The sequence below is a fragment of the Dasypus novemcinctus genome, chromosome 11, assembly GCF_030445035.2.
Source record: "Dasypus novemcinctus isolate mDasNov1 chromosome 11, mDasNov1.1.hap2, whole genome shotgun sequence".
NCBI classification, from domain to species: domain Eukaryota; kingdom Metazoa; phylum Chordata; class Mammalia; order Cingulata; family Dasypodidae; genus Dasypus; species Dasypus novemcinctus.
The window spans coordinates 80,980,796-81,124,974 of NC_080683.1; the positions used below are offsets into that span (position 1 = coordinate 80,980,796).

At 40.9% G+C, this 144,179-nt stretch overlaps 1 protein-coding gene and 1 non-coding gene across 2 annotated transcripts; both read right to left on the reverse strand.

Moving 5' to 3' along the window:
- Positions 1 to 8,642: 8,642 nt before the first annotated feature.
- PREP (prolyl endopeptidase) lies at positions 8,643 to 118,453 on the reverse strand. The gene is made up of 15 exons (XM_004478734.3): positions 118,104 to 118,453; positions 112,567 to 112,641; positions 95,416 to 95,549; positions 94,039 to 94,169; positions 91,362 to 91,571; positions 88,170 to 88,291; positions 74,071 to 74,176; positions 60,564 to 60,755; positions 56,960 to 57,157; positions 51,489 to 51,592; positions 21,013 to 21,149; positions 18,229 to 18,323; positions 14,332 to 14,463; positions 11,082 to 11,238; positions 8,643 to 9,378 (listed from the first exon to the last, which is right to left on the reverse strand). Exons 1-15 carry the CDS (start codon positions 118,146 to 118,148, stop codon positions 9,084 to 9,086), a joined length of 2,133 nt encoding a protein of 710 aa, XP_004478791.1. The 5' UTR covers positions 118,149 to 118,453; the 3' UTR covers positions 8,643 to 9,083.
- Positions 58,358 to 58,444, reverse strand: LOC111760594 (small nucleolar RNA SNORD88). Its single transcript, XR_002794241.1, has one exon. It is a non-coding gene; the product is annotated as a small nucleolar RNA SNORD88 (small nucleolar RNA).
- Positions 118,454 to 144,179: the final 25,726 nt, after the last annotated feature.

Below are 144,179 nucleotides of genomic sequence, written 5' to 3' on the forward strand. Positions count from 1 at the left end.
AAGTCAGTTTATGACATAGGGTAGGTGGGGTGTGTGAAAGAGAAGAGAAAAAGAGAGGGAGGGAATGCAGGCAGTGAGACACAAGTACCCTGACCTCCCCTCTTTGGTTGATGTCCAGAGGAAGGAATCATGATAAATAGGGGAGACAAAGACAAAATCAAAGGGTTTTGTACCCTGCTGCTGCTCTGGAGCCTGAGGTAGCTCCAGGGCAAGAGATGGATCTGCAGTAGTTCCTGTCACCACCCCCAACCTGCAGGAGGTGTGCAGGGAACTCAGAGTACCGTGCCAAGGAATTCAGAGATTCTGGATGAGAACAGTTAGTAACCTGAGGTCAGGATTAAGAAACTACAGAGTAAGGGAGGTGACCAGCATGCTGGAGCATGGATGGTGGATGACAGAATGCTGCCACCATGGGCAGGCAGACAGATGGGCCTGTTGAATCTCCGCAGCTGCAGTCTAAGATATAAATGAGACCAGTATTCTACAGTAGAGGACAGGGCAATAGAAGGAGGGTGGAGAGAGAGACCAACAAAATGAGAAGTACTGTCTTTAGTCAGGTGTTAGGGATTAAACCATGTCCCACACAAAGACAAGTTCTAGTCCTAACCCCTGGTTTGGTGGATGTGAACCATTCGTAAGTAGGACCTTTGAAGATGTTATCAGTTAAGGTATGGCCAAAATAAATCAGGGTGGGCATTAATCCAATGTGGCTGGATTCCTCATAAACAGAGGAAATTTGAATGCAGGAGGAGACAGACAGGGAGAGGGACAGTCATGTGATGGAGGCAGAGATTGAGTTCTGGATTGCTTGCAAGTCACCAGCAGAAAGCTACAGACTTCAGAGAAAGCGCAATCCTGCAGACACTTTGATTTGGACTTCTGGCCTCTAAAACTGTGGGACACTAAATTTGTGTTGTTTAAGCCAATCAGTCTGTGGTACTTTGTTATAGTAGCTTTGCAAACTAAGACATCAGGAAAGTCATCTGTTCATTTAATCCATGTTTTCAGAGTAGCCCTTTGAGGTAAATATTATTTTTATTTTGTAGCTAAAGAAACTGGGGGCCCCAAAGTTTAGGTCATTTATCCAAGTTTACCCAGGGTATGGTAGATGTGGGGCCAAATTCAGTGTCTAATGCTCAGCTGCAGCATTCATCCCAAGTACTTGCTAACGTGAAGCTTTTTATGTTTTCTATGTTTTTTCTGCTTTCTATTTTTAGATGTCTTGTTTAATTTCATAAGCTGCCCAGCATTCTTCCAAGTTATACACTTTAAACAAAAAAAATGTAGTGTGGTTTTGTGCTGTGGTAATTACTTAATCAATTAATTACCTTCTAATAAAAATGCTGTAGTAATCCCAAATGAAAAATTCCATGCAATATAAATTTGGCTATTGGGGAAACCCCTGGTTAGTTCTCCCAGTTGACTTTATGAGTCATTCATTTAAAGCTTATTTTTAGAGTCCACATCCAACTGGTAATAAACAGTAGAATATCGAATTTTCATAGCCATCATACTTAGATCATTTTCCACTGTTTTTGCATATGGTCAGGATCTGTGATAAAGATCATATCTCACCACCCTTATTTTTCTCATGAACCAAAACAGGTAAGTATTACCTATGAGAAAATTGATTCCTGAATCATGATTTTGTCATACTTTATGTCCCCTAGTTTTTGAGAGTTAAACAATACATTTGTCACAAGAAGAAATCACAAAGGAAGGGGTGGTGAGTGAGTAACCTTAAGCTTGGGAGGTGGTTCTGACTCAGTAGGAGCTGAGCTGAGGTAACCATTTAGCCACAGGCTACCATGAGCCAAATAATTTGGATTCCTTGGATCCCTCACCCCTTCTCTCTCTGCCAGTGTTTCCCCAGCACAGTCAACAGCAAAAACTGCAAGACCAGAAGTGGAGGGAGGTGCACATCTGTTGTAAAAAAAAAAAAAAAGTTTTTTTTTTTTAATTTTAAAGACTAAGTGCCATCCTCTTATTTTGTTGGAAGATAAAGTACTTGTTCACACCAGATATTCAATTTGAATTTTAAATTTCTATGGTATAGCATGTATTTTGCTAGCAATTAAAAAAATCTGGGGAAGTGGATGTGGTTCAAGTGATAGGGTCTCCATCTATCATATGGGAGGACCTGGGTTTGATCCCTGGAGCCTCCTGGTGAAAAATAAGAGAAAGCGTGCCTGTGCAACAAGCCAGTGTGTGGGTGGTGAGCTGAGTGCCTGTGTGGTGAGCTGAGTGCCATTGTGGGTGCCCGCATGGTGAGCCCTGTGCTGACGTGGTGAGCCGAGAGCCCATGTGAGTGCCCGTGTGGCGAGCCAGTGCCTGTGTGGTGAGCCATGTGCCTGTGTGTATGCCCATGTAGTAAGCCAGTGCCCTTGCAGCAAGCTGAGTGCCTGTGCAAGTGAGTCATGCAGCAAGATGATGACACAACAAAAGAGAGATGAAGGGGAGAGTCAGGGTGAAGCACAGCAGAGATCAGGAACTGAGGTGGCACAATTGACAGAGCCCCTCTCTCCACATCAGAGCTCCCAAGGATAGAATCCTGGTGAATCCTAGAGAAGAAAGATGAGAAGAGAAGGCAAAAAAAAAGAGAAATAGGTACAGAAGATCACACAGTGAATGGATACAGACAGCAAAACAACAACAAAACAGCAGGGCAGGGGAGGGAGGAAAGGGGAAGAAAATAAAAAATAAAGAAAGAAACCTTTAATGAAAAAGAAATCTTCAGATTACTACATTGGGAATGTTTCGACCCCTACAAAGTCTAGTGAACTTGATAGAAATAATGGTTGCTTGGATTTTTGAAATTCCCTAATTTTTATATACATTTGAAAAGATTGGGAATCACTACAAATTTGTATTTAGCACAGGATAAGCTGGTTTTTAAACCCAGCCCAGAACTTAAAATCTGGGGACCAGTGTCTGAAAAATGGCTTTGCTGGCCACTGACAGTGTTTTGAAGCTTCGTATTAAGACACTGGGACTTCGTATCATCCCAAAGGATTATATTCACACCAATATGGAGTTAAATTTCACAAGTCTTATAGGAACTGAAGTGATCATCTATTTAAGTAAGATTATTATAACATCCTTGTAATATGTGCAAATTAATCAGAAGTGAGAATATGTCAGGACATTGTATTTAGCTGATTTTTTACACAACTTTTTGTACAATGTAATTTTAAATAAACCTAAATATATTTTTAAAATTATAGCAGGACTGTAACAGCATAATGAGAATTTGGAGCATAGAGAAAAAAATTTCCACAGCTCCCTCTAAGAACCAACCTCATTTTGGTATGCTGTATCAGTGATTCTCCAACCAACCTCCACATCAGAATCACCCGGGGAGCTTGCTAAACTGCAGATCCCAGGTCCTTTCTATCAAATCAGAATCTCTGTGGGTAGTACTCCTGGATTTATGTTTCTGATTTGCAGCTGGGAGATTAATTTGTTCAGCTACCTAGGGGACATTTTTCCACCAGTTCATCTCAGAAGATCTATTTCAGGCTTTACTGCACAGATCATCTCAGCCCAAGGGCATGGGAAGCCATTAAATGCTCTAAGCATGAGGTGACCTGATCATATTTGCCTTTTTAAAGCTCACTCTAGAGTCAGCAAGGAGATTGCATTTGAGGGGAACATGTTGAGGAGTTAGGAAGATGAATTATGATGTTCTTGTGAAGCCAGAGAAAGGTGGACAAATTTGAGCCATATTTAGAAGGTGGGATTGGTAGGCCTGGTGATGACTAGATTTAAGGAGGAAAAATCAAGACACCTCCCAGGCTTGGAGAATAGGATAGGTGGGACCATTTGTTTAGATAGGACACTTAGGAGCCTTATTTGTATACATCTTTTAATGTAATTTCTCTCAAAAATTTTTCCAAAAGGTAGAATTAAAATACATATTTTAATTTAGGCAAAATCTATCATTAAGTAAGAAGGTAATTTTAAGAGGGAAAAGTAGTAACTTGCGAGTGGAGAAACCAGGCAGACACTACCTTCCTAAGTGGTCAAAAGTAATATCACCAGGACTAAGACACATCAACGCCATGTACCTCCTAATGGGATGTACTGAGAAGAGCACAGCATGACTTCTGGGCTGTTCTTTCCCCAAACATGTAACTGCAAACTAGTCGTGAGAAAACATTAGACAAACTCAGATTGACAGATGTTCTACAAAATATCTGACCAATCCTCTTCCAGGGTGTCAAGGTCTTGACAGGCAAGGAAAGACTGAGGTACTGTCACAGATTGGACAGAGGAGACTGAAGCGGTGTGTCAACTAAACACAACATGGGATCCCAGGGCAGGAAAAGGACATGGGTGGGTAAGTGGCATGATTCAAATAAGGTGTGTGGTTTACTTAACAGTACTAGAGGGAATGGATGTGGCTCAAGCAGTTGGGCACCTGCCTCCCACATGGGAGGTCCCAGGTTCGTGTCTCTGTGCCTCCTAGAGAAGAGAAGTAGACAGTGAGCAGACAGATGGGAGAACTATCTCAGGGAAGGGAGGGATTGATAAAAAAAAATCTTAAAAAAAAAGTATAGTACTAAAGCAGCAACAGTGGTTTCCAGGTTTTGGTAACTGTCTATGATTATGGGAGAGTTCAACATTAGGGAAATCTGAGTGTAGCGCATATGGGTACTCTGTAAACAATTTATTTTTTATGCACGACCACCCACAGAGTCTGTATCCTAGCAGCTCTGGAAAGTTGCATCCCAATCTTCTCATGAATGAAGAAAACCTTACTTTTTTCCCCCCTAAATTGCCAACTAAGTGTAAATCATTTTCTAAATCACTTATTACCATTAAGATATTTTGCATACAATTCCTAGGATTATTTGGCTTTATTCTCATAAAGGCCACCAAGACAAGTTATATATGTGTTTATTTTCTCTTGATCAGTAGAGAAAACTACAGCTTTTTTAGTCATTTGCATGTGACCCTCTGCTTCCAGGTGCTGCAGTAACTCATCTACAGAAGCCACTGGGCTCCTGAGCTGTGAGAAGCCAGTGGAAATGGATTCAAGGTATTCTTCTCAGGACATGGGATCAGCAGACCTCACGTCTGATTTATACGAGTAGACTCCAGAGGGGGAGACGGACAGCTCTGCCCAGTGACGTGAATTCTCGACATAAGGACCGCTGCTCAAAATAGCCCTGTCCTTGTCCAAGCCAGATACCCAAGCTCTTATCTCGATTTCTCCCTGTCACCTGCCTTTACTACTTGACATTGCAATTCTCCATGTGTCTATTCCTGGATGGTGCTCATCTAGAGATGAATTTGCTCTTTTTTTCTCTTTGTATTGTTTCTGGAATTTATTTTGATTACTTTATTGAAGTATAATTTACTTACCATCAGTGTCACTCATTTCAAATGCACAGTTCAATGATGCGTTGTAAATTTACTGAGTTGTGCAACCATCACCATCCTTCAGTTTTAGCCCCAGCAAAATCCCTCCGGTCCCATTACAGTTAATCCCTGTTTCCACCCCAAACTCCAGGAGAGCACTAATCTATGTTCTGCCCTTATAGACTTGCCATTTTTGGATATTTCATTTAAATGGAATCATGTGATCGTGTGTCTAGCTTCTTTCCCTTAGTAGAAAGTTTCTGAGGCTTTTCCACATTGTAGCATGTCAGAGTTATTTCTGTGGTGGTGGGTTCCTGCTGCCCCTAGCCCCAAAGTTCTTTCAAGGTGGTCAGACACCTGCTCTTTAAATGGTCCTACTTCTCACGCTTCCCTTGTCTGTTCTCCATATGGCCGTTGGGTCCTGCCGTGCTCATTCCCCACTCAGCTCCTCAGGTGGCTTCATCTCTGCTGGCTGCATTGCCCTCTCCATCCTGTCCTCTGTGCTCTGCTTTGCTCCCTGCTCCAGCCGGCCTGGACTTCCTGCTCTCCTTCCAACACCCTAGCTGGCTCCCACCTGCCCGGAGCTCTCCCCCGCTGATCTGTGCCCAGTGTTAGTGCCATTATGTTAGGTCTTTGCTCAAACGCTTCTTCAGAGGCCCTCTCTGACCTCTTTAACTAAAATAGCATCCTCTGTCATGGACTATTGACTTGCCCTGATTTATGTTTCTTCATAGCACTTATGAATTCCTGAAACTGTATTTTCAGTTTACTGTATTTATTATGGATTAGTAGGTAGGAGTGCAGTCTCCCAGGTCACCAGCTGCCAGGGTTATCACCTGGCACCGCTCCCTCCTGGCTGGGTCACCTTGGGAGTTTGCCAAATGGGGAAATGGTAGTCCATGCTTCATAAAGATGCATGGGGACCAACGCATTCCTACACAGAGCACTGGACAAGATGATTTATCATTGTCTCTTCCCCTGGAGTGTTAACGTCATGACAGCAGGATCTTCTTTTTCTCTCTGCATCTTCAGCCCCTGAATATGAATGGATGCATAGGATGGCTAGATGACAACTTTTTTTTTTTCAGACATGATAGAGCAATAGAAGTTATTTCTTAGGGCAGAGGGAAAAGGGCACAGGAGGCAGAGAAGGGCAGCTTCCACCAGAGAAGACTCCCTGAGAGATTTGGGAAGGAACCCTCAAGTCTTACTTGCAATGTTTAAGGTTTAAAACAGCTACCTTTAGTTTGAGGGATCAGCTGCCATGCTAAAATCTAGATATGAATATTAGCTTGGGAAAAGGAACTCACAAGTGGAGGCCAATTACATACTAGGCACTTATATATTACTGTTTCTCCCTCATAATAACCAGCTAATAAATGACAGCAATGGAATTTGAACCCAAGGCCTGACAGACCTCAGCCAGAAGTTCCGAGTATGCACACTGTATTTCTATTTTCTGCTAAAGTAGGAGACCTTGGTCAGAAAGTGTCATTGAATTCTGTGCAAGCTTGAAAATGCCCTGGACGGAGTTGGCACAACCCCATTGTCTGTACCTCAAATGACCCAGCTGGTCTAGGAAAGAGGCTGACCTTTGGCTTAATGCATTTTACTGTTTCTATTTCCCCCCTGCCTTGCTGATCAGTGGTTACACGACAGCTAGTGTTGGCATCTCTCTAGGCAGATGGTGATGATGCTACATGACAGTTTCTGAATGCACTGCTGGCTAGTGGCATACTGTATCCTTAAGAAGGACTATAGTGAATCACACATCCAATGACAGGTGCGTTATTATGTACAGTGCTTATTTAAACAAACCATAACAGAAAGCATGATTCTGCTCGCTGTTTTTTTGCTCCATGTCTGTGTGTTGTTTGTCTTCTTTAGGAGGCACTGGGAACTGAATCTGGAACCTCCAATGTGGGAGGTGGGCACCCAACTGCCTGAGCCACATCTGCTCCCACAAAGCATGATTCTAGAGGATAAAAACCAAACTGGGGAGTGGATGTGGCTTAAGAGGTTGAGCACTACCTCCCATATGGGAGGTCCTGGGTTTGGCTCCTGGTGCCTCCTGAAAAAAACAAAAACAAACAACAAGCAAAACAAAGGAAAAAAAACCAGGGAAGCCGATGTGGCTCAGTGGTTGATGCCAGCTTCCTACATACGAGGTCCTGGGTTCAATCCCCAGCCCCTGGTACCTCAAAAACAAACAGAAAAACCCAAACTATATAGGACATCTTTTGGTAGGGCTTGGTATGTAGTGACATGCTTGATAGAAAGTGATGTGTCTAATTTTGGCCCACAGCTTGAGGGGTAGAGAGAGAGCTCTATAGAAAAGTACAAGCACATAAGGAAAAGAGGACCTACCTGGAAAAGCACAAGTTCTTGGATGAAATAAACTTTTAAGCTCTTTTATATAAGGTGAGATAGTTCATTAAAATAGATGTAATTATTATTCAGCATATCTGATGAAGCAAAAAGCAGAGGAAACTGTTTCCTTCCTATATATCAGCATTTCTCTCAAAACTGATGCCTGATGGCACACTGTTTCATACGCTTTGATAAAAAAACATTTTGGGGACAAAAGTTTGAGGAAGGATATACCCTCTTTGTAAAGATCCATGAACATATTGGCATTTCAAAGGGAGGCTGGAAGAGTCCAGTGACTGAAAATTAAAAAAAAAAAAAGCCAACAGTTTTTGTTTTTTTTCTCTGTTTAACCTTTTGCTTAACCCACTGATTTCCAAAACTTGCTGATAAATGAAACTTTTTTTTTTTAAGCAAGCCTATTTCTATTTCCAGAAGTGGTCTATGGGGACAGAAATAGCTTGGGAAATGCTGATTATAAAGGTTTGGATAAATTTATCTCTTTGGATAGTTTACTTATCCAAACAGATGTCCCTTAGTTTCATATCCAAGGTATTCTGATTTCCAGGAATACTTTGTAATGAAATCAACAGAGAAATGGTGAATAGTTTGAATTTTCTGGTCCATTGCAATTTCAAGGGAGGCATCCAAACCAAAGGGCCCCAGATGAGATTATCACCTGACTGAGCTATTAGCGTAGAGGACAGTGAATCACCTCTAACAGCGTCATTACTCGGAAACAAGGGAGCTGGAAGAGAGAACGCAATTGCTTTCAGGTGCTAACATTCTAGGACTTGTTCGGAAACTAACTTGTTGCAGAAAGGAGGAACGCTTTCTTTCCACAGAGAAGTGACAGGGTCGAGAACACTTCTAGAGTTGTCCCTCAAGGCAAAGGACCCAGAAATAAAGCCTCTTCTTAAATAACATTTATTATTGTTGCAAAGAAGTATTATTCTTTTATGAGACAGTTCTCACATTTATTTAAAGATATACTGGTTACGGTTATAGAAGCAAATTTCACCGAGGTATTATATATGAAGTCTGCCTGACAATGACTTAATTCAGCAATCTAGTATTCACATGTTGGCTGCCATTTAGGTATTTATCCGAACATGCCATTTTTTTTTTTTTAAACATGTGCCTGAACAGGTGGAAAAAGTAACTTCAAGGGCTGGCTAAAAAGGAGAAGTCTAAAAAAGATAAAATTCCCACAGCAGTTCTGTTCAAACGCAGTCTGAGCGCAGGAATCGCGTTCCTGTGGGTAAGCATTCTGCCCAGTGGTTTCTAGGTTTTAACGGAGAGAAAGCCCTTGAAGTTTTCTGTGGCTGTCAGAAGGGGCCAGGGAATTCCATTTACTGAATCCAGTCAATGCTCAGACACCGTGCTATGAATGCAAACATATCTGAGACTTCTTCGATCACTTTGGCCGTGGGTTTCCCTGCCCCGTGGCCTGCCTTGGTATCCACATGGATAAGCAGGGGGTTGAGCTGCTTCCGGCTCCGGCCCACGATGTACTGAAGGGTGGCAATGAACTTCAGGGAATGCAGTGGGACCACACGGTCATCATGGTCGGCTGTGAGAAGAAGCATGGACGGGTACTGGACTTCGTCCGCATCTGGTAACTTAATGTTATGCAATGGAGAATATCTGAAAGGCAAAGATGCTTTTGTGAGGGGGATACCAAAAGCAGAGGTGCTAACTAAGATAACCAGGAGCACTGGTGTGGCACAGTGACCTGTGTCATTTACCAGCCTAACTCCACTAGGAACAAGACTGCTGCCAACTAGCACTTGAGCAACCACTGCAGACCACACATGGGCCTACACAGCGGTTTAGACCACGACTGGCAAGAGCCCCTGGAAACCCAGCTGGGCAACTCATTCAGCTCCATCTCTGGAAAACTGGGTAAGAAAGAACTCACAAGGCTGTTAACTAGTCGAAACTACATGCAAACTTATTGTCTTGAGTTGAATATTTTCATAATATCTAGACTGACATTTTCACCTGGTACTAAGAGGACTTGATTGTCTTTTTAAACCTCCACCTATTTATATAATAAAAGTGTAACCCTTCCTTTCGTTAAAGAACTTGGCATCATTGTACAGCAGCTTTTGGCCCTTTTAATGTCTTCATTCAAGGCTCAGCTTTGCAATCTGAGAATGAGCAGTTCTCCTCCCTAGGCCTCAGTTTGCTTGTCTGTAAATAGGGAACACGGGTTGGGCGGCTGAGCCTCTGCTGGCCCTCACAGCCCAGCAGTGAAGGAAACTGCTGTTGCCCAATGGAGAGGAAGTTAGCTAGGAGGAAACTTCTGAAGTACAAGGTGAGTTTTGAGGGTAAGTTAGCAAAATGGGTTTCAGGAATAACAAAAGTAGAATTGAACTGAACAGTGACTGATGATAGTTAAGTGAGTGAGAAAACTTGTTGGAAATTTTTTCTTGACATTTTTCCAAGAGGGGTGGTATCATGTTTTTCCAAGTATTCAGTATTAATGAACATGAGCAAATATTTTACTAGAGTTTTATTTTGAAAGATGAATAGAGGAAAACAGTAAGAATTTTCCTTAGTTAACTAAGCCAAGGCTGAAACATTGTGGGACTTGGTTTCCCAACATATAAAATGGAGGATTACTATGACTCTCTTTCTTAATTTCATTTCAAGTGTTATCTGATTAACCCCAGTCCTCCATGAAGCTCTGCAAAATAAGGGTTAGTTCTGTGAGGAAACAAGTTTGGAAAACTCTGTCTACTGATAATACTACCCCCTTGGAGTTTCATGAACCACATTTTACATGAAAGATACCCAGTTTTCCAAAAAACATCCACATGGAGATGCTCTGTAGAAAGAAATCTGTTAGCTTTCACTTAACCCAGCCATTTACAAACTTGGAAATCTAGGTCTCTTTTTTTGTGTGTGTGACAGGTGGAGGGTAGGGTGAGGAGCACCTTTTAATATTCAGGATGGGGCTTCCTGGAACATACTCCAGTGGTGCTGGGCTCTCTGCTCATTTAGGAGCAGACTACTATCCTGCTAGGAGTACTATCTGGCTACTAACCTGCTAGGAGTAGCAGGTCTACTATCACAGGCCTCGGATATACAGTTAATCCAATGTTTTTAAATGAATTTAAATTGGACTTACCCCTAAGTACATATATTCTCTAAGTTAATTTAAAACATAGCTTCTTCACATATCCACCTACTATGTGGATGCTATTGGTGCATGTAAAAGAAACAGCTTTCAAAGAGAAATTTTCCCCTAGAAGAGAGAATCACTTACCCTGTTCAGTGACTGATCAATATTAGGAAATCGAATCATTAATAACATATCTATGCAATATGAAAGAAACCCTTACTTGATAAGCCATTCAAACTGTTGGCTGATGTCGGAGCACCCATAATCAGTGGTCCAGGCATGACCGATGGTATATTTATGGAACTTCAGCATGTCCATTACTCCAACTTGGGCAATAACACAACCAAAGAGGTCAGGACGCTGATTTGCACAAGCAGCTAAAAACCAAGGGAGAAAGAAAAGGGAGGCAGTCCATCACTAAACATCTAAAGAAACAGACACAGAATAAAAAAATACACAAATGTTTTTCAGAATCCTGTTGCCTTTTTCCACGTAGGAAGGAATCATCAGAAGTCACCTGCCCACTGGTGCACAAGTTTCTTCCCTTCCAATATATCCATGGGGTGGGATATTCTCATTCAAAATAGAAACCTCGATGGGGGAATATCAGTTGAAAAGCTCCACGGTCTTTTTTTTTTTTTTTAACAATTAAAAAAAAAAATCCTCCCTCGCCCGACGTTGTCAGCTCTCTGTGTCCATTAGCTGTGTGTTCTTCCGTGAACACTTCTATTCTTATCAGAGGCATTGGGAATCTCTGTTTCTTTTTGTTGCGTCATCTTTTTTTTGTGTTAGCTCTTTCTGTGTGCGGTGCCATTCTTGGGCAGGCTGCACTTTCTTTCGCACTGGGCAGCTCTCCTTATGGCGCGCACTCCTTGGGCGTGAGGCTCCCCTATGTGGGGGACACCCCTGCGTGGCACAGCACTCCTTGTACACATCAGCACTGCGCATGGGCCAGCTCCACACAGGTCAAGGAGGCCCGGGGTTTGAACCGCAGACCTCCCATGTGGTAGGTGAACGCCCTATCCATTGGGCCAAGTCCGCTCCCCTCCACGGTCTTTTGGAAAAACCTGTCCCCCACTCCCAACTCTACCTGCTTTTACAGGGATGAGGGAGGTTAAGGGACTTGTTCAAGTTATCAGGCCGAGCCTAAGCAGAATAGGGTCTAAGCCCAGCTCAAGGCTCCAAACATATTGGCATATCTTCTTGCCCTGTTTTTTCTTTCAATTCTCTTCTTTGTATAATTAAACTTCTTTTTCTTTTTTAAATCATTCAACAAATATTTACTGAACATCTGTGATGTGTCTGGCATTAGGTTTGGGAATATATCAGAGAACAAGACTAAATTGAGTGGGGGAGATACACATGTGAACAAGTGGTTATAACATAAGGAGGCTGTCACTACTGCTGAGACAGTTCAGGTAGGCCGAAGTGGGGTACAGAAATTCCCAAACCCAGGCCAGGCAGACAGCAAGGCTTTGGGAGGAACACTCACAACCAGGAGTTAGCCATGGGAGCTGGACATTTCCTGCCTCTGGCAAAAACCACAGTCCCATATTCCCCCCATTTTTATTTCAGTGATTATTAACAATACTGCCTCCTGAGCCCTGCGCTTGGAGAGCCTGATTCCTTCACTCGGGGATGGGAAGGGCAGGAATCTGGACTGTGCCCTTTTAAAATAAGCACCAGGTGTCTCTTGTGCAGATGAGTCAGACTCACTTTGAGAAATGCTGCTCTCATTATTTACTTTGCCTTATTTTTTTCCTCTAGCTTCATTCGCTTTCCCTGTTTCCTCTCTTTCCACCTACGTTTTCACCTGTTCAAGGAGGGCATAAGGAGGCTGGGCAGTGCTGAAGAGCCCTGAGGGCCTGAGGCCAGCAAGGCAGAGGAGCCGGGGCTGGCATTTTCAATGTCATTTCCGAGCAAATCTTGGGTTCATCCTTAGTTCTCTTTCTCTTCTACCTCATATATAATCCATATATAAATTGAATTGGCTGAAATTCAAAATATATCCAGAATCCAACCACGTCTCACTATGCCACTGCCATGTCCCAGTTCCAAGCCACTGTGTCTCACTGGGACCACTGCAGAAGCCTCCTAAGGGGTCACCTGCTTTTCTGCCCTTGGCTCCCCTTCATCTACTCTAATATCATGGCCAGTGTGAGCCTCTTAAAAGGTAAGTCAAACTGTGACACTTCTCTGCCCCACACCCCTCAAAGGCTCCTCATTTCACACAGAGGAAAACAAGTCCTCTTGACTGGCCCCAAGGCCCCGCCTTGTTTAGGGTCCCACCACTTCTTGCCTCTCCTGAATTCTCTCCCTGGCTCACTGTGCCAGGCGTCTGGTTTCTTGTCTGCTTCCTAAGACTAGAGTGAAAGCTCCAGAAGATAGAGTCGTGATCTGTTCTGTTCACCAAGTTATATCCAGTATCTGGAATAATGCTAGGCACATCTCAGTGACTCAATAAATATTTGTTGAATGAATGGATCAAATTTGTTATTGTTTGGTGTTTAAGAATGTTATCAATATCCTTTATAAATTTAAACAAATCATTTTGGACGTATTTTACGTCCATGGGAAAATGTTTTTTCAAGGCTATATTTACTGAGAGTAATTATAGCCTAAGAACAGGAATTCAGCTTTTGTCATGACTCAGTGTATTTCAGAGGCAGGGATAATTGAATGAAAGCGCCACTCATCCCCAGAAATGGTGGGTAGTCAACTCTGAAAACTGTCAGGTTTGAAGTTGTGTCTGAATGCTCGCCTACATATGTACAATGGCTCCTCATATCCTAATGACATGGCACGGAGGACCTGGCCAGCAGTGTTCAGGGTCACCATAAATGTTCAGTACAATGGTAAGTGCTAGTGAAAGGAAAAAAGTAAAGTAAAATTTCATTAACTACCAAAAATTAGGAACAGCTACTGAGAGGCAGTGCCACACAGAGGCTAAAAGAGCAGTATCTAAAATCACATTGATAGGTTCAAACCCCAGCATCATCATTTTCCAGTTGTGTGACCCTGGGCAAGCTGCTTAATCTCTCTGTGCCCCAATTTCCTCCTCAATAAAATGAGAGTAATGGTCTCATCTCACAAGGCTGTGTGCATATCAAATAAGTATGTGCCAAGGGCTTTGCACTGGCTGGGTACACCAGATGCTCAGCTAGTGTGAACTATTACTGTGACTCCATTAAACTGTGAATGAGCCATTTGGTGTGCGCCTCATTTTCCTTCATAACCTATCCCTTTCTCTCCTAGCATTTGTTATCACATGGCTTAGGTATTCAAACAATATTTAAGGATGATCACATCTTATTGTCGTTTATTAGGTGCTTCAATACATAATAGTTTTGCTGTCTTTGTACCACTGCTCCCATCCATGAACCAAAGTAATTCAAGAGCTGCTGGAAGCATTACCTGAAAACCCCAAGAAGGTTAACTAATAAGTACAATGAACAAAATCCAGTTCTCACCCACTAAGAGGCCTCCATTTGAACCTCCATTAATAGTCAGCCTCTTAGGAGATGTGTAACCTTCCTTTATAAGATATTCAGCAGCACACTGAAAATCATCAAAGCAGTTTTGTTTGTTGGCCAAGATACCACCTACAATGTGCCAAAGAGAAAAATAGTTAATTAAAAAACAATTAAAAAGCATAATTTAACCTACAGGGAGTTTGAAAGATAATAGGGCATAGTTTCAATTCTTGATTAACCTAAATAAAAAGAATAAGCTAGTGATAAATTTGAAAAATGCCTCAGTTGTTATACTTTGTGGAAAACCATCACTACTATCACAATTTCTAATTCTTATGCTGAATTTTTAATTTTCTAAAAACCTCTAGAACTTAAAAGGCAAATGGTCCAAAGGGAATGGATGACCTGTGATGTCAAAGAAGCACGAAAATGAAAGTACAAAAGTGTGTCATGAAAAAGAATCTTTGCTTTGTAGAAGATGAACCTAAGCAGTGTACTGTCCTCCCTGAGTTCCACTAGCTCCCAGCTCAGAGCTGGCCATGGGGGCGGGGCATGCTTCCCCTCCCGGGGAGGATGGAAGAGCTTTGCACAGATGCAATTCCCCCTCCCCACCTCTTTGCAGGAGAAGACAAGTGAAGTTCTCCAATTTTGTCCTTGTAACTTATTTAAAGAGTAAGTAGCAAGGCAGTGAGGAGTGCTACAGCAAAGCATCCCATGATGGTTTCTCAATTCTTAAATGAAAGAAGATCTCAAACTCTCTCTCCAGAGAATCTGGGCTTTACCATCCCTAAGTCATGCCAATGTATAAAATCAAACAAAGAAATAACTTGAAGAAAGACAGATTTACAAGGTCTTGTAATACCTAAAACTCTATACTGAGGAAAGGCCAAAGGTCAAAGGCATGCTCTCGAAGGAACACGTCTGATACCATTGCCTATGAAATGAACAAAAAGCAGACACAGATGTAATTAGATATTTGAGATTGACCACTTCTGCAGAAATTTCATTAAAGATGAAGCAGTGCTACTGAAGAAATTTTTTCACATCAAAACAAATGTTATTAAGATTTTTAATAAGAAATTATCAGTGAATTAGAACAGCTAGGATTACTTTAGTTTCCAGGAATAATATCACTTTGGGCTTAAGGCTGTATTAAACTCAATTAACAGAATGGAATTTACATTTCTCAATATTCACTATTCTAGGCTACAACTGGAAAAAGTCCATTGTCAGTCCTTTCACTGTCTAAATTTTGAGAAAGTTTCTGAATCAGGCTAAACACACCAAGTCGACTTTTAGCCTGAGTCAAGTTTCAATTCCTTCTCCCCTCAAGAATTTTAAACAATAAGTTGGTTCTAATTAATAGAGAGAGTAGAAAAAGAGTGAACCAGGACTAAAGGCACCATTCCCAATCAGAGCATGGTGGGCACCTGTTGACCAAAGGGGCTTTATAGAGAAGAATCCTCTTTCTAGTAGGAAGAGGGTGTGGGATCAGAATCTGGGTTTTGGGGAATGTGTCTGAGTGAGGTTTACAAATCTGGGATGTAAATCAAACCTACATGTGGACACTTTATTCTTAATTACTCTCCTTTTAATTATTATCCTTTTAATATTACAGCTTGGCAATATGATGTTAGTGTGATCAGGTCAAATTTACAATTATGTGGATTCAATTATAATGACAATTGAAAAAGTCGTTGGGCATGATAACTGGCAACCCAATGAAGGCAGGTAGGTTAGGAGCCCTACTTTATATCATTTAGTTCATCAGGAACACTCATTCTTGGTAAGATGCTCTAGTTTATTGAATGATGTTTGTCTTTTCCTGCATCTTAACTCCTAACAGGTGTTTATTATGAAAGTCTCTTCGCAGGCCTACCCTCATCCTGGCTGCTTTGAGGCTGAAAACCAGAGCCTTTGGGCTCAGATTTAGGACAGAGAAGAAGTAGATGGGTGGATGTGAAGGGTGGTGTGATGATTTGAAGTGGTACAGAACACAGAAAAGCATGTTTTTAAAGCTCATCTAGGGAAGCAGATGTGGCTTGAGTGATTCGGCTCCTACCTACCACATAGGTGGTCCCAAGTTTGGTTCCTGGTGCCTCCTAAAGAAGACGAGCAACAATGAACAGAAAGCTAATGCAAACAACGAGGGGGTGGGGAGAAATAAATAATAAATCTTTAAAGAAATAAAAAATAAAATCGAATCCATTCCTGTGGGTATAAACCTATTGTAATTAGGACTTTTTGATGAGGCTGCTACTGTTAAGGCATGGCCCAAGGTTCACGTCCCGCACCCCACCACGGGGTAGGGATTCAGGGTGGGTCTTAATCCTCTTACTGGAGTCCTTTATAAAAAAATGTAACTCAGAGAGAGGAGAGAGAAAGCCATGAAAGCAGGAGGCTGGAGGAAATGAAACCCAGAAGAAAAAGGAAAGACCAGCAGATGCTGCCATGTGCCTTGCCATGTGACTTGAGTCCAGGGTTGCTGGCGGCCAGTCTTTAGGAAGAAAGCATTGCCTGATGATGCCTTGATTGGGACATTTTTCTCAGCTTCCACACTGTAAGTTTGTAAGCTAATAAATTCCCATTGTAAAAGCCAACCCATGTCATGGGTATCCGCAGACTAAACAGTTGATCTGATCTTCCTATTGCCATAGAAAAACCCTCTGCCTAGTGCTGCTGACCAAGCCCAGGCACTGGTGGCTTCTTCATCCAATAGGGTTTTATCATAAATGAGGGCTGAGGGGGAGAGAGAGGAGAAGCATGCAGCCAGTGGAAATGAAGGTACATTCCCAAAAACCCCTCTCAAAGGACAAGGCAAGGGAAGCACATCCTCTTCAGACCATGAGTTCTCCAGTGGAAAATTCCAGATACACAACAGTGTGGGGGAGGGGGGTATGCTCCATATCCAAAGAAATGGAATGGAGTAAGGGTCTTAAAAATAAAGATATTTATTTTAAATAAAATTGTGACAACCTGGGATATGCAGTTGAGTACAGAAGCAATATCTTCAATCAGCTAGAGTCCACGCTTCCCAGGGCCAGAGGAAGGAGATGGAATAATTAAAATCAGAAAAGAAAAATGACCATGTTCTTATGTTTAAAAACTACACACAGGAGAGTCATAGCAGCGACATCAGGAGGATGCTGTTTCTCAGCAATGCTGGGAGGGTCAAAGAATCCAAACAAAAGTGTGCCTACATAGGAAATAGGAAAGCTCTATTTTGAGTGCTCTTTTCTCTTAAGTGAAAACGACCTGTTTTGAGATAGCCAAAGAACGCTATACTGTAAAGGCAAAGCTAACAAGAGATAAACCCCAAACCAAAAAGCCCTCTAAGTCTGCTTCCAACTGTGATAAATAAAAATGCACCCTAAGCATGCAGTGTTAAGAAACAAAATAATTTTGATTATGGCCTATGGGGAATGCTTCTGAAAAATCCTATACTTAATGACAAGAGACTACAAAGAAAAATCAAATGTGCTAAGACTGAGTTGTTTTTAAAGGGGAGTGATGCCTGCAATATTTTTGAAAATATCATTATTATTGTTTTTTAGCCAAAATGCTCTTCTGCTCTAACCCTCTCAGCTCATTCAAACAGGAAGGAATTCTGTTGGGGACTGAATCATGTACCCTGCAAAAGACATGTTCAAGTATTAATCTGTGTTCCTGTGGGTGTGAACCTATTTGCAAACAGGATCAAGTAGATAAGGTCAAATTGAATCAGGGTGGGCCTTAATCTGCATGACTGGGGCCCTAACAGGAAAGAAAATTTGGACATGGAAGTAAAATCCAGATGTTAAAGAAGCCACAAGAGGGGACCAAGGAGATAGACAATTCGTACAATCTGTGCCTTGACGATACCAGATCTGTGTTTCTGTAGAGAAAATGCTTCACCTTTATGCCACGTCTCTCCGTATTCGCCACCTCCTCGGATGTTGGCCACTGCAAGGACTCCACCCATGTGTCTCACAAAAATAAGCCTGGATACACTGAGAAAAAGTTAAAACAATCATTGCATTTAAGCCTAGCAACAACCGTGTTAATGCCTTCTATCTCAGAAAAAAAAAACCAAAATGATTAGCAAAAAAACTCCATGGTGTAATATCATCTAAATAGGAGCCCAATATAACTTCTGGTTACTGTTTAACTGTGAGGCTCATACATTTTCATGAGCATTCAGTAGTCTTATTTTTCCTACATTGGTAAATATTACAACACACAAAGTAGAACCAAGCAATTCATAATATAAACAGAGATCCTTGGTTCACACTGAATCCATTTTTTCAAAAACTACCTCTGCAAATAAAATACCAGCCATGTAACACAGCCCCAGTTTGAATGGTGCTGGGCTCAAAGAACATGTAATACTGGCTCCTGCTACCTCATTTTTGGGTAGCAATCTCCAAATTGTTCAAGTTGAAAAAAAGAAACCAAGCTCTTTCTGGATCATAGGTTTTAAACAGGTTTTCCAGTTTTACAGACATTTAGATGTTCAACTAGATAACACAGGGTGTGAGAAAGGCTGAGATTAAGGACAAAAACTAGAAAACAAGAATGGAACTCCTGGGGCTGGAGAATGTTTTCTGGAGATAAACAGCTGAAACCGTAGTGCAAAGCTTCTAGGCAAAAGAGCTGTCTTTTGGAAAATTTCCATCTTATATTTTCTCCTCTTCTTTCTACTCTGACCCTAAAAGTACTAACATTTATTTTTCTATTTGTTGTTAGTTAAAAATCAATTTTTCTTTGAGAATTATTTCTGAGAATTTCATCATTTTTCCTTTTAGTAAATGGAAAAACTGTGGGCTGCTGCAAACCTGAGGTTCTAGCTGGTTTGAGGACTGATTTCCTAGATGTTGAGGATGAAGAGGAAAGGAAAGAAGAGCTGGACTAGGTCTGTTGGACCATACGATCATCCCCAAATGGCCAGGTTTTCAACCACTTGGTCTTTAAGTCATTTGCAATTATTTGAAAATACATGTACATCCACTGAGTTCTGGGATGGAAAAGGTGCAGGGGCCCTTTCTTCTTCATCTGATTCCTGACAGAGCAGGCTCAATAAATACTTGTTGTATGAACAAGGCAAGTTTGAGTACAGTAGATCTGCTACGAAATCAGTGTTGAATTGGTCCTGGGCCCTCTGTGGGGGATGGCACCATGTGCTGGCAATCAGGGTTCAAGACCCTGACCTGTTTTCAGTGAAGGTCATGGGTCCACTGGCCTCATACTCAGGCATGACTTGAAGCAGAACCTTGTCAATTGCACCACTCTGGGCAAATAAAGAGGGGCAAACAATGACACCTATTTTTTGTTGTAAGGATTAGGGTAATCTAATTAAACATTTATTGGCTTGCAATTTTTAGTTTAGTAATCTCAGAGGATACATATGGTATACGGTCTTGACACACAGACATGGCTGTACTAATCAAATAGCAAATCTCATTGCCTGGGAAACCCTCTGGAAAGAGATGAGAAGCCTCCATGTGGGCTGCTGTCTCCTCACCAGCCTTTGGGCCATGTCTGGAAGAGAACGCAGAATGGCACTGCCATTGTGGAATGAATGAATGGCGACCATGACAATACTGCCCTCACTAGTTCCTCTCTGTCATATTCACGTGATGACGCCACACAATCTTTTGAAAATATTGTTCTACATGATGATTTGACACAAAAGTCTTCATCAGCTCCTTGTTAACAAATGGGTAAAATCAAACTGTTTAGATGGATGTTCAAGGCTATAAACCCTTTGAGGGCAGGGACCATGTTTCATACTTCATTAAACCCCAAATTACTAGCAGGTGCTCTACAGATATCAAGGGCCTAAAACAGAGTTACAGGTTTCCTGTATTCACGTTTGGGACAGCTGGTTGAATCTCCCCTGTAATTATGTCTTGGGGGTCACCAGTCCATGAATCTCTTCCTAAATAGGAAAGATGCTGGATGACTGTGTATCTGATTTCACAAGGACGCTCTGTTTAGAAGTCAGCTCCAAGCTGGTCTTGCTGGCATTTAACTCCTTGCTTTTACTAAACATACCCTAAGCAAATTCCATTTTACACAAACAACTGGATATTAAAAGCAAGTTTTCAAATAACTGACAAAAGATATTTACACAAACAATAGCAAATGTATACATGTTAACTGTCAGATCTTAGGTTACCTGGGAATAATCACAGAAACAATGAACACAGAACAGTTTAAAATGGAAGAAGTAAGACTAAAGAGAAAATACGTTGATGGCTGCTAAATGCTGAGACAGTCTGTTTTTAAGACTCTGTGCTGGTGAAAAATATAATCATTAGCTGAAAATCCATTCTCTCTGTAAACAATGCTGAGGAAATTGGGGTGGCAGCAAATGACAAACATGGAAAATGGGAGCTTCCCATCTTCAAGATCTCAACAGTACTGAGCTTCTATTGCCAGGTAGCCCTTGCTTCAGTATCAAGTTCTCACACAACCCATTCTGCTGTGGACTTTTTAAAAACCAGATTAGCTTGCAATCACGTCACAATTCCTGACCAAAAATGCAGGTACTTAAACCCAGAATCCTGGCCCTCCATGCAAACAAGCAAGATATACAGTTAGCCATGTTAGAAAAATCTGATTTAGGAGATCAGTCTGGTTTGACTACGTGGAGAAGAGCAAATACATGCTGAGATTCCAAGAGTGTGTCATGCTTACCTGTAGTTGGGTGTAATAGATATGTTGAAGCCACCGTAGCCATATAAGAAAGCAGGATGAGAGGCATCCAATTTTATGCCTTTTTTATGCACGATGAACATTGGAATTTTTGTTCCATCCTTGCTAGGGTAGAAAATCTAGAACAAAAGAGAGCAGAATAAATTGTGCCTTACATAGTAAACACCTGTATGCTTTTAAATAGGAAAAACAGAAAGGCAGCAAATTCTCTCTTCAAGAGGCTGAGCAGCACATCAAAAGCTTAGTACTACAACACTGTTACTTTACCATGAAGCATCTTTCAGTATTTATGAAGCTACTGTGGAGTAGTGAAAAGAGCATGGGGCTAAAAACAGGGAGACGGGAATTTGCAGTTTTATTTCATATCTATCTATATAACTGACCATGGGCAAGCCATTTATTCTCCCTTGGTCTCAGTTCTTCATTTCAAGGATGAAATAACAGACCTGAGGCAAACAGAAGAGAGCAGGCTCTTCTGGAAGAGTTCTCTGCTCCCAACCATTCCTCCCAGCACCAGAAAAGGTCAGATTTGGCCATCCTGCCAAGTGATTCCATCTAGGAAGATTTCCCCCCCCCCCTAGAAAATAAATTACACATTAAATTTTCCTATCTAAATTATAAAACACTCAATATATTTTCCTTTTTTCTATGTTCAGCTATTAAACAAATGTTAATAACAACCAATCTTATATTTGCTCCGGAAGCAAATCAGGAACAACATGGAAATTATATATTCCTGGTTAAACAAAGACATATTCTCCAGTATTGATAATTAAGGCTTATCAAACCCCCTGAATCCCGATAACCTTAGGCAAGTTCACAGTCAACAATTCCATTTTCATCAATTTTTGGATAAAAGGAATAAGAGGATAAGGAAGAGGCCATTAAAGGCTATTCAAGTGATAAGCCATAGAATAAGTGATAAGTCACAAAAAGCTGATAATGGCCTCTTTCGGACAGAAAAGCTGTAAACAGCTTTCTCTTTGGGCAAACATGGCGCCTTTGCCCCAAGTGACAGCTAGAACATCCTGCTGACCTCCCACGTTCCAGTCAAGGGCATAAGCCTCTACGCTCACTGTGCTCTGGAGCTAATGTTATATCCACAGTTTTTCCTCTAGCATAGCCCTTTTCATCTGCTCCTTGCTCTTGAAAGTCCTTCATGGTATGAAGAGCAGCAATATCTGTAACCTTCCATTTCTTTCCCCATCTTTTATTTTTCTGTTCCCCAGCGGCAGCAGGATGTGGCAGAGGAGCCCTTTTGCTCCCATGTAACCTTGGCCAAGTCCATTAACATCTCTGGGCCTCAGCTGCCTGAACTGTAAAAGGGTGAAGCATTAGGTGGTCTCTAAAGTCCTTGTACTTCCCTTCCCAAGTTCTGCAAGGCAAAAGCCGATCCCAAAACGTGCCCCTGGATCATCTCCAAACGTACTCATCTGCGTTTGTCTAGGGGGCCTGGATGCAGATGATGTTGGAAAATCAGGGATCAAGCAACTGGCCCGTGGGAGAACTCTGCAAGGAGGCTCAGGAGGAATGGGTAGCCTGGAGAATACTGGAGAGCTAGACTCTGAAACTTGGGAGGGGCAAAAAAGGGCCTCCCCTGCCAAAGAAGGCAGAAAAGTGAGGAGTACCAAATGTGAGGCGCCCAGGGCACTCCAGACAAGAACGGAGGTGCTTTCCTATCCAAAGCTTTTTAAGGTAGCCATTCTTTAGTAGAAAGTTTGCACAAAGCCCTTGGACATAGTGGGTAGCAGGGAAGGGAGATGGTGGGAGTGCAGACTTGGAGAAAGGCATTACGGAACCACAATAAATGCCTGTAAGAGTCTGGTGAATTTTTGAAATTTGCCAAGAAATAGTAGAATAAGAAAGAATTGTTTCTGATTTTGGAGAGAAACACCGAGACATAAATTTGGCAGTTTAGGAATTGTGGAAAATACTCTGCAGAATTCAAAATTAGCAGAGTTTTATTTAAAGTTACTTAATGCCACATAGCAGCCGCTATTAGAGTGTAATTGTGTGGGTGGGTACAAGAAAATGCAGAGTGAAAGGAAGAGTTTCAAGTGGCTAGGACAAATGAGCCAAAATGCAGTGCCTTCAACTCAGAGGTGGAAAGAATTGAGCACTGTAACCACAGAGCCAACAGCATCAAAGCAGCAAACTGGCAAAGTGCTGCACATTACTTCTACCTTAACTGAATCGTCTCTTTGAAAAACAGCATTCCCTCCAACCAACCCCCAACTTCCCACCTATTCTCCAATCCCTGCCCTGGCACTAACCCCTCAGCCCAGCTCTACCTCCAAGGTACCAGCTCTTCACCTGGTCACCTGCACTGAGAGCCCTCCAGTGCCCCCAAAGCTCACCCTCAGACCTCCATCGTGCCTCAACCGCCCTATCTCTTGTTCCATGACAACTTAGTTTCCTCTTCTGACACTGCTTTTCTGGCTGCCCATTGCAAGATTAGCGAGGCCTTCAAGTCTACCTGAGCACTCTCACCTGGCTCATGGCAAAGGCACCCTCTGAGAATGCCATCAAAATCACAAAGATCCCTGTGTGTCCCTGGTTGCAAAAATATAGCCAAGCTTTAGGTTGGTGTGGTTCTGATGTTAAAAAAACACTATGAATGGGCACTGGGAAGGTGAGTTTACTGTGGACAAGGAAGCACCTTACAAGAAGGCCGTTTCAGCCCTGAAATAAACATACATACATACTACATATGTGTATGTATATATATCTTACCAAATCTCTCTCCACACACACCTACATACACACACAGGAGTGCACAAGGCATGGGGCAATATTCTATACTATTTCCATTTTCAGAATGGCATATGATATTAAATCTCAACCCTTCTCTTAAATAACAAATTGTATCTTGAACATTGTGATAATCACTCAGAATCCATGTGGGCATTTTAGAACTAGTCCATCAAAACAGCTCAGGTGTTATCCATCACACCTTCTACTTCTTTGACTTAATCGAAACTCATTTCCTCTTGAAGTCACTTTCTCTAAAATTTCTCCTCCAGAGGCTTTGGGGTCTTTCTTTCCTCACTGACCTGGATTTGCTAGGCTATGAGAAGCAGCTAGGTGTAGAAGGGTAGACCCTCATTGGTGGGGCCTAAGCATCTTGTGACAAGTAAAACACACTTTCCCGGGCTTTGTCCCCAGAGAACCTGATTCCACAGGTTTGGGGTGGAGTCTTCAAACATGCAGATTTAGCAAGTGTCCTATACATTCTGATGCAGTTGGATCTGGGCTCAAAAATTAGTTACACCATCTGCTTTTATAACTCCCCCCCTCCTCATCAATTTATATCAACTAAACCAAATATTTTCCCATAAACCTTGATGACATCAACAAGGGACACTATAATTCCCTTTGCCAAGTTATCCTGCATTGTCCTCAATGACTTTAACAATCAAGTTGTTCACCTGCCCAGCATCCTGAGCTTACACATGCTCGAATACCTCAACGTCAGAACCTTCATTTCCACACCACACCACCCCTTATTCATTCAAATATTTGTTGTGTTTCTCCAATCACTGGAGATACAAAGATGAGCAAGACCCGGATACTCACTGTTCTCCTGTCTATTGAGAGACAGAACAACAGGTACTGTCAGTGCCCAGCACACCTTGGCTGCTATCTGCTCAAAACTCTTCTACGAAAACCCTGAATGTTCTCCTTCTGACCCCAATTTGTTCTTTCAGCACCTCTTTCACTTGTTTATCCTGGGATATCTCTCTCTCTTTTTTCTTTTTAATGAAGTGCCAACTCACTTCATTACAAATTATTAATACTTGCTGGGTTCTGAAGATCATATACTTCCACATTTTTTTTTTTTCTTTTCTAAGTCAATTTCAGAGTACCTGTTTCTAATACTTCCCATTTTCCTTTACCAGTGACCCTCTGCATCATCTTTGTATCTGGCCTTACTTATCCTCTCATATAGGCCAAGTCTTGTCAATTTCATTCCATCTCTTCACTGGCAGAGAAAGAACCACTCAGCCTGAATCACTCTTTAGTGCTCTACCACTACCACACTCTTACAATTCTCACAACTTTTTGTGGTTGTATTTTTATTCTCTCCCTTTCACTGGCATACAAACAGACCCAGACTTCCACTATAAAACAAAACAAAACAAAACAAAACAAAACAAAACAAAACAAAATGAAACGAAACGAAACACAGTGTTTGCATCTCCCTGTCTGCCCCTCAAGCTCTATTTCTGTCTCCCTTATCCAGAGTAACCTACACCCAGAACTTACCACTTTCCTTCCTCGTTCATTCCTCTGTCCCTAACATGGCTCAATAAATGTTTTTGTAGTTCTCCTTGCCCTGCCAACCCATCCCTACCACGACACTGCAGGGGTACATATCCTTCCCAACTTCTTCCTAAGTTTATTCAGACATACCTGTTTATATATAAACATTTACACACACAGGTTATTATTACTATCTAGCAAAAAATAGAATCATGCTAACTTTTTTTCTTCTCCCTGGAATTTATATATCATGGAATGTTTTTTCCAGGTTACATATCTAGATCTACTTCATTAAAAAATGGGCTTTCTAGCGTTTCACTGTGTGGGCATTCACAAATTTATTGAACCACTTTCTGGTTGATGGATATTTAGACTATTCTTCATTTTTCTGTTATAAAAATGATGGAGGGGGAAGTAGATGTGGCTCAACCAGTCGGGTACCCACCTACCACACGGGAGGTCCCAGGTTTGGGTCCCAGTGCCTTTTAAAGAAGATGAGCAGACGCTGTACCCACTGCAACAAACTTGACGCCCCACTGCCACAAGGAGCTAGATGCCGCAACGAGCTAGATGCTGCACTGCTGCAATGAGCGGATGCCTAACGGAACAGATGCAATAAGCCAGCAGACACTGCAGCCCGTGGGGAGCAGATGAGGCTCAGGCTGCTGAGCACTTGCCTCCCATGTGGGAGGTCCTGAGTTCGTTCCAGGTGCCTCCTGGAGGAGGTAAGTAAACAATGAGCAGACAGACAAAAGAAGCATCTGGGGTAGGAGGGATAAATAAAAAATTATAATAATAAATCTTAAAAAAGAAATGATGAAAGCAGATATGGCCTGGGTTCAGGTCTTGGTGCCTCCTGAAGAAGATGAGCATATACTGGCCCTGCCACCAGTGAGTTAGATGCTGTCCTTGCTGCAAAACAAGCTAGACACCACCTTCTTCTCAAAGAGCAGATGCCGCAGCTTACAGAGAAGGTTGTGGCTCAGGCTGTTGGGCACTCGCCTCTCATGTGGGAGTCCTGGGTTCAGTTCCCAGTGCCTCCTGGAGAAGGTGAGCTAACAATGAGCAGACAGAGAAGAGAACCATCTGGGCGAGGGAGTGGGGATAAAGAAATATAAAGTACATTTGAAAAAATGATGGAATAAATCCCTTGTAGACAAACCTTTATGTACTCATGCTATGATTTCTGTGGGATATACTCTTAGACATGAGACTGTTGGATCAAAGTGTACGTGTATCTAAATATTCAATAGAGTATGACTAACTCTCTAAAAATCAGTGCATCGATTTAAGCTCCTAGTGACAATGTTTACTTCAGCGCCCATTTCTCACCAGGCAGTGAGTATTAAAACGGATTTTAAATTGGTTAAAAACCGCCACCTCAAAGTCTTGCTTTTAAATTGGCAAACATTTTTCATCTATTTATTAGTCATTTTATATTTCTTCCTCAGAGAACAAAGTGTGCCTACTCTTACTGTGGTGCTTTTCTGCTCAGATTAGTTTGTAGAAACTTTCCTTACATTTAAGGGTATTTGTGGTAGATTCAGTCCTCCCCACCCCAATAAAGACACATTCAAATCCTAAGCCTGGTCCTGTGGTGAGGACTCATTTGCAACTGATGATGCCAAACTGCATCAGGGTGCACTTTAATCCATCTGACTGGAGTCCTTGCAAGGAGAGGAGACCTACAAAGAGACAGGTGACTGGGCAGAGGCAGACACCGGAGGACAGACACACTGCCTGAGAGAGAGGCAGATACCGTGCCAGCATCACAACGCCGCGCCTCTGGGGAAGCCTGGCGCTACACTTATGCGGGACTTCTAGCTTCCAAAACCACAAGACAATAAATTACTGTTGTTTATACCAACCAATATGTGGTGCTTGTCATGGCAGCCCTGGTAAACAAGACAGACTTTAATCCTTTTACTATGATATTTTGCTACCCACCCCCTCCCAATTCTATCATTGTCTTCTAACTTTCTTGTGGTTATCTTGTATCAGAAGAACTTGTTAATATTTATGCATCCAAGTATCTATTTTTTTTCCCTTTTGGTTTACTCTTTTATTTAGAAAAGGCTTCCCAAAGTTATAAAATTATTTGCTTATAATTTCAATTTGAATTTGTACACTTACATTTTTAATCCAAATAGAGTTTATTCTTGCATACAGTCTGGGAAATAACTATTTTCCCAGAAACAGCTAACTCTTTCAACACCATTTAATAAAGAATTTATTCTTTCCTCCACTGCCCAGAAATGCCGCTTGTAAACTGGCTTCTTCCCAGGCCTCATCCTTTGCGATCCCTCTATGGCAATGGTTTCCAGGGTGCAATATTTCTTTGGTTCTTTTTTATTCCTGATTCTTTTCAACCTTCCTAACCCATCCATTGCTGAATCCTCTTCTTTCTCCTGCCAAAGGCTACCGTTTTGCAATTTTCTACACTGCGTCTTCTCTTTTCTCTCTGCACAGCCCTGCTCTGCAATCCTGGAGAGCACCAATGAACTATTCTGTGTCACAGACCCCACTACCACATTCGCAGACCCACACACCAGACCCCTATTTCCTGAAGGGTATGTGGAAAGGGCTGGGCTGGAAAGCCCCTCAGGTGACTTCAAGTCAGAAGGCCCACGCTCTCACACAGACGGTCCCACGTGCATCTGCGAGCGACCAGGCCCCGGACAGCCCCGTATACTTGCTCCTCTTTGGAGCTCTTATCCTGGCTAGCAGCAATACTTTCTCCTTCCTCAGCCACCAGACCGCAGACCCTCAGAATCATATCTTGTACCAAGGACCCCACATTCAGTTCTCAGAACAAGGTCTCCCCTCTGCCCTTTGTATTGAAAAACCTATTCTCTATCCCGCTAGCCTCCAAACTGATCTCCCTAACTCTTCTCACACACTGATGTGTACATGTGGTAGAAGCATTAAAGCTAAATTATTATTAGTAATGTATATAAATTATAATGTAGTTTATATATATCAATAATATAAAAATCGTTAGTGCTTGATAACAGACAACTGCCAATGCTTAAATTCATGTGTTATTTTTCCATCATCCAACTAATTACTGCTATTACAATACTCAGGTTCAAGTTAAAAAAGAAATAGACATTTCTTCCCCCTCAACCAAAGGGGAGTGAGCTGACAATATACATCTATTTTGTCTGAATGTCCACTAGGGGCACAGCCCTGTAATGGGATGGCCAGAGCTTTTCTGGGATCCTTCATGGACAAGAAAACAAAGTGCTCACATGGGATCTAACATGCACCCACTTGAGTCGCAGAAAAAGTCTGTCTGTCATCTAGGATGAACGGCTTGTCCTGTGAGGCTGAGGGGCGCTGTCTTTCCTCTTCCTGTCAGCAGTGGAGCAAATGGGTCGTATGCCGATCTAGATGCAGTTCCACAAGCAGCCTGTGATGCAGATGTTAACCCCTTGGCCTGCCCCGGGACACGACTCCCCTGAACAGACTACAAGCACCACCAGAAAATCTGCGACAGACTTTCTTTGTGTCTTAGTTTGCCAGATCTGCTATCGCAAATACCACAGACTGGGCTGGGCTTATACCACAGGAATTTACTGATCACGGTTTTCAGACTAGAAGCAGCCCCAAATCAAGGTATCAGCAAGGTGATGCATTCCAAAGTGTGTAGTGTTCCGGAGCCCACTGCCAGCAAACTTAGGGTTTCCTTCGCTTATCACGGCCTCTCGTCCCATGGCAAAATCCTCTCCTTTCTCGCCTCTGTGACTTCTGGGTTCTTTCCAAAGCCTCCAGGGATCCGCCTCAAGTCCCACCTCGGCTTAGTATGCTGCATCCTATCTATAAACATCTTCAAAAGGTCCTATTTACAAGGGTACTCCCAGGGACATGGACAAGGACAAAGGACATGTGTTTGTTGGGGTATGTAATTCAACCGACCACACTTTGGAAGCTCCCATGAGATTTCTTAAGAAGCACTATACTGACAGTAAACCTTCCAGAGGAACACAATAAAGAACAATCTAAGAGCCGTATTCATCACACAGCAATTCACAGGGTGACCAGAGTTAAACACTGAACTAAGAAAGCTTCTTTTCTTAATTGCATTCCCTTACCTCCTCCTATCCTGTAAATTTTTCATGTGGGAGACTCGGAGCAGTTTAACAACGTCACTCCACACTAAAACCAAGAACATGAAGCTGTCTATGAAGAGCCGTCTATGAAGCCCAGGCTGTTTCTAGGTAGAGGACAGCGAGGGGTATTTTCTGAGCAGTAGCTAGATTGTGCCACCTGGCAAAACAACGCTGGCATCAGTGCTTTCTCAGTACTGGGGAATTAAGAAGATAATCTCAAGTTCTGGGAATTTAAAGTGTTTCAGATACAACAAGGCAATGGTACCCCAGGACCTTATGTAACCCCTCTTGTGGATAAACCCCATGTCTAGGAAGGTCAGCTTCATGCCACGGTAACAGAGTCAGCTGTGGCAGAACCACAACGAAGGTCTTCCAACTCCCTAGTTCAGAGTTTTTTCCTACTACATCACTAACTAATTCATTTCAAGGCATTACTTCCTCAAAAATACCTTTATTGGGTATAATGATGTAAATTTTTGCAAATATTAGAACCTGTGGCATGGATTTAATACCGAATTTTTTTCCAAGACAATAATCACCTGTCTTAGAAATCAGGGAAGGAATATCATTTTGCTGGAGATGCTGGGTCTAATTTGCTCCTCTGTGTTATTTACTCTCCGTGTAGCATGTCAGAAGCCATGCTGCAGTACAGGGGTTAATTTTTTCTTTTAAGCAAAATAAGTCTGCCTAGGAAAATGATTCTTCATGCAGTCATCACTGCTACCATCTTGAGGACCAGATACTAAAAGAACAACAAAAATGACACTACATCCTGCCATCCCATTGTAAGAAAGAATTCAATTTCAGAAGTCTTTTTAAAAAGTTTAATGGATATAATTCATTTCATAAAGCGAAACAAAAACGGCTTGAGAATCATAAAGAAAGCAATCACAACTTTCTAAGTAGGCAGTTAAATTTTGCAGCCTCTAAATTTGCATATGTAAAACTAAATTCGAGTGAATGTTTAACAGATAAGAGCTCAGGGATCCTTGAGCTGAATCCTTTAAATTATAAAACTAGAGAAAAACAGAGGCAAGAAGATTTACATTACACGAACTACATAGTTGAAAATTTCAGAAATGACCCATCCCTATCATCAACTATGACTCTGAAGAGGCATCACCAAATATAAAGAGGTTTAACTCTGGAAGTGTGTTTCAGCCCTGTGTACATGTCTAGCAGTCTAGACACGTCAATCTGGTTTCAAATAAACAAAATAAAAACATCTTCCTTTCAAGAAAAAAGGGGGAGCAAGTAAATATAATAAAACAAGGGAACATTACTGCTCTTCAAACGAACATTAGTTATGAAAGGATCAGCTATCTCCACTGAAATGATTACTTTTTCTTGAGATGAATACTCTTAGAAATAAAATCCATTCTAAGACATTCAAACACAGGCAACAATTTAAGCTCCCCCAAACAATCTTCAGCAAACATTCGATCTAGTTCGGATTGGTGCTATCTGAGGCAAATGCCAGGACTCTCATTATCACAAGTAACACGCCATGCTCATGTATCAAAGACGGAGGTAAACTGCAAAGGGTAAGCCCTACGGAGAAGAATGTCTGGCGATAGCAAAGCCTGCCTAATTTTAGAGCCTGGCAGGTTTAGAGAAGAATGTTCATAAAAGGGTGTTGTACTTTCCTTTTTATCAGAGCTGACAGAGGCCACTTGTGTGGTCTGTGCCAAGTGTAGCAAATGAATCTGACAAGGCCCAGAACTGCTCTGAAATTCCATGGTCAATGCAAGAAAGGAACAAGACATTCAATTACTCAACAAACTTGGCAGAAGGCAACCTTTGTGCCTCAATTACCTTGTAAAACAAGTACATGAAGAACTTCCCAGGACTTTGAGGGAGGTACTTGTACATTTCTGGCTGTGCTTCAGTTAAAAATACTCGCCTGACATGAGAAGGTTGTACCCTGTTTTCTTTCCAGGCATTTAACTTTGGGGGAGTGGGGAGGGGCTTAAGAGTCACCTTTGGGCAGAAAATACAAGAGGGCTATTTCTATTCCAGACTGCTTTAGTTTGCTTTTCAAAGGACGGCTGGATATTTTCCTAACATTCGCGATTTAAAAGCTTCTTCAGGCACCTCAACAACAGGGAAGTCAATCTGTTAAAAAGCCTATTTTCGTTCTGTACATTTGTTGAGTACCAAGCCTGGGCTGAGTGCTATGCGGAGAGTACCTGCACAAATTCGTCAGCCCTCTAAGGCTCAGACATCTCTGCTTGGGAATAATATGTCTCTTTCTAGTCTCAAAATGGGAAACAAAAAGTGATTTAGAAAGTGGAAGGCTCTAAACACATGGAAAGAAACTGGAACTTGTGCTTTGGCATTCTGAGGAGTTTAACTGGATTTCAGAGAGTCTCAGTCAGTATTTTGATGTACAAAAACAGAAAGGGTTAAGATAGATAAACATTACTTGATTGCAGAACATCAATTCTGCCTTCAGTTCTACTGCTTTGATCTATTTGTGGTCAGAGCAGGCACATAACCAGATATCTTCATGGAAGGGAAGGGCCTCCTATATACAGAGGTGCCAGAGAAATCAGCTTCTGTTTTTGTAGCTGGCATTGTTTAAGGGCCCTCAGGCTGGAGGCAGAAACTGCCCTGTAATGAGGCTCCCTATGGTGGGATTTAGGCTGCACATGGAATGCATCATATGTGTATCACTTCTGCGTGAGAACAGCATGATGAATCCATTACCAGGTGGCGATGAGCTCTGCACTGCTTGCATTCAATAAACATCCACTGAAAGACTAAATGAATAGAGTTATGGAATAAATGCTCTCTTTCTGATTCCCAAGTACTTACACCAGCCTGCCTGAGCTGCAGTTCCCGAGGCTCAAAGTCATCTTGCTGCCTCTGTCGGGATCTCCCATGACCATCTAGAAGTCAGCACACCGTCAGCATGGGGGCCTTGCCTGCCAGCAGGACTCCTGCTCCCAATCTTACCAGATTAATCTGCCTGAAATCTCTCTTATAATCTAGGTTACACCCTTATTGAACACCCTCGAAGGAGCCCCACTCTCTACAAAATGAAGTCCATGGCTTAAACCAGCAATTAAAGCTCCTCACTTGCTGGCTCTAACCTTTGTGAATCATTCCCAATCTAACTGTCCTCTCCAGTATAACTGTGCTCTCACTATGTCCAGAGTGCTGCTTTCAAGGTCTCATACCTTTACAGACCCTAGCATGACCAAAATAAAATGCACACACACACAGGCTCTTATGAACTGACTTGTCTGACGCCCTCTCTGCCCTTACTCAATTCAAGTATCCCAAAGCTACTTTCAGGCAGGTTCATTCCTTGTGTGAATGCTTCTAGTAAGGAGAAAGAAACTTAAGACAGCACAAATGACAAGTGATTTCATTTGGAAGCTTCTCTAATCATTACAAAGTTCTTCCTTACTTGAAAACATGGGAAGCAAAAGAACTTAGCCAAGGCTCTAGAGACAGAACCTAGTGACAGTACATTCTTATCCCAGCTAATTATTGACTAAAGTGTCTATACATCTAAAAATAAATATTAGAATGCCTGCCAGTTATTTTCTTTATTTTTCACAACAGAGTTTTCCTTAGTCCTTACTTTGATCAGAATCCATATTATTTATTTTACTTGATTTATTTAAAACACTTAAATAGCTCTTGCCAGATGCCAAGCACTCTTCTACAAGGCTTTACAAACATTCTCTCATTTCAGAGTCCTGCATATGAGCTCTATATTATGAATATTCCCACATTTTAGCTAGGGTGACTTTGACCTAGAGAGGTGAAGTAACTAGTCCCAGTTATCCATCTCCTAAATGATAGAGTCAGGGTTTGAACTCTGTCTGGCTCCAGACCCTATGCTTTTAACCCCTGTAAACAAGAGATCAAATAAATCCCCTGGCCAAATCTAACTCATCCTTCAAACGTCCCCTCCTCCAGGGTCCCCTCTGGAATCCTCTGTGGCACCATCTCCCTTCTAGTGCTGCATGTCTATTTACCTCTGTAGCTGGCCCGGTGCCTGGAAGACAGTGGGCACTTAGAAAACATATGCTGGATAAATGCATAAATGAATTCTCAAAGTGGACCCTTTGCTTTAATCAAACAATATAAGAAGGATTATTTTAAATGGCATTACATTTTAAAAATTCTATGCAAATAGAGTGGCCTATCGCACCTGGCTTCAAAATACTTGTAAGGTGAAGGATAATAAAATAAAAATTAACTCTGGTTGAAGCACTAAAGAGATTGCATAACCGTTTTAAGGTCATGAATGTCCAACTTATTACTAATGAAAAATATTTAACAGCTGATATTTTCCTTATGTCTAGCAAATTAATCTATTAATTTGGCCCTGGTAGGAAAGCTTGCCGGCTTTCTGAGTGTTTGGTTATGGTGATTTACTGCCTGAGATTGCACCTGCATAATAAAACCTAACTACGATACTTGAAATCCATTTTAAATCCTCATTAACTCAAAACTACAGCAGACTGTGTATTTATTTTATTGTGCTAGAAAAATAAAATTAATAACCAATATGCTGAAAAGGAAAACTCTGGCCAGAATGTTAGTTAACAGAAGAGAACTGTACAGCTTCAAAATTTTGTGGCTGGTAGTTATTCACTCCTTAAAAGGGTGAACTATTAAAAAGAGACAGATGTTAGCAAGGAAAGAAGAGAGCTGGGCTTGTGCAATAAAGCAGTTCATAGCACTGTGGGAGCATTAAACAGAACTGCATAAAGCTGAGCACAGCCCTGGGCTGAGGACAGTATTGACAAAAGCTCAAGGACCAGAAAGTGGCAACAACTGTCCAATTACAGTTTTTCATTTGTACCTCTCCAAGGGGAAAGCGAGATGGAAAATAAATAAATAAACCACACTGTGAGGAGTGAAAGCACAGAGAACAATTTTTATTGCAGAAAAATGAATGACTGGAACACGGGCAAGGTGGATTTGGAAGTAAAATCGTCTGGTACAAATTCATGCCCGTTTCTGCTGGCAAATCTCATGCTGCAATTGCACTCTGATCCATTTCCACTTAGAATCTCTCAAGCAACCCATATGCAAATCACCTAGGTGAGTACACACAAGAAAGAAGCCCTTCACAGATGATTACAAGTTGCTTAAAGAACAATCATTAAGACGCTCTTGAGCACCACAGGACATCTCGCTACTCCCACAGGGAAACGTGGGGCAAGAAATGGAGTCCTGCTGGCCAAGGCTGGTGGCAAAGAGGTGGGCAATTAGAAGGGAGTGAGCTGGAGGCTTAGAGGCAACAGCACAAATAGCTACCAGGAAGCAACTCACCAGGGGTGGAAAAGGAAGGCAGTCCTCCTGGGAAGGTACAAGAAGAAATTCTTTTTGATTTATATTCTAAACTTGGCTGTGAAATGTTGCTGTATCTTTGTGCAGTAGAACAACGGTAGCAAAAATCTTATCAGTGAAACCATATATGATTTTTTTTTCTTTTCTGATGTCCGTTAAATATTTCCTACCACCTTGTTTTGCCCCAAGAAAGATCATGATAGATTTTGGTTGTTTGTTAAAAATATTTTTAAACAGGAAAATAATATACATACATACATATATATATATATATATATATATATATATATATGTATTTGTATATAAAAAAAGTATATACCTTTTTATTATCACCAGTGAGCAAAGGACATTAAGGTAGTGAAAAACCAAGGCTAAGAAAAACAAAAGCTTAAGATGAATAATTGAATCATGTTCATGGAATATATAGAAAAGAACATTGTGCTGTAGTGATGATAGATGGGATGGTGGAAGGGAAATATGTGACATTTTATGAAGCATTAGGGGTGTGCAGAGAACCATCTTTAGAAACGGCACAATGAGTATAAAACACTGATTTCATGGATTTGGTGGAGTACCTCTACTATTTAGTATTTAACATAGAAAGCCTTGGGTTGTAAGGAGACCCCTCCCTCCATGAGAAGCAGTGCCCCTCACTGTATCCACTCACACAGCCTTCCATTGGTACTTGACTTTCACCAGCATCTCTCATGGTCAAATGCTCATGGCCAATTCCGAATGGGCCCAACCTGCAATCTCCGACTTCCCTGCAATACCTGGCTCTCACCTGCGCCATCCTCCCGGAAACTCCTGTCCCCTGGCTTCTATGCTGCAGCTTTCCTGGCTCTCCTTCCTCTGCCCAGCCTTTAAATGGCAGCATTCCCTCTGGTCTTCTTTGCCCTCTACACACATTGGACTTGTGAGTTGAGCCCACAGACTCCTCAGCCACCACCATCCCAGCCTTCACGACTGACCCTAATTTCTAAGTGCCTGGTAGGCGGCCCCACGTGCATCCTGCACAGGCCCTTTCAATGGCTTCCCAGTATATTCCCAGTATATATGGGATAAAGTCACCCTGCATTTGGGTCTGGACCTGTCTCCCTTTTCAGATTTAGCTCCTGCCGCTTTGGCTCCAGCCATGCTGCCTGCCTGTCTGCCAGCTGGTACACACCGCCTTTGTACAGCTATTCCCTCTACCATGCTGGAGAACTGGTTACCCTGTAAAACTGAGCTCCTCTCCAGGAGGGCTTCTTTTTCAGTCTTAGATGCCCTTCCCTCTTCTGGGATTCCATAAGGCCAGTGGTACACTTTAATAATAGTTACCCACCCCCCAATCAAACTACTGAGGGTTTGATTAGATCCCTGTTTCCACTGGCAAACTCTATCCCTCCTTATATTCCCAGAATAGTCCACATGGCCTGATTCAAGCTTCATAAATGTTGCTGAAACAGTTGCTTTTATTTACTTAAGCAATCTTTTCACCCAGTCATACCTAGATACTCACTGTGATTTCTCACTTGAAAATTTTATTTTTAAAATATACTTATGTAATTTTATTTATTCCATTATTTGTCAGTATAATAATCACTATCTTAAGCATCCATTGGCACTGTTGGCTTCTCTCCTTGGGCCCCCTGACTTAGATTAGCACAGGGTGTAAAGATATTAGGAGTTGAACTCAGCTGTGCTTCTCTACACATGCCTCTTTCCCTTTTATTTTTACCTATAGTTGTTGCTGGAGGGGGCAGGTGTATGTCCAATAGACTTGAATCTCTGGGCTGTCCATGAGCCAGCCGGGCCCTGAGCCTCAGTGGAGCTGCAACACCTAAGCTCCAGTTCATTGGACTCACCCAGGACAACTAACAAGGAGGTAAGGATGGATAACCACCACAGCAAAGAACTGAGAGAGTCTACAACAGCAAGCAAGAGGGTCCCACCCATCTGCCCTATGGGATCGAAGCCCCTTTTCAATTAGAGGTGGAGTGGGCATCACCATCCCAAAATCCTCAGCATCATGGAATAAAATATGGACTAGAGTGTGCTTACTAGTATTCCACTATAGACTTACTGTGATTCTAGCAATGGAAGAAATTATATTATTGATGTGGAGATAGTGGCCACTGGAGTTGCTGAAGGCAGGGAGAGGAAAAACAGGTGTAATAAGGGGCATTTTCATGACTTGAAATTGTCCTGAATGACACTGCAAAGACAGATACAGGACATAATATATACTGCCATGACCTGCAGAATAGAGTGGGAAAGAGTGTGAACTACAATGTCAACTATAATCCATGCTGTGTGGCAATGCTCCAAAATGTGTTCATCAATTGCAATAAATGCACCACACTAATGAAAGCTGTTAGTGTGGGGAAAGGTGGGAGGTGTGGGGAGTGGGGCATATGGGGATCCCTTGTGTTTTGTGTAGCATTTTATGTAGACTATCTTTTAAAAATAAATTACAAATATATTTTAAAAAAAGGACATTACGAGAAACACAAGCAATTAAGAAAACACAAATCTTTTCCACAAATCAATAAAAATATTGGAAGGTAAAGAAGAAAAGGAAATCGAGTGAATGAAATTGAGGCAGCTTTAGAAAGCATGATTAGAAAAGCCAAAAGCCACTTAGAAGGGAAATATTTTAAGTTTTCAAAGCCTGAAAAAAGTAATTTAAAAAAATATCCAAAGTAATGATCACAAATTCTTATAAAACATAATAAGGAATTGGTCAATTAAATTTACAGGTTAGTAGAGTTGTTATTTTTATTAAACATCTTCTCTAAAAGGTTCCCACCATCTTTAAGCAGCAACACAGAATCGGAGTGCAACGATGCAATAAATATGGGCTAGAAAAACATATTTAAAATTTTTACTTTCTCTAAAAGGGGGGAGCAAAATTATTTCCTGAAAGCTTTGGTCATTAAATGACCAAAATACTCCTAAAGACTAGATAGTCCACAGAAGTAAAAGTCGTAGGAAACATAAAATAAGTTTTCTGACAATCTTAGGTTTAGGTGGACAGGACCAATTACACTAGTAGAGGAGAGGGAAATGGTACAACATAGAAATGCAAAAAGGAAATTTTCCACTATTATAGTTTCTGGCAATGACAACTAGATTAGTAGAGAGTCCATTATCCATCAGAGCCTCTCTCATTCATTCATCAAGTATTTCTATGTATCGACTCTGGGTTCTGGGCTCTGGGGACACAGCAGTGGGCAAAACCATATTCTAAAGGGGAGACAGACAAATGAAAATGTAATGCCGGATGGTGGTAAGTGCAGTGGAGAACCCAGTCAAGTTGGGCATGGGGAAGGACTGCTGCTTTATACAGGATGGTCAGGAAAGGAGTTAGGATGGGGCCAGGGTGGGGGTGAGCATCCAGGGTGGAGGGGGCAGGGGTCAGACTGTGGTGCCGTGTGGGCATTCCTCAAAAGAGCACACAAACGTCATCATAAGGGATATGCTATTTATTAAGAAGCTGCGTTGGCGGCGGACTTGGCCCAGTGGTTAGGGCGTCCGTCTACCACATGGGAGGTCCAAGGTTCAAACCCCGGGCCTCCTTGACCCGTGTGGAGCTGGCCCATGCGCAGTGCTGATGCGTGCAAGGAGTGCCCTGCCACGCAGGGGTGTCCCCCACGTAGGGGAGCCCCACGCGCAAGGAGTGTGCCCTGTAAGGAGAGCCGCCCAGCGCGAAAGAAAGTGCAGCCTGCCCAGGAATGGGGCCACACACGGAGAGCTGACACAACAAGATGACGCAACAAAAAGACACAGATTCCCATGCCGCTGACAACAACAGAAGCGGACAAAGAAGACTCAGCAAATTGACACAGAGAACAGACAACCGGGGTGGGGGGGGCGGGGGGGAAGGGAGAAAAATAAATAAATCTATCTTTAAAAAAAAAAAGAAGCTGTGTTATCCTAAGAAACAATTGCAATGGGCCCATTACTTTTTCTCACTCATCTCAGAACTGGCTGCCCTGCCAGATGACACTCACCCAGCCAGGAAGTCTGCCTGCTAATGTATCAAGAATAAGATAAATCACTCACCCAAACTGACACCACCACAAACTCTTGATACTGTGGGATAATGTGTTTAAGGGACACTGTCATTCACAGATGTCACCCCAAGGAAAGATGTGCTGTGCTGATGAAGGAGCCAAGCTGTGCTGACGAAGGAGCACCATATTAAATGAGTCCAGCAGAGAGAAACCAGTTTCACCACTATCATGTAAATGGACCTTGTGAGTAGCCCCTTCAGTCCTAGCTCAGGGCACACCCAGTGGGCTGCAGAGAAGAGAGAAGACCTGGAGCGGAGGTGGGGGGATGGGTGAGTGGCCTGAGGGAGGGGCTGGAGCAAGAGGATGGAAAATCTGGGGGAATGGAGAGAGGCTACACTGTGATGAGCTGAGGCGTCACCACCACCCCAATGCCTCTTCCCTGCCTCTACCATCTCCTCTCACACACCCTAGACATTTGAAGAATGAACAGGGCCCAGCCCGAGGTTCCTGGATCCAAATGGGCCCAAAGAGGGTGAAGGTGGCCTGAGAGCTAAAGGTAGAATACAAAGAGCCTACTGGGGAGCAGGCCTGTATGTATGACATAAGACGAGGTGACCCTGGTCAGCTCTGCTTTTACCTACAGTTATCATCAACTCAGCTTGGCCTGAGCAAAAGCTGGCTGGTAGTTCTATATGCTCTTCATTAAACAAAGTGGGAAAATAAATGTTGCTTAATCAAAAGTGGTACGTTCAAGATGCAAACTGCCCCCAAATTTTGATTTCACCAGAGAAAATAAGATCCTTGGAGAAGAAAGATGACTAGTCACTAGGTTTTCTAGAGTGTTTCTGTTGAAAGAATTTTAGGTGCTGCAGTAAAAGGATGGGAGAAGCCTAGGCTGACACAACAGACACCGGAATGGGATGTAAAACTTTCAGGCTTGCAGCCCCTGAAATTTTGGAGTTGCTTGTAAACTGCAGGGTCCTAGCCTACCCTGACTGATACAGAGAAAAACCAGGTAAGGCCTCCCATTGTAAGAGGCAGAAAATATTAATATTTGATATTTGAGAGTCCTCTTCCCCCTAAACCATAGCATAAAAAAGTATTTGAGAATTTCAAGACCATTTTTTGATTTTTAGTTGAAACTCAAAAACTGTGCCAAAAAGATAGAGATTTCAGGGTGTACAAAGTCTCAGAAAAGGAATGTAAGGAGACTGGTATGCAGATTCACAAACTTGGGAGCTCCTAGGAAGAGGGGGGAGGACGGGAGGGAACCGTGAAGGTCAAATCCTCCACTGAGACTTTGGATCCCCCTCCCTACCGGAACCATCCATCAACACACCAAAATAGTCTGGCTTCTCCCACCTTACTAAGACTCATCGTTGACCTCCTACACCACCCCCACCAGAAAAATAAACTTCCCGAAAGACTGTCAACACATGTGGTCTCCTTTTCCTGCCCCCTCTCAGACGCTCTCCTGCTCCTAATTTACTGTCATTAAAGCTCTGTGGAGGACACCACTGTAAAAACAGGTTCTATGAAATTAAAAGTTTTGATTTAATTGGTTGGTTTTTTAAAGCATGACTGTCCAAGTCATTCTACAGTAAGAAAACAACAAAATTCGAAAAGTACTTTGGAGAAGAATGGAGAAAGTGGGGGGGGGGGGGGGGGGGGAGATACCCTTTATAAACCACAGCTGTTAGAAGCCAGAGATGCTCAGTTAAGCTATCAGGGATTACTTCTTCCTTTACAATTTGGGTTTACGTTTTTAATTTGAATTTTTCAGATTATAGCATTAATACACAATTACAGTGACTACGAAAATAATGCAATGCCATGATGAAAGCAGAGCTAATCCAACCCGTCCCTTGGTCAGGTCCCGTGCATAAGAAGCCAGGATCAAGAGCCCCGCGCACATCCTCCTCCATCTTTCGCAATAAGCCCTGCTCAACGGCTGGAGCCTGCGCCCACTGCCACTGCAGGTGACCTTGTGGAAGTCCCCAAGGAATCCTGGTCCGCAGTTTTCCTCCCACATCCCCGCAGCTTTCTCTGAGGTTCCTCTGCTGGCTCTTTCTCCTCCATCCTAGATGTGGGCTCCTCAGGGCTCAGCCCTAAGCCTTCTCCCTCCTGACTTTCTCCCCGTATGCTTTCTTCTTGCCCCTGGATTTAAAGAATGTATCTGTGCTGAAGCTCCCCGTCCTATTGATGGCTCCAGCTGGGTTCTCGCCTTTGAGCCTAAGACTCCGACATCCAACTCCAAACTTGACATCTCTACTTTGACGGCTATTTAACATGCACCACACAGGGGCAGCAAGAACCAGAGACCTGGTCTTAGGTGATGGTGAGCTCACGCATTTGCTCTGCAACTTTGGGCAACTCTTCCAGCTTTTTTACACCTCAGGTTCCTCATCAAAAAAATGGATATCACAGGGTAATTCACTCAAAGTGTGGAATGGTTGTCTGATGGAATGAGATGATGTGTAGAGAAAATGGGCCCAGAGCCTGGCATATTGTTAGCCCACATCCATGCTACATTTTTAAAGTAACGCTTTGCTATCCCCTACGATAGACTGAACCATGCCACCCAACAAATGACATGTTCTTAATCTGTGTTCCTTGTGCATGTGAACCCATTTGGAAAGAAGATCCTCTGGAGATGTGCTATCAGTTAAGGTGTGTACTCATTTATGAACAGGGTCTTCTAAGATCCCATGTAGGTGTGGCCAAACTGAGTCAGAGTGGGCCTTACCCATATTACTGGAGGCCTTGTAAAGAGAAGTCAGAGGAAGCCACAGGAGGAGACCAAGACCTTGCCATGTGACAGAGGCAGACGTGCAAGTGAAAGGACCTCAAGGACTGTGGCAAACCATCACCAGAACACTGGTGGCTCTAGAGAAAGCATGGCCTGCTGACACCTTGATTTGGGACTTCTGGCCTCTAAAAGGGTAAGTCAATAAATTCTTGTTTTTAAGCCAACCCATTATGTGGCATTTGTTGTAGCAGCATGGCAAACTGAGACATTCCCTTTCCCAGCTTTCTATTTTAGAATGACTTGCCAAGGAACAAGAAGAGATGCTTCCACAGAGATGGTACTTGGCTATATACTGAAAAATGCATAAAATTCTGCAAAATAGAGTAAAGAAAAATGAGCAGCCCCAGCACAGAGAGCGGGGGCAAGGAGAGTAAAGACAGAGCTCACCCGGGATGGCAGAGCACTTGACAGAGGGACTCCACAGGCAGCTGTGAAGGGCTGGATGGAGGAGGCATTCAGTTGGGCAGACAGTCCATGGGGCTGTGGTGGGAACTCATATAACAGGAACATGTAAACTGCCCAACACTTGTTGGGTGCATAGTAGGACCTCAGGAATCATTAGCCTCTGTGGCCCTCAAGAAAGAAATTGAAAAAAAAAAAAAAGTTGGGTAGAGAGGCTCAGACTTGATGCAGACAATGAACAAGGACCTCCACGTGTCCCCCCGCAAAGGCCTCCACTTACACAATATTTTGGCTTCAAGTTGATAATGACAATATTTCTAATCGACACCTTATACTTAGCATGGGGGACAAATGGAGGAGCAAGTGTACTTCTCTAAACCCAGGTCAGGGTACACTTGTTCCAAATAAAAAGATTATACTTGTGGAAATGGAAAACTTTTCTTCCATCTTCACAGACCTATGACAGTTTCTCCAGTAATGGTTTTTCCTCCAGGGAGATAATGGAATCTCTGCAGCACTAGGTCTATTTTTACTCTCCCATCATCCATCGACCATTAATGTAACTCCAGGCAAAGCAGAGGGAGGGGAGAGAAGAAAACTGCATTGCAGGTGGAGAGCCCAGACTAAGCTCCTTTTGTCTCTTCTCTTCCTTTGCCCTAAAAGACAGACTAAAACAACTGTCTAGCTGGCAACCTATATGAAGTGTCCCCCAGGGGTTTAGGAATGGTGCTATCACAGAAAGGCAGGGCAAAAATTACCCCAACCTCTCCTGCCCAGCCTTCTCAACGTAAAGAAAATCCAAACAATTATCAGACCTTTCTAGCTGCTCCTAATCCTATCAATTCTCAAACTAACTTTACCTATTAAGAAGGAAAAACACCCAGATTAAGACACTGGAATGGATACACCCCTCTAAGAAAAAAGCAGTAGAGAAAGTCACCTGCTTTGGGTGCAGAAGTGGCTATCCAGATTCATGGCACAGGAAGGAGAGGTCTTGGTCTAGAGTTTCCAAAATATCCTTCTGAATTTAAGTTAGAAGCTATTGGTTGCCAATAGCAGCATTAATGCCAACCCCTAAATAAGATGTTGGTGGAAGCTTTCTTGGCTTCCTTTCGAAGTCCAGCAGAAATAAGAAGACCAAAACAAAAATATAAATACTTGTTTTATTTCACTTCTAAATAAATTTGAAATGGGGTTCCAAGATGCCACATGACAGCCAACATTTGAGACTTTCAATAAAGCTCCTCAGATTAAAAAAAACATACATACATACACAAACATGTAAGCAAAAAGAGTCCCTATTAACATGCCACAAGGAGACTGGAAGTGACATTAAAAGAAATCATAAAAATATTTATCTGTGGGTGAATTAATGTCTTCCCTCTTACACAGGAGTCATTTTATTGTTTAATAGGCTTCATAAGGGTCTACGGAGTGCTCACTGGATACTTCCATGGTACAGACATATACTTCTAACGATAGGGGAGCTAAGGGATTTAGAGGCTATTTTGTCTAATTTGCTTATTTTAGAGATATAAAACTGAGCTATAGGGAGAACAAGTAACTTACCCTGACGATAAAATGTGCAGAATCCGCATAGATCTGCAATTCTAAGTTCTAGACCTGGCTCTGTCAAGTATTAATGGTGTGACCTTGGTTAAGACACATGTATCTATTGAGTTTTAGTTTCCTTGTCTGTAAACGGAGAGGGCTCAACTAGATGAGCGCCAATGTCTAGGTATTGGAAGGTATATGACTTTGTCCTGAGCCCTTAGCAGGTTACCTTAGCAGAAAAACATACCACTTGAGAGAAAGGAGCAGAGGTAGCCCAGAAATGAGCCATCTGGACAGCTCTGTGTAGGCTGTTTCATGCCCAGATTTTAAGCCTCTGAAGGATGGGCTGTGCACCTCCTCCACAGGTGGTGTGGCAGGAGGGGTTGAGAGTTGATTATTCCAGGCAAGAAGAGAACCATCTAGCTTCCCTCACATCCTCATTGTGCCAGAGGTAACCCCAGGGTTCACCTTAGTCTTAACGCTTAGATATCCCTGCACACTCTTGCATTAGTTTTGCTAGAGTCAAGACAAGAGTTTAGGAATGATACATACTCATGTTCTAGAAGCAACACTCCTTTTCTTTCCTCACAGGAGAAAAGCCACTTTAGAATGTACTTTTGCTTTTGTAGTGTGTGATTTCTGTCAAAATTATATATTTGAAAATTCAGGGAAACGGATGTGGCTCAACCAATTGGGCTCCTGTCTACCATATAGTAAATCCAGGGTTCGATGCCCAGGGCCTCCTGGTGAGGGCAAGCTGGCTCACGTGGAGAGCTGGCCCACAGGGAGTGCTCTCCCACGTGGGAATGCCACCCCACCCAGGAGTGCTGCCCTGCATGGGAATGCCGCCCAGCATGGAAAAGCCGCCCTGCGCAGGAGTGCTGGCCAACATGGAGAGCTGGTGCAGCAACATGACGCAACAAGAGACACAGAGGAGAGAAAATAACAAGACACAGCAGAACAGGCAGTTGAGGTGGCACAAGAGAGTAATCGCCTCTCTCCCACTGCGGAAGGTTCCAGGATTGGTTCCTGGAGCTGCCTAATGAGAATTCAAGCAGACATAGAAGAACACACAGTGAAAGGACACAGAAAGCAGACAACGGCGGAGGTAGGGTGGGGGTGGAAATGGGGGAAATGGGGTGTGTGTGGGGAAATAAAATCTTTAGAAAACAAAAAGAAAATTCAACTTTTTAGGAATCTTCATTTTTGAAACCTTTATCTTGAGATACAGGTACCTGACCACCAGGTGGCGTTAAGCCTCTATGTTCTCAAGGTCCACACCCAAAAGCTTACAACGTAGACCTGTTTCGTCTTCTGTGACAAGCTAGTAGTTGTTTTCCCATCCCTACTTCCTGGTTTCCTTTTCAACAAGTCCCGATTTTTATCTGGACATATTTTTTTTTCTCTCTGGGGGTAAAGACTACATTGATCAACCTGCTTGCAATTGTGTATGGCCATATGAGTAAGTTTTGGCCAAGAAGATGTGAGCAAGGGTGATGTCTGGTGGCTTCTAGCAAATCTCTTTATAAACAGCTGGGATGCAGCTCTTCTCCTTTCTTCCCCACTGCTGGTCCTGCTGGCTGGAAAGTGGACATGACATGGCTCAACCCCCAGCAGCCATCTGGGACCAGGATGTGATGCTGGGAAAGGAAGCTGTGGGTGATGAAGCAACAAGAGAAAATGAGACCATTTTGGTCCCAGACTGACTCTTTCTGCACTTCTTTTACGTGTGAGAGAAATAAACTTCTATATTCTTTAACTCATGGTTACCTTGAATGTTTTCTATTGCTCACAGCTGAACCTGATCTGAATAAATACACCTTGAAATTCAGATTCATTCTTAGAACTAATTACTAAAATGGCAAAAGACAAGTACCATCAACACACTATTTATAAGCGATACTATGGTAAATGCACCTCTATTGATTCTGTTCTAATAAGAGGGTATGATCTTTTACTTTGTTTTGATAGGATAATGGAATCTACTCTTTTTACAATATAGTTTTCTAGCAAGCAACTGGCAGCTAGTTAGTTGCTGGCAACCTGAAATCTACAGACCTCAAAATCAGCACAATTCAGTAACCTGTAACTTTCATGAACCAAGAAAGCCATGACTCCCAGAACAATGTAAACAGAGTGTAAACCTATTTAAGTGGCTTTATTACATAAAATAACAAGCTTAGTAATAGCTGTAGGTACAGGAAATTTTTGTATATACAATGGATGAACAAATCTCCAATGAGTAGAAGTTGTCATCTATGGCACTAAATTTATGTATAGCCTGATCTTTGCCAGTTATGGCCTCTAATACATTATTAAGAAAAAGAAACTGAAGCGGCCTTCTAAAAGAGAACCTAAGCCATTTCAATTAAATGAACATCTGTCTGATTCACTAACATTTTGGTAAAGCAAGCGGGTCAGGTTCCCGTGATGGTGGGCCACTGTGCCACCTTCCCCAGTGAGCCACTGGGGTATTCTCCTCATGTACAAGTCACCAGACAGGTGTGGCAACTTCCTGGTTTCCAACTCAAGGCAGATCACATTCATAATTTAAACAGAACCCATTTCCTCAGAGAAAAAAGTGCAGAGCAACTCTGGGGAAACTCAGCACAGGACTGGGTTTTCATTCCCCTTGTCACACAGAAGCCACACAGTAGGCTCCAGAAATCTCCCCAGATGCCTATCATTATGGGAATTTTATCCAACCACCTGAGAAGAGTCTGCTCAATTCTCGAGGCTGCTGCCAAAGGATGTCTCAAACATGGAAGAGAATTTATTTCTACTGGTTTGGAGACTGTAGCAACTATAGATTGGGCCATGTAACTTATTTCTTTACCAGAAGATAGCAAGAAAACAAAGACTCTTCTCTTTTACAGTCAAATTACTTTAACACAGTAGATATGTAACGAAGAGGAAAGGGATATAAGCATGTACTCTCAGACCATGAATATTATAGCCTTAATTTAGAACACAAGCATGGGAAAGAGAATTCTAACATAGGGAGCGAATCTGTTTATGCAAGAATACGTCACTATGATGAATAACATCAAAAATAACGTGAATCAATATATCAAGAAAAACTGACTTAATTGAAAGCAATTTCCAAAATATGTAAGCACAGTGACTCCTCAGAAAATAATTTTGGAAAACATTCCCCCATTCATTTTTCACTAACATTTTCTTCAGATTTCTGACCTGTACCTAACTGCAAGAACACAGGGCTATAGGAAAACATGATTACTGGTTCAACAGTCGACTCACCGAGGCTGAGGATGAGTCAATTCTCAAAAACTCCATCTGCCATGTGCTCGGCACTGAAGTTAATGAGTATTAAAACTCTAATTAATGTTCTGAGAACATGTTCTCTGCACGGCAAAGCCAGTATACTAGCAACCACAAATCAGTTGTCATTGATTTAAAAAAGAAAAAAATATATTAGACTAACTTAAAATTCAAGGATCATTTTCTCCCCTGCCAAGGTAGCTTGATAAACCTAAAGAATCAACTAATTTTAACATTTCTGTTCAGCTACAAAACAAGGCACTTCCTTAGGGACATTCTCAATGTTTCACATGCTTTACTGGAAGTAATTCTTGGAAAAGCAAAATTCATGTAAGGCAGAACAGGAATAAAAGCTAATAAAATCTACTTTAAAATACTTATAGCCCTTATTATTATTTTTACTTAAGTTTGCTTTTCCCCTATAAAATCTGGGCTGTTGGATTCTTGTTCCAGTTTACTTTGTATTTCATAACACGTATTTTATAACTGTTACTGAGTTTCTGCACAGTACACTGTGGTTCACTGTTCTTTTTCAGGCCTGTAAATTTTGTCTTTCATTTTGGGAGGGGAAAAGCCAATCTCTTAGCTGGCTGAACACAAGTGAGATATGGAGAAATCTAAAAGTATGGTTTTACTTCACTACTTTCCTTTGTTATATCACGTTCATACATAGTGAAAATGTTATTCTACCCACAAAAGACAGCTGCCAAAGGCTACCCTATTGCACAGGATATTTAGGGTCCCTTCTTTTTGGAAGTTGCTTTGAAATTAGGAAATTACACTGTAATGAAGAGGCAGAGATGCTCTCTGAATGAAGGTGGTGTGAAAAGAGCTGGGGAATCTCAGTGGAGTACTGAGAATCTTGAAAATACCCATTTCTTGAAGTCCTGCCAACTTTCACCCTCTGCTGTGAAGACTTCTAGCTGGATGCCAGCCAGGCATTCTGTAGAACTGACCAAAGCCTGTGTGTTTCCCTCGATTATTTCCTCGGGTTGTTTGTGATCTTTCTAGATTCGAATATCTCAACCTTCCCATCTGACCATGAGTGTCTGTTGGAATTTCTCTGTATCCAAAGAGTGCTCAGCACTGCATGTAGTGATCATGCCATAAATAGTTGTCGATGAACTGAATTTAACTATGATTGTCCTATGACCTCACTCTGTTTAAAATGAAACGTATTACTGATTATAGATAGACAGATTTTTTAGATACATCATTTATCACTAAATCTCTTTTACAATTGTAATTTCGAATGCTTAGTGTTTCAAGTTCTTTTCAAATTCACGGGCACTGAGGTTCCAATCAATATGTGGTCAAGTCTCTCAAATAAAAAGTGGGAGAATGAAAAGACAGGATTAATCACTTGGAGGTTTGGTCAACCTATCTACAACTAAATTCCTAGATATACTCTAGATGGGAAGAAAAATGAGCAGCTTTTCCAGATCAGATTTTCAAAATTATTTTTCTAATACAGATGAAATTCTTGCCCATCTCTGTTATCAGGAATGGACAAAGATGATACAGACAGCAGCTACATTCTGCATCTGTCAGAGCAGAATACAATACCATAGCTTTCATCTTCCCATTCACGATGCCCGGGGTCTTGAGCGAACAGCAGCTCACACAAAGAACAGACCTCTGTGGCTTGTTCAGCTGGGCGTCTAATTCTTCGGCCCTACTCTCTCTCCCTCCTTGCCTGGTCTATTTACCAGCTACAACACCAAATGGACAGCACGATTAAAAGGTGGGCATATCGTGACCGACGAGCAGGGGAACCCGAGCTGCAGCATGTGCTTTAAAATGATAAAACGCCTCACAGGATGCAGGAAGGAAATGACAAATGACCCAGGGGATATTCTTTTTAAATTGCGTAGAGAATAAATATAAACACCAGGGTCGAATGGAATCGAAAGTGACATTACCTTAAAGCAACTGGAATAAAAATAGGCTACCTTGTTTTTTTCAAAATGTGGTGGTTTCCAACGCACACGGTGAGAATGCTTTCCATTCAGGCACAGCTCCCTCTCTAGGGCCGGTTTTAAACGCTGGAAGGTCACTGCTGGCAGCACCGCTCAGAGCCTAATCAAAATGTGCCAACAGCTGTCACGCGCACATTTCGTGTCAAGGCTCTGCGGCAAGACACTTGAATCTAAACCACTGCAAAACAGGTTTTAAGTGGTAAAGGTCTATGGCACTGTTGACATCTGAGTGCATTTCAAAGGTCCCTTTACACAGTGAAATGATTCTATTTTAATAAACTCAGTACACTATGCATGATGTATAAAAGTAGAAGATATAGGATCACTATACACAGGTGGTATACCCTGCTTATGGGCACAGCTCCATTTTCCAAAACATGGACATTGGGGGGCATCTTAAGACCTGCAAGCCAATGCGTTCTACCCAGTTTCTTCTTCTTCAAATATCTTCAATATTAACCATGAATCTTTTTATTCCCCTACTGCAGCAGTATAACTAAAAAGTTCTAAGTATTTAAGTAGCTCAAAGTCAGGCCAGGTTTTCTTGGGGAGATGAAAATCCAGGTAAAGAAGAATTAAACGAGTCTTTTATGATCTGGACAACTGTCAGCACTCAAATGTATTTCCTCAATCTAGAAATCTAGATCAATCTAGAAATTTCAGGCTGCGGTGGACACAGCTGATAGATTTCCATTTGACACAAGCTGTACAATGTTACCTTTTCACTTACAAATGAAAACAATACACATCAGGCAGTAACTAGTATCTTTTTCCATCAGAAAAAAACAGCTGCAGAACAGGAGAAATGCAAGAAGTGGCCTCCCTGGCAGCTGTTATTATTACAGCTCCCACACCCAGCCCCGATGTAAGTGCCGTTGGCACAAGTTGTTCGCGGGAAGGTAGAAAAGAGAGGAATGTCTTTTTAAGTGGAGTTGGACAGGGCTGCATCCTAGAGATGAGGGCAAGAGAGGGTGGTCTCTCGTAACCAACACTGCTGATTCTGGGGTAGCCGCAGCTGCACTCTTGGGAGAAGCGGGACATGCTAAGTGTCCCTGGCATAACTGATGGGACAGGAATGGCACATGCCCTCCTCCCAGCTGGGGATGCCCACCGAGAATGCCAAATGTGACAGCTGATGAGAACAAATTTTCTCCACAAGGAGAAAAGGAAAAATAGCAAATGGAATAATAGATTATGAAAGTCTGAGACAGGCTTTGAATGAATGAACTGCAGAGGCACCAGAAAGGGACCACAGGCAGCTACAGGATATATTTCCAAGGACTGGCTCATCTGGAAAATGGAACTAACAAGAAGCAGGTGAAAAGAGATAAGGAAAACTAAAAGCCCGTTACATTTATTTCTAATACCCAACTGATTATATTCATGTGCCAGGCACTTCAAAACATCCTCTCAGAATCCTACAAGAATACTGCAAAATAGGTTTTATCTCTATTTCACAGCTGAAAAAAATGGCAGCAGAATGGTTAAATGACTTGCCCAATGTCACCCAGTGAGTATAATGCATGCCCTAAGCTTGTCTGACACTAGGATATCACAGTGCTTTACAGAAGCCCTATGCGAGAACATTCTGACTTTAAACACTGCTATAGAGACTAGGGGTTTTTGGCAAACTTGTACTTAAAGGGCCAGATAGTAAATGATCTGGGCTCTGTGGGTCATGGAGCCTCTGCTGCGTTACTCCTCTCTGTCATTACAGCCAGAAACTGCCACGGCTGTGCTCCAATCAAACAAGAGACAAGTTGGCCAACTCCTGATACAGACCAGAGGTTGGCAGACTATGGTTTGCCTTGGCCAAAAAATTCAGCCCACCACCTGCTTCTGTCAACAAAGTTTTCTTTATTTTTGATCGAGACATAGCCTATGGTCCAGACAGGTGAAGGGTAATTCACCAAGTGGTCACGATGCTCCAGTTTCACAGAAACACTCCTGAGAGGCTTCAGTGCTCTTTGTTCTAACCTTCCTTCAAAAACAATGTTCTGTTTCCTAATCTGTGGCCTGAGTAGCGCAGCCTTCCAGGTTGGAGAGTTCCTGATCAATCTGGGTGCCTGAGAGGTGAGCTGTCAGTGCAAAGGAACAGGGCATTTTGTGTCACCCGTCAATCAGCAGTTCAGTTTGTGAGAGACTTAGCATACCCGTGGGAAATGGGAAAACTGGAAACAGAGATTCTTAACTTGAAAGGATGATGACCAGAGACTGAGCCTGCAGTGACATGGCAATTAATTAGTTCTTTCACTCATTCAAATATTTTATCAAGTGCCTCTTCTGTGCCAGGCAGAAATACAAATCAACTTCAGACCTCAGGGCACTTCAGTAAGTACTCTATGTCAAACAAATCTCTGCTGTTATTTATGATACCAAAAGACCTGAGCTAGAACATAACCCACTTCCAAGTAGCCAGATTGACACAAACTGTGCTGCTTTGATAGCTACTGCGCCGAGAGCCCCAAGACAAAGAAGTCTGGCTTCATGTCAAGAGTTGCAGCCATGGAGCTGAACCTGCAAGGCTCTGGGAAGGCAGGGACCAGGCCTGGCTCACTGCTGGGTCACGAGTTCCTGGCACAATGCCCAGAACACAGCAGGAAGCCCATAAATATTTGTTGTCTACATTACCATGGCTTACTCCGCAGCTCCAGACAAGTCGGAATCTGAATGGGCCAGCCTGAGAGTCAGACTTCCCAGCCCTATGCTAACCCTCATCTTCACGAGACCCAATTCTTGATACCTGGATTGTCTGGTAATCGGAAGCATCGATTCCTTTCACAGTCACCTCTCGGAAAACCCTTGGCTCCAGTTCCTCTTTGGTAAGATCACAGTGATAAATGATACCTAAAAAAAGAGTGGAATTCTTAGTTTAGTCTGCAAGGCTCACTAGACACCAAGAGGGGCAAGGATCACGAAACACTGCTGGACGCTGTGAACGGCAGGCGAGGAGCATTAGTCAGGAATAATTAATCACTACCACCGAGCAGGCGGCTCATCATGAAACGTGCTTAGAGCTGCCTGGTACGTGGACTGCGATGCAAGTGTCTGCTCTTCACTAGCAGCACTGTTGTGTGTGGCCTTTCTTTTCCCAGTCATAATCTGTGTGTAGATTTTAGAAGAATCTTGCATATTCTGAGTATGAGAACAGAGGAAAAACTTAACAGGTCTTCCCCAAGCTCGATCACCTAGGAGTGCAGATCAAAGGAAAATGGTAAATTTCACTAGGGCCACTGACATGAGGGGATTAAGACAAAACTCCCAGGGACTTGCCCAAGGGCAATAACAGGTGGAGGGCTCTCCATGGTCCCTTAGGCTCCGGCCACCTGCCCATCCGTGGACACATGTTAACAGTGGTCAGGGACCAAAGGCCAGCAGGTAGTCATTTCTGAATTGCTTTTTGGAATTTTAGTTATCCCAGGAGTTACAAACACAAACACAAAATGATTAATACACCAAGAATTCTAGTTTGTTTAACCACTGATTAAAACTCCACTTCCTGAATTTAATGCTACTAACTTCTAACATTTAGGAACTAAGTGAGAGAAACAAGAAGTAAAGCAAGTCATTAAAGTTTGGGAACAATGACAGTGCTGTGGTTTATGAAACAGAAGCACCTCCCCATGTAATACATTAAAAATATGCTGCCAAGGAAAGGAAAAATAGATTTAGTGACCCCAATACTTGCTGGAAAACCAGACACCAAACAGTACTCCCACTGAGAACGTTTAATTGAACTGATCATGCATTAAAATGGTGATTGTTCTTTCTTCTCAACTCTTGGGTTTATGTAATTCACTAGCAAGTGAGGACAATACTCTGCCCCCAAGCAGCAAAGAGCAATACATTTAGTCTTTAAAAGCATGACTACTAGTGTCTAAGAATGTTATCTCAATTCTCATGCTTATAGTCAACTCATTTTAAGATTACTACAAAGGTGGGAGGAGCATATGATTGCCCTTAACAGTAGGGAGGTGCCTGGTGAGACTGAAGCACTGGCATTCCTGAGAACCATGTACTTGCCTTTATGAAAGCAATCTTAAAAGCAAAGGCTATCTTCAGATATATTTTAATTTTTGAAGCATTTTCTTGATCAACCAAAACCACCAAAAGCAAATCTGAATCCTTTAAAAAAAAAAAAAAAAAGAGTACCAACTAATAAGCATGTGCCACCTGATTCCCTGACCCACCTTGGTGTCACTTGGTGTCACTGTTACCTGCAGTGGAGTGAAAGAGATAGGAGTTGGGAATCAGAATGCCCAGTTCTGCCAGTTATTAACTTAGTGACCTCAGACAAGTTAGCAAAGTACTAGAAGGCAATGTCCCTAGTGAAAGACATCGAGCAGGAAACACACTCCAAACACGTGTTTATCCAGAAAGGTTGAAAAGTCAAATCTTCTAATTAATACCCTAGTAGCAGAATCGATAACTTATACAGGCAGGGTGTGTGCCAAGGGCCTGAGTCTCTCCTGTCTTCTGTGCCTCAAGTGGTGCTTCAGAGGAGGTTGCTCAATCGGAACGTACTGACATAGGCTAAGGGGGGGGGGCTGCTCCTCTCTTCATAGATAACCTGGTTTTATGTGTCCTGAGCTGTGCGTGTGGGACAGTGAGAGCTGCAGCCCAGCCCTTGGTAACCATGGCAACAACTCCAGCCCCGGAAAAACAGTTTAGCAATGCCAACTCTATAAACTTTAAATATGCAGGGAAATGCAAACCAAATGTGTTAAAAGCTTACATGGAATGTATGAAGTTCATCTTAAAAGCTTACCTAGAATGTATGAAGTCCATGCTAAAAGCCTACCTAGAATGTGGGGGATATGTGTTAATTCAAGCTTATTGAGCACTGGAACAAAAGGACCATTTAATTCTTCCTTTGTATAAAAAGAACTTGAAAATCTTATTTGGGGCTCTGGTATTGAATAGAAAGCTCCCAAGTCCCGCAGGCCATAAATAAATTCCTTTTTTCCTCCTCCAAATTATTACTGAGTCCTGGCCTTTTCATACGCAAATAATTGAACCTCTCCATGTCTACAATGGTACCAGTGCTTAATATGTCTTATCACTACCTTCTATTTATAGAAGGGTTAGCCCAGATTAGCCCACTGCATGTTCACTGTAAGGTGAATCCTTATAATCTAATGATCCTTTGTGTGCTATCCGAGATGGCTCATGTGCAGGTAAGTTCAAGGAAGGTGGGGCTTGAGGAAAACATCCTAGAATCATGAGGCGGAAAGGTCTAGTTAGGTGATCTCTAGATAATACCTTTGAAAGTATGAGTTAAAGATAGAACTGGACTATGGAAGGCCCTGGAGGCCAGGGGAAGTGTCTGGACTGAGAAGATATCTCCTGATGACAACAGTGCTTTAATAAGACTGCTCTAGCAACAGAAAGGAGGCAGGGGAACCAGCCGGGATGTTTCTGCTATAATCTGAAATAAACAGGAGAGAGAAATTATGGAAGTTAGGAGGAAGAGGCAACTCCAGGAGAAACTGCAAAAAGAAAAAGGCAGAGGAACCTGAAAAATTAGATACGTAAAGAGAAGGCAAAAGAACTCTGTAAAAAGCGAGTTACATAAATATTGTTTTATCTGATTATAGGTTGTGTTTTAATGTTATAAAAATCCAAGTATCTTTTTTAAAAACTGGGAAAGGCTTCTTTCATTTCTTATCCCTGCCTCGCAGAGCTGTGCATCTGGGACTGCTGTTGTGGATTATTACAATGTGCAAAGCTGTCTGGAGCTAACCTTAGCTAACCCTCCACGGTTCTACTAGTACAGAATTAATCGGCTCAACCACTAAGTGGTTCGAGCCACAGGGAATAAAAGTGCATTGTGCTTAAATTGCTTCTGCTGCCCGGTTTCTCACAAGTGTGACTCAGAGGGCAAAAGTCCCAAGTGGCTTAGGATCTAGATATGTCTTCAGCTTGTACCTCCACGGGAAACAAAATTGTCTGGTACGCACCTGCCAGACATACCCACTTGTCGAAAGCAAGAAGTTGAAGCTGCAGTTTTTTTGGCCCTAGGGCCTTACTTACAATTTGGTCCCTGTTGTTTTCTGCAATAGTGGATAGCTAACCTTCAGAGGCAAGTGCAAGACAGCTTTTGAGCTGATGTATACATGTAAGTATGTGCATTAATGAAAATCTTTGCTTTTAAAATATTTAATTTAAATATCTAATGGCCATTTTGGACCTAAATAAAGGCCTGTGCCTGAAAAGCTCTGCTCTCTGATTTTAGATATCATATTGCATTAAAAAGGGGAGAAGAGAAAAATGGATGCGACACACAAGAAAACAAAGGACACTTGCAAAGCACTATAGGAACAAATTAATGCTTGTTCGGAAGCTACCTTAGCGATACAGAACACCCTTCTCTTTTTAAATTTCGCAGCCACAATCTTGAGTAATATTTCACTGCCTGGCAAAGACACCATCATCTTACAATAGGACAATGTTTTTCTACGTAATGACGAGCCTGTTCCTTAAATAAATGGCCACGGGGGCGGGGAGGGGGGGTGGTCACTGAGGGAGGTCGCCAGGCCTTTAGGGACTCTGGCTTTACCTGAGGGCAGGTGAGTCACCCCACTCTTTGTTCCTCAGTGTCCTTAATCCACCAAATCCAGAATTATTTGGTGACTGAAGAGTCAAGTATTTAAATACATCCTTTTGGCACTAATTCCCCATGCAGTAATTTTCAGTTTCATGTGCTCTTAAATAGACTTTTCTGAAAGTTTCCTCTCAAACGAAAGAGCAGATACAAGTGTTCACTCGAGTCCCCAAATTCACTTATAAATTCCCTTAGGTCTTGAAAACGTCATTTTCTGAAACAAGACAGGAACTTGTTTTAACTGCTTAAGCTACGAGATTTTCCAAAGTACCATTTCTGGAATGATTGCAAGTTTGAGGAAATAAATTGTGAGCCCTGCACCAGCAAGGAAAGAATGGCTCTGTGGAGAAAATGGAGCCTTCTCTCGTCCTCTCCACTGGCTGCTGCCGCACTACGGACCCCAGGAGAAAGGGGGTGAGGCACAGGACACCCTAACTTGGGGTCCTTGGCCACCATTCCTGACTCCTCACCCTGGTTTCCACTTACTTGGGGGTGCTTTTCTTAGTCCCTCTAGAGCCACTGAAAGGTGCTTGGGAAGGTAAAGCCTGCAGGTTTTCAAGATACACCCTGAGACCCACTACAGAACACCATTCTTTTGGTTTTAATAACCTTGACAGCAACCTGTCACAGCGAAAGCTTCTAATGGATTGCCTGCTCTGTGACTCAGAGGCTAAAAATAAAAGTGGATGAAGCATCCCCATAATCTGGCCAAATCCCAGGTGGAGGACAGACCCACTTCAGCACCTGCCTGACTCTCCACTAAGACTGTTCCATTAGCCAATGACTAAACTATTGCAACAAAACTGGGTGGAACAGAAAGCGCTAAAGAAGAGCTTGACAATGAACAAGGAAAGAGCAGGACATTTTTCAGACAGGTTGCTTTAGGAGAGCATCTGTCTGCCTGGGCAACGGCAAACTACCAAGGGGCCACCCTCTCGGGACAAATCAGGATGAGTATGCCCAATACTATCTCAAAGTAGTGCAGCTGAATAGAAAAGTAGAGGAAAAAAGCATAATGAACGTGACCAACTTAAGCAAAAAAGATAAAAAAGAGGGAGAAATTGTCAACCATATCATGAGACTTAAAATCACAACTTAAAAGCTTTTTTTTCTTTTCTACTAGAACCAAGGTACAAACACATTTTTCCCCCTAACTGGCATAATACTATTATTTTAATTCAGTTTAACAATAGCAGAAGACTGAACAGCAGATTTATTCTCCATTTCTCCTAGAAAACATTTTTTAATGTGAGATTGTGGCTACAGATTATAATTTATGCTTGTAATTATCTTCACTCTTGCATACATAGGGACAAAAGGCTGAAACTAACGTACTTGTTCATATGAATTTTCTTTAAGCAACCTAGAACAACAGTTGTTCCTGCCCCCAGAAGAACAGAGACTCAGAATATAAGATTAATGAGAATATAGTTCTTAGGCTTTTACAGTTTTCTTTATTCTGAGCATCTGTTTTACTCCCATCAAGTTATTTTGGCTGTAATAGAGCATATGTGACTTTCGATAACATAGTATTCTATTTCGAGCTCCCAAAAGTAACCCAAACATTAAGGGATGTTTCAAGAGAGCAACAACTGTGTAGAGCCTCTTACCTGGAGATAAGAAGGAAGTAAACTGATAGAAGATCTCAGTGTCCTTCTTCTGACCACTGTATCCCACGATGCTGCCGACCTCAAGCGGGAAGGTCTTGAGGAGCGCGCCCGTGGCCAGGTCGTGAAGCTGTAGAATGTTCTTCACGTCATGGAGGTAGCAGAGGACCAAAAAGTTAGACCTGACGCAAGCTACCCATTCTGAAAAGATAAGTTGGAGGGAGAAAATCTAATGTAGTTTTGAAAATCAGTGAAAAACACATTACTCATTTCATTGAACAACAGTTCCTGAATAGCAGCCACGCGCTGTGCTGTGTAGGAAAGTGGCTTGCAAAGCAATTTCATAATCGGTTGTCATCATTCTTCTAGCTTTCAGCATATTACTTTAATAAATAACCACCCTGTCCAGAGGAAACACAATATTCTCTACCTTCGGCCAGAAGCCTTTAATGATCCAGATGCCTTGTATAATACGAATACCCCTGCTCATCTATCTTGTGCACCACAGTACGGGAGATAGAAGAAGGGAAACAACCAAACCAAATCATGATCCATGTCTGCCAAGGCTGTTGGTTTGACAAAAATGTGTTAAGTGCTGGGAATGTGCCAGATCCTCTGCAGGTACTGGGGAGACAAGTAGGAAGATGGCCTCATGACTGCCCTAGAGACACTACCATGCAAAACTACAGGTAGTAAACTGCAAACAGAGGTTACTAATTGTTTGGTTAGGGATGCTGAATTGTGTCTTGAGCCCAGGAATGGGGGATGGTGGGGTGCAGGTTCCACTGGGGACAGGACAGTGGGGGAATGGAGGCTAGAGAAGGGAGCGGGGAGAGAGGGGAATGTCATGCATGAACGAAGGACTAATGACAGAAAGGGAGGGCGAAGAGAATGGTAATGAGAACAAGTGAGAGATCCTTTTCAAGAAAAATAATTGTTCAGCTGGGGAGTGGGCAGGGGGTGGTGGTGTCCTGGGGAGTGTGGTGAGCCAGGCAGGAGTTTAGCCCAACTCGGCTGTAACCAGGAGAACAGACTGAACTGGGGGGTGACATGAAAAAAGGTGATATTAGTACAGCTGACTGTGGAGCTAGGGTGGCGGGGGGCTGGTAAGAGCTCCTGACTGCCACAAACCCGGCAGAGCACCAAGTCAGCCAGGAAGAACTCCCGATCACCCTGGGCCACAATCTCCTCTGGTTGTTTAGAAAACCAGAGCAAACTTTCCCTCAAATGAGGCTATAAAGAACGGTTATATCCCAAACCAATTTGCTGTTACAAAAGCTCCTCAGTTAAGCAAATCTATTTCAATTTCACCTGGCTTAGTGGGCTTTGTTGGTGTTTGGTTTTTTGCACCAGGGAGGATAGCCCCTTCCCTCCAACACCTTCCCAGGTGTTGATACCTGAGCCCCTCAAAACCTCAGGTGTCAAAAGTCCCTGGGTCACCATGTCCTCACAGAGACAGCAGCCCAGTACTGAATATCGTGGGCTGGCTTAATGTTTTAAAGGGAAAGAATGGACAAAAATGAAACAAATTATTCCTGTCAAAGAACAATTGATCTACGTTAACTACAAGTGTCAGAATTATAAAACAGACAAAATGAATAGGAAAAGGACAAGATGATATGAAGACTGTCATTAATAAAGCTCTGACTTTACAGCTGTATTTTATGACTCATCTCTGGATTTTATTTTCAATACGGCATTCTGGGCTAATGATATATGGCAAATCCAACTGTGCTTCCCTTTAAATTGATGAGTTCTAGTGAATATTGAAGGTTTCCCCTTTTCATTCTAGAGAACCTTTCAGAAGCAAGGTTAAAAAAATATATCACTCCCCTAAATCTTGAAGCGTCTCTTTGAATTTCATTAGAACTACCAATGAGACAAGTTGTGTCACCTCAAGGCATAGTTAAAAACCACTTCCTTGACTTTAAAAAGCAGAAAATTCATACTGCCTTGGGAAATATTTACAATATCCATGATGGCTCCCATAGAAGAATTTCAATTCTGACTTGACTTATGCTTGAAGAACAGCCAGGTTACTCTACAAGAAGACTTATGTTACTCAAGTCTCACCTGGCCACACCCATGCAGGAGGTGGGTGCACAGGGGCCCCTCACTAATGCTGGCTGTTACCACCCCTAGAAAGGGCATTTTTGCTGGTTTAGACAGAAGCCCTTATGTTACCCAACTGACTATGAAACAGATTCCGTCCATGACAATGTTCAAAGGAAATGGACACAAACTGGCTCCACAACTCATCAATGCTTCATCCACATATAACTAAGGGTCAGAGACGGAAGCGGGTATGGCTCCAGCATTTGGGTGCCCACCTACCACATGGGAGGTCCCTGGTTCATTTCCTGGTGCCTCCTAGAGAAGATGAGCAAGACAGTGAGCTGGCTAACTGGCTGGCTTAATAAGATGAAGCAATGAGGAGACACAAAGAGGAAACACAATGAGAGACACAACAAAGCAGGGAGCTGAGGTGGCTCAAGCAAATGAGCACCTCTTTCCCACATGGGAGGTCCTGGATTCAGTTCCTGGTGCCTCCCAAAGAGAAGATGAGTAGATACAGAGAGCGCACAGTGAATGGGCACAGAGAGCAGACAGTGAGCACAAACAACAAGAGGGAGGGGGAAATGAACAAATAAAACAAATCTTAAACATAAATAAATAAGGGTCAGGAGGGTCAGGGAGTGAACTGGAGGTTGTAAGCAGACAAGTGAAGAGATTTCTTTGGAGACAGCTCCTGGAATGCTGTAAACTTCCTCCCCACTGGGGAGAGAATGGCAGGCTGTTATCTTCTGACCCAGCATGGGAGAAACACAGCACTGGTGTCTGATCTAACCCCAAAGCAGAAGTTCACCTCTAACAAGAAAAGTCTTCGTTGACTTGGAGATCTAAACTCTGCTATCGTGTAAAATCCTGTGGCAAAATTAAGGAGTCCTATTCTAATAAAAATCCAGTGTTCAGGCAGTAAATAATTTATAAAGCAGCATATCATTTTTGAAAGAATCACAGAGAAATGAATAAAAGGGAACTTAAAGGCACTCGGAAACACAACGGATAAGAAAGGTTATCAAGAGGTTATTGTAGTTCAACAGCACACAGCAGCAATTGCAATGGGTTTCAATTAAATCTGACAATAGTCTATTCTCATTTCTAATAAGAGAACTGCAAATCCATCCCAAGATCTACAATAGATATAATGCAAACAGCCAAAGGTTATTCAGAAGCTTAAAGCTAAGGGTTCTGAATCTCAACGATTTAACAAATTAAATGTTAGTGATTATTATCAGACAATAACTACACAAAGACGACTGATATATAAAAAAGTAGTGCCTTTGAAAGTCTGAAGCCATACTTTCCCAATTTTTAAGAAGACCCTGCATTTCTACATGGTATCAAACTAAGCTGCAATGATGCCATGCAATAAATATCAGTTGCACTACTTAAAGACACTTGACTCCTGATGAACAGAAGGTGCACACTCTTTTCCTTGTGCAGGAGTTTATTAAACTGGTTGTCACAGAATGAGAGAGGTACCTGGTTCTTCATGTTCTCACCAAAAACAAATGCACATTTTTCAGGTAACGTGTAATCTTACCTAGGACATCTTTCTCATGCTCTGGAACAAGCACTTTCCATTTAGACTCTTCAGGATCCGTGAAGTCGATGTTGATCAGGCGATAGTTGGGGGAATGCCGATTTGTCTTGAACGTGAATACCGTCCCCTCGTTGGTTATGTAGTCATATTCTCCATCAAAGTTGTCGATCAGCTTTACCCACTTCAGGATTCCTGGTAAAAGACCAAGCATGCCTGTCACTTTGCCGAAGTTTAAAGTGGTGCTGGTCTGTGCGTGTGGAGGGGCAGGTGGGCACTTTTCAATGTACTGAACACAGAGCAGACATAAGAAAGTATTCAAGAGCAAGGATAGTTGTGGGTGGATTAAAAGATTTTTAAAGAATGCTAAGGAGCCCAGAAAACCCTGCAATGAAGGAAGAGGGAAAGACCTCTTCCTCCTGGCCCACTGCCACATGTAATTCGGTAAAGCCTTAGACCTGAGCGTGGCTCCCAGCTGAGCATGTACCTCCACCACTATCTCCTTAACAACATTCCAACTTGGTGGTTCTTGAGCAGTGGCAATGTCTGGAGACATTTTGGGTTATCACAACTGAAGGCACCACTAGCATCTCATGGGGAGAGGCCAGGGAACTGCTAAATATCCCAGAATAAAGAATTATCTGGTCCCAAATGTCAATGATGTGGATGAGAAACCCTAGTCTAGACCATCAACCTCTAACCTGTTTTGCAATTTTCTCAGGATAGTGATGTGGTAAATTGTATAGACCTCAAAAGAGATGTGCTCTTAAGCTTAATCTGCACTCTTGTGAGTGTGGACCCACTATAAATAGGACCTCTTAAAAAGGTTATTTTTAGTTCAGGAGTGGCCCAAATGAATGAGGATGAGTCTTAATTCACATTACTGGAGGCCTTACAAAGAGAAGAAACCAGAGGACAGCTGTTGGAGAAGGTCACACAGCAACAAGCTGGAAATCAATGGGACCTGGATGAGCCAACCCAAAAGAGTGCAATTGCCATGTGACGGGAGACAGAGCTGCAAGCCCAGGATTGTGGCAAACCAGCACCAGAATATTACAGACTTTGGGGAGAAGGTATGGTCCTGGAGATGCCTAGGTTTTGGACTTCTAGACTTCTAAGCTGTGAACCAACAAATTCCTATTGGAAAGCCAACACAGTGTGTGCCATTTTTCATAGCACCTGGCAGACAAAGATAGGCGGCCACCACAATGGGCCATGCAATGCCCTTCTTAGAAACCTTCAACGGCTTACCCATTACACTTTGAATAAAATCAATTTCCTTTCCATGGCTTCCACAGCATGGCAAGTCACAGTCCTTGCCCACTTAGCCGACTTCAGTTTGCTCCTCTCACCTCACTACCTGTTCTTGAGCAGCGCTGGCCTCCAGGGTCTTGACAAGCTGTTTCTTCTTTCTGGCCAAATGGTTAGCTACATTTTTTAAAAAAAAGATTTATCTTATTTATTTATTTCTCCCCACCCCCTTGTTGTTTTTCACTTGCTGAGTCTGTTTGTCTTCCTTGTTTCTTTAGGAGGTACCGGGAGCTGAACTTGGGACATCTGATGTGGGAAGGAGATGCCTAACTGCTTGAGCTGCCTCTGCTCCCTGCTTTGTTATGTCTCCCATATGCTCTTTTTTCTTTTTGTGTCTTCTTGTGTCAGCTTGCCATGCCTGCCTATCGTGCCAGCTTGCTGTCTTCTTTAGGAGGCACCGGGATCCGAACCAGGGACTTCCCATGTGGTAGGTGGGAGCCCAGTCGCCTGAGCCATATCCACTTCCCGGTTAGCCACTTTTAATCAGCACCCAGTTCATTTCTTCACATCATATTTCACAAGATGCAATTATATATGTTGTTTGTTTATCACTTGTCTATTTTACTTACTATTTCATACATAACACCTAAATTGAGTGGCAGATACTTCAAAAGTGTAAAATAAAATTTGTGTTGAATGAAAAAAAGGAAACTTTTCAGGCCTTTAGTCCTAAGAATTAGCCTGAAGATGGTCATTACTTAAAAAATCTTAAATATGTTCCCCATTATTCTTTATTTGTGTGTGTGTGGTTTTTTTTGTCTTTATTTTTTTAATATTACATTAAAAAAATATAAGGTCCCCATATACTCCCCCACCCCCCTCACCCCACTCCTCCCCCCATAGCAACAATCTCCTCCATCATCATGAGACATTCATTGCATTTGGTGAATACATCTCTGAGCACTGCTGCACATCATGGTCAATGGTCTACATCATGCCAAGTCATTATTCTTTAAATGGCTCACAAATGCCAATTTAAATATTAAAAACAAAACATAAACCTGGGAAGACATCTTTTGCAATGTATCCAGCAACAATGACCTGAGAACAGCTCAAAAGTTTTATAAACAAAAAAAGTCTATGACTCCCACATAACTGAAAGGCAATGTCAGGTCTTAGCTATTCTCCATCATCTACTTTCAATTTCACAGGGAAATTGGTACATTAATTTGGGGACTTCATTTATATTCCTTGAGTCTTTTAAAGTAATTTTGTATTCATTATATCTCATTCATCTTCACAGCATGTCCTTATATAATGCGTTGTTGAATTAAATTTGTTAGGGGAAATACAATCCCATGGTAGAGAGTTTTAGTGGTCAGACCTATTTAGATTAAAACTCAGCTCCATCACTTTTTAGTTATGTGACCTTGAGCAAGCACTTTATATTCTCCCTAAGCCTCATTTTCTCATTTGTAAACTAGAAGTAAGTAAATAGGAGAATTATGATAATTATAATAAAAGTACCTACTAGCTCCTTGTTCACAACAAAAACTCAAAAAATACTGTCTAAAAGAAATGATTGGAAAGAAAACTAATTTTTTAAAAATACCTCTCCTATATGCCAGTAATACGCAGTTAGAAAATACAAGGGGGAGCCCTCATTCATAATAGAAGCAAAAATAGTAAAATACTTCAGAATGGTCTTAACATGAAATATGGAGTCTCTATGAAGAAAGCTCCAAAACGTTTCCAAAGAAACTTAAACACACACACACACACAAGCCCAAGAATTGGAAACACATACTATATAGGGAAGACATAGTATTTTAAAAATGCAAGTAATCTAAAAATTTAATGCAATTCCAATCAAAATCCAAAGGAGATTTTTTTGGGAGAACTGACACTATCATTCTAAAGTTCATCTGGGAACTATATTCACATAGTGAAAGCCAATACAGGTTTGATAGAAGACTAAGAAGAACTTCCTGCCCTATTGTGCTCTAAACATGTCCGCCTCTCTCCTGCAGGTAAATCATGAGCCTAACTTTTATGGTAGACACTTTCTTGCTGTTCTTTGTACTTTTTCTGCCTTAATATGCATCCACACACATTTCAGGCTAGTTTTGCCTGGTTTTTAAACTTTACTTAAATGAAATGATACAAAACACAGTCTTTTGAGTCTGGTCTCACTTGCCCTAATGTTTGAGGGTTCATTCATCCCCTGGTTATTACTACTGCCTTCTAGATAAACTCGGTGATGTTCAAAGACCATATTCTGTATGATTTCAATCCTTTTAAGTTTGTTAAGATAAGCTTTATGGCCCAATTAAAAAAATTTTTTTTCAATATTCCTGTATGTGATTGAAAAGAATGTGTATCCTGCAGCTGTTGGGTGTGCTATACTATTTGCCTATGCACTTTTGTCTTTTATTTAGGAGGTACCAGGGATTGAACCCAGGACCTCGTATACAGGAAGCAGGTGCTCTACCACTTGAGCTTTACCTTCTCTCCTATATTATTTGTCTATTAGGGTGTTAATCATTTTGTTCAAGTTTTCCATATCTTTACTGATATTTTCAGTCACTTGTTCTGTTGGTCACAGGAAGGTATGTTAAAAGGTTCCTCTATGATTTGGGGTTTGTCTACTTTTCCTTGTATGTCTGTTCATTTTTACTTTCTATATTTTGCTATCTCATTATTAGATATATAAAAATTTAGAATTATATCTCAATAAAAGTGAACCTTTTATAAGTATGAAGTTTTATAAGTGTGAAGTTTTATCTTTAGTAATGTGTTTTAAAGTCAACTTTGATATTAAGATAGCTACATCCTATTTTCATGGTAAAAGAACAGTTATTATTCGCTTCCTCATCAGCTTGTGATGTATTCAATCAGCTATTTTTTCCAGCTTTTCTCATTGTCCTCTGCAGAGGAGTTGGTCCAATTATGTACTTGATGATTTTTGGAAAGAATCTTTTCTTCTCCGTGTCTCTTAATCTCTATGTTTTCATCTCTTGGTGGGTAGATTCTAGGTAATTTCTTGCACCTACATTCCTGTTTCACCAATTCTCTTTTCAGGTGTGTCTAATCTCTTCTTCAATCTGAATGGACTTTTTAAAAAAAAGATTTTATTTACTTAGTCCCTGCCCCCTTGTTATTTGCGCTCGCTGTCTGTTCATCTTCTCCTAGGAGGCACTGGGAACTGAACCTGGGACCTTCCACATGGGAGAGGCGTACTCAATACCTTGAGCCACCTCAGCTTCCTGCTTAATTTTGTTTCTTGTTTTTCCTCCTTGTGTCTCCTTATTGCATCAGCTCACCATGCCTGCCCATTGTGCTAGCTCGCTGTCTTGCCTGACCTCTCCAGGAGGCACTGGGAACCAAACCCGGGACCTCCCATGCGGTAGGCAGGAGCCCAATAGCTTGAGCCACATCTGCTTCCCAACAACGGAATTTTTAATGTTAGTGATTACATTTCTGATTTCTACAAGTGTTCTACTTAGTCCCTATCCAAATCTATTTGGTCATTCTTTTTTTTTTTTTTTTTTTTTACAGTATCTTATTTCTTGCTTGTGCTTTCAAGCTTCTTGTTTTTTCAAAGCAGCATCATGGTAAACTTTTTATTATTTTTAAAGGCATTAAACATACTTATTCTATATTAGGATTCCGATAATTTCAGTCTCTGGTGTTTCTGCTGGCTCTTACTCCTGCTGGTGAATTTCTTCATCTGCTTTTTGATTTTTGACTCTGAACTGATGATTTCCTTTGAAACTGTCCGTGGGAGTTCTCTGAAGCCTGGGTTGAAATGACACTCTTCCAGGGAGGATTTGTATTTGTCTTTTTGCCTCTTGGGATACAACCAACCTGGGAACACTTTAAATTACACCCTAGGCATAAGAATTTGAGGATTTCGTAGGTATAATCAATTCAAAGTACACTCATGTGTTCAGCTTTTCTCATGTTCCAGGAGGAAAATTCACGCTCTGCCTCCCCTCAAACCTCACTGTTGCCAAGACAAAGACAGGCAGGTTTCCCATCTGCCCCCACTGTTGGTAGTTTTATTTCTCCATCACCCTCACATTGCGGGTGTCTCTCACTAGATTCTCCTTCTTGGAGAATCCTAGGCTTCATCTTCATGTTCTCTGCCCTAGACAATCCTCAAAGAGAAGCTCAGACTCCAAAGTTCCAGCAGAAACGTTCAGGGATAATCCAGTTTATATTGCAAGAGTCCTGCTTTCATTTTGTCCTTGTCCTCTATGGTTTCCCCTATTTTGTGCCAATGTAGCAATGCATTTACAATATACTTTATAAATATTTTACAGCTTGTTTGTTTCAATTGAGAGGTTATTCACAGTGTATAATCTGTCCAACATCCAGAAACAGAAGTCCTTGCAATTAATTTTCATAAAAGGTTAGACTCTTCATCTGAGTTATGATGGCTTTTTTTCCCCAGAGACAAACTGCTAACCCCCAAAGACCAGTCAACAGGTGATCCATTCACAGATAATTGCATCTTAGTCTACATAAAATAATACTTTAATAGGAAAACAGCAACAGCAACAAAATAACCATTCCTTAGGCAGAGTAATAAGTTAAAAATCAGCTGGCAATTCAAAATTTGCAGATAATCAGGAATAATGTATTCAGAAAGGTACAATTTGTTTACAGTAAGAACGATGAAACACAATTTCTGGACTATGACATTTGGAGATAGAAAATCTTGGTTCAGCAAAATGTCAAGACTTCTTGAATGTTCTCTTGACAATAAACCAATTCCTGATGTGAAATCTTTATTTCACAATGTAATCATCTTATGATTTCTGTCTGAAAAGGTCCTGCAGCCTACGGTGTTTATTATGACCAAAAAAAAAAAAGGGGAAAAAGAGGCACTGAAGTATACACCAAAGGCAAACAGTAGAAATTTCATTCAGTAGTGAACCATTAATCTTAGCTGTGAATTCACACTATAAATCATGACTTTATCCAGGATAAAATGTGACTGGATTTGTACAAATCCAGATGAAAAATTTGAAAACTTGTTCAAAGTACAGGCTCTCACAGGGCAACCCATTTAAAATAGGGAGTCCATAAACTCCTTCTGTTCTCCTGAAATAATTCAAGAGAAAAGACATTTCAGTTATGCAACAAGCCTCCTTCATTTTTGCTATTTGCAAGTTAGAATGATGTTGACTTAAATGAAAAGCAGGGAAATCACATTAAAAAAAGAAACACTGCTGAATGCTTTCATCATTTTGGTTTTACCGTCGAGGTCCTTTTGTCTGTAAAGGGCATAACTCACTTCTAAACCCAAAGAATTCAATTTTTAAATCTTTCCACATTAAAAAAATTACTTTTATAAAAACCTGTCTAATGGTGGGGAATGATTTGTTTAGAGTAAAGATGCTTTTCCTACAAACAAATCATAACTTTCTTTGAAAATTATTGAGATGGACTATGTTTCATAGAAAATGTTTTGTCAGCTCTCTAGTAACAGAAGTTAAGGTGCTTTTCCACTTTACAAACATGAAGGGCTAGACCAGGAGAGGATAAGGACTGCAAGGTGCAGGTTACATGCCAACATGGAAGGGGCACAAGGGGCTGCTCCCTTTGGCCTGAATGGCTTCCTTTCCATCTAATTCTGCTGAGTGATAGAAGTGAGAACTCAGTGTTAGGAGGTAAATTGACCAGGGTCTAAATCTTGAAATTTGGAGTGCTAATTGACCTCACCAGCCTCAGTTTCCTGGGGATAATATGTGCCCCTCTGAAGTTGTGGAGACAACTGAATGAAATGCTCTACATTCATACTTGGAACCTGGCACCCAGAAAATGCTAAAGAAACAATCCTTGCCTATTATTCCAAAGAATCCCAGAGTTCTTCAAACCACAAAAATAAACTGAATGTTGCCACTGAAGAGTAAGACTTGGTGAACTTTAAGAATACCTAATATTCATTTCTCATAGTACATGATTATTTCATTATGATCACTAATATTACAATTAGTATAAACACTAATTTTATCATGGCCACTTTTATTTTAATTCAAAATTCCTTTCTTGCTTCTTATTTTCTATATTGCCTTTCAGTGTTCCAATTCTTTTTGCAAAGGTTTTTTCCTTTGCATTCGCACACTGTTTTTTTCTCTTTTTTAAAAGACTTATTATTTATTTCTCTCCTTCCCCACCCACTCCCTCCCCCCCAGTTGTCTGTTCTCTGTGTCCATTCGCTGCATGTTCTTCTGTGACACTTCTATCCTTATAGCGTTACCAGGAATCTGTGTTTCTTTTTTTGTTGCGTCATCTTGCTGTGTCAGCTCTCCATGTGTGCAGTGCCACTCTTGGACAGGCTACACTTTCTTTCGCCCTGGGTGGCTCTCCTTACAGGGTGCACTCCTTGCATGTGGGGTTCCCCTATGCGAGGGACACCCCTGTGTGGCAGGACACTCCTTGTGCACATCAGTACTGCGCATGGGCCAGCTCCGCACCGGTCAAGGAGGCCCGAGGTTTGAACCGTGGACCTCCCATGTGGTAGGCGGACACCCTAGCCATTGGGCCAAGTCCGCTTCCCCGCACACTGTTTTTCTAATGACTCCCTGCCTCTCACTGAAGTCTCGCTCGCCTCCTGGACTGGCTTTTAATACTCTGACAATTTTGTTAAGTTTTGGGCCACTCATTTGTTTAAAGTTTCTCAAATGTTTCTCTCTCCCTTTCCATGCCACTTTTAGAAGATGCTCAGTCTTACTACTCACGAGCAATGGCGTGCAGATGGTCTCAGCCACCTAGAGACAAGAGATTATTTCCTTTATATTAGCCAGAGATAGAGGAATGAACAATTTAAGTTCCAACCAATACTGAGTTTCCTTTTAGGTACATGCTATGACATGGTATAGATTTCTTTCTCATGCAGGAGAAAGCCAGTGTTCTTTAATGACAATAAATGAAGACATGGTGAGCACGGAAAAGGTCATCAATCTAAAATGATTTAACTGTTAGCAAAAAAAGGAAAAAGTAGAAAAACATGTTAGTCTGGGCGAGATACAGGGTGAGCTGATATTCCCTTACAAAAAACAACATGCCAGTACCAGCCCTCTGAGACCCTTTCTGGCCCATTTTAAGGTTGACTACACTGAAAAACAAAGATGTGAAGGCACTATAGAACAAGGATGAAAGATTTTTTATAGTTCTTTCACTGAACTAAAAATTGCTTTAAGGGTGCTATTTGTAAAACCTCTGACATAAATTTAAATTTATTCAGAATAGGGCCAAGTGGTTAGTTTTTCTTTTGCTACTGATTATCCTGTAAAGGAGGGAATAATGTGTCTGACCTTACAGAAAATGAGAGAAGAGAAAAGGGAGCAAAACCAGTGAAAGAAAGAAAAGAGGAGAGGGAGGGAGTTCAGAGTTGAGAATCTTCAAACTCCATGGATGTCCTAATTCTCAGCTGGGGTCTGCGTGCTCTGTTACAGCACCTGAGCCGGTGCCCGAGAACACATACTGCCAATCTCTGTGCCTATCGTCCAGCAGGCTAGGAGCACTGAGGGTCAGCGGGCTGTCAGCGCCTCTGTCATCTAACCAGCGCCTGGCACGGACTGGGGCAGCAGTACCTGTCAGCCTCATGGTTGAGCATCAAATTTACATAACCCTCCATTTCAAACTGAACCTTAAATATACTTGTTCTTAATGTGACGACAAAAAGAAACCAAATTTAAACTTCACTTAGAATGTATGAAAATGGGACATCTCTACTTTTCCAACAGAAATATTTAGAAACATATCACAAAATTAAATATGTATAAAACTATGTTGAAGACCATCATTTATATTTTTAGGATATAAACTCTTCATCAGGTAAAAAAAAAAATTTTTTTAAAGATTTATATACTTATTTATCCCCCCGCCCCCATTGTCTGCTCTCTGTGTCGATTTGCTGTGTGTTCTTCTGTATCTGCTTGTATTCTCATTAGGCGGCTCTGGGAACTAATCCTGGGACTTCCCAGTGTGGGAGAGAGACAATTATTCTCTTAAGCCACCTGAGCTTCCTGGCCTGCTGCATCTCTCACCGTCTCTCCTCTGTCTCTTTTTGTTGGGTTATCTTGCTGTGTCAGCTCTCCTGCATTGGCCGGCACTCCTCCGCAGGGTGGCACTCCTGCGTGGGCCGGCTTGCCACTCAGGCCAGCTTTCCTTCACCAGGAGGCCCTGGGTATCAAACCCTGGACCTCCTATCTGGTAGATGGGAGCCCAACTGCTAGAGCCACATCCACTTCCCTCAGGTAAATTTTTAGAAGTCCCCATATTTAAGAGAAAAGGATCAGCTCTCAAGTCTGATATTTATAATGTAGAAAATATGTGAACATTTACTTTAAATGTAGTCTATATGAAGCAAGTTTATATATATTCAAAACAGGATTATTTACAGCAAACTTATGAAACAAAGTATATATATAATACAAAAGAAATAGTAGTTTTGAGTTAGAAAAGTTCAGAAAATGTAACTAAAAACATCCAGGCACAAATCATTTTCTTGCATAGTCCAGGATGGTTAATTCCGACTAATCCACAGGCATGAATCACATTTAAGGATCACAGGCATCTAGGCCCAGATGCCTTTTCTATAGGAGAACTAATAAAATGTCATGCTAGCCCAGTGTCCTGAAAGATAACCCCATCCTTTCAATTTCAATTTTAAAGAGGGAATAGCAAAAGAGAAGCAGGAATCTTCTGCTCATAGAGAATAAGAGTGCAGAAGAAACATGGTCTGTAACTAGTCATCCTTCTCAGTGTTTTATAAGCAGTAAAAATTTAATTTAGAAAAGTTATGAGGCCAGAGAAGGAAGAAGATTTGCCATGCCCACAACTACGGCTTACCAATCAGGGCCCGTGGCCACAAGCGTCCTTGAACGGAAACGACGTCGTTCAAGACACAGCCAGTACCGGGGACTCTACAGAGAGCAAGACAGACGAGTGCCTTGTCCTCAGGCAGCATACAAACCCTCAGACAAAGTGTTTCTGCCTTTTGTATGGGGAGAAAAAGAAATCAGAGTAGAAGAAAGAAGCAGAAAGGGCAACTGCAGAGAGAAAGGTAGCAGTCCAAACCACCAAGAAATGTTACCTGTAAGGCGGAAATTCTTCTTCTGGTAAGATAGTGACTCTGAATGTGCTTCTCTAGTAGCCAGTGGAGAAGGGGGTGCAATGTTCTCTGGAGAGGGCCTGAGTAGCTATTTCGAACAGCTGAAAAGTTATACAAACCTCCAAGACAGACACGATAGGCCTTTTCTCCACGGTGGCGAATGAGGTGAGCATGTTGGCAAAGGGGAAGGGAGGAGAAGGAAAAGGAGCCGCCATCGGCTTCAACTGCAGTTACTGGGGAAAGGATCCAGGGCCCAGAATTTGTAACAAAAGTGCTCACATTATTCTTAAGTAAAAAGAGCGCAGATGTAAATAGAGGAAATAGGGTTCTCCAAGGAGAGACAAAGGAGATAAATGAGCTCAAGAAGCAGCAAGAAGAAAGACGGTCAGCAAGTCAGAGAACAGCAATTCATATTTAAATGATAAAGGAACCATTTCCTAGAGATCTCTTTTAACTATCAAGATTTTTTCCATCCTGTATTTCTGTAGTTTTGTTTTCCCTATGTCCTGTCTTTTTCTACTGTACTAAACTGTCATTGGCCACTTTTTTTGGGCTTCTCATTTCAAAACGCACGTGGGCAGGATGTCTTGACAAAGATGACAGAAAGGTTAGAAAAAGGCCTCAGGGTGAAATAATTTCTTTCTCAAGAAGGGCAATTGAGTGGTGCATTTATAAATAAAGAATTCATTTATATAAAAAGATACTGATAATTCTCTCTACCTTCAAGGAAAAAAAAAGATTAAATTTTTACAGAGAGGCATTAGGTCATCAAAAAAAGTTTATATTTCAGTAATAAAAAACAAGAGGCTTCATGACATTGTATATTTAATTTTCCAGTGGCCAGCTATTCATCTAACATTTAAGTGAACTAGCTCATTTAACATCGAATTATTCTTCCCATTAGTTTAAAAAGAATATACATAGGACAGAAGGGCAAGAAAAAGATCCTGAGAGGGAGTTGTAGCAGTTTGATATGGTTATGAATTCCAAAAATAGATATTGGGTTATGTTTGTAATCTGGTCTGTACCTGGGCATGACTGACTTATGACTGGGGCTTTGATTGGGCCATGTCATTAGGGCACTGAGTCCCTACTGCTTAGTGGGCGGGACTCACAGTTAAAAGGCCTGGCAAAGGACAGAGTTGGGGGGTTTTGATGCTGAAGCCTTAAGCTGAAGCCCCAGGAAGAGAGGAACCCTGAACCCAGAGAGAAGCAAGACCCTAGAAGGGAGAAACCCAGGAAGCCTGAACCCTTGCAGATGTTGGCAGCCATCTTGCTCCAACATGTGACAATAGACTTTGGTGAGGGAAGTAACTTATGCTCTATGGCCTGGTATCTGTAAACTCCTACCCCAAATAAATACCCTTTATAAAAACCAACCAATTTATGGTATTTTGCATCAGCACCCCTTTGGCTGACAAATACAGGAGTCATGGCCACCAACTGGACATATAAACCCCTGAATTTTCCATTATCAACATAAAAATTAACATTTTTTCTCATTGTCTACCACTCGAGGCACATACCTCTATGTATCTTCAGTGAAAGAACTCTTTCTGATAATGAATCTGATTTTGCAGAAAAGAAGCCAATACCAAAATTTACGCTCTGACTTAAGCTCTGACTCAAGATAAATATTTTGGGTGCCCTCAATCTGCTTTTCTATGCTACCAAAGGGTGGTGATTCAAAATATTCCCCTTTCAGTTAAGAAACAAAGGGAAGTTATAAATTGACAACTACCAGAGGTTTAACAAGGCTGGGAGACTTTCATTTTCTGATCAGAGTGGAAAGATGTTGTTGGGTAATCAGTAGAGATTCCATGAAAGACCATGTTTTAGCAGCAGGGCTGTAGACATTACCTAACAAAGCTTGAAAACAAATTTTAAATGGGACAAACTGATCTATCAATAAATTAACTACCTGCCAGAATAAACTCAAAATGTATTAAAGGAAGACCTAAATAAATTAATTAATTAAAAAAAAAAAAAAAGCAACTTCAAAATGTCCAAGCCCAATAATACAGAGTCATACAGGTCCCACACGTTTCCTATTAAAGTTATTCTAGGTATTTTATGTTAGATAAAATTATTAAATTGATGGTTTGTGTGAATGTACCAGTCAGTATTTTAACTGGATAACCAGTAGGAGAATTATATTAAGAGATTTATTGAAAGGAATTGGATGCTTGTGGGTGCTGGCTAGGCAAGTCTGAAATTCATCAGGCAGGCCATCCGGGGGGTCAGGTTGGGATTCTTAGTGGAAGCTGCTGTTCACAGGTAGAATTTCTTCTTCACTTAAACCTCAGCTCTGCCTTAAGGCCTTTCAACTGACTGCATCAGGTCCATGTACATTATGTATTAGTATTGTACATTTGTTATAGTTCATGAGAGAACCCTCTCGTATTTGTACCGTTAACCACAGTCCATCTTCCACCACATGGTTCACTGTGTTATATGGTCCCACGCCTTGTATATATTCTGGGGACCTGGGGATTTTTAACACAGAGAATAGCACAGTTAAATAGCTCTAAACTTGATGATGGTGATATGTTTTTTTTTTTTTAAGAATTACTTTTGAACTGGTAAGATACAGGCATTGAAAGAAAACAGTATTTAAAATGAGCCGTCTTCAGAGTCATCTGGCTGGTTCTTTGCTTACCTTCCCAATATATTATAAGGTTTCAAAAGCAAAATCAGCTGTTATTAACGCACATGGCTCAGTAGTGAGGAGCTCTTGTACATGTACCCATTAATCTGGTAAATTCTCACTGGTCCAATAACCCTCTCAAGTGGCAGTTTGCACCATTACATCTAAAGCATTATACTGTTTTACAGACCAAAGGTACAGCTTTTCCGTAACACTTTCCATCTGCAATACGCACAGGATATTTTCACACTCAGTGTGCCAAAAATATGGTTAACCTCAACCTAGACAGAAAATGCTAAAGCCTACCGTTACCTTCATTCAACTTGCCTCCATTTCATGGACTAGTACTGGAAAAGAAATCATATGAAGTGAAATGATGTAGTAGAGCAGAAGGATGTTTCTTGGGAAATCAATTAGAAGACCAAAATAATTGGTTTTTAATGGAGCTTCCTGGAATAATTATCTGTGTTTGAAAGATAACTTACCAGTGATGCCATCTGATTCTTGCTGTAAGTCACAGTACCAGAGTCGATTTACTGGATCACATCCCTCCCTTATTGATAATAAGACATAGCGTCCATCGTCAGATAACTATGAAGGAAACAAAAACAGGGCAAGGGGCTGATTAGCACGTATTCTTTGTGAGAGCACTCTTAAACAGTAAGTGAAAACTACAGGTGAAACTCAAGTGCAATGTCTTTTTTTATACTGAACTTAAGATCTGATTGGAAAGTTACCAGAAAAAAGGATGAACGTCAATTTTAATTGCCTCACATTCTTTTTTCCAGTTAGACCAGTAAAAAGAATTTTACTTGGGAAATGGGGGAAAGAACAGAGCTTGGTGAGAAATGGGAACTAAAGGAAAAAATACACACCAAGATTTGGTGTGGGCTACTCCAGGCAGAGAGAGTGCAGTCTGCCTCATGAGGTTACCTTTTAAACTGTTAATTACTCCTCCTCCTTGCTAATGGTAAGGGGATGGGCCCCAACTGTTACTGGTTACCCCACCAATGGTGGGGCCAATGGTGCCTCACCTATTTCATTGTCAGAATTTATTTCAACAGAATATTGTGAAACATTTAACTGGAAAATAGCAGGAGACATTAATGAATGTCATTATGACTTCAATGTGATTTTATTTAAACTTCTAATCTATTCTTTAATATAAAAAATCCATCATTTTGAATATTAATATGCTTGACTTTAGAATTACTTCATGGATTATATATTTTAACAGTAGACATATATGATAAGAATTTACAAAATGGACATGGATACAAAGATGTGGTTTGAAGTGGTCCTGTTAAGTATTTATTGAAAAAGATTTATGCATACTTCAGATGTCTCTACCAAAAAGTATTAGAGATGACAGGTCTGTACTTTAGAGGATTTACATTCAGTATTAAACAGCAGAATCTTGTGTAGCATAAAGTATCCAACTGATGTCAACAAAGCAAATGCAAAAAATTATTTTGAGTTGTCAAAATTTAGATAAATGGTATCAAACTATATGTATACTTCTGCAACTAATTTTTTTCACTCAATATTGTTTTTCTAAATTAATCCATGTTAATATATGTAAACCTAGTTCATTCATTTCAACTGCTGTACAGTATGCCAGTCTACGAACATCTGTTAAATTAACTTTTCCATTTTCTTACCAATAAACATTTAGATTGTTTCCAATTGTTTTCTATTACAAACAATACTTTAGTAAACATGCTTAAACATATTAACTCATAACCTTATGTAAGAAGAGATCCCCTGGATAGATAACAAGAAGTAAAATTGCTAGGTGGTAGGATATGCTAATAATTAACTTTATTAGACAGCTGCACCAACTTACACTTTTACACAACAGGAGTGTAGAAGAGTTCCTGTTTTTCTGTATACTCACTGTTATTCTTTCATTTGTTCATTCAGTAAATATTTGGTGAACAGCTATTTTATGCAAGGCATTCTTCTGGGTGTTGAAGATACAACAGTGAATAAATTAGGGGGAAAAGTTACATTCTACTGGAAGAGACAAACACTTACGTATGGAATTACATGGTATATTAGAAGATGAAAACGCCATGGAGAAAATGAGCAGGTCTGCGTAGGAGGGGCTGTAGTTTCAAATGTGGCAAGCAAGGTGGATCTTTTAAGAAGGTGTGTTTCTACTGTCTCTGACATGCATTGTTTCGGATAGGTAGTCAGAACCATTTCTTACCCTTGTCTCCCTGTATCTAATGTGTGTTTTCTTCTGTAGCTACTTTTAAGATTTTTTTATCTTTGGTTTGGTTTTTGGCAAATTGATTATAATGGGCTTTGATGTAGTTTCCTTTGTGTTTAGCTCACTTGAGCTTCTTGAATTCATGGGTTTATAGACTTCATAAAATTTGTAAAACTTTTTGGTCATTGTTTTTCCTCATATTTAGGATTCTGTTCCCTCATCCCTACCCCAGAACTCTGAATACATGAATGTTAAATCACTTGGCATTGTCCCATGGTCAATGAGACTTTCTTCATTATTGTTTCAGCTTTTTAAAAATTTTTTGATTAAGTATGGATAGTTTCTATGAGTTTGAACAGTTTCTATCATCTTTTCTATCATCTTGTCTTCAGGTTTGCTGATCCCTTCTTTTAGAGTCTAAACTGCTGTTAAACCTGTAAAGAGAATTTTTGATCCATGCCCAGAATCAGTTACTTTGTCTATCTTGTACAGTTTTCTAATGTTTATGGCAGGCAATCTAGCCTAGTATCAGTTGTGCCACCATGAGCAGAATAAAAAAATCTGTCATTATGTTTTTGTTTTTGAAGTACCAGGGCCAGGTATTGAAGCTGGGACCTTGTACGTGGGAAGCTGATGGGAAGCTCAACCACTGAGCCACATCGGCAACCCTGAGCTGAACTTCTCGTTTGTTTTGCTTGTTTTTTGTTTTTAGGAGGCACTGGGGACCTCTCGTGGGAAGGAGGCACTCAACTGCTTGAGCCACATCTGCTCCCTGTCACTATGTTTTAAGGTTTAAGTGGGTCTCTTGCAAACAAATATAACTTGATTTAGTTTTTAAAATCCAGTCCAAGAGTCTATTTTTATTAAATGTTATTGTTGGTATACTGGTTTCTACCTTCTTATAATTTATCATTTTCTATTCACCTTGCTTTCCCCTTCCACTTTCCTCTCTGTATTATATTAATTTTAATTTTCCTTATAACTTGTTTTTCTTCTTTAACTGATTTGGGAGTTATACATTTTATTTTTAGTCTTCTTTTATGTTTTCCCTAAAATTTTAATATACATAGCTAATAAACCAATGTCTAGAATTCTAAATCCATCCTTTTTTAAATCTTAAATTAATATCATAGCAAACTTACAATTACAATTTATATAAAATGGAAAGCAATCTCATCAATAATCCTTCATACTTTTGCTTTCTTGTCTGTAAATAAAGCCAGAATCTTTACAGTTTAATGTTTAGAGTCATGCTATGTCAATCATAAACTATAGTTAATTCAGTTGTAGTGATTCAGCCAACAGGAAGATCAGAAGGTAAAATTCACTGCAAGAGTGACACCAAACCTTCAATGACAGCTGTCTCAAGCAAATCTAATGAGTTTTTCTGAGCACTTCTGGCTGGACTGAAGAGTCACAGCAGTTTCTATTTAATGTAAGGCAGGGATTCCCAAGGTCCATTACTGTTGGGATGTCAATTTAATCAGTCTGTTTCACTATAATTCTCTTCATAACAACCCAGAGATGTTCTATAGCCCTGAAACTAAATTGACAAACTGGAAACAACTCTGAAGTTTTAAGAGATCAAGGTCTCAAGTCTTAAAATCACTTATAAGTCATCATTCCCTCTCCCCAAAACAGATTATTAATACATCTTCTTCCACTAAAATTTTATCAATAATAACACATTTAACCACAGCCTCGTACTCAAGACTATTACACGGCAATTTTTAAAATAAGTTTTGGAAGTCATTGGGAGGTGAAGACAAATATCCTGTTGATGGTGATGACATATGAACCTCAAGAGAATAAAGCAGGGAGGAGGAATTGGCCCAATGGATGGGGTGTCCACCTACCACATGGGAGGTCCACGGTTCAAACCCTGGGCCTCCTTGACCCTGTGAAGCTGGCCCATGCGCAGTGCTGATGTGTGCAAGGAGTGCCCTGGCACGCAGGGGTGTCCCCCATGTAGGGGAGCCCCATGCGCAAGGAGTGTGCCCTGTAAGGAGAGCCGCCCAGAGCAAAAGAAAGTGCAGCCTGCCCAGGAATGGCACCGCACACACGGAGAGCTGACACAACAAGATGATGCAACAAAAAGAAACCAGGATTTCCGATGCTGCTGCTAAGGATAGAAGCAGTCACAGAAGAACACACAGTGAATGGACACAGAAAGTAGACAACTGGGGAACGGGGTAGAAGGGGAGAGAAATAAATCTTTAAAAAAAAAAAAAGGGAATAAAGCAACTCTTCTGAAAGTCAGATAAACGGAAAACAGGGAAGCAGGAGAGCAAAGGGCCCATCAGACCTTTATGAAATAGTACAAACTCCAGTTGGCAAAATACTGTGGTTTTTCCTTTAAACAACATGGCATCAACTGGAATAACTGTGCTCGCCCGAAACAATCTGATTTAAAAGCACTGACTTTTTGTGCTAGTGCTGCAATAACATCAATCTGACCAATAATGAAATATGTAATTCCTAAATCTGTGCTTTTCACAGCTTCCTTCTACATTATGCCTTAATTATTTCAAACAAATTTTCCTCAAGTAAAAATGACTGACTTCATGAAAATACACTATTTATGTAAATAAACATTAAAAATAAAATTTATGAATTTCTATAAATGAAACATCTATATTTGCTGACGTAATATCAATTACTTGCATTCCCAATAATACCAAAAGGGATGAAAATGAAAACTTTTTGCCATTATTACCGTATGTTAAAAATACATATATTTCCCTTTAGATACAGTGTGGAGTCAGTTGCTGAATTATATTTAAGGTACTGATTAGATATTAATTGGAAAATGTTAAGTAATAACATCGTATTGATAAAAGTAGTTGGAAATAGAAATGCAGATGTACAAAGAATGTGCTATTCTACAGATGGGCTAGATAACATTGGTAATTCACTGGTACTTAGTTTTTCATTATTCACCAACAAACACCTGTATAGATTAAAAACACAAAGCCAGAAGTGACATCCCTCCCCAGCCCCCCCACCCCTGCTTACCCCAATCAGTCACCCCCCTTGCTCCCATCATGGCTAGCAAAAAGGCCTGTTTTCTTGGGCTGGAAAGAGCTGAATGCTCATTTCCAGGCTTTAAAGAGTAATTCATTCTTCCCTCTTTTCTCGGCTTCTTGTCTTCAGCAAGCTTTTCTTCAAACTTAACTTCCAACTCCACTGAGTGGCACTTGGGTGAGGGACCAGAGTGAAAAGGGAAAGGCGGCTCAGGTCACATACTTAGGGCTAGGTGGTACTACCACCAGTCATGGCAAAACGGATCCTCTGGCAGTCCAGCCTAATCCACCAGTAGAACTACCATAGACTCTGGGGCAAAAGCCTTTCAATAACAAGCCCGGGGGTAAACGAGATTGAAGAAGGCTACTGTCCCCAAAGTGGCTGGTTGTGATAAGAGAATCTAGGTGCCAGCCAACTTTCCAGATTGTTGAACAAAGACATGATTTCCCACGTGTCACCAAAGACAGGTGTTCACTATTAAAAGGAGTCAGAGCTGAGGCTGTTTCCAACATTTACTGAGGGGCTACCAAGGGCTTGCTGCTGACCCAGGTTCTGGAACACATAGATCCTAGAGGACAGGGCCCTCAGCAGTGCATCTTCAGCTGGGAGAAAGCCAGATGAACATGAGCACACACTCAGATAAAGCAATATTGTAGGGCACTAATAGCAAGAAGTACAAAGTATGATGGGAGTGCCAGAGAGTCATCTAACTGGGAGAGGAGCTGGGAGGAAGAGTGAGATCTGAGAAGGCTTTTGGGAAGGAAAGGCCACTAACGGATTCTTAAACAAGTAGAATTTCTTAAAAAAAATGGTTGTTTGAATATTTCCATTCTTAAAACCACTGTGTTGGTATGCGTATCTGGAACAGAGTGCTATGTCTAATATATACTCAAACTCATATATTGTCAGGTATGCCTATCACTGAGAGACGACATCAGCATCTGCAGTGGATGCTGTGGTCGTGCAGGATTGAAGCTCTTGCTCCCTAGTTGCTAGGTACTGGCAGCAGACTGCCCTTAGTTCAGTTCCTCTCAGGATGGGACGTGTCCTCAAGTCGAAGGGAGCCACCTGCCCCAAGGCCACATATTCTTTTGGGGTCATCACATAGCCAATGACTGGTTGATGCACAGTATAAAGGCTCTGAAGGGATATCCTGGCTCGAGAGCTCCTCATAGGATGGGCTGAAGGCTTTGTGTTGATGGCTTCACAGTCAGCGTCTGCCTCTACCTCTTTCACGCCACAGGTGGCGATTCTAAAGGCATTCCTGTTTAATTTCCTAAATGCAAATTTCTACCTCAGAGTCAGCTTCCCAGGAACCTGACCTGTGACAGCACTCATGGTGCCAAAAATGCCCTGGAACTATGCAGAATTTAGAAAGCACAGCCCACAGGTATGGTTCTTCCACTCAAGTCTCCTGAGAGGGTCCTACAAACAGTACACTTTGCCCTGCCCAAGTGCTGAAAAATATAGAAATGAAGGAAGAGTTCATTTCTAGGCTCACTAGTGGACTTTCAACGTTCCCCTTGTCTAACCACTGAGAAACCCTGACTGTAGAAACTTCTTCCCTGGGGAAATCAGAGAAAGAGGGAAGAAATACTTCCCTGTAACCTTTGTGGTTTCTTAAACCTTGGCATATTTTCTACTATCGTGAAGAAGTTTTATAAGTGATGGCTTCTATTTTTGAGGAGGGCACCCAAAAGCAGCTGCCATACTCATTTACATTTATCAAAGACAGGACGTAAGGTATGGGGATATCATTTTTTATATTTCCATTAAAGAAGACATTAATTCATGGCTTCTTATCATTACAATAAGCTAATATTTATGAAGGAAACTCTTGACAGATAAAGTATTAAACTGAGTGCATATTTTATACTTATTCTATTGGGCTCACTTGTGCTGGTCCAACAAATACATAATTCATGTGATTTAGCATACTCAGGAATCTAACAATTTACAATACCAGGAACAATAAAACCACAGAATTTTGAAAGAGAAGCAGCAACCAGAGTATATACCTCATGGGATGTGGTCCCAAACAATACATTTTTTATTAAATGCCTGTAGTTAACACCACAGGTAGGTATGATGATATCCATTGAGAGCAGAGTCTTAGTCAAGCTCCTCCAGATTTTCCAAATGACTGTCAACTCCACCATCCATTTATAAGGTATTTAAAAAAATATATGAGTCTACAAAAATAATTAAGTGTGAAATAGACACTAACGCGTGAACAATGGCAGCTTCTCCGGAGAATGGGACTTTTGCATTTGACTTTTTAGCAATAAACCTATATTATTATTATCACTAGAATAATAATATATTATTACTAGATAATAAAAATTTTAAGTCACTTTGGCTATTCTTAGTCTCATTACTGATACGGATAGCTATAATAGGTATTCCAAATGACCTAAATTCTATTGATGAATATCATGGTGAGAAAATTAACAGGAGGTTTATTAAATTTTAAAACTCCCAATAGTTGATAACTGTCTACAAAGATATATGAATTTCAAAATGACAGGAAACACAATCAATATTTTATGTCCAGAAAATATACAGATTTTCATCAAGCATATTGTCATTTTCAAAGAAAAATCCATAAGTTATTTTATGCTAGAGTTACTAAAATCCAGAGCCAGAGAGTCTTCTGCTAATAAACAGATATTCCTGGGCATGAATCTTCATCTATATCTATATATGTGTGTGTGTGTGTTTCCACTTACAAAGCAAAAGAAGGTAGAGGAAATTTCTTCATAATTTGAATCTACATGCATTTCTCCAAACTGAAGAAAGTATTTCCCTTTCCACATCAGGGTTAAAGAATTAATTATGCAGTGACAATTGAAATTGTCCTGGAAATTAGCAAAAGGAGCAAAAATGAATTTTAATTGCTTTGAGAGTTAATCATGCTACTCTCAGAAACTTTATTAAATCTATTTCACAGACTCTTTTGGATTTCTTTCCTAACAGTTTTGAATCATAACAACATCCCTTTAATATTAAGTACATTTGTAAAATTTAATTTAGGAAAACTTATAAATGTCAAACTAATCACCTACAATTATGCCTTTTCATTTATGGGACTCATTTATGGGTTTGTAATAAAAATAAGAGACAGTTTCAGTAACACAAGTTCAGGGTAGCCATAAGCACATGTAATAGTATGTGTGAACACAAACATTTCTAACAGTCAGTGATTAAATCAAATTACCCAACTTTCCCAATATAGCATAGTACCACAGCAAAGATAGGAAAAAGAAATCAATCCAAATATTATATGATGTGTTGCTTGGTATGCCAGAAATAGATATAACAGAAAATTTTAGGAAAAGAAAACCCGTTCAAATAAAAGATGAATAGCTCTTCACATGATGTAACAACTATGGCTCCTACTCTACCTGGCTGTTTCTGTGGCAGATCAACTTGGTTATTCAGAAACTTGTTTGCTTTCCTTTCTCCCTTATTAAGCCATGAGAAGGGTCAGGTGAGAAAAGTGGTTGATCAGAAAATCTATCATTATTACTATAAAAACAACTCTCGCCCCGTCAGGAGCTGTTTTGTGTCAAGAGCAGCACAGCCGTCTGATTTCCTCACATCCAGGTCTCTAAGTCTTCTGCCTTCCCTACCAGGCTGCTGAGCTTCTCACCCAGAATTTTCCTGCATACTAATCAGCTTGATGAATATCATCACTTCACGCAGTGCTAAAGAAAGAGGAGGCATACGCAATGAGCTTTGGGCATTAGAGTCTGTTAGGAATCCATCCCAGGATTGCTGTAGAGGAAACCCCTAGGCCACTTCTGTGATGAACTGAAGGTACTGGTCTCCAGGAGCTGGTGGGAAAATGCAGGGCTCACTTGGCCAGCACAAGGTACCGAAGGTCACCAACAGGAACAAATGCCAGCAGCCTCGGGCTAATGACCGAAGGATGACAGCATTTTACAAAGGGCAGACAAAAGGAATGAATGAGAAATTTTGCCATGAGCCTCATGCCTCTTCATATTATTTAGAAATATTTATATAGAATAGCTTACTGTGACAAAAACATCCTCGGTAACAGAGCATGCCCAAGCACAGTGGCTGACACGAAGAAGGGCTTACTACATAACTGGGGAAATGCATGCATGAACTATGCTTCCCAGGATGAGGGCTGCTCATTAATCACTGCTCCAACTCAAAAATATCCAACAAGTAAGGGACAGATGAGGCAGAGTTCCCTCGGGAGTGACACTGGACTTTAGAAACCGTGTGTGTTCTGTAAGGTGGCAGTGGATGCACCTGAGGTGGCACTGGCATTCATGTGTGCGAATCGCAGCAGGGGAATCGGGGGGAGAGAGGAAATGTACTGCTTGACTATGTGACAAGCATCAGGCAAAGCATTTTGCATTGTGTATCACACCTACACACATGCAGTTAAGTTTATAATTACTAAGGATTCCAAGTGAAAATATAACAATGGCTCATGAAGGTATGATAAATGTTAAGATTTAGGATTACCTTTGTAAAAAATCCTTTTATCAAGAATTAGGTATGGTAGGATTTATGTTCTCAAAATTGGACTCAGCTAGAAGTGGCTAAGCATTTTCTCCTTAATTCTTTATAAACAGACTTGATACATTTTCAGAATCTTCATTCTAGAGCAACCTCTGCTGGGAAAAGTGCCTCAAAATCCTTCTTTTTCTTCCCCCAAATGCTCTACAATTCACTTTAAAATAAGGAGCTTTATGTTTTGTTTTGTTTATCCATCAGAGCAATAGAACCTTCTATAGCACACCAATTTCTGTTCTTCCATCATTCAACCCCTCAACTAATGTCTTACTATTTATATGAAATGATAATTAGCATCTCTGACCATTTAAGCCAAAAGCAATATCTGTCTCATGCTAGACCCAAGGGACATGAGAAAGCTCTTCTGTTCCTGTAAGCCCAGCAGTTTGGAGGTATATGGAGGGACTGGGGGCAGGAGGCCCAGCCTGGCATGCTTGGGTGGCAGTGGTGAGCACAGTCTGTACTTGTAGGATGTAGCAACCCAACAACGTGGCTTCCCCCAAGGTCAAGAGGCACCAGGAAGGTAGCTTCCCTTGAATCATCTGGAAAGGTCCCTGCTGAAAAAGGACAGAGAGTAGGCGCGGAGCTAGTATGAATATCAAGGGAACACAAGAAGCCCTGGGGTGGGCAGAGAGTGAAAAAGGTCAGCCAGAGAATTCAAGATCCACACTGATGCAGAGTTCCAGCAGATGATCTGGGCACCACCACAACTGGTAGTCAGGAGTGAATGACAGACAGCTCGGATGAGGCAAAAACCCTTACTCCTTCTCTAATGTCTGCTCCCTGCTTGGCAGCTGGAGCAAACAAAATGGCACGAGTGACCAAGGAGAGGGCCCAAACAGAGCCCCCACCCCACCTGCGAGTCGTCCAGGTGTTCACTCAGCTGGGGAGGACAAACGGTGTGAATCAGAGGGACTGATATTTTGCTTTGGACAGCAATGGCCTTTTAATAACAGTCCTAATACTGCAACAAGTCAGAAAGCTATGGGCTGTACCAGGTAGGAACTGGTCTTCCAGGAGGGATGTTGTCACAGGCAGGCATGGCTGAAGGCAATGGTAGGAGAACTACAGCTGCTTCCTGACTGTAACCTACTGAGTTCTGGCTGTTGCATAAATCAAGGCAAGAAAGATATCCGCACAAGAAGGCAGAAGAGGTATCTGTGAATGAAGGATAAGCGTCCCAGGAGGAGATAAAGGGAAGTCCTTGGTGAACTTGGATTTATGGTGACTGAAAGGGTGGGGGGTGGCAACAAGCCAGAGAAACAACCACAAAGACACATCCAGGCACCCCGCCGAGCCCCTTCAACCACTTCCTCTCTCAGATCTGAAGTCCATGCTCCGCTTGCCTCCCATCCAACACCTGTGCTCTCCCTGCCAGGAAGCCTGCCTTGGAGTCTAGGATACACTGTGACAAATCCTTCATCCAGATACCTCCACGGCTGCAAAAGCCCTGGAGAAAAGAAACTAAGAAAACACATACTCGGGAGGCCAAGGTGACTTGCCCAAGGCTACACAGATGGGACTAGAATAAAAACGCCCCAATTTCTGGACAACTCTATCACCATAACACACTGGCTCTCCTACACAGACACAGTAAAGGTACTAACAAAATGCTAGGTTTGAACTAGCATTCAAATCCCCAAAGCAAGGACTTTAGAAATGAAAGCCACGACTGTAGCACATGGATTTGGTGTGTCATTATGAAGAGGACTACTAGCTTCTCTCTAAGGGGCAGGTCACGAAATAAACGCTGTTAGGAAAACTGTGCTAATCTGTAGGTCAGACATGGGCAGGTCTGGTCCACCCAGTTCTGGAGTGCACCAGCTTCCTGGATTCCCCTGGCTTCATCACATTGCCTTGAAGGGTACAAGAAACTCCCACTTCAAGATCTGTCTTGATGCGCTGACCTTCTGGGAGGAAAAGCTGGAACTGAACCACCAATTCAGGATGGGCCTGAAGCTTCTGAAGGTTTAATACCTGAGAACTAAAGAGCTCGCGATGAAATGACAAAGAGTGCAGGGGCTCAGAAAGACCACATGTGGGAGGGTGAAGGCAGGCACCCACCTTGTCAGCCAGACTAACCCCATCAACCCTGATGGGGTGACACCTGTTGACAAAAGCATCCAAGCAGCTGGAATACTGCTGAAGGGAAGGCTACACCCAGGTGTGCTCACTAGGCCCACGGTTTCCTTAGATCTTCCTCTGCATAAATCACTAAATAGGACTCTCATCCCATGCAAAATTCCTTATGACTCCCTTTACATGTCCTTCTAGGCTTTGGGTTTTTTTTTTGTTGCTGTTGTTTTTTTATTTCTCAACGATTTCAGTTTTCATTTGTGTGCAGCACAGACACATCCTTTCATTTACTGCCAGCCTTTAAACAGTCAGCACTGTGCAGGGAGCTGGAGCAGCATGTTGGTTAAGGGCTCAGAGGCAGAAGGGCAGTTCTAGCCACTGACACACGCTCTCTGTGTTGTTTAATTTCATTTGGCAATGGAATGATTACATCTTTTTTAAGGTAGTTACATCTATTGAGTGGATGATGGAACACACAAACTATTTAAATCTACTTTTCTTCTCTTTTGTCTAGCTAGTAAATCAAATATGCATAAATTAAATATGCATAAGCTGCTTCAGTCAAATGCTAATAAATAGACCCGTGTTTTCCACTGTCAAGGTGTCTTTGTTTTTTTTAACACCTAAATGCTAAAATATATTGATATGCTGGTATACATTTTTAGTATACATGTTATTCGATCAACAAAATAAATTCAACCTTGGTTAAAACAAGGTCTGCTGCACTGAAATTATTAGCTATTGAAGCATAAAATTTCTCTACAAGAACATGTCTTTTACCACACTAATGAAAGAAGTTGTTGATGTGGGAGGAGTGGGAGTATAGGGAATGGGGTATATGGTAACCTCTTATATTTTTTAATGTAACATTTTGTGTGACTATGTATCTTTTAAAAAAAAAAGATAATTAAAAAAGCAAAAAATAAAAATAAAAATAAAAACAGAGGATAAGGTTAGGTTAGATTTAATATAATCCATTATAAGAAAGAGATAGTATGGCAATAAACATTTATAAAGGCAAATAATAATTCTAATATAACAGAAATTAGTTACACCAAATTCTAATTTTTATATTCCAGCTCTAATTACTGGACATAACAAACTCTAAAAATGAAATTTAAAAAAATGAACATGCCTTTGATTTTATGAAGAATCCAGAAGGAATAAAATTTGATTATTAAAATGTACTATTTTAGGTTTTCCTTACCAACACTGTCTTCCCCCCAAAAAAGGTGTAGAGAAATGACTGTTTTGGGTTTTATTGGTAGCATATTTATCTCCCTAATTATAGTTCACTCAGATAAAGGTAAAAATGTATATTATTTTATAAATTAACATCTATTAATCATAGTAAGCAGAAGTACTAGGTGTGAGAAGAAGCTGACCTAGGAAGAAAACTTACTGGAAGTAATTTACAAAATGCAAATTTTTAAAATCAGAAAAGCCATCAAAACACAGGTTGTATGAGGAAAATAATAATAGGAGCTGGGGGGTGGGGGGGAGAGGGAAAAAAACATGAAAAAGCCCCATATTATCAGGTAATAAAATATAAGGCCTATACATTCATTTAAACACATTCCATTAAAGACTAGACCAGAGATTGGCAAACTTTTTCTATATAAAGGGGGAGAAGGTAGATATTTTCAGTTTTGTAGGTCATAAGATCTGTTGTTAAAGGAAAGAGTCATAGGCTGTTTGTAAAAAGATGGGCATGGCTGAGTTCCAATAAAACTTGATTTAGGAAAGAGGCAGTACGCTAGATTTGGTCTGAAGGCTATGGATTACTGACCCCTGGTCTAGAGAAACAAAATAAATAATAAAAGGACAATTAGAACAGGGTATGTCAATGCACATGGATGGATTCTTATTTCATTCCTTAATGCATGAGACCCAAGAACAAAATGTAAAATTAAAAATGTTCCTTTCCTACCAAAGTCTCTAAGAGTAAAGGTAAGTGGTTCAATGAGCTAAAATGTTCCTAATGGATTTCCCCTATCCCCACTAAAAATAGGAATGATATCCCACTTATATTAAAACATTAAAATCCTTCTCTCTCAAAAAAAAAAAGTTTTAATACCCAGAAATGAACAAACAAGAGTCAAATTCTTACTCCAATCTTACTCCAAGAATGTGTAAAGAAAACATGTCACAGTTGATTATCGGAATAAAATTTGGGCCAGTAAGTTCAAAGAAGCATCACTTCATTTCAGTAGAGGTTAGTTATTTATAAAACCCCCAAGGAATGTATGAATTATTTATAAGATGGGAAAAATGTCTAAAAGATACTTATTGTAATGCAAAAACAGGTGAACAATACACATGAAGAGAGCACATTTGTGTAAAAAAAGGAAAAGACACACACTCTCTCAACATTCTCACTTGTATACACAAAGACAATTTTTTGGAAGGAAACTCAGTTCTTACCTCTGAGAAGTAGGACTCAGAGTTTTGCAGTGTTAATGTTTTACTTTACATTATACTGCATTTCTACGTTTAAAAATTATAAGTATGCACTGTTTTTAGTATTAAAGAATTTTATGTTGAGGATGCAGTTAAAAGGTTTATCACCTTCATTATTATGAGTCAATTTGAATACTGATATTTTTCACAAAAGAACATTTACTCAAAGAACTCCTACCACCCATAAAGATCATTATATAACATAAGAATGTCTGAACACATGGTTTTCATGGGTAAAAATTCACAGTTGTACAATACCTCTGCTCCACCCATCCACTTAGGCTCATCAGGAAACTCAGCACACAAAACATCCTCTGACTGATCAGTCCCCAAGACATGGTAGCAGAGCTTTTGGTGGAGATTGGTGGATGTCTCTGTGCCTGAAGGAGTTAAAAATGTATTTTGAAATGCAGCTGGCAAGTAAAAAAAAAAATCTATTCCACCCATAGTATACAATGCTAGAAACATGTAAAAAACTAGATAGCAGGTCTCACCCTAGAAATAACTCACACATACCTGCTCATTTTGAAGGAAGAACTTTTTCATTAAATTTTTAATTGAGAAAAAAAAGGCCAAGTTTTCAGGACAAAGAAGGAAAAATGAGATAACAACATAATGCAAAAAGCTTTACAACACCTAGCGATCTTCCCAGGGTGTGGGAGTTTGAGACTATATGTACCCCAGAAAATCATGTTCTTGAAACTGGCCCATTTCCGTGAGTGTGAACCCTTTGCAGGTGGAATTATTTGATTAGATTACTTCATAAGCCATGACCCAGGGTAAATCTTAATCCTCTTACTGGAATCCTTTATAAACAGATGAATACAGAGAGGGATGGAGAGAGAGAGAGAGAGAAACCCCCAGAGACTGAGAGAGAGGGTCCCAGAGGCCAGAGGCTGGAATTCAGGGGAACACAGAAGCATGGAGAGAGGACCCCAGAAGTTGGAAAAGGAAGCCATGGAAACCAGGAAACTGAATGTGATGAGACCCAGAGAAGAAGGGAGACTGATGTGGCTATCTTCCAGTCCTTAGAACTATAAAGTTGCAACTTAATAAATCCCCATAGTAAAAGCCAACCCATTTTTGATATATTGTTTTGGTAGCCTTTAGCAAACTAAACCTCTGGGTTTTCTAGAAACATTGCTAAGAAGCCTACTGTCAGAATAGTTTAGCTTTATTCACAGGGTCCTCCATTATAAAGCCTGAGTGGCCACGGGGTCCCTTCAAGAAGAGTGCTGGGAGATACTGGCTTCCTTAATTCAACCACAATTACCAATCACTACTACTTTTACCACTGAAAGCTGGTGGTAAATAATAACATATGTTTTTCATAAGTTAATAGCATTGTTTTCTAATAAGAACTGACCCATTATATACTTTTTATCTCCCAGAACTTGCAAACAGCCAACATTTTCTAACTCTGGTGCACCTTTAACACAGACAGCTATTTAAGTGTATAGAACACAGATGTCTTTCTTTAGCTGACATCTTTGAATGGAAATCCTACCATTAGCTCCTTGTCCCGGTTTGAGTCTTTGGGGGCCCCAGAAAATTATGTTCTTAAACTAAGCGATTTCTGTGCATGTAAACTTATTTATGTGGGACTTTTTGGTTAGATTCAGTTAAGAGTTCTTTACAGGAGTCCTACATAAATGGAGAAGGAGAAGAAGAGCTGTCATTTTATCCTGCCACGTGAGAGAGGACTCCAGGATCACCTGCAGCCACTGAAAGACAGAGAAATGCCAAGAGCCTGAGAGAAAGGCTGGAGGTGGAAATCAGCAGAGCAGCTAAAGCTGAAGTTGAAACAACCATACCAGGAGGAGAGGTAAGAGATGAGCCATATGCCTGATCTACTACACCTGAGCTCAGGGAGAAAGTGAGCTTGGAGGAGAAGGCAGAGACCGACTGCCATTTTGCCTTGCCATGTGGAAGGAGTCCAGGATGGCCAGCAGTTGACTTTTGGTGAGACAGCGTCTCTGAGATGCCTTGATCTGCATATTTTCACAGTCTCAGAACTGTAAGTTTCTACCCTAATAGATTCCCATTATAAAAGCCAACCCATTTCTGGTATTTTGCATTGGCAGCCATTGGCAAACTAAAATTCTCCTTTTGTATTTCATTGGTGTGTTAAGGAAAAGACATTTCAGTAGTCTAATTGAAAGGCAGAAAATAATACAGGTAAAAGAGTCAAAAGCATTATAGCCTTATCCCCAACTCAAACAGACAGGGAGAGCGGGGCAGAAAAGAACAGACATCTAAAGATGATAAAGATACAGCAAGTCATTCTAAGGAGAGAGCACATGCAGTAAAAGCACTGGAGGAGCTTTGCTTCTTGCCAGGCCCAGGCCCAGGCCCAACGGCAGGTTACCAAGATTCTCTTCTGCACCCTGGTTCCCAATCTCTAACCCAGGGACAGTAAAAACCCACCTGTGAAGACTGAACACAAATGATATGTACATTCTATATACCATGTGGGAAAATGGGGAGGCATAAGGAAGATGCTGAGGTGACTGCCTGTAACACAGGAAGGAAACAAGCCATGGGAGGATATGGCATGAAGGTGGAGGGTGGAGGGTTCCACTTGAAGACAAAAAGAACTTCATGCAGTTGAAAGAGAAGAACAAAGATGCATCCAGGAAGGAGCAAGGAGAAGAGCAACAAGATAATGGCAACCAATAGATGACCTGTAACTTCTGATCCAGGGAAGAGATGCAATGAGTGCAGTAGGAAAGAAGGATCATTTACTATCATAAAAGAGGTCGGTTTTACTAAAAAATCCATCTTTCCCATAATTACCTTGAGAGAGATAATACATGGAGCACCAATTGCAGTAATGGCCCCTATTTTTCAGTGTCTATTCCCCCAGCTCTTGAATTGGGCTGGCCTTGTGACCTGCTTTGACTAACAAAATGTAATGAAGAGATGTTGTGCCGGTAACAAACCTGGGCCTCAAATGTTGTGCCAGATGCACACATTTGCACAGATGCAGAGATGCTGTACCAGCAAAGAGCCTAGGCCCTTTCAGCTTTCTTGGAACTCTGCTGACCTGCCATGTGAACAAGCCCAAGCTAGCTTGCTTAAAGAGAGAGACCACATGGACCAGGCCTGAGAAGGCTGAGTTGCCCCAAATGAGCCCCCAGACATGTGAGAGAGCCAAGCCAAAAGCAGCCAACTGACCTGCAGCTGATCGCAAATGTGATAAGAGCACAGCTAAGTCCAGAGGAATTGTCCGGCCAACCCATAGGCTCATAAGCAAAAGAAAATGGTTATTATTTTAAGTCACTAAATTTTGGGATGACTTGTTACACAGCAAAGCTAACTGATACCACACTTTTTTAGGAAACCTAGTTCCAGATCATACCTTTATGCAGAATTTAGCTTCTCTCTCTAGTCATATAAAGTCATGCCGCCTTTTGTGAAAGAAGTGCTTCCTCTTAAGTCTTAACTTACCATCACTTTTTCCATCTTGTTGGGGGTATGAGTTGTAGAACATTCCCTTCCCATCATGAGTCCAAGCCATACAGCTGAACTTGACTCTTTCAAGCACATCTGGAAGTTCTTTGGCACCATCAACTTTCATGAACTTGATCGTCACCCAGTCTGAGCCACTGGCACTCAGACCATAAGCAAAATATTCACCATCTTCACTGAATGCATAGCCTATGGGATATAGGAGAAACTGTCAAAACACAACGTGGAGACACAACTCTTAGCCTTGACTTCTGCCCTCTGTGCTGACTGACAAAGCTGTCACACATGGAGGCAGAGCGTGGCAACAAAAGAAGCAGGAGGGAGGAATCCTGGAAGCTCAGCCCATGTTTTAAAGGTACTAGAACCATGGACAAATCTCCTCTTTTCTCTAGGCCTCAGTTTCTTCATCTGTAAAATGTAGTAATAGATTATATGACCACCAAGATACTTTCATTTTCAAATTTCTATGACTCAACAGGCAGTTCAGTTAAAAGCAGAGCTCATCTGGGACTTTTGACATATTTTATTTAAACCCTAAAGGGAAGAAAGGGCAAGAAGGAAATGGCTTTTAGAGTAATGACTAAATTATGACACATACCAAGCAAATGAAATAAATTATAGTCATTAGGTCATTTCTTGAATGGATTCCAAACTATTTGAAACACCTCTTTGCAACCTCATTTTTGGAGCATTATTGGCACTCGAGGATTAATATTCACTGACCACTGCAGGCCCAAGGTAAAGCATGAGAGCCTATAATCAAAGTTCATAGGGTGTACATAGACCCAAGAAAAAGAAAGAAAAACAGTATGTCTATAAACTGTCACATCACATGGCAGAGAGAATGTTTTAATCACTATGCAAAATTTCTGGACACATAGTTGCAGGCTGTATTTTGGCTTTTATAATTAAGAAGTATGTAGAGCATTTGGCACCACACCTCCCATTAGAGCTATGACACCAGGACTTCCTCTTGAAAGACGCTGAAGTTTAGGGGAAGCTGAAAATTATCCTAAGAAACTTTATTATTTTCAGAGAATTTCTACTCTTTTACATGAATGTCTATTAATGGGAAAATAGATGAAACCTGCATAAAACCTACGTATCAGTCACTTGTAATTTTTACAATGTATGCTAGCTGATATGCATATACATGTAGATGTCTGGAAGGTGACAGGAAGAAGAAAGAGACTCATTTTTGTTTTTATTTTTCCTTTAAAACATTGTTTTTAATGTCACAAATTGTAAACCACCTAAATAGGCATTGATAGGAAAGTGGTTACATATATTGTAATATGGCAATACATGGATATTATACAGTTTTTAACTCTATATAGAACCGTGGTGTTTGGATTATTCATATATAATTAGAATAACTTCAGAAAAATGTGAAATGAAGCATTTTGATCTGAAATATTTGTTTTAAAAAAATCACACACCATCAAAAGAAGCTGAATGTTTATCCATATTGTAATTTCCCTATACCATTCTCAGAAAACTCAAGTAGTGTATGAGGCCAGGTCCCATATCTAACTTATCTGTATATCCATCAGGCCTTACACAAGGTAAGCATTCACTGGAATAACTATCAGGATGAGAGATGAGACCATGTTAGGGAGTCCTTCTGAGAGGGTTGCAAAATAGATCTCTATTATAAACTAAATGCACTGCTACAACAGGATATGTTATTGCACAGAACCAGTATATTAAACTCATTTAAAACTCTGGGCTCAGACTCAAGGAAGAAAACTCTTATCAAGCTGACTAGGATGTGACTTCTAATACTTATTGGTGAATAGAGGATCACCCTGTACATATCTGCACAGCTTATGGGAGAGAGGGAGAAGCCTGCAGATAGATGTGATTGAACAGGGCTCTCTAATGCCTAGCTAATCAATCAGAGAGACCTCAGTGTTCCAATTCTTCAATTCTGGAGCACCACACCTATGGCTGTGCTGACTCTACAAAACAGAAATGCTACAGGGAAAAATGTTGACCCAGCTTCACTAAGAACATTCAGGAGGTTATCAAGAGAATTCTCAGAGTATACAATTATTAAACCATAGAAATGAATAATAACCTACCGCCTTAACCTAGAATTGCTTGTGCATATGGCCCAAGCCTGGAGTAGCCTTCTCTATGGCCTGCAGAGGAGCTTATTTTGGAGACAGATTATTTAGGAAATGTATAGCAACTGCAGGCAAAACTTAGTCAACTTTTAAATCTGAAATCTCAGGAGACAAGGTACCCAGTTACGCAAGTTCTACAGGATTGTTTCTGTACTTTGTACTTTCACTTTTATCATACTGACAAATAACTAGGTTTTAAAAATGATCACTTCTTCCCCCAATCACAGATAGGTCTCTCAGATGTTAGAGGAAATGCTGATGCTACTTCAAGATCCCAGAAGCCTTAGAAGCTAATTTGGATCCAGTGTGAATTATTCCCCAGTTCTGCTTCATGCCATCTGAGTGGAAGAGGGATGTGACTCTTCATGCGTTCTAAATATACTGTGCAAAAATTAGCTTTCCTGATATTGCGTGTGCATCTGCTCTACAATATGGCCCACACCCTGCCTGCCATTTCCGAGGTTTCAGAGGTGGGGTCACTCTGTGGGTGCAGGCCTCGGGACACCGCGTGGGTGTGTAACACTCACCCCGGAGTGCCACCGTTCCATCGTCGGAGAGCATGTTGGGGTCAAGGAATACTCTGGCCTCACCCTCTAAGGAATCCTGTACATACAACACTCGTTGGTTCTGCAAACCTGTATTGTAAAAATAAAAATACCTGGGGGACAGAGACAGTCTTTATTTAGCAGCGGACTTTTTTAATTTGCGGAGTAAAACTAAACATATATAAGCAGAAAGAAAAAACAGTCATCCCAAGGTCCAAGTGCAGCCCGGCCACGACAGACACAGGCGCTGCTGGGTGGACAGTCAGGCAGGTCCTGCCGTCTGTCTGTTCTCAGGGCATGAGGGTTTGCTATGGGATTTGTCTTCTGTCTCTCAATACTTTATTGTAATTATGCACATCAGCTTGAGATAAAGACAAATACAGATAGTTTCATTTGCTACAATTAAAACTGGTATTCACATAAAGCACTAACTTTTTCTTTTAAATGAAGAAAGCAAATTTTCTAGCACGAAATTGCCAGGCTGCTAGGACAAGGGGTCAAGAAACTTTCTCGACAAAGGGCCAGATTGCAAATACTTTAGCCTTTAAGGCCAAAAGCTCTCTGTTGCAACTCCTCAATTCTGCTACTGTAGCGTAAGAGCAGTCATGGACAATATGTAAATGACAGGTGTGGCTGCGTTCCAATAAAAACAGGCAGAGACAACAAAAATGACAGTCTTTTCAAATAGAAAATCTGATGTTAAAAATTAAAGTCTATGCAAACAAGCTCAAGTTTTTCACTAAAAATTGTATTTGAAAAGTTAAACAAGAAGCAGGCAGTGAGCAGAGTTTGGCCCATGGACTATATTTTGCTCACTCCTGTTAGGGAGTCTGAAATTCTAAGGTAAATGTGTGATATGGTTCCAAAGAGATTTTGTAAAAGGAAGAAAAGGGGAAAAAAATGTTTAAGTGGACATTCAAGTGAGAGGAACAGAAGTCACTATGCTCCATTCTTGGATAGAGAATATATGCGTACTGGAACGTTTTCAAGTAGTTTAAGCCAAAGATGATGGGTTTTAGAAGCAAACAAATCTCCACTGCTGTCTATGAATTGTCCTCTCTTGGCAATTACTAGCCATAAGACAATGATATCTTAAAGATCCAGATTTCTTTTTCATACACACACATATATATATAAAAACAGTAGAGGATGTATCATTCTACTATACTTCTCAACACATATTTTAAGAATTTAGATAATAGCCAATAGACCAAAAATACTGTCATATTTAAGTAAAGAAATGAGTTAATTTTATAATGAATCAATTTTATAAACCAAGTTACCTAGAGTTTGTGTAATTTAAGAAAGCATTCCATTAAAAAAGTAAAAAAACAAATATATGAAAGTAGATACACATACCGCTTTCCTTTCTTGAAGTGGCAACTATACTTAGGATAGTCGTACAGTTCAGTCATTCTCTCCTTGTATAAACCTCGAATAGGACACTGCTCAAGAAATGGCACGGTGATCTTGTTCTGGGCCTCCACAAAAGCCTGTGGAGAAAATTACAAAGGACAGAGAGAGTCAATAATAAGATTTTCCACATGAAATGTTATTAATATGCATCAGGGAAAGCATATTTCCCTCCAAATAAACAATAACCAACGTTTACATGGCACTGACTATGGACTGAGCAAGTATTAACTCATTTAAAACTCCATAATAGTCTTATGAGAAAGTTCCTTTATTAGTCTAACTTTGAAGATGGGGAAACTGAGGCAAAGAGTCTTTAAAAATCTGCCCTTCATACAGGTTCCCAAATCGCTGCTTTTACAAACCACTCTACTGATGCTATGATCACCTACTGTCAAAAATCAATGTATTCACAGTGCCAAGGTTCCAGGCTTCTTATCCAGCAGCTGGCGATCCCCAAAGATATCAGGGTTAAAGAAATAAAGTTAGAAATACCTATGCCCTATTTTAACATTTTGTTTTATTTTTTTAATCTATTGAAGTACATCACTCATACCTAAGCATACCTAAACAATAAGTGTATAGTAATAGTTGTGAACTTATAAAACAAACGTCTATAACATCATACAGGACTCTCATTCCTACTCCACCCCCCAACACCTTGCATTGCTGTTAAACATTTTTAACTAATGATTAAAGAGCATCCTCAAAATATTACTACTAACCAAAGTATTTCTCCCCCAACCCTAATCTGTAACAAATGTTCCACCATGGTGTGGTGTGTTGATAGAGGGGTATTGTTTGGGAATTCTGCATATATGCATGATAGTTTTGTAAGTTTACAACTTCCATCATAAAAATATATTTAAAAAACAATAGGGCAGGTTGGTGGAAAAATACACCAAAGGTGAGATATGTACTATAGTTAGTAGTAAGATTTTGATGATATTCTTTCATAATTTGGAATAAATGTCTCACGACAATACAAGGTATTAGTGGAGGGGGGATGTATGGGACCCCTGTATGATGTTATGCATGTTTGCTTTGTAAGTTCACAACTTCTACTATACACTTATTGTTCATATATGCTCACGTATAAATGATACAAAAATAAAAATAAAAATAATATCAATTTTATTTTTGACTTATCTTTCTAGGACTAGGCAGGGGAAGGGCCGGTTTTTAACGAGAGATCAGTTGTATCCAAACACAACCTGTTTATAACAAAGGGGTTAGGAAAACTTGGCCTCACAGTAATTCACATCTGGCTACTAGTAAGAAATGAGTAAGTGTATCAGCTCTAAATTTAATTGAAGATTTAATCAGATATGTACAAACAGGTGACTCCTCATGGAACATGGCAGGATATTAAGAGCAGAACATATTTTGAAGGGCAGATAAAGATGCATTACTATCAGAGTCTACTTCTTGGAGGTATCACCAAGGTCTAGGGCCCACACAGCTAAAAAACGGTCTTAAATGGGCACGCCGTCATTCGCTGGGGCCGCCTACACACAAACCCCCAACCTGCTCTGCAGAACTATGCTTTTATGCTGAGGAGGAAGCTGTTCTACAACTCACTAATGCGTATAACATACTTGAAAACAAGCAAGCAAGAGCATAAAATACGAATACAGTGACGAACAGCATTTTTTTTGGCAAGAGACCTATTTAAGAAAATAAAACTGGTATGGACCACATTTCTTACTTCATTTAAACAGAAAATAAAGTTTATTGAGTCCCACAGCATAGGGGTTGGCTAACATCATCCTCGTCTGTTTTCCTAAGGTCCTCAAGCTAAAATGGATGTTATATTTTTAAAGCATGGGAATAAAATACCAACACAGACCTGTGTGGTTTGCAAAACCTCAAGAATTTTTATATGATCCTTTTCAAAAAAAGTCTGCTGACTCCACCTTACTAAAAAAGTGTCAACGAGGAAATTGGCTTTTGCTTCTTAAATACAAAATGGACACATGTCCAGAAGCCACCCAGAGGTAGCATTTTGGAGATCATGGACTGTGTTCAAGAGCATGACCTTGTTTCAGGGCTGCAAATAACACCACACCCACTTTCCAAATATGCAATGAGTTAGCAATAACACTGAGCTTGGAATTACTTTATTTCGGTCATTACAACCTTGACTGAGGGTTGACTCCATGCCTGCTGTTGTCTGCGGAGACAATTAGATCCACCTGAGGGAGCAGGGTGGGGGCAACCTAGGCTCGCCTATGACTTCCTCCAGCTTGGGCTAAGTAGGTGAGGCAGGTCAGGTGGCCGAAGCATCAACACCGATTTAGTAAGAACCTGCTATATGTTAGACCCTGATCATGGCAATGAGGCTAGAGGGGTGAGAAGGTCAAGGCAAAAATCCCTGCTCCCATGAAGCTAACATCCTACATGGGGAGACAAAAATCAAAATGAGTAGACAGGCCAGAGGACTGCGGGGAGAGCTTAGTGCTAAGGACATGCACAAGGTCACTGGCTGGAGCAGTGGTGCCACTCCCAGGAGCCGGCTGCTGCTGGTCCCCAAACTACTGATGAAACAAGTATGAAAACTGAGAGTCAGTGTTTACTACCTTTATGGCAATTTGACATTGCCATGGCATTTTGTTTCCAATCCATACTGAGGGATTTTAAAATGGAATTTTAAAACTGGTCATTTACCATGGATCCTGGAAAGCACTGGGATAGAGGGCACTCCCTCTAAGTAGTAAGGTCAGAGAAGGGCCCTTCTGAGGTTTTCAGCTGAAGCCTGACAGCAGAGGAGGAGCAGGAAAAAGATCAGGGAGCAGCATTCCAGGCAGAAGCTCGGCAGGTATGAGGAGGAGTAAGGAGGTCAGTGTGGCTGGAAAGAAGCACTACCACCTGAGGTTGGAGAATCAGGCAGGAACACCTGGTAGCCAGGTGGGAGGCTTGACTCTTTATTCTAACTGCAGATAAGCTATGATTGGATACTGAGACAAAGATATTATCTGACTGACCTTTCAAAAAGATTACTCTTGCTTTAGGTAGAGTGGACAGGAGGAGAGCAAAACTGGAAGAAAGGAGGCCGGTGGTCCAGCAAGAGATGAGGCTGTGATGGTTGAAGTAGGGATGTGGGAAACAGACAAGGCTTTAATCACAAGACAGAAAACTGTAGGCAGAGTGCAGAACCTTGGGCTGACTTAAACATTAAAAAGATACTTGAAAATACAGTCTCTGTTCAGTCAGATTTCACAGTATTTCAGAAATTTTATGTTTGATCATTACTAAAGTCCAATTATAAAAATGGTTGCAGAAATTGGGGATTTTAAAATTGGAGCTATGTTTTGGGCCTTTAAGTATGTTCCATTACATATCTACTATTTTTGTCTCTCAAGAATTGATAAATTCATATTATCTTTAATTAAAAAAAAGGAGATGGAGTCGAGGCATATTTTGGAGAAAGAACTGATCAAAAAGGCTCACTGAGTAAGTAAATGTGAAGGATGAGGTAAAAGGAAGAATAAGGGAAGATTCCTAGGTTTTTGCTTGCACAACAGGATAATTGTTGAGGCCATTTATCATGTGGGAAATAGACGGAGGTGAACAAATTTGTATGAGGGTGGGGTGGGGAGGAAGAAAGGAAGAATTCCATTTTGAACTTAAGATGGACAAGCAGTTGGATACAGGAAACTAGAAAGGTCAGGGTTACAATCTGGTGATCATCATCATTAGACATATTAAGCCATGAGGCTGGATGAAATTCGCCCATGGGAAGAGACTGTTGATAAAGAGAAGGGAGCACAAGCTGAAGCCCACCAAGCACTCTAGGGTAGTCCCCCATGATTCCTGCCTTCTGCATTCACACCCTTGTATCATCCCCTCTCCCTGAGTGTGGACGTGTGTCTTGCTTCTAACCAACAGAATGGGTTAGTAGTGCTGCGTTCACTACAGGGACTCTAGCTGGCTTTGAAAAGTAAGAGGCCATATTGAGAGGCCTCAGCATGAAGGGTTTGGCCTGTCCTCCCCTTTCCATTGGGTGATACTTCTGAGGGGTTGGCCACTTTGAAGACTTAATTTCCATTATCCTTCTAATTGCATTAGCATAAAGACTTCAGAGGCCTTATCCTGGCTCTAGGAGGCTGATGGTGGGCCCAACAGCCACAGGCTGCTCAATAGATTGCTCAGTTCACTCTCTTTATGAGGGTAGAACTGTATCATCTGATCGTTTTTTTAATTTTGCTAGGTTCCTATTAGATTTCACATGGTGCAATCACAACTACCACGGTGGAATCCATTGCACACTAAAGTAGACACCCTGGCGTTCCTCATTTGAAATGTTCATAAAACCTTTATACCAGGCATAATCATGCCACTAAATAATTCTAGGATTATTACATCCAATTCTGTAACCTCCCACCTCATAAATGTTAGTCAATTACTTTAAACAGAGCAATATTGAAAAACCAAGTCAAATATCTGGATACAAAACCAACAGTCCTGAAATTCCCAAAAATCTCAAGTTCTTTCATAATACACATCTTGATAACCTGAGAAAATTATTTTCATGAAAGTGGGTAGTAAATTTTCTATAGAGAGTCTTTACTGAATTTAGGGTTCTATAGAATACCAATAATTTTTCTGGTATTTTACCCCAGAAAATACTTTCTTGGTCGTTTATGGATTTACTGGCTCTGGCTTTTTGATCAAAAAATTAGAAGAGTTTTGAGAAAGGGAGAAGACAGGTAAAGATAAATAAAAAAACACCGAACAACTGGAGGAGTTATATTATGATGAAAAAGCAGGGAGGGGAGAATGCAAATTCTCTTTCTTTTCCAAGAAGTTTCAGCATCTAGTGACATCCACACAGGGTAACTAACTTGACTGAAACATGAAAGTCTATTAATGATACATGAAACTTAGCATCAAGAGAGGATCAACAGTCTATACTTCAATCTTAACACATTTTTTCCCTAGCTGTTCAATGGATACTAAGGAATCGTACTCATATCCCTATTTGTGTGTACAATCAGGTGGAACCTTCTAGAAGCCCAGCCAGACACCTGCCAACCCTTGCATGGGTAAATCAACTTGGGCCCTCGCTGGGACTAGTAGCTGTTAATCAAGGGGGAAAGAACAGAAAGTCTCATTTTACCTTATATCCATGCCTCTAATCTAGCCATTACCAGAGAGACTGTACAAAGCTGAAATTTTAACCCCATTTGGCACAGTTCTCTTATGCCCTACTGGCTAGAAACCTGGTGGGGAGAAGGGTGATTTGCATCTCAAGTCCAAACCTAACCAAAAAGCCAACCATGTAGAAATCTCTCTCATTCTCTCTCATAACTCTTGTATCAATATGGGAATCCAAATGAGAACAAGAATGTTTAGGAAATAAGCAAAATAGGACAATTACCCACTAAAATTCATGGGATGAGACAAAAACTGTTGGAGTTAACATCTGTTTCTTCTTGGTACCTTTGGGAAGTGCCACCGATAGAGTGTGTGTATGGGGTGGGCATGTGACCGTAGCTGGAAACAGGACACCCCCCAGACCCCACCTCCCCACAGATCCAGGGCCCAGGGAAGGACGAGGCCCATGGCTGGTCTAAGGACTTGTTAGCATGACTCTCACACATCAGGGTAACTGGCCTGTTCCAGTTCTGCAGGAATGAATTCAGGAGTGTACCTGGAACAGGCTATGTCAGCTTGGGAGGCTGAGGATTGGCGCCTGGAAGTGCTATGTACTGAAGGACAGCAATCACACTGACCAGTGAGGCACATCTGGTCCAAGTGAGGGGCTCTGTATCGAAGTAAAAAGGCTAGGCCTGGAAAGTGACAGTTATGCTTCAGAAAGTTTGGGGCCACCCTCTCTCTTGATGAGTTTTTATCCTCTACAACCATGCGTTGCCAGCAAGGATTCTGGGAGTAGCCTGCATTTCGATCGGTCATAGGTAATATTACTGACAATCCCACCTATACTCTATGTTCCCTTCTAACATCCTTAATATAAGTAAACCCTGTTGATTCCCATAAGCAATATCTTTCCACTGATTCTTTTTAAACATTTTAAAAATTATTTTTAAATCTTTATTTTTATAATTTTTAATTTATCACCCCCTCCCCCAGATGGCTCTCTTTGTCTGTCTGCTCATTATTTGCTCCTTCTCCAGGAGGCACCAAGAACCAAACCTGGGACCTCCCACACAGGAGGCAAGTGCCCAGTGACCTGAGCCACACCCACTCCCCAAGGGCTGAGGCATCTGCTGGCTTTTGGCATCTGCTAGTTTAGGCATCTGCTCATAGCAGCCGGGAGCAGCCTGCGGGCGTCTAGCTCTTGTTGTAGTGGGTATGGGCGTTTAGCTCTCATTGCCGCATCTTCTTTAGGAGGCACCAGACCTGAACCTGGGACGTCCTGGGTAGTAAGTAGGTGGATGCCCAACTGGTTGAGTCACATCTGCTTCCCCATTGATTCTTATCTATGGGCAATTGTCAACAAAGTAGATGTGAACCCAAGTAGGGCAATCAGAATACTTCTTCTAGGGCAGAGATGACATTGGGAGGTGGAGGTTATCTGACATTTGAGATTTGGGGCTGTAAAGTCCCAACGACAACAGCCCCATCTTTCCCTACCACATGGGAGAAGCTGCTGGAAAACAAAATGAACTGAGAAGAGCAGATGAAAAGAGACAGGTTGCCCAGAATACCATGAGCACACCTGAATTTAGCTGTGCGTTAAGGACTTTAATCAGGTGACAACCAACTCATTTTTTCAAAGGAGCTAGTTTGAGTTGGGTTTCAGGAATCACCAATCAAGAGTTTTGACTACTTCTTCAGTTTACTGATCAAAAAGGTAAGATTGGTTGAACACCATCAGGAGATGCTGAGTAGGAGCTTGCCCAAGGGCTGGCTGGGGAAGCCTGAAGAAGGTATCTTCCCTGCAAATGCTTTATTGCTGAATGACAAGAATTGAAATTAAACAACACATTCAAAACAAAAGATTTTTAAATTGTTTAAAAAAGAAATGACCTAGAAAAAATTTAAAGTATAACATAAATCCTAGAAGTGCTTCTTTAAAATATAAGTAAACAAAAAATGAGGCACATTCAACCAAAGCTATGGCTAAACAAATCAAGATTTTATTATAGATAATCAAAATTAGAAATCATTAGAAAATATACATACCCACAGACAGGGAGAGTAAAGTCATTATAAGAGCATATTACATATAACCCATGCCAATAAATTTTAAAATCCAAAAAGAAAGAAACAAGATCTGAACAGAACTATAACCATGAAAGAGAACAGGGGGAAAGAATCCAAGAATTATTAATAACTGCAAAAAAAGCAATGGCCCCTGAAAGCTCTAAAGACGAGGTCTTTCAAACACTAAAGAAATAGTAATTTTCATGCCATTTAAACTGTTCATTAATAAGGGCAATGGCTAGCATTTATTAAGCACATACTGTGTCTACCACTTTGCCGAATGGTTCAGAAACAATGCCACTTAATTTTTCCTACAACCATGCAAGATGAATTTCTCCAAATTACAAATCAGAAAACTGAAGTTTAGCAAGGTTAAAATGCATAATCAATGTCACACATCTAGAAAAATTGGGGAGCTAAGATTCAAACCTGACTAATTTGAAAGGCATTCATTTAACTGACTATATACTATTGCCTTCCCATGAATAAAGAGGTTCCAAGATCTTTATGGGGTCCCAGTAGTTGCTGGAGGTGGTTAGATATAAGAAGAGATCAAAAGAAGGGACACAGTAGGTGCCTGAAAGTCTAGCTCAGTGACAATCCATGCCTGAGCCGAGGAAGAGTCAGCAGGGATGGAAAACAAGGAGAAAGGCTTGACAGATTTCACAGAGGTGGAACTGGAGTTCCAGGGAATCATGTATTTGATTACATAAAGAACTGGATTAAATGGTCTAAACACCACACAGGATTATACAGAAGAGTCCCAGAAGTCTTTATTATGATGGATGCCTGGATTTCCCCCAATGAGGAAAACTAGAACCAGAAATACTATCCCTCTAATTTACAAAGGTGTTATAAAAAAAAACACTGAGGCGACTCTGTGTTATTTCTAGAACCTGAGAAGATGGCAGAGCAGGCATCCAAGTCAGTGCTGTTTGTATGTCTGAGTGACGTTTGTCTATTACCCATTGCAGAAGCAGTTTTCAGAAACCTTGTAACTAATCAAAATATTTCAGTTAAGTGGAGGATAGATAGTCCTGTAATATCCACATAAAAGATAGGAAACCCTCCTGATTATCGAGGGCAAAACTGCATGAAGAAGCATGGTATTCCTATGAGTCACGTTGCCCAGCAGGTTACCCTAGAAGACTCTGTCACATTTGATTAAATACTGTGTATGGATAAAAACAATCTGAAAGATTTTAATAACAAAGGTAATCGAGTCAAAAACTGCGAAGCTAAAAGTGAACTACTTGGGAGCTATGATCCACAAAACGACTTATTACTGAAGACCCCTATTATGGGAATGACTCCGACTTGGAGGCAGTGTACCAGCAGTGGATTAGGTGCTGTAAAGCAGTTTTGGAGAAGCCACAGTAAAACCATTCTTTGATGAAAGCCAACATGATTAACATCTTTACAGTGATGTTCTAGATTTTTCACTCCGTCTGTTAAAGTAGTGTTTCATAGTTCAAGGCCACAACTGTTTTTTTTTTTTCCAATTGACTACTATTTCTCATCTTAAATAATTTGATGGAAATCAGTGTTGTGTTTGGCAGAAGAATAAAAATCTTTCATTCAGACAGGATGGGATAAATATTTTTAAACCAATTGGACCTCTTATCTTGCCCCATTAACAAAAATAATGGAAAAAACAAATAGAACCACAAAATATAATGTTTTGTGTGTCTTGTAATAGTAATATCTTTCCAGGGTTTAGCCTTAAGGTACTAATCCAGTGACAGCTAGCATTCTAATATGCTTAGTTATGATCTTAATAATGAAATAAAACATCACTATAAAGCTCAAGTCAATGTCTGAGCCCACTGAAACTTTTAATTATCTACCTCTTCAGTAAGTTGATATGGTTAACCTGATGGACAAATGTCCTCTATTACCTGTATTGCCTCTCTTTACCCAGGGCATTTTACTGAATTACATACTCCTAGTCATAAGAGTTCACAATTTTGGTTGGAAAAATTCTAATTTAAACACACCTACACTGCACATTTGTATGTTAAAAGGATAGGAAAGACAATTATTTATGGAATTAATCTTTAGTATCTTTGATTATTAATTTTCATGTTTATCTAGTCTATTTCATAAGGAAGTCACCTTTTTTGCTCCCACTTGGATCATTTTGCCTCTGAAAATTTAATTATATCCAGAAAGGATACTGAAAGCTGTTTTATCTTTTGCTCACTGACAAATGGATTTATTTTTATATGCACATATAACCCAAATGTCAAGTATTGACTTAGATGGAAAAAAATAGGTAGATTGTGTTGAAGTCTTTAAATATTGTTAGGTATTTTACCACTGTTTCATTTATGGGAAAATCTAAATAATTTGTGTACTCTGAGATAATTGGCATCTCATTCATTTGGAATACATCAAAATAAACTGGGGTGTATAAAAATACAACTCTGAAATCTGGTGTCTACTCACGTTTTTATTGACAAACAGATGAAGCATTAAAAATCAATGTCTTTTCCCTTTCAAAAACAAAAAAACAAAAACACAAACAAAAACACAACAATAAAAAACCAACACTGAGGCATCTATCAGAGCTTTAACTCCCTGAAAGTAGGCCCTACATAATTGAAAGCTGTTATCATCATTCTCTAATCACACCTAATCATTCTGTACAGAAGTTTTCTCAAACCTGCCAGTTCTTAAATATCTCCTGGGGTGCTTGGGAAATAAAGATTTCTACTGAAATCAGGTGTTCCACAAGTGGAGCCTGAGAAACTGTATTTTTAACAAGTGCCCTGGGTGGTTTTTATGACTGTGAACTTTCTCTCCGGTCAAGGCAGAATGGGGTGGTGAATGGATTTTAGGCACCAAAGTATAAAAAAAGCAAGGGGTGTGGGGAAAGGTTTGGAGAATTCAGAGTTATCTTAGTTCTTCAGTTGTTAGTTCTTTAACAATTGTTTTCCCAAACACACCATATCTGATGCCAGCATTTCTCAAAGAAAAACTGGAGATGACTGAAACCAAAGCTGAGTAACTGTTGACAAGGAAAAGCTCAATGTTAAGTGTAGACAACTACTTAAGCATTTCATCAGTGGATTAGAGTCTGCTTTTGTAAAATGGAGCTTTCCTGATAGTAAACAGATGGAGTTAAGTCCTAGCCTCTGTACAAGATGTGGCTCAGCCTCCTCCTGGGCCCCCACCTCAAGCAGCTCAAAGGTTAAGTGGCTTGCACCTCTCCAATCTCAGGTCCTTCCTTGATAATCTGTAGGCAGGAACCACATCTGTCTTGTTTATGATAATGTATTCCTTCACTTAACCTAGTACTTGCCACAGTGGGCACACAAGCAAACTTAGGACAGGCAGGGAATGGAAGAGAAGGGGGAGTGGGGGAACATATCTGGAGAAAGAAGAGAGACTACAATTATGGTCGGACCATGGCATTTGGGCAGACAGCACCCATCCTCTCTCCCATGTCCTCCCTTCTTAGTGGGATGGTAACTCCAGGCGGCTGTCTGGCCATGAGAGGAGCTAGATACAGTCGCTGGGGCTTTAACCAAATTTCCCATCACTGCCAAGAGGTGAACACACATCAAGAGGCTGGCCAATCAAGACTCCCTTTTCCTGGGACTCTGTCTCTTGTACAAGTGACAGATGGTTAAATAATCGGAAACCAAAGAGGCCATCAGCAGTGCTGGGTGAAAAGTGGAAACTGCCACAAAAACCTAGACCTACTGGGTTCCTGATGGCTCCCAGCCTGGCCCTCTGGTCCATCCCAAGAGCTGCCTGCATATCCTTGTCATAAATTCACTATTTGCTTACCTTTGCCAGAATCAATTTCTGTTGCTTGGATCAAAAACTCCAACTGTTACAGAAAGCAAGAGAAAAGAGGTATAAAAGAAAAGGAAAAACGCTGGTCCTTAAGGAAAAGGTGTGGTCTGGTTCCTGCAACTTCCTCCTACTTTGTGAGGTTTATCCCATCCAGAGACCAAAAGGAAGGCAATCCCTGAAGACCTACTTTAATTATGGATTTATGAGATGCATGTTCCCTAACTATAATAAGGCTAAACATTTCCACAGGGGGAGTGAGACAATGAAGACCTTAGAAGTCTTAAGAAAATGAGTCAATATGTGGTAATATATTTAGTTGTAGCATTTCCCACTTCCCCTGGAGAAGAGATAGCCTACAGTAGTAATTCTCAGTTCGAGTCCTTACACGAAACATTAATGAGTGGGTGGAAGGGCATTTCATAGGGCGGCTTTACCAGTGAGGTTCACGAGCCACTAATTAAAAGGGACTCTACCAAATGGCTTCAAGGTAATGTTTGGCCTAGTTTAATCATTGCACTTGAGAACAATGAAACCACTTAAAAGCCACAGCTCCACTGAAATTCCATGTTCAGAATGCAAGTACCTTTTTCTGGAAAAAAAAAAAACACACAGAAATAAAACCTAGAATTCAAAGAAGAAATTTTACTTAGTATGTGATGAAAATTTATAAAAAAGAGTGCCTTTAAAGTTCAGGCTTCTTTAAGGGACTAGAATTGGAACACCTGTATCCCAATGCATTTAAGCATCAGTACCCAAACTGTACCATCTTTGGATGGAGCTTTGTCACGCACGTGGAATGAATTTTTACATGCATTTTCTCACTTGGATGTAACTACAACCTTGGAGCTAGAAGAGGTGAGCAGGAATTTATTCATTTTATAAATGAAGACATTGAGGCCCAGGTTAAGTACAAGAAAATGGAAGGCCAAGGATGACAATTTGTATCTTCTAACTTCTAGCCTCATTTAGCAAATATTCCATTCCTCCATGCTGTTTCCCAATGGAAGTCATATCAGAAGTGCCTGCAAACTCACACAATGAAGAAAATACCCACAAAGATGTCCCCAGTTTATCCCAAAGTTTTCAGATCAAATTTAAAAAAAGCCTTTTATACCATCGATTCATTCATGTTTCTCAGCTCCAAAAGTAAAGCTGGCCATTATAAACAAACTCCAAGGACCTGAGGGTCAATGCAGGGCTGAGAGGGAAGGGTAGCCCCTGCCACTGTACACCAAAGTCTCCCTCTGCTCCTGTGGTCCATTTCCTAATGAAGAATATATGCTGATTTTTGAAAGTCTCTGGATTTGGCAACTGAACACTGCTGATATCAAAGAACACAGTTTATACTGATGGGAGATGTTTTCGGGTGTGGTGACACAGAAAAGAGGAGGTTTCAGCTACGTTGAGGGCCATGCAGAGCGTCTTACAAATAGGCAAAAGGAAAGAGGGAGGTGGGCCAGGATAAAGTAAGAGCTAAGGCAGGGTATCTTCAAAGGGGCAAGGAGACTTACTGAAAGGTCGTGAAGAGCTAAGGCACATGTGGGGATTTGGGGTTCGCGTGACTGCCATAGGAAACTGGGACATGTACTAGAGGGAAATTTAGGAAGCAGTGATTAGGAAGTCATGTGCACAGATTAATGTTGCCAGGTGGGGGGTATGACAGGTGGGGCAGTTTTGGGCAGAGCCCTGTTATTAATAGGCTGAAGACTGAAACCACAATGTCGAAATGTTGGGTTTGGCCAGACTGCTGCAAACGTCCTTCTAAAATCTGCAAAGGATTAGCTGAAAATGCTTATTGAAAGGAGAGTGTGGATAAATGGCTATGAAGACCTGCCTGTTTTGTTGCCTAGTTTGCACAGTTCTTTCTAATGACTGCAAACCTCCCCGGATGCTGTAAAACTTCCAGGGCTACCCTGATGCTCCATTTATACCAGTGAGATTTCCCTATGGTCCTTATCACACTTAACAGATAACCTGAGTTGCTTTTAACCCAGAGCTTTTCCTTTATCTTTTATTACTATTATTCTTTTTAGTTTGTATTTTCATGTAGATTGTCCCAGAATAGTTTCTACAAAGGCATTTTTTGAAATTGTCATCATTTGAAGCTCTGTGATCCTTCTCTCACTATTCTACCAGAAGCACTTTTTCCTGCTAGTGAGCCATCTTTGTAACTCATTTTAATAGATGCATAATATTTCATCAAGCAGACTCACCATATTTTGCTTAATTGCTTCCCTTTTGTTGGAAAGGGAGATTATTTCCAATATTCACTATTACAACTAATGCCCCATGCTGGCTCTTTTCTATGTCTCCATGTTTCCAACAGTGACATTATTCTCCCAGGAGGCTTAACTAAAATCTCTTCTGCATTCTCAGGCATTTGCTATTTGTTTTTCTACCAAATGGGCTCCTTTTTCATTACTGATGGGATATACGGATGCTACTGATTTTTAATTTATTCAGTACCTTGTACTCATTAATTTTAAAATATCAGTTGGTTCCCTCAGGTATTCTAGAAACATAATCAACCCACAATTAATGATACCTTTATTTTCTTTCTACCAAATTTTGACTCAAATTTTATAAGCCTGGTCAAAACTTTGCAAATGATATAAAAATACTATTTTAAGAGAACATTCTAGCCTAGCGTTTAAGTTGTTTTGAGTAGATGCCAACTTGTTAAGACATTATTCCCACTTTTAGATTTGGATTTTTCCCCATGCCTTTTTAATATTGACTAGGATAATTATACAGCTGTATTTAATCTATTAATATTAAAATGTTCTGGAATTCCTGTGATAAAGTCTTTTTTTCCTGCTACTATCTATATTTTTTATATCTATATTCACAAGCAAGGTTGGTCCATATCTTTATTGTCCAATCCCGTAGTTACCAGTCACATATAGACTACTAAGTAACTGAAATGTGGCTGGCCTGAATTTGCATGTGCCAGAAACATAAACTATAAACTAGATTTCAAAAACTTAGTTTAAGTAAAAGAATATGAAATATCTTAATATTTTATGTGATTACATCTAGAAAGGGCAGTATTCTAAATATACTGGGTTTTAAAATATATTACTACAATTAATTTCACTTGTTTCCTTTTACTTTTTAATGCAACTGGAAAATTTTAATTTAATTTATATATGTGGCTCACATTATCTGTCTATTAGACAGACAGTCCAATAGCATCTTGTTTTCATATCAAGGCCGACTGATAGTATTTTAGATCTTAGTATCAAAGAGCTACAAATAGTCCTTACTTTTTGACTGTCAATGAATTGATAATATAAAAAGCAAATTTTCTTTGTTCTTGGAGGCTCCTATAGCTGTGGTATAATTAATATACCTTTGCATATATGCTTATAAACATTTGTGCAGCTTTTCATCTCATTAGAAAAACACACCTACCTTTTCATTCTGAGACCAAAATTTAATTCATCAGCTGCCAGATGAGAAGCACATCAATTACAAGCCTGTTTAGAAAGGAGTGAGACAGGAATGTTTCTAGGAGGCAGAGGGAAGGCATAATCTGCACATCCTCTCTGGCAGGTGAGGTATGTTGTCTGAACAGGCTGGGGTGGGAGTGGGGGACCAGCCCACGGGCCACACATGATGACCTAAGAAGTCACATGGCAAGTACAGACATGAATAACTTCCTATACCTTGCACACCTAAAGCTATGATGCCAGAGACCTATTTTTCTTTTTTATCTATTTAGCTGTGAGGTTGATAACCATGTAGGCTACTTGGGTTCCACTCCAAGCTCCACACTTACTAGCTGAGTGACTTCAGACAAGTTCTCATCTGTAAAATGGGGAAATGAAAATACCTATTTCAGAGTTTGAGAATTAAATGGGGTAGGGTAGACAAAGCTCTTGGTCCAGTAAGCTCTCTGGACATAAAAAAGCATCCAATATATGTATACCATGAAAACAAGAGTATAAAACTAATGTTGTTAGCTTCTCTCAAGTGCTGACTGTAAGATCACTAATTTAGGGAAGCTTCATACAGTAAGTGGAAATTTGGCATCCACTAATAAATGGCATCCAGCCATTATCAATTGAGGAGCAGGACAGTGTCCATTCATTAGTACATAAGCAAAAACTGGGTCATTTGGATATTGCTGCATCACTCAAGATAATTACTATCAAAGGCTGAAAAAATCCAGGATATACCCAATACCATAGACCAAGTAATTGCCAAGAGACAGCCCCTGGGGACAGTTTTCCAACAGACATACAGGAATTTCATTCCCTTCCCGGGTGCTTTCTATCCATTCAAAGGTATGCAGGGGCCTGTGACTCTCTACTTCCAGGCTCATTCCCTCTGTCTCAGCTCAGATTATCCAATGCTGGATGATCTAAGTCAGTCTGTAGTAGAGCTCGAGAGAGAAGGCAAAGTCACAACTGCTTGCTGTTCCTCCTAACCTCATCTACAGATCTACAGCCTTTGCCTGTTCCCAAAGCTACCTGTGTCTTTCTCACTTTGGAACCTACACCCATCTACCATCCAATGAAAAACTCAGATGCCAAACATACTTGCCCATGAAACCTTTGTCTTGCTTGGAGGGAATTAGGATAGGGAGAAAAAAATAGGATTGTAGATAGTAATAAAAACCATTAGAAGAATCTCAGCATAGCATTGTGCTTGCTTCACGGATGAAGGATGGGGAAGAAGCTTTAAGATCTTCTGCAGTGGACGGAGAGGAGAGAAACCCTGGTCACAAAGAGCAGGTGAGGATGATAGAAAGGAAAACAGGCCAGCCATCATGGCAACAGAGGATTTCCTCCAGCAGGAGCAACTTCCTCCTGCCTCCACATTTCCCTGCTCTGTATATCATTGTGCCCTGGATAAGCTCTTCACCCCACTCCTTTCCTTGTCAAGCTCTTTTCCAAGGACATGAAGGTGATGGGATTTGCAACCCCACTGACTAGGAAGTAGGGGAGGAGTGAGGAAAGACTCCAAATTCCACTTGCCAGGTCCAAATCAGGAGCAGATGCTTTCTTTTTTCTTTTTTATTCTTTATGATTGTTTTTGCTTATTTTTGTTATTTTTTTAGGTACTTTCTTGGCATTATAATTTGGAAATCTGCATTCAGTTCTCCAAAGAAATATTGACATATATGCCAGCAAGGGGCCACAAGGTACAGAAAGGGATTCGATTAGAGGCTTTTGGAGGTTGGCCTGGAAAACTACTCAGAATGCACTTAGCTTTTTTTTTTTTTTTTTTTTAATGGGAAATGTACTCTGGGATTCTAAAGAAGCTCAAATAAACTTCTGGAATAGTAAGCATATTAGAAACTGTTATATATATGCTCTTATGACCTAAGTAATATGCAAGTATGACCACATAAATAATAGAGTCAAAGAACTTAAGGTAATTTGAGAACCACTAGTCTCTCTCCCAAAGAAAGTTAACTAACTACACCAAGCATATATAAATGACAAGTCACAAATGACAAGTCCTGGGCACTCCAAATAGGGAAAAAATATCCACGGGACATAGAACTCAGAGACAGCTTCATTAATGACATGAGATTTTACCTGGGTCCTCAAAATACTATGTTTCTCCAAAAGAAAAGGAATGTTTTAGGTTTTTCAACAGAGCAGAAACTCCTTCCCACTACTTCTAAAAAAAATAAATACTTCTTTTATAATTCACTGTTCCTTTAAAATCAATAAGTAATTTAGGACCAACATTCACTTTCAAAACCAGATATTTCTTTATTCAGTATATGAAGTTTTCTTTTCTTTGGAAAAAAAAATGTTCTCAGCATTTTTTTCCTTCACATTAATTTTGTCTAGGTTTTTGCTTTTCTTTGTTAAAAATCAGTTTTCTTTCTCTCTAATATTTTCACATCCAATAGCTGTTCCTTCAGTGTCACTATAAACCATAAACATGACTCAAAACAGATACTCGATCTCCTCTGGGACTTAAAATATTTTCATCTTTTCCCCATAAATCATTCGGCAAAAGTTGTGGTGCCAACGGGTACATTCACCAACACACGGCGGAAATCACAGGCAGACACCAAGAGAAAAGCCAGAGGTAGTTACTGATGTCTAGGACTTGGCGCTGGCTGCAAAGCTAACTTACCTTTAATTATAAGCCACCCACCTTTGTCTGCTCACTGTCTGGGTCTTCAAGCCAAGTGTAAGGGTCACAGACTTTATGCCCATGGTAATCTTGTACCTGCAAAAGACAAAATGAGGCGTGAGATAATTAGTGTCTGACTCCAACCAAAATTACTATGTTCTGAACATGATGGAAAAATAGGAAAGGGACCGACAAAAATACTACAATTGGCTCACTGGCAACACGTCTGCCCCGATTACCACATGAACCAAAGCTGGCCGGTTCTCAGAGGTGTCAGGCCACCCTTCATGAAAAGAATGTTTTAGGTGGAGAAGGAGGAAAGATGAAAGGTCAGAATAGAAAACCGCTCCATCTGCACAACACAAAACAAAGACCTGCCGCTGTGCTAAAGAAACTTGAAAATGTGTTGTCAGCGACGAAGCACAGAACTGCACAACGCAACCGAGATGTACGAAGGCCCTGTCTGTGAGCGGCCCACCACACACGTGCTGATTTTCCTGTTCTTTCTAAAAGCTTGTTCATGTTTAGGAAACACCCCTACAATTTATCAGATGGTCAATTGTGTTTTTAAGTTTAAACTGCTAAAAATCAAGTTACTCTGATGACTGTAACAGCTGAAAAGTCTGATTTAAATGCAAAGAACAGTCTCTAAAACTATCACTTTCTTCCCATTTGCATACTACTCTGAAATGCTTTCTTTCGCCTTTTTATAAGAAAGAGGCACAAAAGCATCATCCTTTTGTACTACCACGATATTTGAATAAATAAAATAGCTTAGTGTGAGCAGAGGCTGGCGGAGTGACTGACAATAGAAACCATCTGGGGAGCTTCTCAACGGCACAAACTCCTGGACACTGGACCCTAAGACTGGGGGACTGAGCCTGAAGGAGCTGCTGGGTCCAGCTTTTTACCACTCTCCAGGTGATTATAGAAAGTATCCCAAAGCAGAAATGCTGCAAAACATCTCCATCTTAAACCATCCAGGTTAATCGAATGAACTGCAATCACAGTGACAATGTCTTTCCAATCAAGTCTCCCTGAACAACTCGAACATTCGCTTTAAGGCTTCTCCTGTGGGGTGTCAGGAAGACTGCCTCTACCTCGCATGAATTTTTAATGTCTCCTTGTTTTGCTCTATAATGCCGGAAGGTAAGGGCTATTCCCTGAGGATAGAAAACACTGTCCTGGAAAAGGAAAAACTGAGCATGGACTCCAGCGCTAGTCAGCGTTCCAGTGTGGCTGCTGCCAAGTGAGAACAACCTCCCCATCCAGAAAACACCAGGCTTCCACGTGGGGTCTGCATCTGTCCACACCTGGTACCACGTGAAAGAACACCTGGAATGCAACTGGAAAAATGGCAATTAAGTGGAACACTTTAGAATTGATCTCAATAAACAATGGGCTGATAAGACCAAGGGAAATTAAACCAGACAAAAGCCCTCCTGATAAAATTACTAACTTTCAATCCTTACCCAAAGCTTCTTAAGTTTCAGCTACATGTTGCCACTGAGCGAAAGCTTTTTTTCTTCTCATCTGCAAGTCTTTCACATTTTGCACACCATTGAGTAGTTATAAAGATGCTTAAAATAACAACTTTCTTTTCTCTAGCAATAAGAAATCAGAAAAATGTAGAATTGTAAAGGATGCTCCCATCCGGCATTCTCAGGAGTCAGAGCAGGGCCAAGACTGGACACTATGACCAGAGCCATCCCTTATTCAGAACCAGAGCTGGGACTCAAAGAATCTGCCCATTGCTCTCTCCACATATTTCTTCTAGGGAGATTTTAAGATCAGACTCTTAAAAAATGCTCCTGCAAATATTATATGATTTCTCTTACATGAAATACTTAGAATAAGTCAAGGAGACAGAAAGCAGAATAGTAGTTACCAGGGTGTGTGGGTGTGTGTGTGTGGGGGGGGGGGGGCAGAGAATGGGGAGTTATTGCTAAATGAGTATGAATTTTGCTCTGGGAAGATGAAACTAGTCTGGAAATAGTGGTATAAGTTACACAGTATTGTCAATGTACTTAATGTCAAAGAATTGTCCACTTAAAATGGGTAAAATGATTTTTATGTTATATATATTTTAGCACATTAAAAGTAAATAAATAAATGTAAAATGGAGAAAAGAAAAAAAAATGTTCCTGGATTGTGATAGTACTAAAATCCAGAAATGTAACTTTTCAAAAGGAAGCGGAAAAGATTGACCAGAAATCATGGCAATTATATGAATAAGGGAAGGTACTGCTGAGTGCTAGACCCAAAGTAATGAACATTTGTTGAATATCCACATTGTGCTTGGTTCTTTACAGAAGGTTGTTAATATTCCCCTGTTACAGATAAAGAAATACAGCCCAGAGAGGTCAGTAAGGGTAAAGATCAACAGATTTGTTGCTATACTCAGAGAGCCCAGGGAGCTAAACATTGTGCAGTAGATTTCAGCCACATTAGTTCACTTGCCCCTCACTGTGAGGTTATTACTAACTCATTTTCCAGATGAGGAAATTGAAACTGGAGAAAATTAAAGCAATTGGCAAAGGTGAGAAAATTAGTAAAAGTGGTAGGACTGTACCCCTCCTCTACCTAATCCTGAAGTCTGTGGCCTTAGCCTTGTCACTCAGCTGAGCCGGGCAGGGCCAGGGGTAAAATGGCAGGGGCACAGCGTGTGCACCCCACTCAAACTCCAGTGTCCAGTGCATCATAGGCCAAGCTGCCTCCGGATGGCGTGCACCCCCCAGGAGCCAGTCCTGTCTTCCCAGAACAGACTGAGGTGAGTTATTGACCAGATACTTTTAACCAGGACAAGAAATTGAGTCTTTCCAGGATAATCCCAAGAGCCTCCCCGACCCCTTTTCTTTTTCAGAACCATATCCTAAAAATAGGGTGGTCTCAGAGCAACATCCCCTAAATTCAAGTTATACCGTATCTAATTCTTCCACCTAATTTAAGTTTGCAAACCTCAAGCAGCTTTAAAAATAGAGCCCTCATCAGGAGCTGTACTGTTGAATAATGTTGAATATTCTACTTATACCTTTCTAGGGCTGCCCCACTGCCTGCCCCGTAAACTGCAGACCCCTGCGTACTACAGGCAGGGCCCACTCGCCCTTCCAGCCTTCACCTAAGCCTTACACCGAGGTCACGATGGCCTTCCTCCCTTTCTATAGACACGAAATTCCCCCACCACTGGAGCCTACAGAAGGATGGCTTTGTTTCAGTCACCCAGCCAGGAATGTCCTCTCTCCCTTCTCAATGGGCCAACTTCCCGGCTCTTTTTAAAATTTTATTATCTTCTCTTCCTGGTGGAAATGAATCCCTTCCTCCTCTGTGTTCTCATCTCACTCTCCACATCCTTCTGTCAGGGTGGGAGCAGCCTGAATTTCCTGACAGCAACACTCCTGGTGAGTGGTCAATGGTGCTACAGAGGAAGGGTCACAGCTTCCAAATCTCTGCCCAGAATCCACCAAGACGGTTTCATGCTGCATCCTCCCAGTTGAGCAGGAGACTGCGGGGCATGTGCCTGAAAGATGCTCAAGTGAGAGAGATAGAGAGCTACAGCAATCCCCCAGCACATGCTGGAATCAAGCCTGTCCCAGAAATCTAAGGCTACGGTTTGAGTGAATACATAAGCCAAGCCTAGGGCTCAGTATTCGGGACTCTGAAGTAGGAAGAAAATTCTCACGTCAGCTATCAGTGCTGGGGTAAGTGCACTGTGGGAACCACAGAGGAAGATCCAGTCTGGACCATGGCTACCTTTCCTTGGCCATGCTAGCAAAGGGTTAGCTCAAGTTCTCTGGCGCGAAGGAACTGGAGAATTTTAAATCCATGGTCTCCCCTTTAGAGTTAACTTTTCCTCACCTTTTTGACAGCTTCATAAAAATCCCCACTTAAACCTTTTCGGAACAGTTAAACATAGATAAATGAACTGCAGGATTTTGGTACCTGGACTGGGGAAAAACTAAGTAAGTAGCATCCCTCCAATAAATAAATCAATAAGAAAAAAGAAAAATGCACTTATGAAACCACATAATGGGTAATTTTTAATATTTTTATCTATCCTGAAAACTCTAAGTGTCTCAAAGCCCAAACCAAGATAGTGACATGTTTTCCCATTACTAAAGCCTGGCACACTGCAGCACTAGAAAACTGGGTGAATGAATGAATTAATGAAGATGCTCTTATTGCAGAAGGGCTATCTATGGTCAACCAAGCCAGCCCTAATACTTCACAGGTAAGCAAAAAGGCCTATACCAGGTAAGTGATCACCAAGTCATCCAGCAAGCGAGTGACAAAACCACAACTAGCACTGAGGTCTTCTTATTATTTTGTCCTCTGCTCCATTCCAGCAGGATCACTTTAGTCTCATACACAAAGGAAGAACCCTTTGAACCACAGGAACAGGGCTACTTGTGCTGTTAGGGTAAATTTAATAAGCAAGCAGCTGAACAGACTGAGAAAACATGGTGACCAGATGGCCACTGGTCAAAGAAGGCATGAATGCATCAGTGCCACTTGGAAGTCTTAATTAAAAACATTATGCCCTTTACTGTAAAGCCTCAGCACCTTTACCCCAAAGTGAGATGTGTTTTATAAAGCACAGATTTTCTGGCATAAATCGGGTCAAAGCACACAGAAAAATTAAAACGGCTTTACACAAAAATATTTTTATTCTATTTTAAGTCATCTGAAAAATTTGGCTATTAGTAAAAGAATCAAGGCCCTGCCACATTTGGATTCAATCCAATTAAGATGCCAAATTTTTACACCTAAAAGGTGTCTGCCCAGCATTCCACTCCTGGATCTCAACGACTATCTGGAGTTTTTCTGCAGCTTAGGTACATGATGGTTAACCCTTCCTGGGCAAAACTTACTCTGAAAAAGGCCATCCTTTGCTTTTAAAGGCCTCTCTTCACCCCTTGCCAACTCCTGTTCTCATTTAAGAGAACTTGGATCAGCACTTGCCACACTACAGGGTAACTGTTCTGCTTTCCCCATTACTCTTTCTTTTTCACTGTTTCCCAGGCGCCCAATGCCCAGCACCCGGCCTGGGACAGAGTAGGCGCTCAATAAACGCTTTAATATTGAATGAATGAGGTTAAATTCTAAGCGCTTTGAAATTGGAAGTTTCAAAAGTTTGCTTTTGTTTTTAAATTTTACATCATCTACAAACACATACACCAGCGCACACACTTTCTCTTATCATCATATTTAAGCATGAGCCTCCACCAGCCAAAAAGCAGTGATACAGTTCGTCTTCCCACTCCCTTATGATGTCCATTCCTTCCGGGCGTCTGCCCTTGACCCCATTGATTTTAGACAGCGGCCCAGAGACCGTTGAGCACAGGCTCTACTTAGAAGGCGGACAGTGACGGCCTCTGGGAACCCCGCAGCATCGGAGGAGCCCCGCGCCCCCGGCCCTTTTCTCGCAAACAAAGGCCGAGGGGGAAGGGAGGGCGCGCGGGGGGCGAGGGGCTGCGGGAAGAGGAACCGCAGGCAGCGACCGGCGAGGCGGGCGCGGCACCGGCGGCGGGGAGCCGGGTGGGCGCGAGAGGGGTACTCACGGCGGTCTCGTCGCGGTACACGTCGGGGTACTGGAAGGACAGCATGGCCAGGGCAGACAGGCGACAACGGGAGGGCGCGGGCTCCGGGCGCAGATGTGAGCGGGGCGGGCTGGCCGTGGGGCAAGGCTGGGGTGCGGGCAGGGACCGAGCGGGCGGCGGCGGGCGACTCTAAGGCAGGGCTGGCACGACTGGACCGGCGGCGCCGCGGCGGGGACGTGCGGGAAGCAGGAAGCAGCTGTCGGCGAGGCCGGGAGCCCCTCCCCGGCGGGCGGGCCCAGCGGCGGCGGCGGCGGCAAGAGGGCGCGGGCGGCGCCGTGCGTGCGGCAGGCCGGGCGCACAGCTCCCTCTGCAGGAGCGCCGGTCCCGCCCGCGCCCGCCGGGCACCCGCGGGCCGCGCCGCACGGGCGCTGCACCCACGCCGGAGCCGCGGGCTGGGCCAGCCACACGCCGGGCACCCGGGTCGAACCTGCCGGGGCTCCCGGATAACAGTGCTGGGTGCTTATCAATTGACTTCCCTATCTTCTCCAGCTTTGCGGTGGCCGGGCTGGGCAAGGGGCAGCGAAGAGAGACTTTGCCTTTCGGTAGCTGTGGGCGCAGAGGGCCTGAGGCGGCCTCATTTCCACTGCCTGCGACTCTGGACTTGGCGAGGAAGGAATAATGGATCAAGCTGACGATAAAGGAAACCATCTCCCTTCACCCCAGCACCCCTAGTGGGCATCGGGTGGTTCGGCATCCAGATTTTGAAGGTGCTTTGAAGTGTTGGTAGGACAATGGATAAGTCCTTATTGGCGATTTATCGATTTGAGAAGGGACCGAGGTGGAAGGGCTGGAAATAGTCTGGTGCCTTTCACCCTGCCCCTTCCTTTCCTCTCTCCTGTCGGCCCATTTGTTTATTGAGCACCTACCCTTGTCGCTGTTGGTAACTAAGATATTAGACAAGATGCTTGACCTCCCATGAAAAGTTCATGATAATGTTTCTTCATCCGAGGGCCAGTGGTAGCCTGTGTTCTGGTCGTGCTTTCTGGACAATTTGAAAGAGGCTTTATCAATAGCCCCATTATCAGAGCTGGAGGAGGTGAGAGGCAGAGGGGATGAGAGAGGGAGGAGGGGGAGAGGGAGCGGGTGAGCAGCAGGGGGTTAGTTTCTGAGTGTGGCCTAGTAGGGACCTCAGCCTGCTTAGGTCGCTTTCAGAATGGCCAAGAGACAGTTACTGCTCTGTGTGTTTCTGACCCCTGGCCTCTTAAACGTCCACGGAGATGGCATGGCTGGAGCCAGAAAGGCCTTCAGGTCCTGAAGTCCACGTAGATGTGGTAACTATCGCACATGTGTGTCTTCTCTTTTCTTTGTATTATTGTCCCAATCCCATGCCCCATAGTTTGTCAAGTGTGCCTGTTCGTGGTGGGATGTTTGATGACCATTTTGTGCATCTGTCCCTGGGTCACCTTCCTTGGGCAACCTGAGAATCCTCAGTTCTAGGAGAGCCAGCCATATTGATGCCAGATTTGGTTCAGACCAACACAGGGACATCTTACACGGCAGCCCAGAAGTCCTGATCTCAGACGCCCTCCTTTCTTGCCTGCCGGCACCTGCCACTTGACTGCCGTGCATTGCTCTGTCCTCCTGCCACCTGTGGGGTATTCGTTTAAGTGAAACCCAGGAACACTTGACCCAGCAGAGTTAATGATTATTAAGTGCACATTATATGCCAGGAAATTATTTTATTTAAACTTTGAGATAAGAACTAAAATTATCCCTGTTTTGCAGTTAAGGAAAACTGGGTCTTAAAGAGACTTGCCCAGAGCTGCACAACTAATAAAAAAAAAAAAAAAGAGCCATGATTCAAACCCAAGTTTCCCTAATGTCAATGCTCATTCTTAACCACTCTGACAGTTGGCCTCCTCATAGAAAAAAAGAGAGATTCTATGGCCTACAAGGGCACCCATTAGTTGATGGACCCTCCTTAGGATTTCATTTTAGCAGGACCTGAGTAGAAAGTATGGAATTGTACCCACAGGACAAATCAAACCTCAGGTACCATCCTCTGGTCCTCCTCAGACATCCTGATGGCCTGCTCATCAACCCTGAAAGCCAAAGGTTTATGTGTGGTACAGACAGTGTCATCAGCTATTGCAATAGATTGTCCACAACTGGGCTGAAGGGACAGAAAGGGGAGGATGGATGAGATGAGACAGCACCCCTTCTCCTCCCACTGGCCACAGTGATTGGGCACTTCTTATGTTTGCCAGGTACTTAGCATGTGTTGTTTCCTTTAAACTTTGTAACAAAGCCCATTTTACATATGAGGAACAGGAATCTCAGTGACCTTAAAGGAATTTGCCCAAAGTCATCACATAGTTAAAAAGTGACAGAGCCAAGATTCATTCTCATCAGTTGATCCAAGAGGTGGCATGTCCATTTCCGAACTGGTTCACATACTTGTTATACCTTGTCCATAAGTATTTGAACCATCTCAGAAATGGGCATGCCACCTCTGGAATAAACACCAGAGCACTCTTTGACCTCTGTAACTGCAGACTCTTTCCAGGGGAAATGATAGTCTTAGCGCTGTGAGAGCTCATGCTCTAACTTAGAACAACCCACTCCCAGAACAGTAGGCCCTTGGGGAAGTGGGTGAGAGGGACACAGAAGGACCTCCAGGGTGGCCTTCAATCTCTCCTCTATTGCCGTGACCTCAAACTTTATACCCATTTAGTTAGCCAGTGTAACCTCCTGAGGGAGCACCCTAGTGATCATTTACTACTACTTGGCTGTCTTAACCCCCACCGTAAGAGAGGATTTCTGGTAGATGCCCAAGGATGCTCAGCCAAGTGGGCAAGTGGGACAGAAATCCATCCCATTTTCCGCTTATGACACTGCACAGGGGCACTGGCTGCATCTACCTGCAGGAATGCATGTCTTTATATTTTTACAAAGGTACTGCCCACTGCCAAGTCCTGGATCTGGTGGGGCTGCCTCTGCCCAAAAGAGGTATATTTCTCTAATTTACACGATGGCACCATCTTGTTAGCACCTCGTAGAGACTGGTGCTGCCTGGATGAATCACCCCTTAATTCCACTGATTTCCAGCTAAACTACTGACTACTTTGTGGAGAGCAATCATTTTGGACTACTTTCTCCAAGAATGTATATTAGTTTTTCAGTATGACTGTTTATAAAAATTCTTATTTATTTCAAGATATATCAATCTCTGAGAGGCATCATGAAGTGTGAAATAGCACTGGGGCTAAGAATGAGGTTCTCTTTCTCGCTCTGCTACTAACTGATTCCCTAACTTTGAATGATTCCATTAGATAATTAGTATTTTTAACTAAAAAAAATGAGAGGCGGATCAGGTGGGTTCAGGAAACTCTAAGATTCTTTGGTCCTAAGTGAGAAAGTGGGTAAACAACCTCAAAACTACCTCTGGAATTAAGAATGAAATTGCCCTGGGGGAATACTATCTCCACCTCGTGGACAGGTAGAGATAAAAGTGGGAGATGATTGTCTACTGAAAGGACTTTCTCCTAGTTTTCTTCTGTTTTCAAACCTCCCACAAGGGCAGATTGCCCCAGAGTTGTGAGGATGGTCGAACATACACCATTTGACGCTGGCAGTTGAAGTCAATAGCAGTTTATTAGTCACATATTTCACAGCCCAAGGGAGGACACCGCCTGCCATGCAGAGCACGCAGGGGTTGCATGCAAGAAGAGTGGACTGCCAGGGACTGTGGGGTAGTGAGAGGGTGGGGTGCCCCTTAATTCCTGTAGGCAGGTGTGATTGGCTTGTTTGAGTAATTCCTTGGGCTGACAGGGAACTGAAACCTGTATTCAGAGAGAAGTAGGAATGACTCCTGGTCCCCTTGAAAAGGAAGGTTATTTGGTGAGGGGGTATTACCCATGAGAACAGAGGGGAGGAGAAACTACTATTAGGCCATTTCAGGCCCTCCAGATTGTACCAGATGTCAAGGCAGCACATAATATTAGGATTAGTTTTAGGGTTTACACCATAGCAAGGAGACAGAAAATATGAAAGAAAAGAGAAAAACCGTTTACTCAAGTTCCATATTCATTTATGAAAAAAATAAAAGTAGTAATAAAAGAGGATATCTGTAACCTGATTAAGTTAACTACAAACCAAACAAAAAAACCCAGCCTCACCACAAACATCATTTAAATATGGAAATATTAGAAGTACCCTGCCCTCCCCACCAAGAGAGTAAGCATACTGTTATCACCATGTCTACTCTCCAATTTATTGGAATATTAAAAAGCAGAAAATAAAATTGTCATTATTTTTAGGTGATATGATCGTTTGTTTAGAGAGCAAAACATTTGCAAAAAAATTATTGGAAATAATAAGATAGCACATTGTGGCTGGATATTTGATCAATGTACAAAAGTCAACTGCATTTCTAGATACCATCAGCAAACAATTAGAAAAATTAATTTTAAAAAGACCTGTTTAAAATAACTGCAAAAAAAATAAAGTATCTAGTAATAAATCTAACAGTAGATGTGCAAGATGAGAACATAGAAAATTAGAATACTTCCCTGAAAGACATTGGTAGCAGTTTGATATTATTATGAATTCCAAAAAGAAATACAGATTATGTTTCTAAACTGGCCTGTTTCTCTTGCATGATAACCCTCTGATTGTATTAGATTTAGCTGAGACATCTGGTTAAATTATGTTAAGTTTAGGGCTCTGATCCAACTACATCATTAGAGCGCTACTCAGATTGAGTCCCAGCCCCTTTGGGGATAAAACAGACACTCACACAGAAGTAAACACACAGAGAAGAACAGAGAGGAAGAGAGACAGCTCATTAGATACAGCAGAGGACTGGGAAGAGAGATGAGCCTGATAGTCTACAGCTGACCTTGTGAAAAGACCTGAGCAGCTGAGTCTGGAAAGAAATGAGCCCTGGGGAGAAAGACGAGCCTTATACTAGCCTACAGCTGAGACTGGAAGAAGCCGGGACCATCAAGCCTTAAGAGGAAGAAGAAAGGCTGAAAGCTCGCAGATATCACCTGCCACCTTACTCCAACATGTGGCCAATAACTTTGGGTGAAAAGTACCTCTTATGGTACCCTGAATTGATCTCTTTAGGGCCTTGTGACTGGAAAATTCTACCCCAAATAAATACCCTTTTTACAATTCAACAGAGTTCTAGTACTTTGCATCAGCACCCCTTTGGATGACTAATACAACATTAAATAAAGCCTAAATAAATGTAGAGATATTCCATGTTAATGGACTGCCATAGTTAATATTGAAAAGGTGTCAATCATCTACAAATTGATTTATAGGTAGACTACAACCACAGTTAAATTTTCAACATTTTTTAAAAAGTGGAACTTAGAAATTTGATTCTATAATTTATTTAGAAGAATAAAACTAAGAACTGTTCAAGACACTTCTGAAGAAGGAAAGGGGATTTGTTCTATCAAGAATTAATATAAAGCTAAAGTACTTAAGATGGAACAAGGATGGAAAAATTGGCTAGTAGAAAAGCCAAAAGCAAACTCATAAATACAAGAAACTTCAATATGTAACTTATGATGATACTGCACATTAGTTAGTAGAGAATGAGAATCTATTTAGTAAAGATTCAGAAAAATATCTTTATATATGAAGAAAAAATATAAGTGTACCTACCTCATACCATACCCAAAAATAATCCAGAAGGTTTAAAAACTTAAATATCAAAAGAAAAACTTTAAGACTTTTAAATGAAAACACAGACAACTATCTTCCTTGTCTGGGCCTAGAAAAAAAAATTCTTAAACATGGCATACAAAATGCATGGCATACAATGGCATACTCATTGAGGAAATTGATGAATTTGCCAACGTTAAAGAACTTTCAGACATCAAAGGATATCTTAAAGAAAGTGGAAAGGTAAGATACAAACTGAAAGAAGTTTTTGGTACCCTAAAAATAACATTTCCTTTTGGGGTGAAAAAAAGTGCAACTCATTAGGAAAACTGACCAAAGACATAAATAGACATTTTATAGAAATAGAAAACCATATGGTCAATGAACATATAGAGCTGTAATCATATTAATAATCAGGGTACTAGAAATCATGATCACTTAATTATCAAAAAATTAGAAATATGACAATACTCAATTCTGGAGAGGATGTAAATTCTTATACAATGATGGTGGAAGTGTAATTTGGCCCAACAATGTAAGAAAATACCTAATAATATGGTGAAATATAAAGCAAATGTTAACAGAACCACAAATAGGTCAAATCTACAACTATCACAGGACTTTTTCGTCTCTCAGTAATTGAAGAGAAAGCCAGTGAAAATATGGAATTGAACAAAGTAATAGAGCAAATTGGCTTACTATTTCTAACAACTGCAAATTACACCTTCCTTTTAGGTACAAATCATAAAATTTTTAAAACATCTGGACCATAGGGCAAGCCTCAAAATGTCTTATAGAATTGAAATAATATAAGCTATGTTTTTTTACAACAATGAAATTAAGCTGGAGTTTTAAAATAGAAAAGCCAATCATTGTTAGAAATTAGGAAACAACTTCTACATACCCATGGATCAAAGAAAAAAAAAGAAAGTTAAAAATTATTTAGAACTGAGCAACATTGAAAAACTATGTCCAAACTTATCATATGTAGGGAAAGCTGATCTTAGAAATTTATAGCCTTATAAATTATATTGTAAAAGAAGAAAAGCTGCAGGTTAATGAGTTATGCATTTGTCTTATAAAACTAGAAACAGACAGTAAACTAGTAATACCCCTACCTCAAATAGAAATAAATAAGGGTTAAAATTAATGAAATAAAAAATACATTGATTATCTAACGAGCCAAAAGTTAGTTCTTTGAAGAGGTTGATAAAATTGATAAAATTCTGACAAGATTGATCAAAAGGAAAAGAAAGAATGAACAAGTAAGCAAAATCAGCATAAAATAGTAGACAGAACTATGGATGGTGCAAAGAAAAACAAGAGGGTATTATGAAAAATTTTAACCAATGAATTTGAAAATTTAGGTGAAATGGATATGTTCCTTGAAAACTGCATCTTTTGAAAATTGACATGAAATGAAAAGAAAATGGAATTGACGTAAAACCATTATATAAATCAATAATTAAAAACTTTCCCACAAGAAAAATCCAACCCTAGATGCCTTTCAATTTACTAAACATCCAAGGAACAAATAATCAACCACCAACTGGTCCAGAGTATAGAAAAAAGGAGATTATTCCCCTAACTCCTTTTATTAGGTTGATATAACCTTGTTGTAAAAAACTGATAGTGGGATCTAAGCCCCCTCTCAACTGGAAGCAGAGTGGACATCACCATCCCTAAATCCTCAAGATTGAAGAATAAGCAAACATAAGGGGGGAATGCAATCATGGACCAAAGTAGACATTATTACTCTAGTAATGGGAGAAGTTGTAACATTGATATAAAGACAGTGGTCACAGAGGTTCTGAGGGGAGGGAGAGGAAAGAATAGGTGGAACATGGGGCATTTTTGAGACATTGGTTTTGTTCTGCATGATTTTGCAATGACGATACAGGCATTATACATTTTGTCAAAACCTATAAAATTATTAAACGTAATGCAAACTATAGACCATGGTTAGTAACAATGCTTGAATATGTGTTCCTCAATTGTAACAAATGTACCACACCAATGAAAGATGTTATTAATAGGGGAAAATGTGAGAGGGGGAGAAGGGTAGGGTATATGTATTTTCAATGTAACTTTAAAAATAAAGACTCCTTGAGTAAAAAAAAAAAACCTGATTAGAACAGTATGAAAAAAGAAAGATATTTGCTACTAATAACTTATGCACAGAGATATTAAAATCCTAAAATACTAGCAATGTATAGAAAGGATAATCCACCATGTTCCAGTGGAATTTATCCCTGGAGTGCAAGACTGGTTTGACATTAAAAAATCAATTAATGTAATTGTCACATTAATATAATAAATGAGAAAAAATCATGTGATTATCTTAATTTTTGTAGAAACATTTTTAGAAACATGTAATTTAATTTGTAGAAACATAAGTTTTTAAACTACTCATGAGTTGGAAAGAGTATAAATCAGATAAGTATATGATTCAAAATATCTATGCATAAATTATTAGAATCAATATGAGATTTTAGAAACCTGCTGGTCACAAAATGGATTCATAAGACCCAATTTTGGGAAACGAACTTGGCTCAATGGATAGGGCGTCTGCCTACCACATGGGAGGTTTGTGGTTCAAACCCGGGGCCTCCTTGACCCGTGTGGAGCTGACCCATGCACAGCGCTGATGCGCACAAGGAGTGCCCTGCCACACAGGGGTGTCCCCCGTGTAGGGGAGCCCCATGTGCAAGGAGTGTGCCCATAAGGAGAGCCGCCCAGCGCGAAAGAAAATGCTGCCTGACCAAGAATGGCGCCGCACACAGAGAGCTGACACAACAAGATGACGCAACAAAAAGAAACACAGATTCCCGGTGTCACTGATAAGGATAGAAGTGGTCACAGAAGAACACACAGCAAATGGACACAGAGAGCAGACAATTCGGGGGTGGAGGGGAGCAATGGGAAAGAAATAAATAATAAATCTTTAAAAAAAACCAAAAAACCCCAATTTTATTCTTACATAGAGTTCAATAAATGATGTTAAAGGGAAGCAGACATGGCTCAACTGATAGAGCGTCCACCTACCACATGGGAGTTCCAGGGTTCAAACCCAGGGCCTCCTGGCCTGTGTGGTGAGCTGACCCATGCGCAGTGCTGCCACGTGCAAGGAGTGCCATGCCACACAGGGTTGTCCCTTGCATAGGGGAGCCCCATGCGCAAGGAGTGCGCCCCATGAGGAGAGCCACCCTGCGCGTAAAAAGCGCAGCCAACCCAGGACTGGCGCTGCACACATGGAGAGCTATGCAGCAAAATGACACAACAAAAAGAGACACAGATTCTTGGTGCCACTGACAAGAATACAAGCGGACACAGAAGAACACACAGCGAATGGACACAGAGAGCAGACAACTGGTGGTGGGGAAGCAGGGAAATAAAAAATAATTTAGAAAAAACGGGAAAACATCTTCTTAGTCTCAGGATGGGGAAAGACTTTTTAAAAGAAAACACCAATCATAAAGGAAAAGAGTGATCATTTTTACTACATTAAAATTAGGACCCTCTGTTCATCAACATGCACCATCAAAAAAGGGAAAAGAAGAATCATATTAAGGGAGATATTATTTTTGGCACATATTACTAACAAAATTTTCTATGTAGAATATATTTTAAATATTCTGAGAAATAAGAAATAGATAAGAACATATTTATCAGCCCTGTAGAAAATGGAGAAAAGACTTAAAAAGGCTCTTCACAAAGAGGAAATCCAAATAGCAAAACAAACAAAAAACCCACATGTAAAAGTGCTTAATTAACTTAAATAGTAATCAGGGAAATGCAAATTAAAACCATAGTGAGTTACAATGACAAATCTAGTAGATTAGAAAAATAATTAAACAATTCTGAAAACACTAAATGTAAATGAGGATATAGAATGAGGGGAACTCTTCCTGTGTGCCACTTGGGCAAGTGTATATTTCTAAAACTACTTTGGAAAACAGGTTTTCTTTATCTGGTCAAGTTGAACATGCATATATGCAACAATTGGCAATGCTACTTAAGGATTCTTTAAAGAAATGTACACATGTCACCAGGATACATGTATAAGAATGTCGATAGCAGTTTTTGTGCATAATACACCAAACTAGAAACAAAACAAATGTTCGTTGATTGAATAAATAACTTGTGGTAATACGCACACAATGGGTTATGCACAATATATATTATTTTAAAGTGAAAAGTATTAATATCTACTTGACTTCACTGGAAGGAAAAAAAATGTAAAACTAATGGGGGGAAGTGGATGTGGCTCAAGCACTTGGGCTCCCATCTACCATATGGGAGGTCCAGGGTTTGATTCCCAGGACCTCCTGGTGAAGGCAAGCTGGCCTGTGCAGCAAGCTGGCCTGTGCAGAGAGCTGGCCCACATGGAGTGCTGGCTCACCTGGAGAGCTAGCACAGCAAAATGACACAACAAAAAGAAACACAGAGGAGAGACAATAAGAGACACAGCAGATCAGGGAGCTGAGGTGGTGCAAGAGCTTAAGCACCTCTCTCCCACTCAGTTCCTGGTGCCGCCCAAAGAGAAGATAAGCAGACACAGAAGAACACACTGTGAGTGAACAGAGAGAGCAGACAATGGGTGAGGGTGGAAGGATAAATAAATCAATAAATCTTTAAAAAAAATGAATGGGATTGCTGAACTTCAGATTGACATTTCTTCTTCAGAACTATAGAGATAGTCCTTCTCAAAAGAACCTTTGAAGTTAAGGGGGAAATATGAAAAAAATCAACAGACTTGCCCCCTTCTTTTTGCAAAGGCAGCAGTTCAAAAAGTAATTAATGCTAGTTTAAAAAATCAAGAATTCAAGGAGTGTTCTTGTATGTGTATGTTCTTACCTACGAATTTTGAACCTCAAAGGGTAGTTATTGATTTCTTACTCTTTGTCTGTTCACTTGAAAGTCATGGTGGAAAGAAACTGTTTTATTTTTATTTATTTATTTATTTTTAAAGATTTATTTTTAAATTTATTTCTCTCCCCTTCCCTCCCCTCCCTCAGTTGTCTTTTCTCTCTGTCCATTCGCTGTGTGTTCTTCTGTGTCTGCTTCTATTCTTGTCAGTGGCCCGGGAATCTGTGTCTCTTTTTGTTGCATCCTATTGCTGCATCAGCTCTCCGTGTGTGCGGTGCCACTCCTGGGCAGGCTGCACTCCTTTTGTACTGGACCACTCTCCTTACAGGGCACTCTCCCTATGCGGAGGACACCCTTGCGTGGCAGGGCACTCCTTGTATGCATCAGCACTACGCGTGGGCCAGCTCCACACAGGTCAAGGAGGTCCTGGGTTTGAACTGTGGACCTCTCATGTGGTAGGCTGATGCTCTATCTGTTGAACCAGATCTGCTTCCCAAGAAACTGTTTTAAATTCATGTTTAACTGATCTTGAATCTCCTGGCATAACCCTGGTGGTGGAGACATAGTGACCCAAGGCAAGTGTGTGGACTTGCTTTGTCAACCTACCCTTCAGATAGCAGATCCAATCCCTTCCCTGGACAGCCCACCAAACCTGTGCCAGTCTGACCTGATTGGTTGCTTTGGTTGCAAAGGGAAGAGGGAAGTGGGGGTAGCCCTCCTCAGAGTCAATGGGTGCCCTCAGGTTGCAGGGTTGGCCAAAGTTTAATCCACACTGCTGGACCAAGATCCAGGAACCTGCTTAGAGATGGAGGCCTGCCAAATCTCAGAGGTGCTAAAGAAAGCAAAGTTTGGGTCTAAGAACTGGCATCTGAGGTGAGGAAATAGAGCATGTGTGAATCATGAGCAATAAAACAGAAAAGGATACGGAGAGGGACAGGAGGGATGTATGTAGAGAGGTCCTGAATGGCTGCTTAATGCTTACAGTACTTATAGCAGACACAGTCAGCTACTACTTATGTAGTTTACCTAAGGACAAGCAAGAGAGTGGGGCCTGGGTAGTTCAGTGGGACTTAAAAGCTCAGGGAGTGAAACACTGGTAAGCATGCTGACTGCAATGTAAGGAAAGAAATTTTCATTTTTATAAACATAAAGAGTATTCTAGGGGACTGAATGTAGCTTATGTGTTTAAGTGCCTGCTTCCCATGTATGAGGTCCCCAGTACTTCTTAAAAACAAAACAAAACAAACAAATAAATGAAAAAAACAACCCTTATTGGGAAGTGGATATGTTACTACCTTAGTGGTTGAGCACCTGCTTCCCAGGTACAAGGTCCCTGGTACCTCCTGAAAAAAAAAAAAAGAATATTCTATAGCTTGCCAATAAGAAAATTCTCACAGACTGTTTTAGTCTGCTAGGCTGCCAAAAGCAATATTCCAGAAATGGGTTGGCTTTTACAACAGGGAACTATTGACTCGCAAGCTTACAGTTCTGAGGCTGAGAAAAATGTCCATATCAAGGCATCATCAGGTGATGCTTTCTCCCTAAAGACTGGCTGCTGGCAATTCTGGATTCCTCTGTCATGTGATGAGGCATGTGGTGGTACCTGCTGGTCTCTCCCTTCTCTTCCAGATTTATAAAGGGCTCCAGTAAGAGGATTAAGACCCATCCTGGACCATGTTTACCTTTACTCAAGTAACCTAATCAAAAGGTCCCACTGACTATAGGTCTACACCCACTGGAATGGATTAGCCTGAAGAACATGATTTTTCTGGGGTCCATAAAGCTTTAAACCAACACAAAGACTTTTCCTAAGCAGTCACCCAGAGGTTCAGGATGTCTTTCCACATGTATTTCTTTTAAAAGGTTTCTGGATTTGTGCTGGTATCTTAGAGTTCCAGCATTCCCTTTGCAACACTTCCTGTTCCCAGGACCTCTTGCTGCAATTTAGACTGATCATCAGCTTAAAGAACAATTTTCATAGTAAAAATAGCTCATCTGTGCCCCTTTCTAACCAATCTATGGAGACAAACCACACAGATTCATTCATCACATATGAACTCTATTTAAAGTAGAAGCCTAATGCTTTGGAGTGGAGGGGATAAAGAAAGAAACAAGGTCTTCAATCTATCTCTACCTTGGGGCAGGTGGGTATTCTTCCCTCCAGGTGGCTGGCTGTAAATGTGGGCTAAGGGCTGCTCATGGCCCACAGCACCACTGTACGTACCCCCTGCCAACCTGTGTGCAGGAAAGAAGGGGTCTGAGTGCCAGGACTTCATCAGGGCCAGAAAGAGATGGGGTGCGGGAGCAGGTTCCTGGAAGAGTGTCTGGGATGCAATTTGTTTTCTCCCGTCCCTGGCATCAGAAGCAGGGGCCAGCTGATTATTAGTACATCATTCTTTGAGGTGAAGCAGGGATTAATTCCTAATTGTCAAACGTACTCATCAGAAGTGTGGGCTCACTCTCAATAATTTCTTCATCTTTTCAAAGCAGCTATCAATCTCATGTGCCATCTCCCGCCCCTTATTCACATACGGTCTCTGCATCAGGGTTCATACTCCATACTCTTCTAAGCCCCATCGGAGTAGCAAAGACCAGTGCTCTGCCCTCTGCTGGCTTGACTCAGATTTGGTGGCTCTGCTTCTGCTCCAAGCTACAGCGACTCCTATTGTTAAGTATTAGACTTCTGACAGAAGTGGCACCTTACATCAATGCCTCACCAGCTCTTGTTGTCCATGGGTCCCTTTCCTTATCTTTTGAAGTTTCCAATTCATGGAGAACTTGGAAACACTTATGCTCTCAGACAATTTATGCAAATGTTATGTGAGGCTACAGGAAAGGGGGTCTCTCCTTGTGGTTGCTCACCTGCTTGTGGCTTAATCACTCCAGTGACAATTTCTTCTAAGGCCCATGTCTGATGCTCCCTTTATTTTCTAAACCTTTGATACCGTCTCTGCTCTCTTGGTCATCAAGCATGTTGACCAAAACTTCACCTGGGTACTTAAAATGGAGTACTTTCACTTAAGTACTACACTCTGAAAGTTTGCAGTGATACTCTTCTAGTCTGTTCTGATTAAGACTGTTCCCATGTAAGCACATCTGCATACCACCTACAACTCATCCTGGGTTTACAACCCTGGACTGGCTGCCTCCATTCTGTTCTAGGAAGAATGTGCAAATGATTAAAAAATTTTATACTAATAGGCAATCTTTCATCACAATAAGTGCAAAAACAAGGTGTGTTGTTGTGAATTTACCCAGCAAGATTTGCCATGACAAAAATAGAATTTTCTTTGCTCTCTATCTCTTCTTTTTTTAAAAAAAGATTATTTATTTATTCACACACACACACACACGCACACCCACCTGCACTTGCTGTCTGCTCTCTGTGTCCATTCGCTGTGTGTTCTTCTGTGTCTGCTTATCTTCTCTTCTCATCTTCTCTTGAGGAGGCACTGGGAAACAGTCTTGGGACCTTCCAACATGGGAAAGAGGCACTCAATCACTTGAGCCACTTAGCTTCCTGGTTTGTTGTGCCTCTCACTGTCTCTCCTCTGTGTCTCTCTTTTTTTGTTGATGTTTGTCATCTTGTTGCACCAGCTCTCTACACAGGCCAGCTCGTTTTCACCAGGAGGCCCTGAGAACTGAACCCGGGACCCTCCATATTGTAGATGGGAGCCCATATGCTTCCCTCTATCTCTTCTTGACCTTTCTAGAATTAGCTTTTCAGAATCCATTCTCTTAGAACACTTGATTGTGTGTATGTATCAGGGTAAGCCTTGTAGCTGTATTAAGATCCTAAAAGTTCAGTGACTTATAGTTTCTTTCCTCCTTTCAGGACCAGGCAGTTATGGGTCAACAGCCAGGGGTACGAGAGGGGGAAAGGTGATTTCTGTTCCTTGCAGAGTCCCTGGTTGACTGTAGCTGTGCTATCTTTAGTACATGGCTTTTAATGACAGCATCCCAGGCAGCCAGAAGGGGGAGAAGGGGATATGAGTAGGTGGCCTTTATGGGTCAGGCCTCAAAGTAGCACATATTGCTTCCTCTCACATCCTATTAGTCTTAACACCATCACATGGCTACACCTACCTGCAAAAGAACCTGGAACACGGAGCTCATCTGTGTGCCCAGAAACTTGAGGAAATGGATTTGGGAAAATGGCTGGCAGTCTCTGCCACAGTAATAGTGGAAGAGTCAGTGGACTGTGAATCAGAACCATTGCTCACACCGTCCCCTCAAAGTCCTTTGTCTGGTTGCCTTTGTTTATCTCAAAACCCTTGTTTTCTTTCAATTTCTAGTTTTCCCAAGCAAGGGCACATAGCTCTCTTTGGATTATTTTTCTCAGCCCTTGCTGTCAGTCTTTCCTCAACTCTATTCAATGCCTTGATCAGGCTCCTTCAACTCTCAGCACAATAGGCTATTTACTTGCCCAGCTCAGCCTGTTTTGCAGAAAGCGTCCAACCTTACTGGTCAGTTGAGGTAACCGGAAATGCTGATTGGTGAATCAGTAGGTGGCACTCTCTGTCTGCAAGACAACAATTTCAAAGCAACGCACACATAATGAGTGCAAGGATTTAGTCACGCTCAGGAGAACACAATAACATTGGCTCACTTGACCTACTTCCTCAAGACTAAACTTTCAAAAAGAACAACCACACCCAGACTGGCCAATAGATTGTTAAAAACAGGGATGTCAGTATGCTCTGAACTGACTGCCAACAGAAATATTTCCTTTGTGTTGATGCATTTCTTCATATTGAATTTAGGAAGGGCAAAGGAGTTCAACCTGTCTGTTTTAGAGAGGATAGTGAACTGCTCTCCCCAGGGTTTCTCTTCGGGAGTTCTAGAAAGAGGCGTGCATGTTTTTTTAATGGGAGTTGGAATTACTACTTTCATAACCACAGATTAGCCCTATTTGCTATTTGGAAATCCCAGGGCTATCAAAGGCCTCATTGTTTGGCTGTTTCTTTCACTTGTGTCACCCTGATGAGGTAAGGTCTCCTTTCACTCAGCAGGTGTCTTCTGGGTAATTTTTCATAACACTGTCAAGGTGAGAATGAAAGTGGTAAGCCAAGGATTTGGAAATACTTCTTGTCAGGAGTTTTAAACTGACATTCTGCAAAGATGAGGAAGGACAAGGAGTTTGTTGATGAAGAATACGTTTTTATTTGTTTATTCCCCTTGAGTCTGTCCAAACTCAGGGGTTAAAAAAATCATCTGTCTGCATACATGATTCAATAGAGACTGCCACTGGCATGACAAACAACATAGAGCTACCTAGGAAAAGGTAGTTTGCATGTCAGGTTTTTTATTTCTCTTCTCCTTTAATAAACATGCCTCACAGAAATTTAGGCAGGATTGTTTTTCCTTAAGGCCAATTTAGGCATTATAATCTATGAAGATTTTGATATTGTCTAAAAAATCACATGGTTCTTATTGACCACTTGATTCTTTGCCTTATTTCAAACTAAGCAGACATATGATAGTTCTTTCATCAGTAATGTCCATCTCATGCTGTCATCTTTAAAAACAAAAAACAAAAACTTTTCCCACTTATCTTTCCCATGAAGCCCTCCTTCATTCCACTGCACTTCATTCATATTGTTTTTCCATGTTTACCTGTTTGTATTCCAGATGTGGCAAGGTCCCTGGACCAGACAGAACAGGCCAGGTAATGTTTAGAGAATAAACAATCCCCCAAACCTCAGTGGTTTAAGTCAACTAAAGTTCATTTCTCCCTCTGACTCCTTGTCCACCATGGATGGGACAGTAGGGGACTCCGTTCCCCGGTAGTCACTCAGGGACCTGATCCAGACAGACAGAGGCTCCATCCTAATACATGTTCCATGAGCACCACATCTGGATGAAGAGAATGTGGCAATTCAATCAATCAGTAAACTCAAAGTCAGCCAAAGGGGTGCTGATGCAAAGCATCAGAAATCTTTTGGGTTTTATAAAGGGTATTTATTTAGGGTAGAAGCTTACAGCTACTAGGCCGTAAAGAGTCCAACTCAAGGTACCATAAAGGTGCTTTCTCACCCAAAGTCATTTGCCATGAGTTGAGTAAGATGGTAGGCAATGTCCATGAGGGTTCAGCCTTCCTCTTCCTCTTAAGGCTCCACGGTCCCAGCTTCTTCTGATCTCAGCCGTAGGCTGGTATAAGGCTTGTCTCTCTCCCCAGGGTTCGTTTCTTCCCAGGTTCAGCTACTCTGTTCTTTCCACAAGGTCAGCTGTAGACCATCAGGTTCTCTCTCTTTCCAGGCCCTCTGCCATGTCTATTCGGCCGTCTCTATTCCTTGTGTTGTTCTTCTGTGTATTTACTTCCCAGGGCTCCAGCATCAAAACTCCAACTCTCTTCTCTGCCCTCATTTTCTCTGTGAGTCCCTGCCCACTAAGAGGGTGGGAACTCAACATTCTACTGACATGGCAGAATCAAAGCCCTAATCATAATCATGAAAAAAATGAAACCTCTGAATCTAATACAATCTAATATGCCCAGAGGAACAGATTAGTTTACAAATATAATCTAATATCTATTTTTGGAATTCATAAATAGTATAAGCTGCTACACTGGCATTTAGAGCTTCTGTTGCAAGTGTTATGTTACTTTTGCTCACATTTTATTGGTCAAAGTAAGTCACATGACCACATCTAACTGAAAATCAAATAAGAAACAAAGGATAGGCTAAATTAACAAATACTATATTCTATTTGTCATATAAGTGACAACTTTCAAAGCACTTCCTCAGACATTCTAGGGAAGTGAACACAACAGGTTCATTTTACATAGAAGGAAACTAAGATTTAGTGAGATTACAAAATGTTTCGAAGAGCAACATTTTCCTTTTAGATTTAGGGTATCATGAATGCCAAGTCTTTTTAAAATTATTTGTGTTTTTCCAACATCATATTTTTAATGTTTGAATTAACAAGTACCAATATTGTGGCACTAGTGTGGTGCTCAGAGGAATAGAAACAAAACAGTGTTTCTCTACCTATGTTGCTATCAGCAACTGGGAGAACTCTAGGCCTTTTCAAAGTCTCCCCTACCACCTAATTCTAGGAGTTGCAGGGGATATTTCCCCTGTGCTAAAAAATATAGGTCAGCCAGGTGCCATATAGTCCTCCCTCATCCTGACCTGTTCTTGTCCTGACTTTCCATTGTGGCAACCCCTGCTAATCCCTGGGTACATGTGCTGAGAGAACTTATGCCCCTACCAGGGAGATGGTACTTGTGGAATGGGCTGATGCCTCAGAGGAGCCTTCTCCTACCCTTGGAAAGCCTGTGACCCAGTGATCCATGGAAGCATTAAGAACTCATTCAGTTTTTTATTGGCACTTTTATTTTAGCTCTTTCTCTTTCAGGCTCAAACATGAGAGCATAGACCCTACATGACACACACTAACCAATTCTCAGGATCTTTGATGTCCTCTTGGAGAATTGTGCCTCAATTCTTTTCTCACTAAGATGAGTTCTTTCTCAGAAGCCTCTTCAGTAACTCAGGCAGGGAGTGCATGTTGATCAAAAGTTGAGTATCTGCTTCCCATGTACAAGGTCCAGGATTCAATCACTGGTACCTCCTGAAAAAAAAAAAAAACACAAAAAAACTCATGCAGGCAGACAACTGGTAGACCCACCCTATCCATCTTCCAGACATGCCAATGCTTGTTTGATTGCCATATCAAACAAACAGACTTGCTACAATACGTTTGGAGAGGCATAGACTTGTCCATCCCTATTATAACAAAAACAAAAGTTACAGGCTAATAGAATGGATTTAAGCACATTGATATTTCATGGTGTTGTACAAAGAGCACCACACACTTCAGGTGCTCTGCCACCCAAACAGATTTGAAAATAACTTGTCTAGTATAATAAACATTGAATTCCAAGGCCAAACCTACATTCTAGTCTCAGGTCTGTCTCCCTTTGGGTATCCTTGGGAAAGCCACTTAGCCCTTTTTGACTCTTTTATCAGGTATAAAATAAAGAAAGTATTTGGATGATTTATCTATTTTTTTAACTATATAAGTTAGTGTTTTATGATCAATTAAATTCTTCCTTCCTGGAGAGATTTATTATTTGTGACTGTTGTCAACAGGTGGCAGCAAAATCCTAATCTTCAGTGAGTTAAGAAAAGAGAAAGCTATCTGCCTATGATTTACCTTCAGAATTTCAGGGTTAAAAGGAAGAGTGGAGAACTTCGAGTCCGTTCCATCGTTTTAAACACAATGAAGAAACCAAAGCTCCAAGAAGCTGTTATGTATTTAAGGACTCTTTGTAATGGAAAAAAAATGTGTCCTGCTAATATTTAATGTTTCAAATGAATTGAAAGGTAGAGCTTTAAAAATTAATATATTTTGTAAACAATTGAATTTATTACTTTTCTTCCTTCCATCATTTTGAATGTGGTCAACATTTTTTTTTTTTTTTGAAACTAAAACTGCCATATAAAATTATATTCAGAACAGGTCTTTCATATCTTTATTTTAAAGTTAAATGTGAAAAGATGGGCTAATGTGTGGAAAGACGGACTAAGAGTGTCGGGAATTTTTTATTTAAATGTTCTGTAAGTTTGGCACTTTTAGATCAAATGTATTGTAAAAGAATCAATACACACAGCAACATTACAATATTGTGAAATTTTATCACATCTCAAATCTCATTAAAATGAATTCCAAAGAATTTAAAACATTTAAAATTAATTTATTTTGTTGTTTGAAATGAATGGACTGTTAATTGGAACTTGGAAAGTTTTACTTTCCAGATGTTTTGTTGTAATGAGATAGAATTCTAATTTTTAAAATAAATATGGATAATTTATTAAATGTCAATATAAATGCATTTATGCCTCTTGATTTCACTTTATTTAATACTGTGAATAAAAGAAATATATTGAACCTGGCAAAATGCTATAGTAAGACTTCAATGCTATTGAAGAAAGAAGCTAAAAGGCAGGCAAGGTCTCCTAAAGGAATCTACAATTTTAATAAAGTAAATGTTCATATAATATATTACTATGAAAATAAAAGACAAGGTAAGCAAACTATAGTTTTGAGTACTTCCTGAATTATAGACTAGTACATCTAACTGCAGCCTTGGCTTCTCTGCTTAATATCTAATAGAACCAAAGTCTGGACAAAAGAGAATGTTATATGAACATGTAAATTTAAATGACTAAGAAAATCAGGTCCCTTGATCCAGAAATTAAATTAGATTACTTATTACCCACATTTGAATCTTTTCAAGATTCTTTATATTAAAAAAACACAATCTATTAGTTTAAATCAAACATCATCAAAAAGATCAGCAAGATTACAGAGCAACCAATAGACTGAAAAGGACTCTGAAAAAAAAAAGATATGATTCTTGTTAGTCGATTAGGAATAGATGATTCATTTAAAAATCTGAAAAATACGCTTAAGCTTTAATAGAACTACCTCCTTCTCAGATGAGTCACAAATTCCAATGTTACAGCTGAACAGATTTAATGATGAAATGACTGGCACAAAGTCCCATACTCTTCACACTTCTCATTAAAAAACAAACTTTTTTTTTTTTAAAGTTGAGACACAATTCACATAACATAAAATTAAACATCTTAAAGTGAAAAATCCAGTGACATTTAGTACATTCACAATGTTGTGCAACCAGCACTTCTACCTCATTCCAAAACATTTTCATCACCCCCAAAAGTACATCCTGTACCCATTAAGCTGTAACTCCCATTTCCCTCTTCCTCAGGCTCTGGCAATAACCGATCTGCATTCTATCTGTATGGATTTACCTATTCGGGATATTTCATATAAATGACTTCTTTCACTTAGCATTATGTTTCTGGAGAGTTTCATCCATACTGTAGCATGTATCAGTCCATCACTCTATTTTATGGTGGAATCATATGTGTATGATTTTTTTTATGGACATTTGAGTTGTTTCTACCTTTTCGCTATTGTAGATAGTGCTGCTTTGAACGTGCATGTACAGGTACTTTGTTTGAGTACCTGCTTCAATTCTTCTGTTATTTATTTTTTGTTCCTAAAATAGCTCTGATCCTGGTCCATATGCCATATTCCTCTTACTTCTTCTGGAAAGGGTCTAACCCAGGATAGCTGCATTGCCCAGTGAGGTACCCACTAGCCACAAGTGACTATTTACATTCTAACTAAATGCAATTAATGTTTAGCTCCTCGTTCCTACTATAGCTCCTCGGTCCCACTAGCCACATTTCAAGTGCTCAGTAATCACATCTGGCTAGGGGCTCCTGGCTTAGCCAGCACAGATACAGAATGTTTCCCTCATTGCAGGACGTTCTGTTGGACAATGCTGACCTGTCATGTGGAACACTATGACATTCTGTGTGTACAGGTGTCATCTTTCCTGTACCTAGGGCCCAACTGTTCGAAATGGCAAAATAGAAAACACACATTTGAAGGCAACTGCACATGCTTTCAAATTGCTCTTCTCAACTGGTGATTTGTCTTTGTGTCTTTGTATAGGAACGTTGATGATGTTAATTATTGTTAGAATGGCTGGAGTATATAACAAGAATGAAATATCACGATACTCTCGAAAGATAATCACATCTTTGGACAAAAATCCTTTTCTGAGTTACTTTTCCATGACCTAAAAAGGAGGATTTTTTTCTTTCTATTTAGAAGGGTGTCGTTATTTTCTTTAGACCTGAAAAAACTATTACTGGGTAGTTGTGCTACCAAATGGAAAGAATCTAGAGTAGTTTAATGGGTTTATCTCTAACTTTTCTCCACCTTCAACTGCCTGCCTTGCCTATATTTAAGAAGCCTAGGGGCAGGATACAGAATGATAATGGAACCCATGTGAAACCTGATCCTTGACCTGAAAATGAATCTTATTAATGTGACTACGTCTACTTTTAAAAAGCTGAGTCAGCCAACTCAGAGAAGTCACTTGTTCTCCTTCAGGAACTGTATTTGTGGAAACATGTTAACCTGAGGTGGGTTTTCCCACTGCAAATACCTACTGCATTGTTTTTTGTTGGTGTCTTAGTTTGCCAGGTTTGTTGTAACAAAGAATGACAGACTAGCTGGATTAAACAACAGAAACTTATTGTCTCATGGTTCTGGAAACTAGAAGTCTGAAATTAAGGTTTCTACAGGGCCATGTTTCTCTGAATTCTGTAGGGTACTGGCAGTGGCTGGTGATTCATGATGCTCCTTGGCATGTGGCATTACTGAATCTCTGCCCTGTCATGTGGCCATCTTTTGCTCTCTGTTACTGTCTCACTGTGCCCAAATTTTGTCTGCTTATAAGGACACCAATTATGTCGGGTTAGGACCTACCTTAATCTGTTTTGGCCTCATCTTAACTAAAAACTTCTTCAAAGATCCTATTTACAAATAAATTCACGTTCACAAAATTAGGAGTTAGGACTTGAATGTGTCTTTTTGGGGGACACAATTCAATTCATAACAGTTGGCATAGTATTCTAAAACAATATTTAAGAATGCTATTGTTCCCTTATTAAAGACTTAAGAGAAAGACTCTCAGTAAGGATTAATCTTTGCTGGGTGGTAAAATAATTCTTATATTTCAGATGTAGTTCCTAATGAGCATATTCAGATGAAATCTTTGGATCCAGTACTTGATAGTGTGCCTTGTTTCATGACATCTAATGATGGTGGCTTTTTTTTAAATTTGTTTGCAATATCAGCTTAAATAATAAAAATTTTGCCAACAATTCAAATTACCACTGGAAGTCAAGAAACCTGGGAATTTTGGCTCTTAACCTGAGGTATTATAAAATCTAGTAACTTGTATAAGTACCATGATGTCCATACTTCTATGTTTGGGAAAGCAGGAGGGATTTAGAAATTTATAGGATTAAGGAGTAATATCGAAGCATTCTCTGGTGCATCATGTAAGTATTTTTATAACAGCAGACTTTTCAAAGCAATCATACTTAATAACTGCATGTTGAAAAGGTACATAAGCAAAGAGTTTTAGCTATCACAAGGGCTAAAGGAAATATAAACAATCTGTAAACGTCAATCTTATCTCATTCCTGGCTTTCATATCAAACCTAAGCAGGACAGTTGTGCATGGCCATGCTAATTGTACAGTGTACAGTCTGCACAACTATACAAGGTGGCTCTGATTAAGGTATTTTGGTTATATCAACAGAGCTCCTTGCTCACTTTGTTTATTTATTTTTAGATTTATTTTATTTATTTCTCTCCCCCTCCCCCACCCCAGTTGTCTGTTCTCTGTGTCCATTTGCTGTGTGTTCTTCTTTTTGTCGGCTGTCTGCTGTTGTCAGTGGCACAGGAATCTGTGTCTCTTTTAGTTGTGTCATCTTGCTGTGTCAGCTCTCCGTGCATGCGACGCCACTCCTGGGCAGGCTGCACTCCTTTCACGCTGGGTGGCTCTCCTTACAGGGCACACTCCTTGCGCATGGGGCTCCCCTACGCGGGGGACACCCCTGCATGGCAGGGCACTCCTTGTGCTCATCACCGCTGCGCATGGGCCAGCTCCACATGGGTCAAGGAGGCCTGGGGTTTGAACCGCGGATCTCCCATGTGGTAGACAGACACCCTATCCACTGGGCCAAGTCCACTTCCCCTTGCTCACTTTAAACAGAGAGAGCAAAAAGAAGACTTCGGGTCACAGAGGTGGGACGTATGTGGCTGAAAGGGATAATAAGTCTTTCACTCACTCTCTGGAATGTTCCCAAATAAAAATTAAAAATTTGCTCAGACTGAGCTAGTAAAAACCTGGATATACTTGCTCTGATACTTAGGCCTATAGAGCAGGTTTAAAGCAAAGAATTAAGAAACATAAATAATTTTTAAGTACTATATTCATCTGTGCAATATCTAGATCACTTTGAGTTTTAAGAAATCATTGGTAAATATTGGACAATTATACCAAATTTCTGACTCCTTAGGAGGTAATCAAAAGCAGGCAGACTGGCAGGCATCTGAGAAATAGATTGTGGTCAAGTGGCATTTTGCTGCGGGGGTTTTTCGTAGTTTGGGGGCTTAGCTTCCAGGGGCTTGGGTTTGCCTTTGAGTTTTGCACATTAGCTCTAATTAGCTCATTTGTACAATTAAGAATTTGGCTTAGATTATTTCTTAGGTCTCTTCTAGTTTTCAGATATAACTCCTTTTTTTTTATTCAAGTATTTTGGCAAGAGTTTTTAATAAAAGAATCTTTTCAGATGAATACTAATCCACAAAGACTGGCATAAATTTCTGACAATCAGTACTTCCATGCTTGGAGAAATCTTTAATCCCTAACATTGGAATAGTAAATTGAACTTCTCTTATTCCTACTTTATTTACTTTTGCCTTTTACTTTAAAAAAAAATTTAGAATAGTTTTAGATTTACAGAAAAGTTGCCAAGATAGTAGAGAGTTTCCATATACCTTGTACCAGTTTCTCTTATTGTTACCATTTTATATTACTATGGGTTATTTGTCACAATCGATGGACCAATCATGATAAATTGTTATAAATGCTTTATTCCTCTTTTACCTAAAGTCCTTTTTCTGTTGCAGGATTCCACTGAGGATAACACATTACAGCTAGTTTTGTCTCCTTAGGTTCTTCTTGGCCGTGACTGTATCTCTGACTTTGTTTTTCATTGACCCTGGCAGTTTTGAGGAGTGTTGGTCAGTTATTTGTAGTGTGTCCCCCAACTGGGAGTTGTCTGATGTTTTTCTTGTGATTAGAGTGGGATTATGGGTTTTGGGGTGAAAGAACACAGAGGTAACGAGCCCTTTTCATCACATCATATCAATGGTAGATGCTAACAATGTGAATGATCACAGCTGGCATAAGCCTTGATCAGCTGAATGAGGTCGTGTTTGTCAGGTTTCTTTACTGTAAAGTTCTTCTTTTTCTTATTCTCCATACTGTACTCTTTGGAAGAAAATCACTATGCACAGCCCACAGTAAAGGGCTAGGAATTTAACTCATTTTCAATTCACCATAAATTGAATTGTAGAGCCAAATTTCCTCAATGTTTAGCCACAGCTCTGAAACTTAAGGCAAGTTTGGCAGCAGATGATCTTACAGAAAGGCTATGACTTCTCCCTTCCCTTTGGTATTTTTTCCTTTCTTCTCCTGAGGGAAGCCTTCCTGGCTCCATTAATAGTCGAGTTCATTGAGCATTTGATGAATTTCCTTTGGCTTTTTATCAAAGATGTATGTTTTTTTATTAAACAAATTCTAATATATAGAAATTAAATGGTGAAATTTTGCTTAACTTTTGGCTTGGTCTTTTTGTTTCTTATTTAGGCAAATATTTTTTGACCACCAATTATGTGCAAGATGCTGGAGATATGAAAGCTTTTAAATGATCCAAACGTAAATTATCTGTCCTCAAAGGAGCTTATAATAAAGAGAGTGAGACAGACTTCCATAAACAACAAAAAAGTAAATTTCATCCAAGCACATTTGTCAAAAACAGAACTTAGAAAACTGAATTTTGCTTTGCTAAGATTATGCCCTACTCACAGTATATTTATTGGTTTATTTCATTTATTAAATTTGAAACAATATTAAAAGTCTTAAAGTAATTTAAAAAGTGAGTGAGGAGAAAACAATCCTGGTGATCTCTATAGACACTTTCACTATTTTTCTGAAACTACACATTAATTCTTGTTTTTAAGGTGATGAAAAACAATTGAGTTCATTTTCAGGGTTAAGGGAGATAAATGTGCCTGGACAGAAATTTTTAGAGTAATATTTCCTTAAGTTGTTAAGCTGCCTTTTGCCTGTTAGTTTTTGAAATTGAAATGAAGTTTGAAAAAAAAAAAAAAGATGATGGGAAGATTTTATGCCTTGATCTTACCTTGATGGGGGTATGCTGACTCTAACATCTTAGCCTCTTCAAGCATATTGTGTGACCTACGCTTAAAACCTTTTCTGATGGAAGAATTTCTGTGGAATGATAAATTTGGTGCATGCACTAACCTCATCTCCTAGAATTCCCTTCTATAATAACGATGCATGAAAATGTACTACTGACAACAAACACTCATTCACTAAACATAAATTAATTTTATTGATAATTATTTATTTATTTAAAATATTTATTTATTTATTTTCCCCCTTCCCCTCCTTTCACCCTCCTGTTTTTGCTGTCTGTTTTGTCTTTTCTTCTCTATTTCTGTCCTTTAGGATTCACTAGGATTCTTTCCTGGAGACCTCTGATGGGGAGAGAGGTTCCCTGTCAAATGTGCCACCTCAGTACCTGGTTTCTGCTGTGCTTCACCTTGACTCTCCCCTTGTTTCTCTTTTGATGCGTCATCATCTTGCCGCATGACTCACTTGTGCAGGGCACTGGCTCACCATGTGGGCACTTCGTAGGCACTTGTGTGGGCACTGGCTCACAACACGGGTACTGGCTTGCCATGTGGGCACACTTTCTCTTTTTCTTTTTCATTAGGAGGCCCCAGGGATTGAACCCAGGTCCTCCCATATGGTAGGTGGAACCTCTATCAGTTGAGCCACATCCGCTTTCCTGATAATTATTTATGATTGAAAAAGTTTTGAAGTATTGTACC

Coding starts and splice junctions, on each gene's coding strand:
- PREP (XM_004478734.3), bottom strand. CDS start 118,148: ATGCTGTCCTTCCAGTACCCCGACGTGTACCGCGACGAGACCGCC. Junction 112,642..118,103: donor TGTACCGCGACGAGACCGCC/GTGAGTACCCCT, acceptor TGTCTTTTGCAG/GTACAAGATTACCATGGGCA. Junction 9,379..11,081: donor CAGTTTGAATGGCTTATCAA/GTAAGGGTTTCT, acceptor TTTGCCTTTCAG/ATATTCTCCATTGCATAACA.